At 40.1% G+C, this 144,179-nt stretch overlaps 2 protein-coding genes across 5 annotated transcripts in view; one reads left to right on the plus strand and one right to left on the minus strand.

Annotated features, from left to right (window-relative positions):
- POU3F2 (POU class 3 homeobox 2) overlaps nucleotides 1–1,324 on the plus strand; it is a 1,631-nt gene extending 307 nt beyond the window's left edge. Inside the window, exon 1 of the mRNA XM_036890398.2 lies at nucleotides 1–1,324. This exon is cut by the window's left edge and continues 307 nt beyond it. Coding sequence (XP_036746293.1) covers nucleotides 1–1,086 — 1,086 coding nt within the window. The 3' untranslated portion in view covers nucleotides 1,087–1,324.
- Nucleotides 1,325–33,817: 32,493 nt separating this feature from the next.
- On the minus strand, nucleotides 33,818–98,039 carry FBXL4 (F-box and leucine rich repeat protein 4). 4 transcript variants are annotated; one of them, XM_036890404.2, is made up of 9 exons: nucleotides 97,901–98,039; nucleotides 84,096–84,184; nucleotides 82,840–83,423; nucleotides 73,600–73,969; nucleotides 65,463–65,707; nucleotides 58,119–58,332; nucleotides 43,288–43,359; nucleotides 39,385–39,697; nucleotides 33,818–34,024 (listed from the first exon to the last, which is right to left on the minus strand). In XM_036890404.2, exons 3-9 carry the CDS (start codon nucleotides 83,349–83,351, stop codon nucleotides 33,861–33,863), a joined length of 1,890 nt encoding a protein of 629 aa, XP_036746299.1. In that variant the 5' UTR covers nucleotides 83,352–83,423; nucleotides 84,096–84,184; nucleotides 97,901–98,039; the 3' UTR covers nucleotides 33,818–33,860. The 4 variants fall into 4 exon arrangements, with proteins under 4 accessions (XP_036746299.1, XP_036746300.1, XP_036746295.1 ...); XM_036890405.2 differs by having other exon boundaries at nucleotides 73,600–73,945; nucleotides 84,067–84,184; XM_036890400.2 differs by having other exon boundaries at nucleotides 84,067–84,184.
- Nucleotides 98,040–144,179: the final 46,140 nt, after the last annotated feature.

The following is a 144,179-nucleotide window of genomic DNA, read 5'->3' on the forward strand; positions in this document are numbered from 1 at the left end:
GGCGGCGGCGGCGGCGGCGGAGGGGGCGGGGGCGGCGGAGGCGGCGGCGACGGCCCCGCGTGGCCCGCCAGCCCGCTGGGCCAGCCGGACATCAAGCCCGCCGTGGGGGTGCCGCCGGCCGGCCGCGGCGACGAGCTGCACGCGCCGGGCGCCCTGCAGCCGCAGCACCAGCACCCGCCGCAGCAGCAGCACCAGCACCCGCCGCAGCAGCAGCACCAGCACCCGCCGCCGCCGCAGCAGCACCAGCAGCCGCCGCCGCGGCCGCCGCACCTGGTGCACCACGCGGCCAGCCAGCACCCGGCGCCTGGCTGGCGGGGCGCGGCGGCAGCGGCGCACCTCGGGCCCTCCATGGGGGCGGCCAACGGCGGCCTGCTCTACTCGCAGCCTGGCTTCACGGTGAACGGCATGCTGGGCGCCGCGCAGCCGGCCGGGCTGCACCACCACGGCCTGCGGGACGCGCACGACGAGCCGCGCCGCGCCGAGCCGCACGCGCTGCCGCCGCCCGGCCACCCCGCACCGCACGACGCGCACTCGGACGAGGACACGCCGACGTCTGACGACCTGGAGCAGTTCGCCAAGCAGTTCAAGCAGCGGCGCATCAAGCTGGGCTTCACGCAGGCGGACGTGGGGCTGGCGCTCGGCACGCTGTACGGGAACGTGTTCTCACAGACCACCATCTGCCGCTTCGAGGCCCTGCAGCTGAGCTTCAAGAACATGTGCAAGCTCAAGCCGCTGCTGAACAAGTGGCTGGAGGAGGCGGACTCGTCCTCTGGCAGCCCCACCAGCATAGACAAGATCGCGGCGCAGGGCCGCAAGCGGAAAAAGCGGACCTCCATCGAGGTGAGCGTCAAGGGCGCCCTGGAGAGCCACTTCCTCAAGTGCCCCAAGCCCTCGGCCCAGGAGATCACCTCCCTGGCGGACAGCCTGCAGCTGGAGAAGGAGGTGGTGCGGGTGTGGTTTTGTAACCGGAGACAGAAGGAGAAAAGGATGACCCCGCCCGGAGGGGCCCTGCCGGGCGCCGAGGACGTGTTCGGGGGCAGCAGGGACACGCCGCCGCACCACGCGGTGCCCACGCCGGTGCCGTGAGCCTGCGGCCCGCCCCGCGCCCCGCCCGCCGTCCTTCCGTTCTTGGCCACCATTCCCGTCCCTTCGGAGGAGAAGGGACGCTAAGGAGAGCGACCGCGGCACTGGACTGTCCTTTGAACGGTAGCAGGTGTCATGATGTGTTTTGACCTTTTCGGCTGGTGCCCAGGCAATGGGGTGGAGTGTCTTAGAGAGAGAGAGAGAGACAGAATGAGTGTGTGTGTGTGTGTGTGTGTGTGTGTGTGTGTTTGTGTCAGAGAGAAAGAAAGAGGGAGGGAGGCAGGGGGAGAGATGGCAAGCACTGAGTTAAATACCTGGCAAAACTGAATTACCAAAAAGGGGGGGAAAAATCCATCAAACCGTGATAAACACAAAACAGCTTCCTGATGCTCGGAGTTGGCACATGCTGCTGTGTTTATTTAATGTGGATCCCCATCAGGAAAGAGGAAAAAACATACACGTTCTTTGGTGTAGGCAAAAAAAAAAAAAAAAAAATGGAACCACATGAATTTGCACTGCAAGGAAATTGAAGTTTACGTGAACAAATTCATGAACGTGTTTTTCTTCCTCCCACCGTTAATTTTGAAATTGCCGGGTTTTGTTTTGTTTCCCTTTATTCAGCGGACAGAGGTGGAGCCAGCTCTTGGCCTCTCTCCATTTCTAAGGTTCCTGTGTTGCTCCTTGTTTTCTTACTGTCTGTGAACTTCGGTGATCTTCACATCCCCTCCACCCCCAACCTTACACTGGTGTGACTTTTATTTGCTCCTTTTACCAAAGCAAAGCGATTGGCTTCATACAAAATAAATAATTCTCTGCTTTCAGGAAATGTGCATGGTCTACCCGCTTTAGCCAAGGCAAGAAACCAGTTTGGAATACAAAACTGAGTCAAGCACTGGTTTACGTTACCAGCCACAAAGTAAACTTCATTTTCAGGCAGTGTTTCTGGGTGGGGTTGTGGAGGGGAGAAAAAGAAAAATCGATAATGAGTGACTGATTGCTTCATTTTATCAGGCGGGCCCATTGTGAACGAGCTCAGACGAAATGTGGAGGTTAAATATATTTCCAGAGTTGTCCAACAGAAAGTGGCACTTTGAAGAGAACTAGGGAAATATACATCTTCAGACACCCCTATAGTATAGTTCTCTGCCTTCAGTTTTAATAATTTAATTATGAGGAACTATTTGTGCTGACAGCAGCACTTAAACTTTGTTCCTCTCATAGCCTTTTTTAATATAAAGAAAATATTCTGGGACCTTAATGATGTATTCATAGACTGTTTCTTAGCACACAAATACCCACATGCATACAGAGAATATTTCCTCTTTATACCTTATCTTCACTAGCTCATTTGTCTATCAAATTATACTTAAGGTCCCACACCCTTGTCTCCTGTAATTTATTAGAGAAAATACCAGCTCGACTTGGACAGCTTTCCAAATGAAGTGGGGGGGGGATGCTGTTTTCAATCTTTCCTTTTCCCCTTTTGTTAATAGTTTTAAGTGCTTTTTTTACCTTATCTTGGTGGAAAACAGTTATCTCCCATAACAAAAGACTCTACTGGGAAGTGTAGGTGAAAAAACTTGTAACTCTACTGAAATAAATACCATTAAACTGTGATCAGTTAAAATATTTAAAAATAATCAGCACAAAAGGGCGCTAAAAGGGAAAACACTTCTTATTAATCTTAAAAGTTAGGGGCTTCTTTCCGGTTCGGGTTAGGAAATTTTTTATTTTAAAAAATTAAATTCTCAATACCATATAAGTATGGTCCAGCATCAGATTAGCATTGCACTCTGTAGTTGAGGTTTTAAGAAATATGCTTTATATCGTCTTTTTAAATACCTGTGATTGTTTCATTTTCCATGTTTTTGCAAGATAAATGATTACTTATAATGGGCATATTTATTTGCCTGTATTTCATTTCCCCCAACGAATGTTATAAGTCACTGGGCATGGAGCTGCTAAGGGGTGCATCACGTTGCTCGTTCCTGAGGTGTGGGGACTGGCCTTTAGTGAAGCAATCCAGAGCAGGAGAAATAGCCAATGGTAAAGGGAGGAAATGAATTTTCAGATTCTTATTACCAAGTGGGTAAGGTCAAAAGCTAGAGTTCAGGGGATGTGTGGATAGCTCCTCTTAACTCTCATAGGTTTACCAAGTTGAAACTTACCACTGAACCTTACCACTATGTATATATGTTTAATATCTGTCTTTTGAAATGCAGAAATAGTTTAAATGTTTCTTTGTCTATTTTTCTTTTTTTTTAATGCTACCCAGGGAAATATTTTCATATCATTTTTAAGTGGCTTGCCTCAATGTATATTTATTTCTTTCAAAGCAAAAAGGTTCTGGAAACTGTTTTTCTGTAGCTTTAAATGAGTAGGTGAGCAAATTCTATATGGGATGTAATTTTTTTGTTCAGTCTCTTTAAAAATAATTTGTTTTGGTACATTTGGTTGTGCTTGTGGGGAAAATAAAAACGCAGAGATCCTTATATATTTATGTTAAAGTAATATTTTATTATCTACATAAAACAGAAATGCACAATACCTTCATAGTTTGTTCTAATTATTGAAATATCTTTATTTTATTTTTTAAAATAGTGCCAAGTTTTAAGGGGGAAAAGAAACCCTAGACCTATGCTGACTGAGTTGAGTTGTGTGTGAAACACCTCCCTTCCTTTATACTTCATAAAGTTTTGGAATAAATTCTATGCGTCTACTGCCAGGTTTCATGTTTGTAACTTTCAGAGGCTTTTTTTTTTAAGAGACTGATGTTGTGATTCACTTTTCTTTGCCGAAACTATCAGTCTCAGATTTTTCAGTCAGTCACTACGCCTGTAGGATTAAATTGAAATGGTCATTGGGTTTGAGCTCCAATTTGTTTGCCATTTCATGGTTCAACAAAGAGATGTTTGTCCCTTTAAATATATGCACATATCCCTGTATCTTCTTCCCAGCCTAGCTTTACCATGATTTCTCAGAAAGCATCAGTGGCACTAGGTGGACTTTAATGTTTATCCACATGCCCTCACATAATTTGGGATCTGTAGAAAAGTGGTTCTTAGGGACTGTTTTTAATAATTAACAAATACCTTTCAACAAAGGATAACTCTGACGGTATGTAACGTGTGTTTACCAAGTGATTTGAAGGAGGACCTATATATTATAATCTTCCTGTTAGGTTTACAGAAAAAGATGGAATTTGCAATGAGTTATTCGGTACTGTCTGTATCTCTTCAGGCAAGCAAACAGGCTCTCAAATAAGGAAAGAAAACAAGAAAGGAATGTATGGGAGAGACTCAAGGCCACAAGGCTAATAACAGATTGTTTCAAATAGTCTTAGATGGAACATGACACTTGCCAAAATCAGTTTTAAAGTTAGTGGGAAATCCAAGCAGTGTTAGGTGAGTTTACAAGTGTGTTGGTATATTTAAAGTCCTCCTTGGAACACTGGTTTAAGTATAAATGTCTATTTTGAAAGGTAGTTTCTGGCCTTATTACACCTGATCATCTTTTCTAACTCCTAGTAAATACTACACAGGTCCCAAACAGATTCAGCCAAATGATCTTATCAATAGTCTGAACTAGAAGTGACAGAAAGAAGAAGTGTTTTGTGACCGCAGACATGCTGATGGGTAAAATGTTTAAGCCGGGTATAGATTTGAGTTCTGGGTCAATATCCTCCTCCACTGTAGGCAGAAAACAAGCAGCATCTGCCCTCTGCAGGGCATTTGAGTGGACCTGGAGAAGGCGGTTTTTGTTCTTAGCCACAGGGGCTGCTGACTGGAAACCATCACGTGTTAAACGGACTCACCATGGTTTTGACCCACACTTGCCATTCAGATTCTCAAGCTACCCAGGCAGTTTCAGTGCCCGTTTGGGGAATGTATTACATGCAAAGGGGAAAACCCCATTCCTATCAGTGGGAGAAATTTGTGGGGCAGTCATCTATAAGGTGCTGGCTAGTCACAACGACAAGCCCCCCTTTCTTTTCCCTAAAGACAATAATGCAGAATGCGGCCATCCTGAAAGAGCTCCTATGTTTCCTCAGAGTATGTCACTTTTTAAATTTACAGTGTGAGATGGGGAAGCAACGATCATGTGGGAGAGTTATGCGAAGGTCAGACGGAGGGAATGGCTACAAATAATGTTACGCTTGGCACTTCTAAACACGCTCTGTTCCCATGAAGTTACTCCTTTATATTGCAGATGGAAGCGACAAAACCCTCTTCTCCCTCTCCTGCTCTTCCCCGTGGAAGCCACACACTGGGTGGCCAGATTTTCTGGTGAAATGGCTTTAATAAAAGCTCCCATCTTTCTGTCTTCTTCTCCAAAAGCAACTAATAAAGAGGCGCACCAGCAACAACGGGGGAAGATGGCATATGAGAGCACTGCTACCTGGGCATGCATGTCTATGTGCTGCCTCCACTGGCCTCCATTAGCCTTCCTGTGGAAGCAGTCTGGGGAGTGCTGGGCTGCTGGGTGAGAGAAATTATCTTTCTATCACTGGTCTCTGTGATTTGTCTTTGTTGATTTTTCAATCAGTTTTTACAACTCTGTTCTAGATTCTATTGAATTCTCAGACAAGTCAAAGAATGAGATAAAGAACGGGACTTGTGCAGGAAAAAAAAGGGGTGGGGAAGTGAATGTCAGAGGTAATAGTGCTTCTTTGGGTCTTCTTGTATATTTCAGTGAGGAAAAAAGGTCTATGTTTTACTTGAAATGGAAAGAAAAGGAAGCATCTTGAAGTATTATGAATAAATCTGGAAGATATAAAGGGGTGTACAGCCCAGTTTTATACAAGCATTCTCCCTATTCAGGAAAGTTTACTTCTTCAATCATGCATAATCTCCTATCGGGGCAGATGGTGGTAGGAGAGAACGCAGGGCTTCTAGAAGGTACCTGTTCTCACCACTTAATTCAGGATGAGCAATAATGCAAACGTGGCAGGGTCTTACCCCTCAACTAGCAAATCATGGAATAACCTTGCCCACCTTTGTAGAACTTGGGCCAGAATTGTTTCAATACCCCCTTTTCTAGAGGTGGGTTCAAGAGGGCCAGAAAATGGCTTCTTAGTTTTGTTTTGTTTTTTAAGGTTTTGCTTGGTTATGGAGATAAAAATACAATCAGAATATTTTCACATTGTTCTTGGGTTTGGTGGGAAGCTAGGAAATCTGTTTCCTCCCTTTTTTAAAGAAAAAAAAGTTAACTTTATCATGTGGTATACTTTCCCTTTACCTTAGTTACAACTCTGGTGGCATAGCTGTTAGAGGTTTTAGAAACAGTATCATATCCCATCCAAACAACTCTGGCCTCTCTTATTGGTCCTAGAATTCTGGTTGTTGATAACACTAAGATGTATTTCCTTTAAAAAAAATATTGTCTGAAATGTTATTTAATGCCCCAGTAAAAGTGCATCTATATCTTAAAGCATATTCCTTCCACGTCTTTCTGAGTTTTTATAGCTCTTTGTCTGGGATTTGAGGGGAAAACTTCCATAGGCGGTCCCTTCGTGAAGAGCCGGGCTCTGGAGTAGTCTGTAGCTGGCTGCAAACAGCTCTCTGCTCTCCGAAAGGGGAGCTGTCATCTAGAGAAGAGAGGGGAATAAATGCCCCACAAAGACTCACTTGTCACTGATTTTAGAAGGACGGGGGAGCATTCGGACCCTACCCGATAAATATGGAAGGATTTTGATGGTTGTGAACTGTATACGATGAACGCTCTGTGTGCAGAACGCCGGCGATTGGAAACCTCACTGTGGAGTAAATTTGGATTTGCGTCCTTTTTGATTTGGGCATATATTTTTCCTCCTATCAGTATTTCGTCTGGGTTGGTTGTTTAAAAAGAAAAGCCACACACACACACACACACACACACACACACACACACACACACAATATGGCCAGAATTTGTGAGGAGAGCAGGAAAAAAGAAAGTTTCTGTTGGGTCTGTAACACAAAGTAGCCATTGTAAATCACTGGGCTTGAAGGTTCGGGCAAATCCTTGTGGGAAGTGTTGGGAGTTCTTTTCCCGCCTCCTGTTAAGAAATCTCACTCGGCCGGAGGAATTTTTATGTCCCACGGCACATGATTCTGGAGAGAGTGGTCTGACATTAATAACTTTTTGTTTGTTTGCTCCCCTAACACAATATTCTTTCAAAGTTGTTGCAGCGCCGGGGCAGGCGGGCGAGCGCGGTGCGGGCCGGCCCCTGCTGGGCGCGGGGAAGCGGAGGGTGCGCCGCAGCCTCGCGGGGCGCCCCCTACCTCGGGGAAGGCCGGGCCGGCGAGAGGGAGGCCCAGCCGCCCGCGGGCCGGCGCAGGGAGGACGGGAGAGCAGGGAGGGGAGCCGGGCGCTCCCTGTCCTGCAGCCCCGGCCTCCGCTCCGGGACGCCGAAGAGCCTCAGCGCGGTGCCAGGAGCCGGGCCTCGCTGCGGGCCCCTCGGCGCGGACGCCCGAGGCCTCCCCGGCCGTCGCGGGCGCTGCCGGCCCTCTCCCTCTCCCGGGAGGCCCTGGAGGTGGGAGCGGGGGGCGTCGACGATTGGTGGGCTCGCCCGCCGGAGGCTGCCGATGGCGGTGGTGATTGGAAGGAGGCAGGCGGACGCCTCGGCTGCGGCCTCCGCCCCTGGGGAAGTTGGCTGTGGTCGCGGCGAGTTGGCGAGGCTTCTCTCGGAGGCGCGGGGCCGGCGCAGAGACGAGGCGGGGCACGGAGGTGACCAGGGCCGAGGGTCCCGGGGCGGGTGAATGTCCCAGCTGTAGGCCTGCCCGGCTTTTCCGCGGGACTCGGCCCAGTTGGGCCCAGGACGTTGCTTTCTGCATGAGAGGCAGTGGTGGGAGAAGGTGCCCCAAGGAAAGGGTAGAGGAGGCAGCTGCAGGGAAACTGGGAAGGAAAAGGGCATCAGCTGCCTGCGGTAAAAGTAATCGGCCTTTTCCTGTTTGATTTTGGGGGGAGTCGGGGTGGGGGGCAGGGAGAGCCACGGAAGGGAGCTAGGGAGCCGGGAGCTGGCAAGCCAAGTTCCCATGCGTGTTCCCGTCAGTTCAGACCCATCAAACCTCTGGCACCTCCTGGCCTCAGCTCCCTGCCCTGCCCTCCAAGCTCTGCAGCAAGCAGGAAAACGAACCTCTAAACCCTGAGCACCCACCACTCCCTGCTGGGCCCACAGTCTCTTATATCTACACAGGACGAAAGTCAGCTCCCCAGCGAAGGGAACCTGGGAGCCCCCCTGGGTTCCCCATCATCCCAAGTCAGGGCTGAGGGAAGCAAGCAGGGAGGGGCTGCCCCCACCACCAGAGGCCTGGGGTTCTCCTCCGTGGTCTGGGCACTGGCAGCCTGGGCTGAGGCCCCCCCCCCCCTTAGTCCTCTAAGGCCCCAGGGAGGAGTCGTCTAGTGTGAGGACGTCACTCAATTCTTAAAACCCTTGCAGACAGGCACTGGGGAGGAGGTGAGGCCCGGCGGAGACGAGAGCTCTTGGGCCTGCGGTGCGTGGCAGGGCCACTGAGGGCGAAGCTTGTTAAGGAGGGGTGGGAAGGCGATCAGGGGCAGAAGCAGGGGCTCTGGAGGGGCGCAGGACTGTGCTGGCGCCCGGCCCAGCCTCCGCCCGGCTCGCCTGGGCCTCCTGCTCTCTCCCGTCGCGCCCGCCGGCGGCCACTCACCGGCCCCGGGGCCAGCCCGGGCGCGGACGCACGCAAACAAGGATGCTTCTATTTACTCGCCTCTGCCTGTGGATTTCTAAGACATTCAGCAGGCACAATCATTAAACTAATTTGTATTTGATTGTTTGGGCGGACGGAGGGTAGTTTTATTGCGCGAAGCATTCAAGCAGGCACGCATCGCTGATTACCAGTATACATTAAATAAAGTTGTTTGTACACATTGTCTTACCACATATAGGCAGAGGCTTATTATTCTAATTACTCTAATTAGTGCATTGAAATGTTTTCTACTTGATTTGAGGAGACAGTGATTAGTTCTATTACTTCTTTTAACTCGTATTTTATGGAAAACTGTTGGTGCATGTTCAAATTACTTTATGTGCCCCTGGAATATAACGCTGACCCAAACGCAGTGAACTGCACGGCCCTTGTGGAGCCCCGACTTTGATGTGGGCCTCAGCTTTGAGGAGGCGCCTGGTATTTATTATTTCCCTCCCACCCGCGAGGCAGCACGTACCCGCGCGGGGCCCGCCGCCCCCGCCCCATCCCGAGCCCCAGATGCGCGCCCCGCTCTGGCTGAGTCCCAGGAGACTCGGATTCGACAATCTGCCCCCACGCCGCCTCGCTGGCCTACTGCCGCGCTAGTTCCCTGGGTGCGATTACTTTTAAAAGACGCCCTTAAGCGTATTTTCCGTGAATCTTGTTTCTTGAGCTTTAATGTTACTATTAATTGATAAGATCAGCTCATCAAACATACTATTTCGATAGGGAATTGTAATTAAAACCTTAATCCTGTTTGAGACTTTTTTTTCCTTTAAATTCCTTTTTCTTATGGAAGGGGTGCAAAGTTCACTATAAAAAGTATTATAACAGGGAGATTAATTTGTTATCTAAATAACAATCTCAGCTATTGATCCAACGTACTTTCCGCCACCTTTTGTGTCGGTCGGGGAGGCCCTTAAAAAGGAGAGTATGACAAAGCGGAAGGTTTGGACGGAGCGCCGCGGACTCCGATCGACTTGGCCGAGCGAGGGGGTCCGCGGCCCTCCGCCCCCCCCAACCACAACCCGAGGGAGCTCGCGAGGTGGGTCTCGGCAGGCTGCGGGGGAAGCGCCGCGACGAAGCCGCAGGCCTGGGAAGCCGGGCCTCCGGCGCTCCTCTCCCCGAGCAAAGGGAGATCTGCTCAGTTTCTGGGTAAATATTCCACCGGTTCTGCTTTTACTGTTAATATTTAAACTCGGATTATCCCGTCTCTAAATGCGCGTTCCTAACCTTTGCCGGTGGCTGGGATGTAATAAACCCTGGCGGGGCCCGAGGCGTTCGGCCTCGCCTGGCTGCGGCCGCCGCCCCCGCCTCCCGCCCCCACCCCGCCCCGCCGGCCCCCGCCCCCCGCCCCCCGCCCCCGCCGCCCGCAGCGAAAGCCGCGCCGGAATGAAATCAGCGCCTCCCGGCAGCTGACGGCTGAGCATCCAGGGCGCTCGCGGGCTGGGGGCGGCCGCCCTTTATCCCGGCTGCGAAGTCCTCGGGGGGCTGCAGATGGAGTCGGGCCTCCCCGCGGCGCCCGGGAGGAGAAAGAGCCCGGCTTCCCGGAGGCCTCAGCCCCCACATGGGCCGGGGGGCGGGGTAGCTGGCGTGTTTGTGGGGAGCAGATCTTCTCCAAATCTATCTCCCTTCCTTGCACGCCCCCCTTAAAAGGGGTCGTGGCCCCAGTTTGAGGAAGAGCCGAGGATTTCTGCAGCGCAGAGGAGCATCTATCTGTACTCCTTGGTCAGCTCAGGGGTCTGAGATTTGCCGCTTTTCTCAGAGCTTCCCTCCACTCACACCCTCCTTCTTTCCTTCTAACAAAGTCTTCTTCCTCCACGCACAGACTTGTTATGTAACAACGTCTCCCAGGCGCGTTTAACTGGAGAATAAAGGACACCCCAGCCCACCCCTCCTTTCCTTCCCCATCCCGCCCCCCTCCCCCCTTTCTTCCCCGGTGCATCTGTTCCCCAGGACTTCTGTCCTCGCCCAGGAGGCGGCCCCAGGCCCTAGCCGAGTAGAACTTTGGCGCCTCGCAGTGGCCTCGGCTCAGAATTGCTTTTGATTTGACAGCCGCCTAATCCGTTCAAGTGTTTTGTTTCAGATCCAATTCCCCCCCCACACCCTTCCCTCTCCTCACTCCACGTTCCTTCCCTCACCTCCTCCTAGCCAAATGCTTATGAAAGTGGCTCTATCCATGTGACTCATGCCAAGGCTTCTAAACCTCCGATTCTAGGTAGTTCCTGAGTAGGGATTTGAGAAGCTTCTTCTGGAAAGACCGTATGTTTCCCCAGAACAGTTCCCAAAGGTAAGAATGAAGAATTGCTCTCACAATCCTCTTGTCCGCACATGTTTGGACTGCGGTAGGCAAGTGTTCAGTCTCAGAGAAGCCCAGGTTTCAAAGGCTTCAAGATCAGAATACCAGGCTCCAAGCAGTGGTTAATAACAGAAAGCTTCCTCAGGAGAAACGGAGGTGTGTGAATGCCATTTTCACTGAGCCCTGGCCTCACCTTTGACTTCTTCCTATGTAGAAAGCTTATTCCGTTCTAGGATTCAAAAGTGAGTTTCCAGCTGTCACTTGAATAGGCAGCTATTCATGGAAGAACTTCCCAGAATAGGGAAAACACTGCCCGACCCCCCACCCCAAACACCTACCAAAGGTATCAACTCAGCACGTGGAGGTGAATTTTGCTTTCTTCAGAGCCCAGTGATTAAGTCCCTTTCCCTCACTAGGGGCCATTTGCACCATGAATGGTGACTTCTCCTGCTGCTTTTATCGAAAATAACATGCCAAGTGTGAAAGAAGAGGAGCGCAGGGACCACCGGCAGGGGCCGGCAGTAGGAAGGGGCCTAGAAGTGGGCCTGCAGTGGGCACACGTGCGTGGGTGTACCAGCTCTGCACTGCCCTGTGAGGGACCTGGGGGCCGTCAGCTGACACCTCCAAATTTCAGTTTCTTCATGGGCAGAATGTGGAGAATGCCACTTCTTTCCAACGAAATTTAAGCAAAGCTCAGGTAAAATAGTGTCCACGAAAGCACATAAAGTGCAGGACCACGAACAAAGCTCTTGTTGCCAACTCCAGGCAAGGCCTCTGCTCTGTCCTCCAAGTATTTTCAACCTAAAAACAATGACGCAGCCTTATGTCTGTGGGTGTGGGGAGGAGAAACGCGGGGATGGCCATTGCAACTGCGTGCTCCGGGAGAGGCACCGCTGATGGATTAGCTTCAAATCAAGGCTGCCACTGCTCGGGCTTTATTGTATTTGAGATGCTCAGGCCCTGGCTTGTAGCTGAAACTGTCACTGGGGCCTCCAGCGCCGCACTCCAGTGCTCGCGGCAGCCGGAGCTCGCTGTGCTGGGAAGGCTGGCCCAGGACCCCTGCCAACTGCTACAGTTATTATTTGTTTTTAACATCTTACAACCTCTTGACGTTTATGGCGTCCTTCTCTGGGTGTCATTTACAGCAGCCTGCATTGGTCAAGAAGGGAGTGCTGGGGTCATGCACCGGAAACCGGTCACACGCACAGGGCAGCGGGTCTGCTCACCAGCCCTCTCCAGTGATCTCTGCAGGCCTGCCCCCTGTGGCCACCCCCGCCGCCCAGGGCCACATCCAGTCACTAGTTTGGAAACACAGCATGGCTCCAACAGGCGCTCCGCGACCCCCCGGAATTGCCCGGAGGGGCGCTGTGGCGAAAGCTGGTCCCCCACTCCGGGGTACCCTCCGCCACTCGGGGGGCCCCGGCCCACTCAGCAATCCTCCACCACCCTAAGGTCCCTTGCGCCCGCCCAGGGGGTCCCTCCGCCACTTCGGTGGAGCAGTGGCCCGGGCCAGGCCCTCCCATTGCCGGAGCCCAGAGGTCCCTTTGGGGCGCCCAGCGGGGCAGGGATGGTGGAGAGAGGCTCTGGGCGTTTCACCGCACGCGCGGAAGCGGGGGGGGACCCCTGCGCAAGGGGGGCGCGGGCCCCGAAGGCGCGCAGGCCCCGGGCGCCCTCAGCGCGGGCGGAGAAGGGCTTGGCCCCGGCCGCGGCTGGGCAGCCTGCCCTCTTCCACGGCCGGGGCCCGGTTTGCAGACGCCGTCTCGGAGGCGTTCCCGTGGGGAGGCGGGAGGCTGCCGGGGGCCCGGAGCCGCCGCCCCGAGCGGAGCAGCGGGGCCCCACCGCGCGGCCCCGGCCCGGCCCAGCCGCCGGGACCGGACGGGGCGGCGGCCCGGCTAGGAAGCGACCTGCGGCTCGCGGTCCCCTTGCCGGCGGCCCACCCGCGCTCCAAAGGCACCGGCCCAGGTGGTGTCCTTGTGGGCGTCTGCGGCCCCGGGGGCTTCCGCCGTCGGGGCCCCCGGGGGTGGCGGAGGGCGAGGGCCGAGGCTGCAGAAGGGCCGAGCGCCTGGCCCGCGGGGAAGGAACGCGGGACCGCGGCAGGACTCCCCGCGCGCCTCTCGGGCTGCACCCTACGCGCACCTGCACCTGGTTACAGGCAGAGTCGGGCCGCTAGCCCTGGACGGCAGGACTTCCGCCAAATGCGTGGAGTCCCTGAACCAAGATGTGCGGGCACCGCTCCCCGAAACAAGGCGTGGTAATGCAGGTACATGAACACACACGTCAGGTTCCAAAGGACAGACTTCGGTTCAGTCCACTAGGATTCTTAGGATTCTTAGTTGGAATCATTTAAGTTGGAAGGGAAAGATAATTCAGCGGTCTTTTGTTGTTGTTGAAAGAGAGAGTACTTTGACTGAAAGAAGAAAGTGGAGTGGGCACTCTAAGGTAGGGGGCAGCTGGCACAACGGGGGCCCGGGAAGCGGGGAAAGGCAGAGGGCAGCAGGTTTGGTGGGTGGCCCTCTCGAGAACAGGAGGCCTAGGAGGGCTGCTACGGGAGCCCAAGGGTGGAGTTAATTAGTAAAGGGTCTTGAGGAAGTTTTAATTCGATTCAAAAGGCAATTAAGAGCCATTGTAGGGCAGTGATCCGCTGAAAACAATACGTGAAGGACGAGTTGGCTCAAAGCATCGGATAGGTGGCCGAGGATGCAAAGCAGGGAGGTTAGCTAAGAGGCTGCAAGGTATTCCTTCCTCAAAAATGGTCCCAGAAGTCTGAAAAGACAGGCAGGTGGTGGTGCAGTGGCTGTGAGCTGAAAAAGGAGAGATCAAGAATGGTGAGACCAAGACTCCATTCCTGGGGAATCCATTAGACAAGGATAGAGATGAGAACAAAGAATTGTCGACATTGGGTTCCCTTTCCGTTGTGCTCGTTTAACTAGTTTTCTCTCTCTCTCTCTTTGTCCCACACACACTATCACGAGCCATCAGGTAGCAGGTGTCCCAGCCACCTTTATCTGTTTGTTGAACCTACCTCGAAGACTGACTCTAGTAAAGTCAACTTAATTTCAGTTCAGAAAATTTGTATTTGGTACCTATCATATGCTAGGCCCTTTCCCACCTGGTCTCTCTGTAACTGAGCTGGAGAGAAGAGGAAGGAAAAGAAAATGAACATTAATCGGGAGGCTGCACACCTTTAATACACAGTAGGTGTCGTCCATAGTAGGGACACACCTCCACAGGAGGACCAGAGCCAGGGGTCTTGTAACTTCCCAGAAGGAGGCCCCTTGGGCCATATCACCTCTTTTTTCATCTATTTTCTACCACATATTTTCATCCAAATTTGTGTCTAAGGGAGTTTAAAAAAGGAGTCTATTTTAAAGAAATTAGGACATATATTAAACTTTCCTTATTTAACATGTTAACTAAAACTGTAAGACATTAGATTTGGGGATGATATATTTATTTCTCTTCAATACTACTTTCCAGTTAAAGTGCAAACCCTCCTCTCTAAGATTTCCTAGCCTTTAAAAAGATAGGAATGGTATACTGGATTGCTTTGAGTTAGGAAGAAAGGAAGGCAATTTGAATAGAGGCCAGTGGAATACAAGAATGTCAGTATTCTCTTCAATATAGTATAAAGTAACTGAGCCTGCGTGGCTGAAAAGACACCATGAACTGACTTCCACATAACTGCTCTTCCTCTTTTGCATGCCACAGATAGTCAGACTAATTGGTTCTATTTCCCACTTCCTATTTAAAATCAAGCTAACCAGAGGACCTTCGTAGGTTTTTCTTGGCCGCCCCTGATTGTTAGAGATGATTATTTTGGGGATACTGGGAAACAATGAAAAACTTTTCTACAATATTTGTCAGAATAAGATTCCCTAAATTAAGGGAATTCAAGTTTTCTGGAGTCCTTTTGTAGGCATTTTTTTTTCAGACGTGGACATACTGCTCCCAGCCCACCACACCCCCTGCACATTTTACAAGCATGCCGTGCAAAATAAGCTCTCAGGTGCATCTCAGTGGACTGAAGAGGCTTCTCTGAGTTAGAAGATGTGTGTGGAGAATGGAGGGGCTGCCAGATGCTACCTGCTTCTCTGCTTGTCATTACCGTAATTAATTTGGAAAGAAGAGAAAAGGTATTATGACATAGTACTGCATAGGGAATAAATTATCAGAATTATCTGTGTAGAGAGGCAATGTTTCGTAAAACAATTAAAAACAATATTACCGAAAGAGTTTTAGGTAGCATAGATTTGAATGGTAACTTAACCAGATAATGAATATAAAGTGTAAACTTCTTTTTATAGTTTTGCAGTATTTCATATAGAAAGGTCTAAAGAAAATATAACACATACCTGCCTATCTACTACACTGTTTAAGAAATAAAACTTTGCCAATATGTTATTTGTCCCCCACTTATGGCCTTCTCCTCTCTTCCCACCAGAGGTAACCACCAGCCTGAATTTGGTATTTGCTCTCCATGAATTTCTTTATAATTTATTCATATATTTTTATCCTTCAATTTTTCATGTTTTGTAACTTTATGTACATTATATAAAACTTCTGAATGAACACACCTCAGAGAAAAAATGTTAAATATCTCAAATGCAAAAGACAGGCATCTTGGATACACTGCAACACATTTCACGCTTATGTAATGCAGTATATTGGTTCAAAGGCTGTGTGGCTCTTCCAAACCAGCTTTGTTTAAAAAAATCGAAGCTCTACAGAACCAAGTAAAAGGCAGAATCAATGATTACAATATTTATGTTTTGCCTTTTTCAATTAAAGCCTATAATTTTATGAATTATCAGCTTAGTTGTATATATAAGCCAGAGCAAATAGACTAGCATATGTGTATACTTCTAAATAACTATGCCCTAATACTTACCACTTATGAAATAATTACTTCCCAATAAAAAGCATTCTTTTTCACTTTGAATACTTTTGTAAGTACTTAATGGTTCAGGAAGGATTCTACTGTATGCCTCAAGGAGAATTGGAGATAAGGCATACTAGTTGCTTTCTCTAATTTTAAATAAAACAATAGGGAGGCAGACTGTTTCCAAAGATGGTCACAACCATACCCCCATCCTGCACGTTTCTGGCAGTGAGATTTTGCCCTCCTCTCACCCAGTGGCAGAGTTACCCGCAGCACCCCACCCCAACACCCCACCCCACCCTCCACCCAGCAGTCCTTTCTATGCTGGGCTGGTCCTTGCTTTGATCAAGAAAATACAGCCACAGAAATGACTACATGACTCGCAAAGTGTGGATTTGAGAGACCTTAAAACTTCTATTTTTGTGTTCTCGAAACTGCTGAGGGTGGAGGAGAGATGTGCCTCAGCCAACAGTCTGGCTGAACCCATGCCCAGCCAATCAGCCGGCTGAATGCAGCACTAGTGAGCCTGGGCAAGACTGGAAGAAGTGGCCAAACGAGCCACAGGATCATGGAAAATAATAAGTCATTGTTGTCTCAGGCCATAGCCTTTGAGGTGGTAAAAGGCAGTAAGAGAAAAACTGAAGAAAAGAGTGATACGGGAATGGTGCTGTCGGTCTGGCATATCTGCACTGTAAGATGAAGTTCTTTTTGAGACATTTGGTGAAGAAAACGTTCACTAAAGTAAATCTTAGCAGTTCTGAATCATAGTAAAACTCAGCATTTAAAGGGTCTCGGGCTGCTATTCCTGCCCAACTCACAATCGTCTGTGTTAATGGCAAATGTGAGTAAAGGACTTTCTACTAGATGAAAAGTTTCAACCAGTTCAGATGACGCTGTATTATTCCTAAGTGTGTGGGGAACCTTGAATTACTCTCGTATCAGTATTACTTTTAATTGCCACAAGGAGTTTCTGGTCCAGGTGCACAAATACATACCCATTTCCAGAACAACAAAACCATATAAATATTATGTGTAGGCTGACTTGGTTGGAATTCTTAGTTGGGGGAGAATTCAAAGCTAGGAAAGGTAATATAAGAAAATGACTTGCCAGTGTTTAATAAAATGAGAAGATGTGGTGTGCCAGGATGAAGAGGGATGGTACTTTATGGAGGGAACAACTGGGAAAGACAAAGGGAACTTGCCCCTACAGGAGATGGGTGGGAAGAGGAGTTGCTTAGAGTATTTCCTTCAAAATAGTAGTGTATGACCAGTAGGACTCATTCATTCGTGCAAGTCACAAACTAAAGCACACAGGCTTAGCAAACAAACAGGCAAACAAAACCAGGCATTTATTAGAATATGCAACATTAAACTTCTGAAATGACTCCATCCAGGGGATTAAACGGCATCGTCAGGACCGGGTCTGGCTCTCTGCTCCTGGCCCGTGAGCTCATCCTGCTGATAGATGTTAGGTTTGTATTCTGTACTGTAAAGACCCTCAGCCTGAAGAGTTCCACCCAAGGCTCAGAATTAGACTCATTGCCCATCTTTTCAAACAGTAAGTGGTGTGTGTGCATTTGTGTAAGAGGGGTTGCAGTGCTCAATTGGTCAGTCCTCAGTTTACATGCCAACTTCTAAAACCTCGGCACCAGCCCCATCCAAACCTTATGTCCTCCGAGTCCGAGGGGTGTTTTCCCAAAGAAAGTCAAGGTGGTGATTCAAGAAGGGTTCCAAGGTGACTTGGTAAGAAAAAAAAAAAAAAAGGAAGAAAGAAAAATAAAATGCCTATGATAACTAATGTTCTAATAAGAAAAGTATATTTTAAACATTGCAAGGCGAAGATCTAAAAGGAAGGGTAGTTGGAGAGTTCTTTTTCTTTCCTATCTTGACTTAGCAACTTGAAGAGTTATATCGATATTAAGTGATTTATAAAAGTGAAGGTTATTAGACTCCTAACCTACAGCTTCCTTATTTCTTACTGTAGAGGTAATAGACCTTTCTAGGAAACTACTCTTAGAAGATAAAGAGATTTCATAAACAGAAAGATGTTCTTATTTGAAATTCCACAACATTCTTAACGAAAAAATATTATCTGCGTAATTACATTAAATGGCTTCTGGAATACATTACCACTAATGATGCTAATAGAGTTAGTCCAGATGCAAACTATAAAAACATCCATTATCTTTTGTCCTTGAAGGAACTTCAAAAATTACTTTTTTTTCCTTGTAGGAAGCCTATTAGTACTACACCTAATTTCTCGTAAGTTGTTTTGTAAACTGACAGAGCCTCAATATCTCACAGAAGTTTCTGAAATGATTCTGAATATATGTCCTAAAGTTTTGTGCTTTTTTTCTGTGGCCCAATTTTATATGTGATTTATTTAATGAATGTCGTAGCCAACATATCTAAATCCAATTTTTGTTTTCCATCTTAGCTTGAATTCAGCTTATAGATACTAGGCAGCACCATATACAACAAGAACATTTTCCACTATTTTATAAGACATAAACTAAGTTACCATCATCGGTAATACATAAAGTTGAAAATAGATTTCATTGTGCATCAGTGTTCTGTGAAGTTAAAGGACTTAAAAAAATGTCTACAGTGATAAAGTAACTTAAATATACTGAGTCCCAAGTTCATAAAAAAGCAAAAGCTCTGCAGAAATGATAGTTATTAAAAAATATAAAGATGTTTGTAAGGTAGGCAAGAGCAGTGATAGAAAAGGCTACACACTTAAAGCTCAGTAAGTGACTAGATCTCTCCAATAAAATATATATGATGCAATCTTCCTCTAGTTTTTATAGTGTGCGTGTATAATGACACAGCCATTAGCACATACGTGTTTTGAATCAATTAATAAAATATCTTTATTTTCTTGTACATTTGTAGGTCAATGCTTTTTTGGTCTCATTGAAAGATATATTAGTTTGCCAGAGAAACAGAATCAATAGGATATGTATGTATGTATAAGTATATTTATTTTAATTAATATTATAAGGAATTGGCTCATGGGATTATAGAGGCTGGCAATCCAAAATCTGCAGGATGGCCCAACAGGGTGGAGATCCAGCAGAACGAGGGTCCCAGCCTGAGGGCTAAAGGCAGTCTGCTCAGAAGCAGGAGGAGCTAACACTGCATAAGAAGTGTGGCGGCATATGTGGTGGAGAAATTCTTGCTTGGGAGAGGCTGAGCTTTTCTTTCTATTCAGGCTTCAACGGACTGGAAAAGGCCCCCTTAATCAGGGAGGGTATTATGCTTTACTCGGAGTCCACTGATTTAACTGTTAACTCATCCAGACACAAAGAATACACCCAGGATAATGTTTGGCCAAACACTGGGAACTCCGTGGCACCAAGCTGACTCATAAAATCACCCTTCACAAGAGCACCTTTGTCAACTTGACATCCATACACAGCTCCCCAGACTATACTTAATCTCCAAATAAAGATAATAATAAGGTCATAATTCCTAATATGGTACAACTATCCCCCATACAACCGAAAACACACTAACCCATTCCCCAAAAGAGGATGCCAAGTCCTTAGGTGGTGTTTACTCTTCTTGATGTCCCCTAACTTAAATACTATGATGTACAGTTCATAATAAATACTATGATGTAAAATCAATACGGCTAATATTACATGTGAAGGAAATGAGAGGGAAGAAAATAAAGATATTTGCCATACACACACACACACACACACACACATTTGTAACAAAATGAGGAAATACTCATGACAATTACAGCCCTTCTGTCTGTAGCTGGTCACGTGGTTGCAGCTGGTATTCGTGATTACCTTCTACTGTCCATTCCATATTCCCTTAGTTTTTAGCAAGAACCTCTCCTGGGCCTGCTGAGGGGACCCACACCTTCATTCTTGATGGTGCACTGGCTTAGGGCATTTCTAGGCACCAGACCAGACGTGAACAAGCAGGGAAATCTAGGCCAAGCAGTGGAAAATGTCAAAATGAGTGGACAGTTTTAATATAGTTACTTTTACAAAAAATGTTATAAACTTCAACAACTTTTTCCCTTCTGTTTCAAAGTGCTTCAGACCTATCATCTAAATAACCACAATTCTGTTCCAGTCAGGCATACTTTTATAACATAAAAAGTCTCTACCAGTATTTACACTGGTTTTAGAAGACATGTATCAGAGGATGCTGAAGAATAAATTATGCTTTTAGTTAGTTTGTTTTTTAATCAAGACGATTCCTAGTTTTCAGGAGTAATCCTGAATGCTATTATCCATGCCTACACCTTTCCCATATATGTATCACATGAAGATAAGTGCTCACTTTTATGAGAATGTAAATCTGATGCCTTTCAGCAACACTGAATTCATAGTTGGAGTTTCATATTTCACTTAAGTAATTAAAACTTGCAGAAATGAAATATCAACTTTAAATTGCCATAATTCAAAATAAAGTATCACACACATAATTAAAAAACAGACTGGAAAAAGATTGAAACAAGAGAGTTCGAAAAAGGGATGATATATCTGAAAGTAATAAATTAAAATGACTTTCAAAATAGATGAGAAATCAGGAGAAAATAAAACCGTCTTTAAAAACCGATTGCTTACTTTATCAAACTTGGGTCTTAAAATAGTCCTGCCTTACACTGGAGACAGGCCAAGCTGTGGATAATCTCCAGAATTTATTCAACAAATATTTGTTGAGTACCTACTACGTACATGCCAGGTATTATTCTAAACCCTGGAGACAGAGCAGTGAACAAATTAAAGTTCTTGTGCTTACAGAACTAAAAATTATAGAGAAGTGAATATAAATTGTTAAATAGTAGGTCAAGTAGTCATAAGTGTTAGAAACAAAAATATAGCAGGATACAAAGACTACTGATTGATGGGTGGGAGAGAATACGTATGCTATTTTATTTTGGATGGTCAAGAGGGCCCCTGAGTAGGCAGTATTTGCGCAGGGACCTGAGAGTGAGAACTAGAGGGAGAAGATACGTGGGGAGGAGAATTTCAGCAAGGAAAAAAGGTACAGAAGGCCAGGCGGTCAGCTGGGCAGATGTGTTCCTATAGGGTAAGGGCTTTGGTTCTGGACAGTTTTAAGCAGAGAAATGACAAGGTCTAAGTGAGTTTAAAAAAGGGGTATATGGAGGTAGAAATCAGATTGTAAGAGAACCAGAGAAGTAGCAGGGAGACTGGATGTAATAATCCAAGAGTAGTTTTAAATTTGTAGTATTTCTTTCAGAGATAGATCTACCCTGTATGCATTTGAAGAATGCTAATACCAATCAAAGCACTTTCACTTCAAAGGAATATTGAGATATTTTGGCTTCCATATTTCTAAAATTTGTATGTAAACATAATTCCATCACTTACAGAAGCTCGATACACCAAGTATAGTAAGAAAAATATTACATTCCTGGAGACAAAATACAGGCACCAAATTAAAAATGTATAATGGAGGAGCATGGTCTTAACAACTAATTTTAAATTATTATGCTAAATATACAGTCTGCCAGTCTGCTGTGGGGGAGGGTGGTTTTAAAAATTATTACCAAAATAGTTTATAGGGTTTGTACCACTTAGACTAGTTTGGACACCAGGGATGCTTGTTAAAAATGTTAGTTTTCTGGGTCCTATCTAGGTTCAGAATCTCCAGGGATTTGGGGAGTGGAAATTTACATTTGAAACAAGCCCCCAAATGATCCTTATATGTAATGATGTTTAAACCAGCAAATCTCAGAGAAATGGAAGAGTACTAGATGGACTATTAAGATCAAAAACAAGGATTGTTTTCTATTACTTTATCTCAAATTCATTTTTGAGTAGGGTGGGATATGAATAAAACAAAATCAAAATTCCATTGCTTGGCCATAATTCAAGAAAAACAATGAGTTCAACTATAATAAAAATTGTAGAAGGTTATGCTTTGTTAATTAGATGGCAATTTTAAAAAAACATTAGAATGAGAGCTTCATCGTAAGAATGACATTAGGAAGCTTGTGGAACAACTTTTTATTTTACAGATGAGGAAACTGAGATTAAGAAAAGTTAAATATCAGCCAAAAAATAACACACTCCACATTGCAGATTCCTGTGACCCCTGCTTCCCCTTTTATTGTTTCCATTACTACACCATCAATTACCTAGGAACATTTCTATTAGTTTATCTTTTTTTCTTATTTACTACAGAATTAGATGATAGTGATATTGGGGAAAATCTTTTTATTTTCCAAAAATTGAAACACGAAGAGTGAGGATCCTTCTAAATTCTGAACCTAAGCCAACATAAAAATATAGTTCCTTTAAAAAAAATTAAGATGTTATTTCCTTTCCTATAATTTTGACATACTTCATACTACATATAGTGAACGCAAATATATGTGGTACCTTGTGGTATCTGGGATATTATTGTTCAGAGTTCTTTGTTCCTAACACCTCTGGCTATGACTTACAAGGGCTCTCTGTAGGAAGAGAGGTCTTCTTGCCCTATGACTAGGCATGGCTACCGAATGTGAGCAGACTTGCTTTGCCAACAGAAAATGAACAGACTCGATGAGCAGTATATCCACAGAGACACTTTGATAGGCATCTCACAGTGCTGCCAGCTCTGTTGTGTCCATGCCCTCCGCCACAGGCGGGCAGAGCCCAGGGAGGGCTTTCTCTTCAGCCTGCATCCTGGATGGAGCAGACCTGCCCCTGAACCATATTCCAGTGGCCACAGCAACCGACCCACGGTAGCCAACAATGCTGCACGAGAGAAATAGGGATTATCGAAAGCCACTGACATTTTCAAGGTTGTTATTCATTGTAGCCTGATTAAAGCTATGACATAAATGCTTGCAAATCTAGACCACAAATCTGGTACTTGAGGCAGAAAGATATCAAAAGTAAAAATTCTGAGGTTCTCAAGCCAAGAATCTTTGTTATAAAAATGGGTAAATATCTTGTCAATGTGCCTGCATATATGTTAGTGATAGAATGTTTTTATGTGGTTTATAGTTTATGCAGTTTAGGTACATATTTGAGTTATGGTCATTGGTGTTTGGGAAATAGGTGTAATGAATCTATAGGACCATTTCATGATGTAAAATCGCACTACCATGCAGAGAGGAAATGTCAGAATTTATCTGGGGATATAGTTTTCAGAGTCTATGGAAATAAGGGGAATTTTTAAAAATAATAATCCCCCAAATACACAATGCTCTGTCAATTTACATGATCAAGGTCAGATTTACATCAGCAAAAATAATTTGCTTCTCCTTGTAAGTTTTTTTGAAGTACTCCTTCCTATATTCTTGGTTCTCTTATTAAGGATTATGGCATATTAGTTTAGGAATATTTATTTTAATTTTATTGTTTCAATATATTCAGTGGCATGGAAAAATTCTGTAGATTTTGAAGGACCACTTAACTAGACATAATGCCACCTCTGGAAGAATACTTGCTATAGCTTATTGTGCCTCTTTTTCAGAAATTATATGAGTTCAGTGTTTAATAATTTCATCCAATGGTGAGCTAAAGCCGATTCCTCTCCCCTCAGAAGAGCCAACTGTGTGCATAATTCCAACTTAGCACCAAGTAGCTTCACACCAATAGCCCGAAATGTCACACAGGAGTATTTACATGACAAAAATTGGAACGCATGTGAATCAGGGCTTCCCCACACCCCCACCTTAAAGTTGGTGGCTAAATATTTATAAATGAACACTAGGGTTAAAAATCCACCTTCTTTAACATTTGGTATTTTAATGTTCAAAACTTTTAAAAAATAGCCTAATGTAGAAGGACTTCAGGCTACAGTAAACGTTCATGGCTTGTTACAGAGATTTAGCGCTGAAGGCACTGAGGAATGTGGCTGATAATGTTCCAGGACACTGTTCCTCTCAGACTCAAGGCCTTGGTAAACCTGAGGCACTTCGAGCAGAAAATGAGACCCTTGACTCTGGCAAGGAGTGTATGTACATAGATGGGAAATCAGACGATATGTTGAGAGATGGAAGCAGAATGGTTGTCTAACAGTTTCTCTTCCCTGCGTAGCTACACATGGTCAGACACACTGCTGACAAATGGTAAGGTAATGACAAGGCAAGAATTCTGAAATGTCCTAAATTAAGTGACCTATGGGTCAGAACATGAGAGAGACAAGGGACAGTCATCAGTTGATAGCCTTGGACCATGGCTAACCAGAAACTCCACGTTCCTGGATGAAGTCATTTCAACAATCCTCTAGAGGGTCCCCAGGACCACCACACCCGCCTTTTGTGTGACCCATGTGAGATCATCAACAACCAAGCCACAAGCCTTCTCTAGCGACTCACCACCTATTCCTGGACTTTCCCCACTTCACGTCAGCCTGCCTTTCTTATCTGTGGCCAATGTGAATTTAAAGAATTTTCTTTTCTTGAGACCCCCTCATAAACGTGCCCTGCCTTGAGTCTGGCAGACAAGTTGTTTCTGTGAACTGGCCTTGCTGCTGGGGAAGCAGACACTTCCGGTGCCAGGACTCCGTCCTTATCTGGCTGCATCTGTAATGGCTCAATAAACCCTTTTATTTCAGAGTTCTCAGTCTCTAGAGTTTTTGATTTGTCAGTAACACATGCTAGGAACACCCATTTTAAGGTCTTTAAATTTTACAAATATTGCTGCTTATAAGGACTTAAAACAATTTTTTTAGGTCTTACTGGGTAGAATTTTTTTAGGGTTTTAAAAGGGACCAGGGCTGCAGCACAATTAATTTCTTTATTTGAGGCATCTGCTGGCAAAAACAAATAAGAAAATAGTGTGCCAGAATTTGTGTTAGTATTAGCAATTCTCTAGGTTTTGCTGTTGTGAACTTAGCAGAAATTAAAAAATATCCTATAGAAAGGATTGCAGAAATGGAACTTCTCACTAAAAACAAGTTTAAGAAATAATTTAGTAAATTAGGAAAATAAATTAAAAATATATTACTTGAGTGACTGAAATGAATACGTGTATATATGTTACTACACATATAGTAGGGTTTACAAAAAAGTATCTATCTAGGAAGAAATGATTCTTGTAATAAATTACCACCTTCCTTCATTCTCAGACTTTAGCAAAACAGAAGCTAGTTGTGAACTGTCAGTGTAACTTTCAAAAAATATATCACATATTAAACATTTTTTCGACACTGATCTGAAGTTAATTTAAAATATCTACTTTTTTCTATTACTCTACGATTATTAGACTAGTGTACAGACTAGCACAATATATAAAGTAAACCAACCTGACAGTGAAATCCTACACAGACACTAAATATCAGATACCACGGTAGTTCCTTTAGCCATTCCCAGCGACTAGTCTATGATTCACTTCACAGACTTCAGAACACTTAAAGCAAGCACATAGTCTAAAGATCTAATACGTAACTAAAAACTGAACTAGAAATTATGGGCCCAAATAAAAAGTAATCATGCTTAGAAATATATATATTTTTAATCATATCATTGGAGTATCAGTCAAGTTTCTCATCTTCTGAAATAATCAAAATTTTTATTTTTAGAAACAAATGACAATGCATGATCTTTAGCAAGTAAATTAAGTTACTGTAGTGAATACTTTTTATAGTACACCATATAATGCCACTTAGCAGCATTTGCCAAACTGTGCTTTGAGAAATTAGTTTCCAAGAAATGTTGACAGGTATTCCACAGAAAACTGGGCAACACTAGAAACTGACCTCATCTCATTGTCCAGTAGACATTAAAAGGTCTGAAGTTCAGCCGGAAAGAAATTTGCCTAACTTTGCTGAATCCATTGTATTTGATGCTTTATTTCACCATAGAATTTTTTGTTAGCCCATAACCATTTTTGAAACTTGCTCTGTGGCCATTTACATACTTTCTGTAAGCCCAGCTCTCCTGCCCCAATCTGTGCCTAGCACACAGATGTCAACGTGTACCTGCTGTCAACATATATTGTGCACTAAATGGGTAGATGAATGTGTCTTATCTGTGTCATTCATTCCTTTCTAGCACAACAAAAGTAGTTTGGTCAGGACCCAGAACTGGAATAACTTAGGAGCTAACTAATAATGAGGTAACTGGCTTCTACAAGAAGCAAATACCACAGTACATGAGACCTTATTAGTAGAAGTGGGACAACAATGTATCAAACTTTGGTTTGTTTTAAATAACAAACCAAACACATATTAGGCAAAATCTTATTTGGGGAAATTATTGAGGAAGTATAAAGAAGTACATAACAGTGTGAACATAGTTTACTGTTGAATTGCAGACTCGCGTAATTTTAGAGTTTAAAATACACCCGAGCGGATGTCATTTCATAGCATGAGGATGGATTGTTAATGTTCAGCACATAGATGATGGCTCATCTGCCAGGCACATCCTCCTCTTATTTCAGAGGCTGTGACACAAACCCATTTACCCAAACCATCCATTATATTCAGCAGTACCCTGAAATGATCAGTTTTAAAAGTGAGCTAATCAGATACTCAAGCACATCTATTATTCTAAAGTAAAGAATAATACGAACAGTAAAAGTCATTAGACATTGAACAGCATTTTCATACAAATAAAATGTAAAACATCTCAGTCAGTAGTCTCTGCAGATTCTCATTGTAACTGAAAGAGCTGTTTTATCTTTGGTGTGATCTCAGTTCATCTGGTATGACTGCTTTTCTTTTAAATTTTTCCTTAAAAAAATAATGGCTAAGACTACGCTAATTTTTTTATTAAGGTATCATTGATACACACTCTTATGAAGGTTTCAGAGGAAAAACAATGTGGTTATCACATTCACCCTTATTATCAAGTGCCCCCCCCCACCCCATTGCAGTCACTGTCCATCAGTGTAGTAAGATGCCAGAGTCCCTATTTGTCTTCTCTGAGCTACACTGTCTTCCCCGTGACCCCGCGCACACCATGTGCACCAATCATGATACCCCACAATCCCCTTAGACTGATAAACATCTTTCTTCTGAAAATGTCAATTTTGACATAATTACCTTTTCATTTCAAAATGTAATCAAATAAATCATTAAGACTATTCCTATGTACAGAAACTTAAGCCAAAAATTCAGACTTACAGGCAAAAATCTTAGACTTTCTACTGTGACAAAGGAAAAATCTTGGCCGCTATCCATATTTATTAAAAAAATAATAAATCCTGATCTCTGATTAATTTCTTTTCCCTTTCAATTTGTAGCTATTGCTGCTAATCGTCACCTCATTTGCTTAGTGACATTAGTGTAGTGCTAGAGAACTAGGTTGCAAGTATAAAACCATAGCTACTAGAGTAGGTTTTGGTAATAGCTAATATTGTTAAGGGTCATTGGTGAAATTTTCAGAGTGGCTAAAAAGAAAAGTTCTCCTCAAGTATCAATACTGAATGCAGTAAAAGTTGGGGAGGGACACTAGATGCAATACTGATAAATGGCTTTGAAAAAGAAAATTCCTTGTAATAAGCATCCTTTAATTCCTTTGAGTAAAAAAAAAAGCTATTCATTCATTATTAATATACATGGTATCCAAATGTGCTTCTATTGACTCTCCTTGGTTGATACTATTACATGTGCAGAATGAATTTTCAGTCTTTAGTTATTCCTGAGAAACACCAAGAAATAAAAATACTTCTGCAAAGAAATCAGAAACTTACTACATACTGACTCAAAACCAAAGAATCCAAAGGAAAGGGAGAATTTAACGGTCTAAATGTTTTGCTACACATTATGTTTTTTTAGGGTCTTATTTCAGAGCAGTTCAAATTGAGAGGATCCTTTTATTATGCTCACTGAGCCACTGGGGAAATAATTTATTTTACCAAAATGCTAAGATTATTAATTATAAAAAATTTTAAGTCATCTGTCACTGCTAATTACAATGGGTTATTTGGCTTCACATTTTGATGGTCTGTGGTCATTCATATGCTTCCTGTAAACTGGGCTCTCCTACCTCAATCTGTGCCTAGCACACAGATGTCAACGTGTATCTGCTGTCAACGTGTATTGTTCACTAAATGGATGGAGGAATGTGTCTTGTGTCATTCATTCCCTTTTAGCACACCAAAAGTAGTTTGGTTGTCTTAAGTCCATATATTATATACTCTCGTTACACATTCTCTCTGTTCTTTATCTCTCTCATCCTCTGTTGGTGGGAATGAAAACTGGTATGGCCATTATGAAAAACAGTATGGCATTTCCTCAAAAATTAAAAATAAAACCAGCATAGGATCCAGCAATCCCACTCCCGGATACACATCTTAAGAAAATGAAATCACCATGTCAAAGAGATCTCTGCACTCCCACATTCATTTCAGCATTATTCACAGTAGCCAAGACATGGAAACAACCTAAATGTCAACAAATTAATGGATAAAGAACATGTGGTATATGTGTGTGTATCACTTTACATATATATATATTGGAATGTTATTTAGCCTTAAAAGGAAAGAATTATTACTGTTTATAACAGCATGGCTGAACACGAAGTACATTGTGCTAAGTGAAATAAACCAGACATAAGACAAGTAGTGCATGATCTCACTTACACGTGAAATCTAAAATAGCCACATTCACAGAGGCAGAGTATCGTGGTGGTTATCAGGGTCATGGGGAGGGAGAAATGGGGTGATGTTAGTAAAGGTATAAAGTTCCAGTTAGGCAAGCTGAATAGGTTCTGGAGATCTCATGTGTAACAATGTAACTATCGTTAACAATATTGTATACTTGAATTGGCTAAGAGAATAAATCTTATGTCACTACCAAAAAAAAAAAAGTGGTAACTATCTGAAGAGGTCTATTGGCTTGAATGTGATTATTTCACAATGTTAATGAATATCAAGCCATCAAGCTGTATACCTTAAATATATACAATTCCTAATTGTCAAATACACCTCAGTTACAAAGAAAAAAAATTCAAAATTCTCTCGTCATGGTAAAAAGTTTTCTCTAAGTCAATACAATACTGCTCTTCATCTTAAAAATCTTAACGGTAAAATGAGAAAGATAAAAGCTGAGAAGCAGTTTGCATGTGGTTTATAAAATTAGGAATGGGCAAACCTGGGTTTGCTGTCTGAGGATATCCTAGAACAGGGTTCACAAGTTCGGTCCACAAGCCAAATCCAGACTGCAACTTAATTTGACCCAGGAATTCCACTTCTAGGAATTTACCCTAAGAAATGGTTTTTACAGTCTCTAATAGCTAAAACAAAGTCAAAGCAAGGAACAGTATTTTATGAAACATGAAAATTATATGATATTCAACTCCGTGTCCATAAGTGAAGAGTTTTATTGGAACATGGCCACACTTAGGTGTTTATGTATTGTCTAGAGTTGAGGGGCTGCAGGAGAGACCCACGTGGTGCTCTCACGGTTCTGTACTGCTGCGTGGCGCATTATAAACTGTAATGCTGCAGTTATAACTACCAGCATTTTGAATGCCATGCATATAGTGTCTTACCACAATATTTTTACGTTTTTTGTTATCAGTGCATACCCATAATGTCAGAACAAAAAAAAAGAGAAAAAGAAGAGAGAAAGAACAGTAGATTTCAAGTGTCATGTGTATGTACTTAAGGTATAGTGGAGATTATGGATTATTGTGTTGTTAACTTGATGGTAAAGCACTGGAATGAACAGATGAAGTATTCATCATAATATTCTTAATTTATAGGAATGCAGGGGCAGAGAAATATGAAATTTAAAACAAGGTATCTCGTCGCAGCAGAATTTCCTTATAAAAGTAAAAAGCGAAAATAATGCTGCAGCCAAAGTTTCTGAGTGGCTCATTTGTTAGCCAAGCAAGGAAAGCCTTTTATCAATGGTGTTAATTAAAATGTTTTTGATTCATTAGCTGAAGAAATGAATCCAAAATAAACTTGCTCAAGGATATTAAATTAACCTTTTGGCAAGAGTAGTTGCTCCAGGAATTTATAACATTGGGAATAATATTAATAGTCAATAAAAAAAGAAGGCAAATGATTGAGTGGCTTTCCTTGGCTCTTGATGCATCAACAGATTGTACTGACACTGCCATGTTACTGTTGTTTATTTGACAATGCCGAGGTTGACCTGACTGAAGAGTTAGTGTTTATGAATAGTCTGCATGAAACAATTACAGGAAAGAATATTTTCTAAGAAGTTAAGAAAACATGAATTCAGTCCAACCTGAAGTAGAATCTGCTAAGATGTATTAGTACAACTGGTGGTGGTAAAAGTATGTATGGAGCCAAAAAAAAAAGGCTTAGTTGGTCAAATTTACAAAGCTTGTGAGAATTAGTGTTTAAAACCTATGGATATCTACTGCATTATTAATTAACAGGTAACTTTGTAGAATATATGTGAACTTAACCATCACAAGTTATCTTTTGTCAGCCACATAAGCTGAATATCCTGATTTGCCTGCCACACAGCAGTCCTGTTGGCTTAGCAGTGGTAGTTTTATTGGGAGTTTTTGCACTCAGAGCTGACACTGACATTTTCCTGATCAAGAACAAATACCCTCAACCACTATTCAGAACACTAAATGGCTTTGGAAGGTAGGCTCTGTTGCAGACTTGATAATGTTTTGTAATGAACTGAACCAAAAATTGAAACAGTGCAAAACAATAGGAACAGTTATTTCCATTGTATGTAGGATTCACTGGGATTCAGGAAAAGGCTCTGGACTCAAGGAAGGTTCTAGAGCAGTGCTTCTTGAAGGGTGCATCTCAGGCCAGCAGCATTAGCATGAACTAACGACTCATTAGAAATGCAAATTCTACTAAATCAGCAGCTCTGGAGGTGGAGCCTGCAGAACAGTGTTTATGTGTGAAAACACAGTAATTTTGATGACAACTAACATTGTTTGAATCACAAAGTAACATCGGGCTGCTTTATGTACTTCCTGTACTATGAAAAGGTAAGACAAGAAGCAGGAACTCCATGACTTTGCAGCAGATATATTTTCTGAGCTCAATCTACAGGCCCAGCAGCATTGTTTGGACTCTTATGCAAGTGTAAAGGTAATTTCCGTATTTCCAAATCCATTCAGTTGTATAATTGAGGAAGTTCCACCTAATCTTCGATCGGGAATAATTAATCTGCAATGTGATAACATGCTAAAAGGGAACTATCAAGAGAAGAAAGAATCTAACAGAATACTATCGATGCCTTTCAAGTGATGAATATGTTCAATGAAAATCATATTCTCATGGTTTAACATATGTATTTGACAGTACTTACCTCTTTGAAAAGACATTTTCAAAGACAAAATATGTAAAACCTTACTAGATATCAACATTAACAGACGAATACCTACAATCAATTTTGATGACAGGAAATACTAACTTTGAATCCCAATTAAGTGAAATATTATCCTCCCCCAGAGCATTTCATTTTTCTTGTTAGTAGAACCGTATTACAAAAAATTATTCTCAATTATTGTTATGCTTTGAATTGTCAATAAAATTTTGTGGAAATTTTCTCTGTTTAATTATCTACATAATAATGTCAATTTTGCCTCCTAGCCCCAAAAGCCTCAAATATTTACTATCTGGCCCATAACAGCAAATGTTTGCCGACTTCTGCTCTAGAGCCAGAAGCCACCCTGGACACTTAGAGCAGGGGTCGAATGCACTGCCTCTGAAGCCAGATGTCCTAGGTGTGTATGCTGGCTCTGTCCCCAGCTGCTATGTGATCATGAGTTAACTTCTTGAACCTTTCTTTGCCTCAGTTTCCTCATTTGAGGCAATAAGACAAAGTTATGATATCTAACTTGGAGAGTTGACGTGAAGACTGAGTTAGCCAATGCAAAGCACACAAAGCAAACATTAACTCAATGTCACCTGGTATTCTAAGATAAAAATATTACTTCACCCAGTTGGTAGTCAAATTATAAATATCATCCTCCTAAAAGGTCCACTGAATAAAACCTTTAAAATGTTTATATACATCTGTGACTGAAAAGAAAATCCAAGCACATGACAGTAACAGTGGGGGACACCACACCTTTTCAACTGTGCTGTGCTTCTGAATCAAACAGAAGATAGGATGGGGCATCCCAACAGGACAGTAATTCTCATACAGAAAGTTTCTTATATGGAGGAGACTGTAATAATATCCTAATATTTTAAATGTCACGATGTTATATTCTTTATATTCTACTAAAAAAATGCACAGTCCTCCCAAAAATTTATAATATTTCCATTTTAAAAATCTGAGATTATATGGCTTAACTCAACAATCTATTCTTTGTTCATTCAATAAATATTTACCGAATGCCTACTATTTGCCACATGTATAAATTCACCAGCTTAAGAACTTTGCGGGAAAAATGCTTTATATGTACTATTGACAGTACCCTCAAAAACTGCCTAAAGATACACATTAACCATGCTAATTTCTTAACTAAATGTACTTTTCCTAAAATGACTACATCTTATAACAAAAGAAATTCTAGAGCAATGCTGTCCAATATGATAACCACTAGCCTCAGGTCTACTGAATACTTGAAACGTGGTTAGTACAACTGGGGAGAATTTCAAATTACATTTAACTAAAATGAAATAAAATAGCCACACATGGCTACCTGCTGCCATATTGGACAGTAGAGTTAGACAGGACCACTCACCCTAGTACGTACTTTGGCATTTTGCCCTCTGGGAAAATTAAGTTGTTACAATATATCCTTAGCTTGCTATTCAAAACAGCCCTACCTGTTCATGCCAGAAAGTATTTTTACTTTCTTAACAGCAAAACAAAAGCAATTCACTTTTTAACAAAACAATGTTTGTCTTTTCCTCTGCTACAGCGGATTTCTAACTATCTAAGGCACTGTGGAATGGGGAAAAATATATATATACATATATATAAATAAAGTCCACATATAATGAAGAAGTCTTAAGCCTTTCCCTCTGGCAAAATTTTAAGGCATCTGCTTAACAGCTGAAAATTTATTTCATTTAGTAGTATACCTTTTTTTCTGGATTATGCCCATATTTTTATACTGATATCATCCAGTAGTAAAATAGACAAGTGTATCAGAAGTGGAAAAACTGAAAATTTTAAAGTTGAAAAGTTAATATATTAGCTTAAAAAATAATCTTAGATGAAAAAAATAAGATTCTTTCTCCAACTGACAATTTTGTATATGCCAAACAAAATACTGGCCAGGTGTCTTGCCTGAGGGTTTCAGCCCCGGGCGAGTTCCCTCTGGATTTGATGAGACTGAAGAGTGACAATGGAAGGTCTGGGGTACAAAGGGTCTTATACCAAGCTTTAGTCTCATGGTGGCAGGTCAGGCATTAGAATCCTGTCCACCTGTCTCGGCCTCTGCCCCAGGTGCTGCCTCTGCTCCAGCCTCTCCTCTCCTCTCCTGATCTCTTGCCCCCTTCTAGGCTCTGCTCTTAGCACTGGGGGAACTCTTTTTATAGCAACACAGGCAATAATGGCTTATCGTCAGTGGATATATAAGCCTGTGCCTGCACCGTAGGCTGAGTACTACTCATTGCACGTATACAATGGGTAGATTCGATTAGGACCAGGTGAGGATCCTGGCCATGGAACTTCCATTTTCCCTACACCAGGTCATAAGGTTTACATGGAGTTGTGAAAAATTAATCTTGTTTTTGCATAAATACTATGATGCTTTCTGCTCAAAGCACCTTTAAAAATAAGTTAAAATGTTTTCATGCTACTTTTTATTCAACATGTAATTATTGACTATAGCATAATATCACTGATTCACATAGGTAAAAATAATATAAGCCACTCACATACTCTTCAAGAAAAGTGCAGTATATTGTGAAAACATTTGTTCACATTTTTTCTTGATTTAATGGATTTCATGTTTCTTCAAAATCTACAAATGTCTTAAGACATTCATACCATTATGAAAACTAAACAAAAACAAAACCCCAAATAAAACACTACAAAAGCATAACTTTATTACAGAACACATATTAAGTCACTGAGTAAAGCTCTTTTTTATAAATACTTTTGGAAAGCTCACATGAAGTTCTAACACAGCTCTATTATCAATCTGGGAACAGAAGGACACATCAAGTAAGCAAAGATCTTTACAGGATTCCAGAAGTTTTCTTAAGGATGCCGGGCTTACCATTCTTGTTCCTGTTTAAAAAAACAAAAACAAAACGCCTTCAATATAACATTTATATAATGTCTTCATAAAAAGTCCCTTTATTATTTATTGTTTAAAACACACTTAAATAGCCTTTTAAAAATTAAGATTTTTAAAACAAAAGACTTCATATTGAAGTAGTCCTGAAAAAAAAAAATACAAACTGAATTCTCCCAGCCAATCTGGCCTCAAGGGCCTGCGTTTTCTCAATACTCTACCCACCTTCTTCATGCCTACCTTCTACCCCTTTCTAATCAGCTCCTCCAGACCTTCCTATTTCTGTTATCCCAGTTCAAAACTGTTTGCATATCTCATTTTCCTTAGTCCATGGGTCAAGTTAGGCAGCAATGCTTACGAGTCAACCTCTAATTCCATGTAATGCAATTACTGAGAGCAACTACCTCTCAGTGTTAGAAACTTCTGTTTCAGGTCCTGGAAATGCAGAAGAGTATGACTAGTGTCTGCCGTGAGGAACTCACTGAGCAGAGCAGAAAGCAGTAACTGTAAGATCCGGTAAATTTTATAGTATAAAATGTCATTCCTGAGAGTCAGATGATGGATAATGAGTACTATTTAGCCCATGTTAAATCTGAAGTAATGTGGGGATATTCATATGAAAGCGAAATTATATAAATTATGTAAAGCACCTGATACATGGCAGGCACTCAGTAAATACCAAATATCACGAGGCTCTAAGACGTCATCTGTTGTAAATGCACCCTGCTTTAACTATAGTTTTTCTAGGGAGAAAAAAGTCACATTCATGTTACATATATGCATTTTCTGGGATGCGGGCTAAAGTTTCTGAAATGTGAACCTACGCCTTTTCCCCTGAGAACTCCTGCCTACTCCCCTGCCTGCCCGTGGGGCGGAGCAGCTGTGACTATACTGTTACCTTGGCTGTTACTGGCCCCGTGCCAAACCAATACAGATTCTCCTGGGAATTTAGAACTGGAATTCAGTAAAGCCTGCAGTGTCCATAGATCCCCTGAACTAAAGACATGAAAACCCGGGCTGGGGCTGTTGTATTTGGCCATGTGTACCCAGAAAGGCAGAGATAGCCAGTGCAACAAGAAGAGAGCAAGGCAACACCAAAGGGAGCAGCAGCCATCAAAGCCTCTGTGGGTGCACAGCAGGGGCGGGTGGGAAGGGGACAGGCTCCTGAGCATGCAGGATAAAAAATAAAGAGAAAATAGCTTCCTTGCCTTTTGACGGTTTTCCAGCCCCTCCTGAGGTCTGACCATTGCTAGCTCCTACCCGTGGATCTGCGAGATATACCTGTATCTTCGTAGTAATTCTCTTTTTCTTACGCTTAAGTTACCTTGAGTGGGTTTCTGTTATATAAGATCAGAGGACCTCAACTAGGACACTGGCTACACGGTGTTTTTCTCCTAGAAAAATCTCCCATGGTTTTCTATTTGTCTGTCTTGGCCACTGAACTTGAGTTTCCTGATAAATTAGGAGTTCCCAAAGCCTCAGAGAATGCCAGGAGATGGGAAATCTAACCAGGCCAGGGCCCCCATCCTATGCTTCCAGAGCACCTTCTGCTTCTGTTCTCTCACACATTCGTGGCACGGTTATGTTCTCATTTAGCTTGCCCTTCAGGGCAGGGGCCACATCCATCTTGTTCACCGACTTCTCTCCAGGGTTTCACACGAAGCCCGACACAGTGTATGCTCAGTAAGTGCGTAATGAGTGAGAGAATGAAGGGATGGTGGTTCATTTCCCAATACCATGCCCTGGCTGGGGCCCTCATTAGATGGATTACTGCAGCTCTCCCTAATTTTGATCTTTTTCTTCTCTAATTCACCTACTACTTGCTTCCAGATTAATATTCCTTAAACAGAGCTGTTAATACATCACTCCCACCCCTCAATAAAAGCTGTTAATAGCCATTCCTACTTAATTTTGTGCAGATTCCTCATTCTGGTGTTCAAAACTCTCCATGAAAGCCTCTATTACACTATCATTCTAAGTCAAATTCAATGACCTGTTTTCTGAAGACACTGGTTTTAACCCCTATGCTTTTGTTTCATGCTGTTCATTCTACCTAAAATGCCCTCTTCTGCCATTCCTATTTCCTATTCACTTTTCAAGGATATCTTTCAAATACCCATTAACCTTTTAATTACACTCTTACTTATTCTTTTAATCATATACTGTCTCTTCTTTGAGCCCCATCAAAATAGACCTGCTTCTGGATTGCAATTAGTCATTTGTGTGCTTGTTTACTCCTTGCTAGGCTATAAACTCTCTGAAAGGAGGGGCTGTATCTTACTCAGCTTTGTCCTGACCGGTTTTTCAGTGTGAAGGAGGAATGCTACTTAACACTCACATGCGCTAATCACAGAATGACAAGTAGAATGATGACAGTCAGCTTGGCTGAATTAAGAATCTCTAAAAAAGAATAAGGATTCTAACAGGGAAGAAAGGAAGCTACAAATAACAGTAAAAATAAAGACAATAACAGTGTTTTAGGAGCACAGACTCTGGTTCAAATCCAGATTCCCTGAGACCCTGAACTAGCCATCAGACCCTGGGCAAGTCACAACTTTCCAGCCTGCTTCCTCTGCTGTAGCAAATAAGAACTACCTTGTAAAGTTGTTCTGAGGATTAAAGCAGTTAATATATGCTCGGAACAATATAAAGCACACAGTTCCATTACTATTCATTATTATTATTGATTTTTTTTTTAACGTGCATTTGTATTTGATATAAGCTGTTCCAATATATTTGCAGGATGGCTGTCTTCCATCTATAATGAGTTTTGGCATAATAGATATTGCTATTTCCTTGCTCGTATGCTCATGAAAGATATTTTCAAAAAAGTCACTATATTTAGCTATTTTTACGTGTCTGTCAAGAAATTCCTACCCATATAGGCCAAAGTCAGGCTACCTGACAACCAACCCCATTGTTCATCACAATTGTGCTTTTGGTTTAGGGTCAGTTTCGGTGGTTCTGTAGCTTATCTTTCAGACACTGACTACTCTTCATCTTCGGTGTGTGAGTTTCATTTTCTGCTTTCGTTTTTGTTTTTTGGAGGGGAAGAGTTGTAAAACAGACTTCAGTCAACAAAAGCACCATCCTCTGAACTGAAGCCTAATGCAGTTGGCGATGCATTTCAACAGGCCTTGGCTGCCTTTCCTTATTCTCCCTGTGAATTCATGACTTTTCTCTTGACTTCTCAAAATATTTCTCCTATAAAAGGTCTAGGCTAATTCAAGGAAGAACGTGGGTAGGAAGGAAAATAAACAAGGTAAGTGGGGGGAATGGTATGAAAAAAATAGTACTGACTGTGGTGGGGCCAGAGATCCTAGATTTGAACCCTTGGTCTGCCACATCTTAGCTGATGGGCTTTCGGTTCCCTCATCTGTGAGAAGATAGTGATATCCAACTTCCTGAGCTATGAAGAGTGAGGAAAATACCACAGAGGTGAAGCATCTAGCCTAATACATGCACACACTAAGCAAGAACTTCTCCCTAAGTTTTTAGGCAAGAATTTCTGCCTAAAGTAGCTTGAAAACTAATATGCAACCAAATAAACATCTACAAATGTATCATAAGCCTGGACTGTGGACAGATTTTAACTGAAACTGTTGAGCAGAAAGACAGATATGAGTGGGATGAAAAGAGGGTGCGGCCCACCAAGAACTCAGGGAGTTAATCAGGTAAAGCCAGAGAGCCGAAAGTACTCACAGAGTTAAAGCCCTCTGCAATGTGAGTTCATTCTATGTGCTTTGCACCTGGTCTGCCCTTGAGAATTGCTCCAGCTAAAGCAGGTGAGATAGGGCAGAAACATGGGACAAGCATCAAGATTGATTTTCCTCAAAATGCTGTGATAAGAATACCACAGTAAGAACAGGAGGGATTTGACTTAAGGCTCAGATTCCACTTTAAAAGAAAATTGGGAAGTTAGATTCTTGGCATATTCTTTGATAATCAGCCAACAACCTATCTCGAGGCAGGACAAGAAGTCTTCACTGATCTGTTCTTACTGCTTGGAGGCAGCCACGATCTTGGAGAGAAACAGGAAGTTCATCCTGTAGAACTGTCTGGAGGACTGACTATGGATAAAGATATACTGTCTCCCACTGGGTAGACATCATGAGATGGCATGAAAGCCTATGCCCCCCTAAACCTTCACCTTTATCCCATTCTCGAAAGCCTTGAAAGACAGAATCCTAAGCCCTTAAGTGCGCCTCCTCTCTGAGGTTGCCCACACTCCCCTTTCTTGGAGTATTTTTAGAAGACTTCTTACCGCTTAACTTGCTGTGCTTTGTCTCTGTGCTCTTTCAGTGATGTCTTCGTCACTTTGCATTTCATTCTATTTCCCAGACTTTAACCCAAGTCTTCGCTCTCTCTGCCTTACGTCAGATAAGTAGGGAGGCCTGATTTGAGCTTGCAAGCTCCCGTCAATGAGCTTCCATTCCTCTCTGCTTTAGTCAAGTGAACCTGCCTTTACCTGCCTTGACGCTGGCCCATTCCCCCCTTGGAGTGCATTCAAATAAAGGTTTTGCTCTGCTGCGCTCCTGTGCCTCTGCCCTTCGATTCTTGGTTGTGGCGGGGACAGGTACAGAGGAGAACAAACTCAACCCCCCAACAAAACCATGATCACAGGTGTTGAAAATCTTCAGATTTTCCTTTTGTTGAATGTTTAATAAACAGAAGAGGATGTAATGAGCACTTCATGGACTAACCTCTTAGTCCTAATAGATGACCAGAGGGCACAGGGCACGTGCTATGTGAGTTCACAAAGTACCAACTGTGTGGACAGTTACATCTGTGGCATTGCTGGGACTTCTGACGACAGTAATAGCTAACAAAATCACACAGGGGTCCTGGCTGATGAGTTGCAATAAGGAATCCTAGAACTGGAAAGGGTTTTCAATCTATTTGCCTTGGGGTACAACTATTCCTAAAAACTAGGATTATCAGAGATGGAGATTTTATAATATTCCTTAATCAAGAGTTTAACATCAAGAAGCTTTATATATATACATATATAATTCATTATACAAATGAATTAATTTCTTATCTGTCCTTAATCAAAATAGAGAACACAGCTCCTATAAATTCTCACTCTTCTTACTAGACCAAGCCTTAATGGTTATTTAGGGCTTTGACAGGTCCAACTATAAAATTCTGTTATTGTTTTCACTCTTTTACTTAAGTACAGATATAATTACTCTCTGTACCAATTGACCTATCGGTGCACTACTTATCAAACCAAGCAGTCTTACCAGGACAAAATTTTTGTTGTATCCAAGAAGTTTTTTTCTCTTTACAAAAAGTGGGAGATTAGCTTGTACGTCAAGGCTTTAAAACAATCCATGTATTAGATCCTCACCTAGAATGTCCAGTTGCCGTAATCGGATACAATTGCTCGCCAATTCTTCGATGTCTGTGTCACACACAGACCTATTAGCTGTAAGAAAGAGTTTCTGCAAGTTTGGGAGCTGGCGTGCTAGTCTGGCAAAGCACCCTGTGCTGCTCTGCAGGGTAGGACACCAGCCGAGGTCGAGCTCCTCCAGGAGGGGACACCCAGAAGCCAGTTCTGCTATTCCATTCTCTGTAATATTCTTACATCTCCACAGATCCAGGGTACGGAGTTTTTTACACTTGGCTGCTATCATGCTAGCTATCACATCATACTCTTCAATCTGGAAAGGAAACCATACCAATCTCTCACATATTATGCTCAGAAATACAAACTATTTAGAGCTAGTTAAAACATTCTTAATTATTTCCTGTTGTTTGCTTCCATGTAAACATACCCACATTCTTGACAGTACAAATCTGCCTCATCTCACAGATCTGCCACTACTTCCAAATAAGCAAGTGTAATCACTTACTTAAAAATCCATTTAACGCAACCCCACACAGGGGATGTTAGTGAATTAAGTCCCAAAGTAGCCTGAGATCTGCGAATCTGAGGGCGTGTGTTGTGTCTGCGTGCCTCCCATTCTCACCCTGTTGCTGCTTGTTTTTTTCTATTTTATATGCAATTCATCAATGCTGGAAGGTGTATAAGATCTCCCCTAAAAAGGTGTGTACTTTGCTGGGCTCTAAAATAGCATGTGAATATGCTGATGGCACTAATACGGATACTAGTTTTGGGTTAAATGAGGCATTTGGTGACTGGATATACAACATGAAAATAATTTGTATTGTGATATGTTAATCAGCATCAGTTACTGGAAGGGTCCAGTGATATCGCTCATGATCACGAGGGTAAGCCTCTACTAATCAAGGGTTGAACATTTCAGTTTATGGGCTTTCTATGCTTTATAGTGTTTTTTTAAACAGGTTCTGTTAAAAGTTTTATTTGATTTTGTTATAACCAGGTATCAAAATTATCACTGCAAACATTTCCAATGATTATTTCCTTTTGTTCGATGATTATTCATATGTTCAACTACTATGTGCCAGCATCACTCAAGATGCTGGGAACAACAGTGAACCGAAAATCAGACTTTATTCACATTTGGGGGAAAGATGTACAAATGAGCAAAACAAATTCAGAGAGTGACAGTGGTGTGAAAATAATAAAACAGGGTGATGTGAGGGAATCAGAACGTCAGGACTTGAAGGAGGGACTGGCAGACTTCGGGATCTCCAGGCCTGAGCTTGGGGGACTGAGGAACGGGAACAGGATCTGCAGGGCCCAGGGGCTCGAGGGCAGGAAGGCTGCGGGGCTTGGAATCACGAGGGGCCTGGCCTCTCGGGACACGAAGGAGCTTGAATTTTTAAGAACTAAGGAAACGAAGGAGTGTTTGAAACAAGTGTGATTTACTTTAAAAACAAAAAGTCCCTCTGGCTTCTGTCTGGAGGCTGGTCTGCGGTGGGTGAGAATGGAGGAGGAAGCCCAGGGAAGGGCTGAACAAGCTCAGAGAGGAAACGGGCTTGGATTAAGGGAGCGGAACTGCGGAAAGGAACAGATTGGGCTGCATGCCGAGTCAGAACCAACAGGACAATAGGCTAGACAGTGGCGACGGTTTCTACGGGTCTGGTCTTCAGTAACTGGATGGTAGACTCATACAGAGGACCAGGAGAAACACATTTGGGGGAATATAAGTGTCTACTTAAGTATGTGTACCCAAACAACGCAAAACTATAGCTTTGATAATTAGAGCAGCCAATTAGCTTCTTAACAAAGGAGCAATTTATCAATTTTCTAAACCCATGCTCCTGATTGCTATTAAATTGATAGTCAAAAATAAATTATCAAATGCATCATCAGTGCCTTTGGTAATCTGACAGAAAAGTAACTGAAATATACATGGTATTAAAGTATCAACCAAGAGCTGTCTGTGTCACTGCCCTGGTGAACCCTGGCCCTGCTGAGAACCGTGTTTCTATGACAAAAATGGAAAGCCTCAAATATAATGTGAGTAGCAGTAACAGCAATATTAGCAGCATTCCTGAACTTCAATGTCAATTGCCTAAAGCCTCATTTCCTGACAAACAACTATCAATGCTAACAATGCTTACTGATACCTACATACTTTAGTTTTAAAATAGCCTAATTATCTAAAGCAAAATTTCCCAGTGTCCGTATTATTATGTACAAATTATTAATTGCACATTAATAAATGTAATATTGAAAAATGGACTGATTCAGTAGTCAAGTAAAGTTGGAAAACACTGCTTTAAGCAAAGCAGTTTCTTGGTTTGTAGGACATACCACTGAAAACGCCAGGGGGATAGCAGCATTTCCTCATTTTGATCAGGAATCCTTTCCCCAACCCCCAATATTTTTTTAATTGAGTATCTTTTAGGACTCATGTTCCAGGAACCAAATTTGGAAAACGCCAACTTAAAATACACCTAATTCCAATGATAAACATTTATCTAATTCCAACTCTCAAATGTTTGTGGTCAGAAGCCTGCTTTTCTAGAGAACGTTGCTCCAGTTTAAGGTGAGATATATAACAGGCCGAATAAGGTACCTCAAGCTACAGTTAAACAGGGTCCTTATTCATCTACAGGGGGCTCGCCAGCAAGAAGCAAATATCCACCTTGCAGTAACTGGCTGGTTTGTGGTCACAGAAGTGCCACCGAGTGTCACTGGGCCCACCCAGGAGAGCCACTAGAGGGACACACAGAAGCCCATGAAATGGTTTACAAAGGTAAAAATTTGCTCAGAAGGAAAACCTAATGCTGAGTTAGTGGGCTGCCAAGACTGTTTCCCGAGACTGGGATGGGCCTCATTTCTTCTCTGGGGTTTAATCAGGCCTAACTGGCAGGATTAAAAGTCACTGGGACATGAGGATAAACATGTCATGCTGACAGGCTCCCTAGCCTATACTGTTAAATCTCGGGGCACCTCTGAAGCCACTGCCAACCTCCAAAAGTTGTTCAAATCGGATCTATTTTAGGGTGAATCTAAGCCTAGGGCACCAGGAGAACTTCTCTGAGCTTGCAACCATCCTGCTTATTCAGGTCTTCCTTTTGTGGATGCAAAATTAGAAAGGTCTGGGAACTCCTGAATCTACTTTTGGGGGGTTGGGGGAGAATGGGGGTGACTGCTCCACAGTCAATTATATTGGAAAACATTTTCTGTGGGTGTGTGCATACCTATCCACCAAGAATTCTATTGTCCCTTAATTCTCAGTATTTATTTATAAGCCATGTAATTTAGATGAAAAAGATTTAACTTTTCCCATGAGTACTTTCTGTGGCATATAAAATCAAAATTTTATATCTGGAAGGACTTTAAAGATTATCTAGTCCAACAGTCCCCAGGCTTTTGGGTTTCACAGACCCCCCAAGGGTGTCTGAGCTCTAACACAGGGTGCTCATCTGTATGTCTTACCCAGTAAGGACGGTAAAACAAACAAAATAAACCTATCCACTATCATCAGCATTTCCAGAAAATAACCTCCCAACTTAAAAACTGAAAGTAGCTTTGTGAAAAACTTACTCAACTACTGGCATTTAGGTATGACTGATATTTGTAAGGAACCCGGAGAGGTAAATGGCTTGTTTGAGGTAACATCTGGCTGGAGGCAGAATGAAACTCTCTGCACCACACTGTACTTCTTCCCTTGTTCTCACAGATGATAATGTCCATGTTTCAAAGACATACTCTCTGATTTAAGAAAAATATTTGAGAGTGGAGGACACAGTAGTTAACCATCAAGCTGAAAAGCTGTGGGTGGGTGCAGGGTGGGATAAGTCAGGATAAAATCCACCCATGGGAATAAAAAGAGAACAAACAATTGAGTCTAAACAGTTTTCAAATACTTACCATTACACAGCTACCCAAACTGAGGTGCTGAAGCTCTGAACAGAAGTTCAAAATGCTGAGCAGCGCGGTTTGCTGCCATCAGGGACCACATTGAAGGCGAGTACGGAAAGTCAAAGAAAGTGAAGCAAAGAGAAGAGGTCAATTAGACATTAAAGGCTGTCACTGCTTTTCGTGAAAGAGAGCTCAAAACTGAGGTGACGGGCACCACGAATGCCATTTAATGAGTCCCCAGATGCTCCCACCATTGATTGGCTTGGAGTCAAGGCAATCATTACTAGTCTCCATGTAAGTCTTCACTTTGTATATGGCTTTACATGCCCTAAAGACACCTATATTCTCTATGACCTCTCAGTTCACTTCCCCAAGGTAAACAATTTGAAAGTCTGGTTAAGAATGAACCGACAAGCTAAGCAAACCCTCCCTCCAAAAATAAAACCGCAGAGGGCTGGTGGCGCTCTGAAGAACGGCGGCAGCTCTGACATTCACGATCAGCTGCAGCCTGATGGAACTGCCAATAGAGTCACGCCCAATCAGGACTGAGCTGGTGACTTTAATGTCACAGGATTCTCTTTGCTGACAAGGACTCAACAACCACTGCGCACCTGTCACTAGCGACATGCTGACTGAAACATACACAATGTGCATTTTCTGCTCACGCGCTTGCCATTTAAACCCGCCTGTACTGTGCAGTGAAAACAGTCTCACCACTCAAGAAACGCAAAGGTGTGCACGACAGCTACATAATCGTCATACCAAACGTATCTCTAAATAGGCATAATTTCATCTGATGGCATGTCTGCCATGGAAAACTGTAAAAAACAAATAATGCAAAGCATTCAGATTACTAGTTTCTCCTTAAATTTAGAAGAACTACTCAAACTCATGTGGCAAAATTTCTTTCTAAACATTTGAATTTGATCTTATCTAACAAAATTCAGGTATCAAGCAACCTCTATTTCATCTGTTCCAAGTGTTCAGAAACTGAAAAGTATCAGTCGGGGAGGAGATGAAGAAATGTCAGTGACAATATAAAACATTTGTTCAAGCCCCAGATAGGACTCTCATTGAAAGACTGAAGTAATGAAATATTTCAGATAAACTTAGGGCAAAAATAAAATAATAACAGCTATAATAGGTCCTAGAGAAATTCTAGATTTAAGACTAATTGTTTGGCCATTGGGTATTTCTTTAAATGTAGCAAAAAAAAAAGTTTCTACTGATTTTTACGCTTGCATTTCAACACACCTTATAACATTTACAGGACAATCCCATGTAGCTCTCAGAATGTTGACACCAGAAGAGGTATATGAAGATCATTTTCAGATTCTCCATAAAACTTAGCTATTTTAATTTCCTAACAGATAGGAAAATGACATTAGGTTTGTTTTCATTAAAGTACCAGATCCTTAAAACCAGGTTGTTTTATAAGATTTTCCTGTGTGCAAGATCCAGAACATTTAGCTATGCCCAGAGGCCTCTGTTCTCTTTTATTTTTTATTTTATAAAAGGGGTTTATTCTTAACATGTGACTAATACAGAAAAGAAACTATCATTTTTTATTTCCACCTTACAAAAGGAACTAACGTAGAACAAAAGAGGTTCATGTTGAATGATATCACACACCTTTGCTAAATAAGAGAGGTGAGATCAAATGCTGAAACCAAGATATAAGGCTAGGAGGTGATGGCTGAAGAAAAAAAACTAAGGATGACCTTCGAAGATATGCTGTGAGGAGCGTGACAAGCAGTAAAATAGTGATAAATGAAAGGGCTGACAGGCAGCACTCAGGTGAGCAAATGAAGTTAACAATGTCGTGACTTTCTCTAGCAGAGGTCATGATCAAACACACTGAAAATGCCCAGGTTCAGAGAGCACCTCGACAGATCAGTTCGTATTCTCTCTAAATGCACTTAACCAATTTCCTCCTAGAGTATCTTGAGGATACTCTTTATGCTGTTAGTATTCAGAATTACAGTACTGCTAGTGACACAAAGCACAGAGAAGAAACTCAGGGGAAACTAACTCTTCGTCTCCAGACGTAAAAGGGCTTGATATTGGGGAGATCACCGACTCAATGGGTTAGAGCAGGAGTTGACAACCCAGTGCCATGGGCCAAATCCAGCCCACTGCCTGGTTTTGTAAATAAAGTTTTATCGGCACAAAGGCACACCCACTCATTTACATATTGTCTGTAGCTGTTTTCACACTGTAAGAGCAAGGCTTGAGTTGTTACGACACAGACCACATGGATGGCAAGATCTAAAATATTTACTATCTGGCCCCTCACAGGAAAAGTTTGCCCACCCCTACTTAAGAAAACAATTCTGTCATAATGAGTACTTGCAGAACTTCTACACATTTAGGACATACAAATAGACGGATTAAAGCTATTATTATGTGTACTATGAAAAAGGTATTCAGGAATAAAAGTGAACATTTTTATAAACCTCTTTTTAAGATATAAGATATCATTTAGGTTTCCAGGTTCACAAATTCTGCTGGTTAGTCCTGTAAAATTCAACAGAAGCAAAAGAGTAGCTCTCTAAAAAAAATACAATTTAAATAGCAGCTTTAACAAGGCAAGGCAGCAGATTCATTTTCAAATGAGTCTGTAATTTTTAAACAAAGGCCAAACTTATTTAAATCACTGTGGAAAGGAATTCACTAAGCATGTTCTGGATGCATGTGAACTTCATCCACAGAATTATCAAAACATACCCTAGGTGACTGCTGGCATCCAGCCATAGAATGTATGTTCCTAAAGAAAGAATTCTTTTGCATTCCATCTATACCTACCTACTAATCTTGTTTGGCACCTTTAAAAACCAATAAATAACTATAAGATACAAAGAATTATCATTAATGCCTATATTGGTTACAAGGAAATTTATTAAGAAGTAAAAGAAGGCAGGAATTCAAATTTTCATTCACAGCTTTTTAAGAGATGCTACCTATAAACTTCATCATGTCCCATATTTCTAAACTCCAGACTTCTGAAGTGCTAAGTAAAAATAATAAAATGATAAATGAGTGTTTATTATATTCACATATAAGTCCAGACAATCCAGATTCATGGCTCGGAATGACACCTATGCACACCATGTACATTTTATAATACAGTGGGACCTTACGACATAGGCCGTGCAGTCCAGGAAAAGAGCCAGGCCCTGGGCGGGTTAAGAAAAGCTTGGGGCCACTTTGTGTGGCCACCTGGCGGAACAGGTTCATCAAAAACAAACCAGCTAGATTCTAGAAAAATAACTGAGGGCACAACAGAATGTAGTTTCTAACTGGTTCAAATCAACTAGCTTCCAGATGCAAAACTAAAATATCCTGCTGTTACCCCAAAGCTCATTATACACTCATTAGCCTACTAAAAATCACACCTCTGGGTGCCATGATGGCTCTGAGGCCGACCGTATCAGGACAAAAAGAGGGTGAGGCCCCTATCTCCCCTTAATCCCTTCCCTCCTCCAAAAAACCCCAACCATCCTGACAAATATTCCATTCTCTGCGTAAACTCCGGCTGTAAGACCCCCAACCCTAACCTCATCACGCCGCTCACCTCTCGAGCACGCCCGACTCCCTTCCCGAGCGTGTACATACACTGCCACTTTAATAAACGGCTGCTCACCTCTCGAGCACACCTGCACTCCTTTCCTGAGTGTGTACTTTCATTTTATTAAACTACTCTTTACTTGTCTCTGCTCAACCCACTCGTGGGTTCTCCGTCAATCAGAGTCAAGAACCCTCTCCCAGGCTGAGGTCTCCCCTAGCTGGCAGGGACTGCCCTGGGTGGAAATGCCCGGCAACGCTTGTACACTCAGTGTATGCAGTACTGCGCTCACTCTTTTATGATAATACAGGCTTATAGTTGTTATGACTAGTTTATGATTTCTTTTGCCCAGTTAAAAATTGTTTATTATCTTTAATAAAGATTGCAACCCTTAATTCTTACAGCCTTTATATAGGAAAGTAAGATTCCAAATCAGTATTCTCTATTCTAAAACACAATTCCTAAAAAGGAACATATAAAAGAAAGCATATTAAAGGAACATATAACAAGCTCATATATTACAGATACACACCAGCTAAAATATAGAGATTAGTGACAGCACCTGATCACAAATAAATGTACTTTCATTGATGATATATTTCAAACACATCAGTGCAATATCTACATGTAATGAAATGGGATTTTATAAAAGTATATTCACTAAATGAATATTCATAAATTTGTATAACAAATACTATTAAAGAAATCTTAATCACTCAATTACTGGAATTTAAAATACACATGTATATGTATTTAAAAATATAACACACACATACACACATATATTTATAAATTTCTCTTTCTCTAATTTTTTTTTACCCCCAGTGTTTAAATTTCAATAAATTTGGAGAAGAGGAATATAGAATAAAAATTGAAGCATTCTGAGAACCATTTAAAATACTTGAAACTATATGATTATTTAAATCCTCATTCCAGAGTATCTAAATTCAATGAGATTTGCTATGTACCATCTACCACAAATTTTCTTTTATACAGCTTAAATATACAATATGGTATAGATTATGTACTGATACATAATTATAACTTTAAAATACTATTTTATTGGTTAAACATTAAGATCAACATTACAGTGGAAAAGTTAGACTCCTGATTGATATCCAAAAAGAAAATGTTAAAGATCATAAATGACATAAATTAATAAAGCTTTTACATGTCTTTGAGGAAAGAAAGGAAAGGTTTCTAAACCTAACTGTAGATGGCTAAAGTTGTACTATACCAGACTCAGAAATTTGGCAATACAGTACAAGTTTCAGGGTAAGGTTCAAATAATTTATTCCAAAAATCCATGTGTGTGACAGAATAAAATCTGAGACTAAATCACCCACACTACCCTTGTCCTGGTGTCTCATTTCAGAACCTATTTTTCCCATTCTAGTGGAGCTCTTCTATAACAATACAGTTGAATCCATCTTTGCTCACAGATGACTAAGCTGATCAATTAATTTCCACATCAACCCATAATGGATCGCAGCAGAGATTTGCAGTCAAAAAGTCACAGCAGTTTGCACACCAGCTGGACTGGACAGTACCCTTACTAATTATATAAAGAATGTTTTGATCAGAGGGGTAAGGGTTGGACTGTCAAGAAAGAACGGAAGAGGAATGTGAGGCTACGCTGGGTTACCACTGCTCACCTAAATGGCCCAGCTAAGAGAGTACACTGGTCCAAAAACTAAGTATCTTCTTCCAAAAGCACTTTTTTCCTTCCTGTTAAGATGAAGGTGTCACCCTATTCTGTGCCTTTAAGCATTGAAGTCACATAACTAACCCTTAATGTTCTCACTCTAAACTCACCAAACAAGTTTTGTAACTACAGTTAGGTTTCCCTTATGACATGCGTGTGGGAGGCTATGTTAATTAGCTATCTAATGAATGGTATCCTTCCAACAGTGAAAGACTAAGTTAATTTGCTATCTAATCAATGGTGTTCTTTCCAGCTAGATTTATTATGCCTGGTTCACTGGTCACTTTCACTGAAGTGGATGATAACCAGTCTGACACCCAAGAGAGGACCTCACCCCCACCCTCAGCATCACTGTGCTCACAAGTCAGGCTTCCGGACTGCCACTGAACCACAGGCCGTTTGCTCAGGTCACACACACCCGACCCCACCCAAAGCCTCATGCTCCCACTGGAACTTCTACAGAACCAATCAGGATAGAGAGAAGTATAGATGTATTTTTGTCTGGAGACATATATCAAGGACTTTTTTAAAGTTTGTTAGTTTTAGTATATGGTTAACTTATAATTAGTAAGTTAGATGTATTAAAAAGATATTTAAAATCTTAACTCTTCTGTTTAAGAACAAAGCAATTGTTAATATCCTTTTGTTTTATATGTTACCTAGCTAAATTCATCTATCTGAAGTGGACTGCACTATAGATGACAGTTAGCTTATGACAGCTTGCATTAGTCAATTTAAATGACCTATGTAGGTTCTTCCTATTTCAATTTCACCTCTTGGTCTTAATTAGTTATCGTCACTGGCTTTAAGTGAGAGGCCATCCCTTCATTTGGCTCTACTTAAGGAAAGGCCACCCCTGCTTCTGCTTAACAATATACAATAATGTGTTCTTTAAATTCCACAAGAATGCAGTAAGGAGGCCACCATCTATGTGTCAGAAAGCAAATTTTGTGGCACTAAATCAAATCATGCTGTTTTTCAAAAGAGTTTATTTTCTTTTGTAGGAAAGCCAAGTGCTTTCATTAACAGATAGGGTGGTGGATATGCATTTTTACTTATATATCCACTCTGCTGCATAAACTGGCACAGAAAAAAGGAAACAGGAGCAGAGTGTTGATATCCAACAGTAGTAAAGATCAACTCCTTTCGCTGTCTTCTATTTCACGAAGATGAAGGCGGTGGGGTCCTTGAAACTGTCACCACAGCCTAGCAGGCCCAGTAAACAGCTGCTGCACCGTGCTTACGGATTACTGTCATATATAGTCCCCCACAATACCTGTAATCAGTTTTTTCACTTCTTCAGATTCTTTCAATTTATGCTCTGTCATTCTCGAAGTGAGGCAATCAAAACTGGATGCAGGTGTTCCATTTATAACACCAACTTTGAAAAAACACTCTTGGTTTTCTTGCCTGCTGCTAAGCAACAGAATGCCATTCTCACTGAGCTTCCTATCAGGCCCCACCTCACCCCCTCCACTCCAGAGAGAGTTTTTATCCAAACAAAGAAAAGGTAAACAGGCTCAAACTTCTAACACTAACCTAGATTGTTTTAGTAAATGCACAGGATTTCTCTATAAGACACGTTTTATGCAATATGTTAAAGGACTACTCTTATGCCATCCTTTACAAGCTGTATAGTCGGCTGTGGCTGCTGTGCCAAAATACCATAGACCAGGCAGCCTAAACAACAGGAATTTATTTTTTCACAATTCTGGAGGCTGGAAGTCTAGATCAGTGTGTCAGCAGGGTTAGTTTCTTCGAAGGCAGACTCTCTTCTTGGCTTGAAACTGGACGCCTTTACACACAGCTCCTCCTTCTGTGTGTCTGTGTCCTAATCTTCACCTTCTTCTAAGACACCAATCATATTGGGTTAGGGCCCTCCCTAATGACCTCATTTAACCTTAATTACCTCTTTAAAGACTCTTTCTCCAAATTATGAGACATTGGGGGTTAGGGCTTCAACCTAAGAATTTTGGAGAGTCAGATATATGCAGATATATTTACCCCTTTAGGGGTAAAGGAGATTGTATCTTCTATTTATTTTCAAATAGTTCAGGAAAAAAATTATGCATATAATAGGGAAATCTATTTTTTATGCAACATTTCTGTAAGCCTGAAATTTTTTTCAAAAGAAAAGTTTTTTCCTTTTAAGGATTTAATTTAAAAGTCTATTTAACGAGTTATATTTTTACAGCCCTCCTCTCATGAAAATACACCATCATGTATGGCTAAAGAAGTGCTTGTGATCAGTGTTTGTCATACATGAACAGAAATCTTATTATGAAGGACCAATGAGATTGAAATAAAGTCTTTCCAATCACTATATATCTATCTCTACTATAATTACTTCTTTGTCACAGACGGTAGAAGAAATGAAGTACAACTAAAGTTTCTTTCCTAAGTTCCCATCTTTTGCCTAAATTGTTGTCTATGCAACCCTGAAAGATCCACCAAGTTCAGTAAGAAGAAAATTACTCTATTTACCAACCCAGCTCACTAGTTATTCTGGGATCACATAATAAACAGGGGCTCAATCTCAGGTCAAGGGTCATTTCTCCCAGAAAGGTTCCCCAAACACAGACCATTTTCCAACAGAGCACATGCTTGTGATACGATGAGCATGCATTTGGGCTCACTGTGTACCAGTCTACTCCATCTCTCTTAAATGTACTAATAGCTTGTTCTTTACTAGGCATATGTTTACTGAACTGCATCTACTAAATGCAACAAATTTATACCACTCACTTGGCACATATCTTACTTAGTGAATTTTTTTTGTCGGGGAGAGACTGATGTTATAAACAGACATCTGTTATTTCTCTGATTAAGCAATTTTTCATCACAGTTCTAATCACATCAAAAAAAAAGATCTCATGAAATAATTAACATATCAAATTGAACCATATTTCACTACCTTTTAGGGCTAAAATTTATGAACAAATACAGTTCAAATATGTTCTTGGAGTTTCTTAAGATATAGAGCCACCAATCCATTTGCTTAGTAGATGTAGTTATTTTGTAGGAGAAACTTATCTTCTGCTTACTGACCTATCTGATAATTGGTAAGAAATAGCTATCACTAATTCACTCAACACAGGTTTATTGACTATCTACTACATAAATTCACTATAGTGAACACGAGATACTGTTCTAGGTATCAGTTGTAAAGAAGTAAACAGTCAAAGACGGTCCCTCTCATTATACAGTGTTTACAATTTAGGAAAACATTCCTTTTACCAGAAACAAATCATAATGGTGAAAAAGACACTTCAGCCTAAATGTCTCTTAGCATATGATGAAAAAGATACTATTTAAGAAGATCTGTAAGAATAATTGTGCAGGACTTTGCTGAGTAAAACTATACTATTTTCACATTTATACAAGTCCATCTAATGAATAAAGTATAGTTTTTTTTAATTTTTGATATTATTTTTTACAAACATGACCTAATCTGGTCTTCTCAATAGCCTATAAGATAGGGTATGTTTCTTTTTTAATAGATAAATAAACTTTTAGTTCAGTGTAAGTGACTTACCTAAGGACACAAATCTTTTAAGGTAGGAAAGCCAAGATAAGGACTGAGTTTTATTAAATGGGTCACAGACTAAATAACAAGTATCTTCCCAGTTTTTAAATTATGAAATAATGTGTGACTGTGATACCCAAACCTCACTGCTATGCAGTCTCAATCACAGCCATAGTCTCAACAAGGTCCTAATGCTGTTTTTTGCTCATTGTAGGGTGTTAGCCATAGTAATAGCCAAAGCAGTGGAGCTGGGGAGAAAAATCCCTTTTTTTCTAATTTGGTAAATTTGAGATTTTTGTAAGTTTACATTTTGTAAACTTAAGGCATACAATGTATTACTTTGATATATTATATATTGTATTATGATTGCCACTGAAGCAATAATTATAGTAGAATACTATTGTCTATATTCATTATGTTGTGCATTAGATCTCAGTCTACAGCTTATTTACTACCTGTTACCTGTTTGTAACCTTCAACACCATTAATCTTACCCCCTGCTCCCCACCCCTTGGAAACCACCACTTCATTCTGTTTTTTTTTTTTTTTTACATGTTTGACTTATTTTAATCAGCTAGGCCAGATAGTAAAAGACTAGGCTCAAAACTTGGTGACAATGACACCTGGGACTTGTTTTAAGGTTGCTCTGATTTTGGCTTATTACTGAAGCAGAAACCAAGCAGTACAAAGACCATGACTGGGACACACCCAGTTCCTGACAAGGCTGGACATCAGGCTCAAGGGTCAGCGCAGCAGCCTTTCTGGTACAATACATAGGGAGAGAAGCCCAGCACCGTGGCCCCAGCGCTTGTTTCCCCACTGGCTCAGGAAGGGGCCACGTAGGACTGCCAGGTGCAACCTGCCAGCATACAAGGAAATTCTGACCCTACTATAGTCTCATTCTCCCAGGTTCTCATTCTAGTTGAGCAATCTGATCTGCAACATGCCTGGATGTGCCTAACCACTTGAGAACACACCACCAAGACATCAACAACACATAATTTGTAATAACTAATTGTTATTTGAAAATACAGATTATTTAAATTATTATTTTAGACTTCAAATTAAGTTTGTTCATAATAAAAATAAAAGACAAAAATTCCATTTCCTATGGTACATATTTTAGACTAGAAAATATTTATAGAATACAACTTAATTATTTCTATTTTACACTTTGGAATATAATGTTATATATCTTAGTTACAATGTGGTATTTTATCAGTTGCAACTTAGAAAAATAATTAAGTGATAAAGAAAAATCTCTTTAAGGTAGAGTAAGCCAAGTTATTAGAATAACTACTATTGTATGCTTTTATATATCTTATGATTTTAACTATAACATCCAAGGCCACCAAACCTAGGTTCAAACTCTGACTCTAACTTATTGCTGTGTGTCACTGGGAAACTTACTAATCTTTTGGGACCTTTGTTTCATCATCTAAGGTCAGAGTAACACCTCCCCTCATTGGACTAGTGTAAAGAACTAAATAATATGCAAAATGTCTAGGACAGCAAATAGAATATACTGAGTAAGTTTTCCCAAACTTTGGGACTAAAACCCAGATCTCTAATATCCTCAAGAGCTTTATTTACTATACACAGAGTCTAGCTTAAGTCCTATTAAATAGCATAAATGTATTATGTTTTGTAATATAAGTTACACATAGGCACATAAACTACAACTCTATTATATCATAAATCTAAGCTCTCTGATTAATATACTATAAAAGAGTCAACATTTTTGTAATACTAATTTTTGTTTATTTTACAACTTTGTGGAGTTTTAAAAAACAGGGATAAAACAGGTACTGGATAATATGTATTTCTTAAAAAATAAAAATAAAAACCTCTCCCAGGAAGTTCAAATTTGTATCTTCTTTTTCTTCTCATGTTTCCTTAGAATAAACAGAGGCATTTGAAATCAATTACTGCACCATCTTTTCAAAACATAACATCTAAATGGACTGCCAATGATTATGTGTAAAGTCTAGAGAGAAGCCAGTCCCTGAAATCTCAGCTTCTCATTCTCCGTTCTCATCATCAACATCACCGAGGGAAGGTGGATGGAAAGGAGAAGGGGTGACATAATGCTTTGCTTAAATGATAAGAGAAGTGTTTGCCTACTGATACGAGTACCAGTTCTATGGCTTTTACCTGTTTTAAAAGAGACCAACTGATTGTGTTGCCTTCTCTTTATTCCACTGGGTTACTTAGTACACATGTGGGAGTCTGATGTAGGTCCCAAAAGTGAGTAACATATAGGTCGAGAGCACTGAATACAGACTTGGGAAGCAGGAAAAGTAAACACTGCCTGGGTAAGTTTTCTCAATTTTGAATCTTACCACTTAATATTACTAAAATGACATTTTTTATTTCACTGTAAATCAACTGCAGTTCAGTGAAAATCAATTTTATAAATTTTTCTACACACAGTGGAAAAGTTGTATAGGATAAATTTATAAATGATTTTACAGTATTTTAGCAAATAGGCTAATAAAAACAAATTTTAATAGGTAGTAACATAAGGTACAACCCAAATCTTACTTAATTCATTCATACAATGATCTAGACTTAGATGCATATGTACAGATCTCCACTCTTTGAGATTTGAAATCTTTTCAATCCTTTAAATCATCCTTTAAAAAAAATTGTCTCAGTTTCTTGAGGTGAACTGAAGAAAACTGTGGGCTATTTAACGATTCCCTGACACTCAAATCATGTTAATATATAACATTCCGAATGCACCCCATGGGATATACTTTTATAAATCACCACAGATGTATAGCAATTTAATATGATTTCTTGGCTTTAACCCTGTTTTCCTTCCTGAAGGTTCATTTAATAATTAACTATGTTATATTTCTTCTTAAAATTAAATAGGAAAATTTTAAGTGGGGCACTATCTTGCTCAGAGGATATCAGATTTTTATAGTATACAGGCCAATAAAATAGTAAATATACCAGTAAAAAGCAGGTATGACATAATTTCAGAATGGACAGGCCCATCCAAGAAAAGACAGTTGGTACTTTTATACCTACACAAATGGTGCATGATTTCGCCACAGACCTATAAACCCATGGTTAATACTATCTTTAAACTGGCATTCAAGGACAATAGTCCTTTTATGTTACAAGTAAAGAATCTGGGAATTTCAGAAACTATGTGACTTAACTTAAATTACTAAGCTTGTCACTGGCAGGGCCAGAAATATAATCAAAGTCTTCTTTCCACCATATCAGGTCCCCAGTTAATCTCTAGCTAAACACTCTGCCCCAAACTGGGAATACTGCATTAAACAGAAATTTGCATACTCACATACTTTCAGGCTTCTACAGATCAGGAAAAAAACTTAGTAGAAAAAGTTATCTACTCTGATCTACCGAAAAAAGGCTATACACCCAGATGGCCTTATAAGTAAATTCTATCTAACACATAATTCCCATTTCTTCAAGTTATTCCAGATTTAAAAGAGGGAGAGAGAGAAAGAGAACGGAGTTTCCCAAATCATGTTGCTATGTAAAACCTTAAAGACCATTTACCATAACCCAGACTGTTGACACAACACCTATATTAAGTCAGTTAATCCTCACACCAACTCTTTGAGATACATTGCCATTTTATAAAAGGGGAAGGCAAAGCACAGGGAGTCAAGAAACTTCCTTAAGGTAAAAAAAATAGTAATAAAGTTAAAATCCAAATCTAGGCAATCTGACACCAAAATATTAGAAAAGTAATCTAGCTATATGCTAAACTAAAAACATGTAGGGACTACCCCAGAAGTGTAAGGACTGTTCAACATAAGTCATTAGTAAAGAAAAGAAGAAAAAAAGATGACTGTGTTAACAGAAGCTTAAAAAGCATAAACAGTTTTGATAAAGTATCAAAGTATCTTTATCAAACAAGAGTGATAAAGACTACTTATCAGAAAGCAAGATCAAACTACATATAAAAATAATCTATAATAGGGTCTAGTACATAACAGGTACTCAAATATTTTTGTATAAATATTTTAAAAAATGAAACATTAGAGACATTCCCACTATATTAGAAATAAGACTGGTATGCCTGTTGTGATTCTTTTATTCTACATTATTTATGAAGTTCTATCTAACGTAGTAATATTTTATATACTGGAAAAGAAAGAAAAAGTGTATTTATTTCCAGATTATGTAATTATGTCATTAGAAAATCCAAAATCCAAAATAAGTTATTAGAGCAACTATAAGCATTCAGTAAGGTTAGCAGATATAAATACACAAAAAACAAATTTTTCTTTTAATACTAACCATAATCAATTAAAATTAAATAGAAGAAAAAATAGCATCTAAGATAATAAAATGCAAGGGACAAAGTAAATCAGAAAGATACAAAGATTTAAAGCCTATGTGAAGAAAACTATAACATGTTCCTGCATATCAAACAAGACCTACATAATCAGATGGGAAGCCTTATTAAAGAGACAACTGAAATATAATGAAGGCACTTCTAATAAAATCCTTGCTGAAAGATACATCTGGAAAAATAATATACCAGGATTTACAAAAATACTTTAAAAACAATAGAGAGAAGTGAATTCCCCTATCATATAGGAAAACTACAAAACTGCCATAATATTATTACTATTGCTATTGTTATTAGCAGCTAATGCTTACTGGGGGTTTATTATGTTCTCGGAAACCTCCAAGTACATTATATGTAATTTAATTCTCACAATGACCCTATGAAACCTGTACATTTATTATCTCCATTTTAGAGATAAGGGAACTGAAATACAGGCAAGGGTTCACTGTAGTGGAAAGCAATTGGTATATTATTTTGGAAAAGTAATTCGGCTTTCTTATTTGTTAATTCAATACATATTTATTGAATAGCCAACCTTTACTTAGTACAATTCTAGATGCTGAAACCATGGCAATGAAAAAGACAGGCAAGATTCCTACCCTCATGAAACACCTTACATCCCAGTGTAAGGACACAAAAATCAAGAAAACAGAATTTCAGAGCGATAATGATGCTAACAAGAAAATAAAGCTGGGTGTTATGAAAGAAACAAAACTAGAAGTGGGGGGCTACCTTTTACCAATGTCCAAGGAGCCATCTCCAGAAAAAAAAAAATTTAAGTTGAACTTTCATGTTGAGAAGAGGGCAGCCATGTAAACGCGCTGAAGAATATTCCCGACGGGGTGAAGAGAAAAAGCCATGAGCAGGGACCGTACCAGAATGTCCAAGGAATAGAAATAAGGCCAACGTGACTGGAGGAGAGAGAACAAGTATGTGACAAGAAGTGGTTGTTTACTGCACGGGCCCAGGCACACAATCTATGAACGAGCAATACCATTTACAGGATTCTATCCTATAGCAGTGACAGCATGTGTATGTAAAACTGTGTAAAAGAATTTATTGCTAGACAGATTATAAAAGGGGAAAAAACACTGGCGAAACCTAAATATTGATCATTTCAGGAATGGTTGAATGGATTATGGTTACCAGACACTATGCAGTTTATGAAAAGAGTCAGGTGGTATATGTTATGACCTGGAAAGATGTCTTAGAGATACTATGAGAAGAAAATCAAGAGGACCAATATGCATGACATGATTCCATTTTTCTTAATGAGGCTCTGAAACTATGCTATCAGGAATTTTAACTCCTAAGTCTGGTCTTAGATAAATTCTACTTTGCTTCCTCCCCCTCCAAGCAAATATCCTCCTGAATACAATCTTCCTACCTCTTTCTCTAATTCATTCCCTGCCCGCATTTCAGCTCACCTCAGCCCACTGCTTGTATTTGTTACCTGGAAATATGAATAGCATTACAAAAACTTTAAAAACACAGAGAACATTTTCTTATAATTAAAAACACAACACACCAGATCTAAATAATTTTGAAATGACTTAAATCATCTCAAATGCTTTTAGAATAGTCAGGTGGCATCTTACATTGATCTATTTAAAAATAAGAAATCACATTATATGAGAAATTATAGGCAACTAAGTATTCAGTTGGCTCTACACTAGCAAACATGTAAATGAGTTATTCTTACCTCTACTTTTGTTCGATAGAGAACAAGCCGTCTGAGTCCACATAATTTGGCAATATGGCTGAAAGCCTGAGGTGGTAATTTACCACAGGATGACAGATTTAAGTCCTGTAGATTTGGACACATCTCAGAAATAATCTCCAAGCAAGTTTCATCAAGGAAGTGGCTGCATGATAATTCAAGGCGTACTAATTGAGATCCACAAACCATCAGAAACCTGTAAAATAATGTTCAGAGTGAATTTCACAAAATTAAAAAATATTTTTGCAAGTACTTTGGAATTATATCAACTTGAAACAGATACCTTTAGAAGAACGGAATTCTATTAGGGAAAACATAAAACTTGTTTCACTTAAATTCTCATCACCTGCATACCACAGTAGGCATGGTTAGGCTAAAATAAATCCACTGAAGAAAATAAAAATGGATTCACGTCATATAAAATGCTGTGAAAAATTAAGAAAGTAGAGGGTGTACTGACCTGTAATTCTTACCTACAGTTCCTACTTACCTATAGTTCACACCTGAGTTGGTAGTAAAAAAACAAAATGTAAACCCTAAACTCCTGGAAGATATTTGTCCCTAAATGGTATCCAATTGGTACTGGATAATATATTTTCAACCTGGCACACAAAGGGACATCTTTAATTAAATGACCTCAAAACAAATCAGACCAGCTTCCTCTCAACCCAGAAAATTCCTGGGTTGGTTTACCTGTAAGCTGTGATATGTTCCTTGTAACTTACTATTTAGTAGCTGGACTGCGCTGAAATTGTTACAAGATATTCAATTGTAGCCTCACATAAAATACACAGAAATAACTCAACATGAAGGACAAAAATTCATTATAAGAGCAGGAATAACAACATTTATCTTAGCTATGTTACAGACGGGAGGAAAATAGTACTGTCCGTTATCATCTGAAAAAAACCTAAAAGGAAATGTGAGTCTAGAAGCATTTGAACCTATGAAACTTTATCAACTAAGCAAAATGACCCTTAAACACTCGCACCGATAGTCCCTGGCCAGGCCTCTTGACACAGGCGTGCACTCAGTGTCATATCTTAGCAGTATCAGTACTGAAATGTTAGTTTATTTATGCCATATCGTTTTCCTAAACGATTTAATCAGTTCACAAATGCACATACAAAATAAAATTGACTGAATCAATCACTTATATTAATAAAGGAAGTAACACTGGACTTCTAAGTCGAAAGATGGATTTTTGCCTTCTTCTACTACTCCCTAGCATGTGACCTTGGAAAAGACATTTACCCTGTCTTGGCATTCCTTCATCGCTAAAAGGTGGACTAGATTATATAATAGCACTCGTCACACTGCCTCCTGGTTTTGAACATCAAACAGTATTTGAAAGCAGTGTGTAAAGGTCAAAGCACCCCACAAGCATTAAAATAAAAGTTAAATCTTGGCTGTCTCTTATTCAAACAACAATAACAAAATTCAATTGCTACGAATTTATTTAAAAATATTGAAAATAACCCAGGAGTCCACCTACCTTATTTATACCTGAACACCCGTTATTCTTAATCCACTGCAAGATGTATTCTGCTATATGTGTTCCACTCTCTAAATTCACTGTTTCCTTTTAAATGCCCAATCCAGTGGGCTTTTTCAGTCCTTGGGGTGACAGCTCTACTTGCAGTACATATGGTGGTTGTTACTCGTGGCATTTCACACAACTGCTCATCTCTTCCTTGAAATTCTCTGCCACTCCTCAAACTGCTCCCTCTCCTGGATTTCTACAGACCCACCTCACTACTGTTGCTTTGCTTGTTGTATTAGCTAAATTGCAGTTTGCATCAGGTATGTTCACTCAGCAAATATTTGTTGAGCTCCTACTATGGGCCAGGCATTACTCAGGTGCTGGGGAGTTAACAGTGGACAAAACAAAGCCCCTGCTCTCATGGAACCTACATTTTGGTAGGAGAAGGAGACTATAAACAAATGAGTGAGTAAATAAATAGTATGTTAGAGAGCGAAAAGTGCCAAGAAGAAAACAGAAACAGGGAAGGGCAGTAGGAATAAGGGTGGATAGGGCGGCCCGAGAAGCCTCACTGAGAAGGAAGTGAGGGGGTGAGCAAAGCCGATTATCTGGAGAAATAGTGTTTCCAGCAAAGGGAAGGGCAAGCACAAAGGCCCTGGGGCAGGACAGCACGTAGAGGGAGGAACTGTAAGGAGGCTAAGGCAGGCGGCACAGAGTGAGGGGGAGATAAGCAGCAGAGCAGAGAGGAAAGGGGCAGTGCATACACTGTGTGTCCTAAAAGACTTAGATTTTTATTTTGAGGAAGACAGGATTCCCAATCATTGGAGGGTTTTGAGCAAAGGAGTGATCCAACCTGCATATGTTCTAACAGGATCACTCTGGTTTCTGTTTGGGGAATAGACTGAAGGGGAACAGGGGTAAAAATGGGACCATCAGCACATCACTACAATGTTCAAGGAAGAGGGTGGTTCACTGGATCCAGAGGGCACCACTGAACATGGTGCTCACTATCCAGGTTCTGGACCTACTTCAAGGTAGACAACATATCCTGAATTATGATATACCTTCTATATACTGAATTGAACTCATACTCATCTATTTCAACCACTATTTTTCTCTTAACGACAATTTCCTTCCTTACTAATTTGTTTATACTAAGTTTTATAAGCTTCCTCAAATCCTTTGGTAATTGAAACACATTCTTGGTGTACTCAGTACTTAGCACAACATCAGGCATGTAAAAAAGATCTGATAAGAGTTTGCTAAATGAATCTTCCAACTCTGAAAAGGCAATTAGAGAATTTAAGTTTCCTCAATTCTGACACACAGTAAGTTCTATGGACTCAGAGTATTTTTCCCTTAATAGGATCAAATTATTCCCAAGAAATATGATGAGATTAACATTTTTACCTTATTTTGAGTATACACATTAGTTTATGGGCAGTTCTTCATTATTTGTAAGCTAGCACTTTAGCTAGCTTATAAATAGATGTAGGCTTTCAGAGAACTAAAGAGTATCCTATTTTTATTTGATACTTCTAAAATGTACAGAATACACAAGTTAAATGAGAATACTGACTCTTAAAATTAAAACCCTTAGCACCTTATCACTTGAAGGTCTTCATTATTTGGCAAAGCACTTTGTTCTGCAATTCTTTTTCATACTAGACTTGGAATACTTTGACATCCCTTTCCTCCACACTCTCATTATTGGACTTTACCCCTCTAAAGAATTTATAGAGTGATATCAAGCCAATCACCAGAAAGCCAACTGTTAACAGACCAGAAAACTCCCTGAAGTGATTTAATGAATGATAGAATTTGAAAGCACAATAACGACAGTGATCATACCTAAACTACATTTGACTCTCTCTCTTTTTCTATATTGCATATTTTTGCTCTGAGCAGATAACGTGGTCAGTATCCCTGTATTCTCCCTTCCTCTTCTCATAAGATCTATAGTTATCTTTTTCATAGAACCCCATTCCAAGAAGGCAGAAGTAACAGCAGACTCAAGTACTTAGCTGAATACAACTCGTGTCTTTCCTGAACGCTCCCCTTATGAGTTTCATTTTAATGCATAATTGCATACATGTTTTTGTCTTTGCCCTCTATTCGTCTCAATTGTGATACTGGTCACCTAAAAGGAGAATTACAGCTCCTTTAATTCCTACAGTCTATTCATTCTGTGGTATGAATTTTCATAAAGTATTTCTTGATGTTGAGGATATTATGAGAAGATCTAAATTCAGACAAACAATCCCAAACGAGGTCCCTTCTATGAGGAAAAAAAAAACTGTTTATCATTATAAGATGAATTACTTCATCCAGAGTAATATAAATACATGAGAAATAAGTTACTAAACGGTGACTTGCACCCTAAAATAATTAATATCACATGACTGAATGATTTAATCTGAGATCACTCATCACAAAATAAGAGGCATTAATCCTCACAACTGGTCCGCTGTGTAAAGGGGAGAATGAGATTTAAATATCCCTGGCTTCTGATTTCTAATCTATGTTTTGTTAGCTGACCCTCACTGAGTTTTAGAAAACAGCATATTTAAGATAATTTTCAATCCGAAATAAGTTGGGAGTATTTAATACATCTGATCCAAAATGAAGCCAATAACAAGAAAACTTCCTGCTTAACTGCGTATGGTACTATCCAGCAATGGTAGAAGGAAGAGGAAAAAAAGTCTTAAAATTGTCTCTGATTTCTAGGAGTTGACAATCTAAATAAGGCAACTGATAAGCAAGTATGTGACTATGGCAATAAGCTCTCTATCCTATAAAACTGTAGCTCTGTGTCAAACATCTAATAAAGTTCGTCAACCTAGGAAGCATCCAAGAATGTTTTCTGAAGGAAACAAGTAGAGGGGTTAGGAGTAAAAAACTCCACATAACTGAGGGAGAGGTCAAGGTGATTAAATTTAGGCAACTATCTAAAGAAATATGACAGTAGACAAATGAACCTAAGGCTTTTTGAATGTCAGAATGATAGGAATAAGCCTCGAAACACAGACAGGCTGTGAGGCAAGGAATATCCAAGACTTCAGGGCACTGTATGATAGGAGAAAAGCAGAATTATAATAGATGTTATTTCAATGAGTAATGATATGCATTAGCAGTACTTGAAGTTGCAAATCACAAATCCATAGATAGAATAGGATTTTAATAACTGATTAAAAGTTTTAAATTATTATTCCAATTTAACCTATCTCCTTCCTATTTTGAGTAATATAAATTCCTAAAAAGTTTCCTTAAAATCCAGTAAAACGGTTCCAAACTTGTGAGAATAAGGCTTTTAGGCAACAAAAACAAACAGTATCAAACTTTTCCCAAAAAGCTGCTCAAACACCAGCTCATCATCTTTGGTCTCCTCTAGTTTATAAATGTACTTTTCTTTTTTAAAGTATTATAAATATGCCTTCTTCACAGTAATGAGCATAAACAAACCATACTTATTCATAGATTACTCATTAATAATCAAGCCATGAATATTTATTGTTTGTTCTGGGGATGCTACCCATAAGCCATAATGACTATGAGCACTAGTCAAGCCCAGGGGCCAGAGCAATCAGCTGGGAAACTCTAGGATCTCTCACCCCTCAAAAAGAGATTCTCTCTCTCTGTTATTTAAACTTTTTCTTTTCTGAATGGGAACAGTGACTGTGCTTATCAAGATTTATGGTTTTACTGTTTGAAATACCACAGTGAAATACAGAAAACTTAAATTTATGTATGTACTTTCATGATTGTGCAAATGATCCTACAGCAACTGACATAACTGAATTGAAAATGGGAGGGAATCTGCCGGTGACAAAGCAGATTGGAGCTTAACTGTGCAAAAGCAGATCTTTATCCATTATGAGTCTAAAATGTTATTGCTAAATAGCACTGTTAAGTTTTCTCATGACTTATATTTCTGCTCATGCACTAGAATGAGCTACATAAAGAGTTTCAAAAAACTAATTCAATATTACCTTTACATTTTTACTCATTATATTACAGTTACATGCAGCAAGCATGTCTCTGAAGAACCTGGACTGCAGCCATTCATCACCAATGTTTTCTTGAATGTCAATAATCGCTAGTTGCCACCTTGTTATTTTGTTATAAAAATAGAGCAAGAATATATTTATGTTTATCTTCGTATCTTTATCTTTTCCATAGCCTGCAGGTGGGAACTATACTAGACATCTCTCTACATGGTCAGCACCACTCACTAGAATGCCTTGCACACAAAGGGTGAAAACAAACAACATCTCCTGGTAGTGGGCAACACTGAGCAAAGAGTATGAAGGTAATTAAAATACCCAAAAGGGCCTCACAATGTAAAATAATGCTTACTGACACCAACTGTTCTACCTGCTCTCAGTCCTCCTTCATGGCTCATAGCGTGAGCTCTAAATATCCACAGTCATCGCGTCCTCTTGGTCCTACTTGCAAAGAGGAAAATTTGTGAACGATGTGTGTGTATTTGGGGCAACGGGAGGTAGAAAGGACTAAGCCGTGTTCCACAAGACAGCTGTCAAATGCCTACAAATTTTTTAAATGTGGATTCTATAAAAAAAAATCACCCAAATTACCCTGCCAAGAAAACAAAAGCTTTATTTTTTCTAGTATAGATAGCCACTCTAAATTTACATAATGAAAAGGCATTTTGTATAGCTACTATGTTATAAAATCTTTAGACTCTCTGACCCACAATAACGTGTTTTATCTAAGAACGTGTTCCCCACCCCGGCTCTGTTTCTGTGAGAAAAGAAAGAAGAAACTCAGTGCATCCATGCTTTCACATGTGCTCTAAGCCTGCAGGGCTGGTGCAACAATTGTGCAATCAATATGAGCATTTGGAACACATTGTTCCTATCTTAAACATGTTTACTTCATGAGAATCTAATGATATCAAGTATTTCTGGAACTGCATCTTTATTTTTATAATATAAGTCAAGAGGAAACAAGGCTCAATACATAAATATCTAATCCATAAACCATTGTTTAAGGATGTATCCACTGGGATATGTGTAAGGGAAGCTGTAGTTCATTTTTAACTTCTAAAAACAGAAGTTTGTTCATTAATCAAAAATAACGGGTAATTTCCCCAAAGTTTCCACTCCTTCATTACTTAATTTAATGAAAGGATGGGATTATACTATAACATACAATGAGAATAACCATCATCAAAGTTAAGAGAAAACACCTGTTGTATCATAAGAAAAAGTACTGTGGCATTACTAAATGAATATGCACTTGTGAGAGCTTTCAAATGTCTAACAGGTGACATTTAATAGTGAGGAAACTAAATTCTTAAATAAAAAGGAGCAGAAACACCTGGGCAGGTATGCAAGTGTGGTAGCCTGTTTAGCATGCAACTGCATTTTCAACATAATTAGTTTAAATGAGCTTCTAAATTTGGGTGATGTACTGCACATGTAATTAAGGTTTAATTAAAAATGTTCTATAATAAATTGTTTTCCATTTCTGACAAATCATATTAGAGAGGTAGGTTTTGATTTGGAAATAGTTTTTAAAATGTGTTAATCATCTGTGCTAAAATCTGAGAAAGAAGGAGAGCTCTGTTGAAAGTTACTTGGGAGTTAAAGACTATGAGATCAAAGGCAAGCTTCCCTTCATATTTGTAAATTTAGCTGAAGAAGATGTTGAAACCCATTCACTTTTATATGCACACACATTCTCAACATGATTCACAAAACATATTTCTTTTTTGTTTCTGTAAAGTACATGGCACATCATTTTGGACTTTCATTACACAAACTACTACACAGTAAGGATAGCCTGCTGGTGAAATCAACTCAACAAGCCTTGGCACTAACCTGCTAAATCCAGCAACAGAGATGAAGCCCCTGTTGCCAGTCCAAGATAAATTAAGCCACTGGACGAGAGCGCAGCGAGCCTGTAGAAACTCGAGAGAGGTGTCGTCTAATTTTGCCCAGTACGGCTGCAGATTGAGGTGGATGTATTGTAAAGGATCGCAGCAATGCTGGTTCAGTAGTCTGCAAGTCTGTGCCAATCTACAGAGGTCTGGTAATGTGAGATGATTCAGGATCAGTTGAATGAGCTACACAAAAGAAAAAAGATCATTGAGATTGAAAACAGTATCACTTTATTAAGCATAGAACACGGTCTAATAAAGAACAATAGCGTCATCTACCTTACAACAATATTTTCACATACTCATCAATGTTCAATAGAATTATCCAAATCAGACAAAACCATACATATAGGAGACTATATTACATTTGAAAACTTTTCAACGTATACTCAGCTCATGTTGACTATTTTTTTGGTACAGTGCAAAGATATATTCAGGTACTCTGCTGAGTACCACAGCTGTTCACAGACTCCACATTTCCTCAGCAGTTACTACACATCAAACACCGGTGACAGAGAAAAGAGCTCCCGCTTTCAGAGCTTCACTGCATCCAGCGGGGACTCCTAAGTACCATGGCGTGCTTTCAGAGCTCTGACGGAAGTATGCTCCGCTACGAGAACTCTACACAAGGTCCCGGCCTGACCACAAAATGCAAGCGTGCTTGTATGGGGAAGGCTCCGCTTTCAAGAGTGAAAAGTAAACTAGGTCAAAGACAAGACGAGTGGTAGGGATTGGGTTACAAAGAGCCTCACACAGCTTGGGTTTATGCTGAAAGCCATGAGAAGTACTGAAGGGATCTGAAGTGCGGAGCGGCGCGGTCAGACTTGTATTTTAGAAAGATCATTGCAGGGGATACTTCTGGAGGCAGGGGAGCAGCAAGGGAAAGCAGCCAGGGGGCTACTGCAGAGTCCCAAGCAGAGAAAACGGGCAGTGAGGATGGAGCAGCGAGCAGATACAAAAAGTATTAAGGAAGCGGAATCAAAAAGATTTTTGTCTCTAATTAAAATTTCCCTGAACTAGTCCAAAGTTTATTTTTCTTAATGGTGAACAGTTCAGGCTTCTAAAGAAATTTTCGAAGAACTACAACAGCCTGTTCTGAACCATGAAATAAAGAAAAAAAGATTTGAGTACTTTGCTAAGTAGTAAAAATTTTTAGACGAAGAAGGTTGAGATTTTTACTTAATGCAGTGTATTTATGTGGCTACATTTTTTGTATTGCAAATAGACCCTTTAACCTAAATGTTCTTCAATTTTTTGGCCATGTAGGTCCAGTATTAATTCAGGTTAGAATTTCACTGTTTTAGGCCAAAATATTACAAAATAGTGAGAACAACATGATAACAAGTTTAAAAAGTGTACGTAAAATATGAGCATTGATAACTAACATATATATTGAGTATAGTAAGGCTTGGCATGTTTTTGCTATTTATTTTTCACATTTGAACTGGGATTCAAAAAAATAACATTAAGGGGTGTGTGTGCATTATAAAAACCTGGAAATATAAAGAAATTAAAAGTTAGTCTAAAATCTCATCATCCAGATAACATGTACACTGCTGACATGTAAAATTTATATAAACAACAAAAGAAAATTCAGGTAAAACATTAGAAAACCTAAACACTGAATAAAGGTAGAAAATGAGAAGTTTGTCCCTCTCTACCCTCAAATCTTACAATCCCTCTTCCCATTGGTAAGCACTGTTAAGTTTTTCTGATCCTTTCCAGATAATACATATGAAGTTCTATTTTTGGATTTACACTAAAAGAATGATGCTACGTACACTGTTCTGCACCTTGCTTCTCTCCTGTAATGATATATCTTGGAGATTTTCTATATCTGTACAATCAAATCCACCCCATTCCATTTTATAGATGCGACATACTAAATTCAACTAATTTCTCATTGATGTATTTCTTGTTTCTTTTTCCCTACCTCAAACATTGCTGCAATATCATTTTGTGTGTGTGTGTGTGTGTGTGTGTGTGTGTCCTGGCAAGCTTTGCAAATATTTCAGGCATTTAAGTTTTGATATAAGCACAAAATTGCCCTTCAGAATGTTGCATCAATTTACCACAAACAGGGTATAAAAACATCTACTCACTTATGTCTTAGACAGCACTGGTATCAATACTTTTAAATTCTGTCATTCTGAAAGGCAGAAAAAAATTTTTAAAACCCAGTATGGATTATTGTTTTTTTTTGGTGTGTGTGTGTGTGTGTGTGTGTGTGTGTGTGTGTGTGTGTGTATGGATTATTGTTTTTTTTTGGTGTGTGTGTGTGTGTGTGTGTGTGTGTGTGTGTGTGTGTGTTTAACTACAGAAATGTATACAGAAATGTTATCCTTAGCCAAAGGAGCTGTCCGTGTTTCCTCTTTCCTCTTGGTCTGGACTTTATTTTGTTCCATTTTTTTATCCTTCATTTCTCCCATACCAAGGACCCTCTGGATCAAATAGATGTTTGTTCTCCATTTTTAGACATTTAGATGTTGGAACACATTGGTTTAGTTGCAAATGAGAATCTGTATTCATTTTTGACCCACAAATATCTGTACCATAGCTTCATAATACACTTTCTTATCTGGTGGCACTCCTGCCCCCTCCATTACCCTTCCGGCCCAGAATTTTCCTGTTTTCAGGTTTTATAGGTGAACTTTCCAAGTAAAAAACAAAATTCTGTTGGCATTTTTAACTGTAATTTCACTGAATACACAGATTAAGGAAAACTGACACCTTCACTTTATTGTGCCTTTCTACTCAAGGGCATGGTTTGATTTATCTTTTAATGATCTTTTACGTTCCTAGAGTTCCTAAAGCTATAGATTTTTGTCTATTATCTTTATAACCTGCCAACTTGCTTATTGTTCCTAATAGTTCTTAGTCTATTCTCCTGAGTATTGTAAATACATAATCATATTGTCTGCAATTGATGATAACTTTATAGTCTCCTCTCCAAGAAGTATGACTTTTATTTCATTCTCACATCTCCCAGCATTGGCTTGTACTTCCGGAACAAAACTGAGTAACGTTGTCTTCTTCCTGGCTTTAATTTGAATGTAAGCACCAAATGTGAGGCACACACGTAATTTTAAATTTTTTAGTAACTATATTTTTTACAAAGTGAAAAGCCTACAGTTAATAATATAGCACTGTCTGCTTGGAAATCGCTGAGAGTGGGTCTGCAGCATTCTCACCACACACACAAGAGTTAAGGATGTGAGGTGATGTATGTGTTGTACCTCAATTTTGATAGTCATTCCACAGTGTGTATCAGATCATCACGTTGTACATTCTAATAATACAGTATTTGTCAATTACTTCTTAATGAACTTTAAAAAAAGGGAAAAAATGGTGGTATTAATTTTAATATTGAGCTATATTAAAAATTATCATTTCAATATATAATCAATATAAGAATCATGACTGAGATTTTTTTTTTCATATTAAGTCTTTGAAATCGTGCTTATATTTTACACTTTCAGTGCGGCTCAGTTCAGACTAGCCATGTTTCAAGTGATCAGTGACTCACGTGGCTAGTGACTACCACACTGGACCAAATATTTCTCGTGTTTGATAATTAAATACCATGTGAGCTTTTGGTTAATGATATTTTGGTAGCACACAATTAATCAATAGCTTAATAAGGTTTTCACTTTTTAACAGAGAAGGATAAAATTTCGGCTATCTATATAACTGTCATTTCTCAACAAACTTTGCACATTTATTGAGTTGATCATAGGATTTTTCTCCTTTTGGCCTTGCACTATTATATCATTATATAGATTTTCCAATACTACAACACCTTGAACTCCAGGAATACACCCTGAATGATTTTGTTGCATCATCTTTTAAAATAATTCTATTTACTATATTTTATTTGTTTACAGAAGTAAAATAAGTCTGTAGTTTTCTTTTGATGGGCTGTAAAATTACACTGGCTTCATAAAAAAATTGAAAACTTTCCTTTGTCTTCATGCTATCAAAGAGTTTAAATCATATAGGATTTCTCTGTTTCTTAAATGTCTGAAAGAACCTATGAGATATTTGGGCTTGGCAAGAGGAGGTCCTTAAATACTTGTAGAATGAATCAAAAATGTGTTTTAAATAATATTAAAAGTTGTTTCAGTAGAACTTTCAAGCAGTTAGTGCAAAAAGGTATTAAAAGTTGTATCAGAGGGTAAATAATTTACTTTTTCCAGACAGTTTGTAATTTAAATAACTCCTAGCAATTTCTGGCATTGTTTCAAACAAAAGTCACCATTATGAAAAGATGCATATTGTGTGAAAACATTCTGTGACGCTTAATATCACATTTTAAGCAAATATCAAAACAGATATAAAAGAATAATGAAAAGTCAGTGAGACCATGACATTGAGAACAGCACTTTCGGATTCTATTAAATAAAACAAAACAGGTTTCAGGCCTGTAAGACAATTCTTATTAATTCAGGCCTACAACCCAAAACTCATCCAGTACCTAATGTCTATCAAAATGTGTTTTTATACGGGGGGTATCCTAGCATAAAGCACCATTGATACCACAATGAGCAGCATGTGAAGTGTGGGGAAGGCCTTCCAAGACGCTGTTGATCTATCTGCCCTCCAAACCAACCCTACTCATAACAAAATTATTTTCAACTATGGTAACATTATATCACTGACATATTTAAGTATATTTTCCCCCTTTAAATAACTCAGATCATCTTCAAATGACTTGGGAAACTTTTTAAAAAGAGTTTCCCTGCTCAGCTCACTCAGTGTATTGCAGCATTAGCGCTGTACAGAGGGGAGTCCGCTTGCCTCAGGCGTTCCCGTCCTGGAGGCCTGCTGGTTCTATCTCCTGGTTTCTCCTACATGACGTTGTTGTACTGATTAAACCACTTGCACACAATGGATGCTTTCCCTCTCTACGGGCCCCATCCCTTCAGTACATAAACGTGCTGAAATCTCTCCTGAAATCTCTTGCATCACAAAACAGAAACCGGTTGCATTCCCCACCATCACTTGTATTTTCTCCCTTTAAGAGGTAAGCTAGAACAGGGCGGGAGCCATACGCTCTGGCATTCTGAATGCCCCTTTCTGAGTGCAACGCAAAGGAATGGCGTGTAAGTCGGGATGCCAAGTATTCATTACTGGTGGACAGTCTTATCCATGTTACAGTCCAGAATCAGAGTATATTAACTTAGTATTTTTCTGCTTATACTCAGAGTAAACACGTTTTGTCTCTGCGTCTTCCCGCCTCCCTGATGCTTCAGCTAACTATAGTAAGGGTTTTACAGCTTCATACTATGGCGATAACTCCACTGAACTAACAATGGCGAAGGATCACCAGAGATCTCCCAATGACCAAAACCAGGGGGAACTTACAACGAGCTCTCCACAGCAGCGTGGCTTGACTACATCCTTTTTATGTTTCCTACACCCCTTTTGCTTCATATCACTTTGCTCTTCGCCTTTGTCCCAAGTACTGTCTTGTCGTCTTCTATCAGACTTCTTGTCTTGGACTACTTCTATGAGACTCTTAGACGTTAGCATTCCCAGAATTCTATTCTTGACCTTTATTCACATTCTACAGAGTTTCACTGGTCAATTTCATCCTTTCCTTTTTTTGAATAGACTCACTCAAATGTAAACTCAGACCTTCCTCTTGAGTTTCAAACTCAAATAGCAACCGCTTATTTCCTCAACCAGACAAGTTTGCTTTGATAAATCACTGGCACCTCAAAAGTCAACATGCCCTTCTCACCTTTTCTATGATTAAAAATCACAAAATATTTTAGGATACCCACTGTTTCATGATTAATGGCATGTCCGTCCACCGAGTCATTTCACCAGAAACATAAAAGTCCCTCTGATGTTCAGCTTCATCTCCACGGTCACCAGTTACTTTTGACTCCTACCTTCTGCACCTCTCATATATTTCTCCCACTCACCTCCTTTCCACACTTTCCAATATCCAGGGCTTCATCATTTCTTGCCTAAAGCTTCCTATCTGGTGTTCCTGCCTCCCATCCCGACCTCCATTCAGTCTATTCTTCATTTACCAACAGAGTAACCTAACACAGAAATCCATTTTGTTATTCTCCTTTTAAAATAAGTCAAATAAACCCTTCAATGTTTCCTTACTGACTACAGAAAAGGTTCACAGCTTTTTTATACCATGACACTTATGAAAGACAGAATTTACATGAGGTCAAACAAGGGGAAATTATTCTAATTGTAAGTCAAAGCATATGCAAAAATGCCTATGCCTGCATATTATGGATAATTCCTGGAATGTGAGCTATTACTCTGCACCTTTCTTTCCACTCAAAAGCGCATATGAAGAATACAAGAGAATACAAGAAACTGAGTGTGAATTATAGGCGTAATCTTGGATCTGCTCTAATTTTTTACCAAAAGTAAATTATTTATGAAGTCTAAAGTATCTGTAACTCCCCTGCAAATGGATTTTGCTGGGATAAAACACAGCACTGTTAAGACCACTGACTGAGGTATAACATGCAAACCTCGGTAGGACCCCCAGAGCCCTCTAGGACGCAGCGGCATGTGCAGTGCCCGGCCCGTGCTGGGACACCCCCGCCTCTGTCCTCTGTGTGAATGCCATCCTGTGGCGTTAGGTGCTGAGGCAGCCCTGAGCCTCTACCAAATGCACCTCTAGCAGCTTCGGCTACTAAGGCCTGTTCCAGGCATATGAAATACTGGACTTCCCCAGAGGCCATGCAGCTTCCCTTCTCACCTTTGCACGTTCTCTTTCCTCTGCCTGAAGTTCCCCTCAGTTATGCATTTGAATGCTACTTGTCAATTTTCTCAGGTTTGGGTAAAATTCAATACAACTTAAAAATAGATATATTTGCTGAACTTAAATTTCTATTTTGTAGTTTTAGGAAATGGGTAAGAGTCCAAGAAGTGAAGGGCTTCCTCCAGATGAATGCCCCCACTGCCGCCAGGACAGAGCCTTCCTGGAGCCCTGGCAACGCCACTACCCCAGGCGCCTCTTTCCCCAGCTCCGGTCTCCCTTCATCCCGCCTCCCGCCTCCCACTAAAGCTAGAGGGTGTGATCCTGTCTGTGAAGCCTCCTTTCCGTAACACAAGACGTGACCTAGCAGGCCTGGGCTGGACCCTGGTTCCGTGGCTTCCTCTCTGAGTTACTTTGGATCCTTAAGTTCACCTTTATGTGTCAACTTTAGCTACTTCACACAATGTACCATAGTATTTTAACTGTAAAATGTTGTACAGGCATTATAGTTAGGCTATCAAAAGGCTATCTTGGTCCCTGCAAGTTAAGCTACTTGTGTTATCACAATGAAACCTGAAAAATCTACCAATTTAGAAGGAGGATAGTTTGAATTGGTTAAAATTTGAGATTATAGATTTTTCTTTAAAAGATTTGATTATATTATTGTTAACTACACAGCAATTGTCAGCAGGGAATAGAAATGCCTGGCCCTACCCCTACCCCAGGTAGTGTGCTACTGGCTTTTGAAGCCTGGGAGCTAGCTATGCTAACATGCTGCAGAAATGACCTTGAAGAGACACAGTGAAAATAAGACTTCAGGGAAAGGTACTCTGCACCTGCTTAAACCAAGAACGATAGCTAGTTAGAAGACCACAGAATAGTTAGTACAGAAGAATGAATAATATTTGGAGAAACTGCAGACTATTAAATAGAACAAGTATTCCTCTCACAATCTTATTAATACTCTGATTTTTAATAGCTAATCAGCTTTAATACAACTAGTATAAAGTTAAGCACATATTGCCCATATGTACACTGTAAAATGATGAATTAAAGTGGAGTACAATTTATATTGGTCTGTGTATCTGGGTTAGTGGTAATCAGTGATATAACAGCATATATTTTATACTTTACCCAGAATCACTAAAGTCAATCTAAAACAAAAGTGGTGAAATTACTTCACATAATTTTGTCTAGTTTTTCCAAAGTCAAAATACACATCAGATTATGTGTATCTTACCAATGCTTCTATTTCTGATATCTGGCAAAATGAACATTAATACCTAAACACTTAGAAATTACTGTGTTATCTCTGACGATACTGCTACTATCTTTGACTTACCTCATAAGGTAGTTTATCAAAATATCCATTACTTGGCCCTTCCTTGAGGGCAGTACTGTTAAGCTTTTGGTTAAGACTGTCCACTCCACAAACATCCTTTTCTTCACAGCCATCATCTTCTAGATCATTCATGTCAATAAGTGAAGTCTCGAGAGAAAGCACTGGCTTGTCCTTCGTACCATGTAATAGAACTGCATCTAATTCAGTGTAATAATCCAGAAGAGAACTATTTACTTCCAGCCGTATAAGATTTGTGGGAAAATTTATCTGCTTAATACAAGGCTTAAACTGGCGAGCCTGGGAAGCATTCACCTTCGTAGGTCTCTCTGACCAAAGAATCTCCCATCTGCCAAAGAAAGAAGAAACTTCCCTATTATACAGTTTAGAATGAGAGTCACTGTTACCTTAAGGTTATGGTCTACGTCTAACACGCAATGAAGCAAAGGTGTTAACTAAAGTGAATAGAATCAAACGCAACTATTGTTCCTAAGACATGAAAATATTTTAAACATTAAATGCCACAGACCTTATTAAAATATTTTACCTGCTTAAATTATTTTTACAACTCCTTAGAAAGTCCTTTTTGGTAGATTTCACATTGGTCAGTTTAAAACCAGAACCGGTAGTTAGTAATACGTGAAGAACACCATTTGGCTTTACAAGAAAAGTAAATGGAAAGTAAGAATAAAGCACCAGCATAAAGCTGTCCCGTGCGTGTGTCCTAAACCAGCTGTGGAAACTGAAATGATGATCCTGCCTCACAAAGGTCCCGTTTTCCCAGCTTTCCCCTTCTGCTACTGATGTCATACAAACTCAAAACTCTCATTATTTTTTATTTCTTTTATCCAGTCATGAACTTCTGTCAAACTTTTCATGAAACTGTCCTTTTATTTCACCTTCTCCTAAATTTCCATTATTGTCACCTTTTAGTCATCCTGGTATCCTCAGTACCTACCAAATATCTAATACATAACAAGTCAAAAACAATTTTTCTTGTTCCTCCAAAATGAACTCGCACTTTCCAGCCAAATTAACCATTACTTTCCAGATAATAAACTTATTTCTACCTTTGTACCTTTGCTCATGATTTCTCCCTCCAATGACACCCAATCTATAATTATATGCCCACCTATTCTTTAAGGCCCAACTCATATTCTGTCTCTTCATAAAAATTTTCTTATAAAACAATTCTCAAAAAGTATCTAAAGATTCTTCATAACATAGCATCACTATACATATATTCTCACATTCATGTCATAAGTAACTATTTCTCTAATAATGTTCCTTAATATATCAGAGAAAAATAAAAATACAGACAAAAATACTTCAGTAAATATCTTTCCTCTATTTCCATTTAGCTAGCAGAATTTTTTTTTTTGAGAGGGCATCTCTCATATTTATTGATCAAATGGTTGTTAACAACAATAAAATTCTGTATAGGGGACTCAATGCACAGTCATTAATCAACCCCAAGCCTAATTCTCAACAGTCTCCAATCTTCTGAAGCATAATGAACAAGTTCTTACATAGTGAATAAGCTCTTACATGGTGAACAGTGCAAGGGCAGTCATATCACAGACACTTTCAGTTTTGATCACGCATCATGAATTATAAACAATCAGGTCAAATATGATTATTCGTTTGATTTTTATACTTGATTTATATATGAATCCCACATTTCTTCCTTATTATTATTATTATTACTATTATTTTTTTAAATAAAATGCTGAAGTGGTAGGTAGATGCAAGATAAAGGTAGAAAACATAGTTTAGTGCTGTAAGAGGGCAAATGTAGATGATCAGGTGTGTGCCTGTAGACTATGTGTTAATCCAAGCTAGACAAGGGCAACAAAACATCCATGGATGCAGAAGATTTCTCTCAGAACAGGGGGGGTGAGGTTCTAAGCCTTGCCTCTGTTGATCCCCAATTTCTCACCTGATGGCCCCCTGCGACTGTGCCTGTCTTAGGTTGTTCCTCCCTTGAGGAATCTTACCCGTCTCTGGCTAACCAGTCATCTTCCGGGGCCATACAGGGAAATGTGAAGTTGGTAAGTGAGAGAGAAGAAATATTCTTTGAAAAGGTTAGCTTTGTACTTCTTTGCTAGCAGAATTTTTTAAACAAAGTTTTTATGTCAAAGACTAAGAATAGTTTTAAGTCAATATATTCTACAGACTGCTTTCGAAGAAGCTTATGCCAATCGTTTATAAGAATGACCACTGACAGCATTATTTTTTAAAATAATATCATTTCATAGTGAGCCACTAACTCCATGTGACATAATTCATAATTCACTGATTATACATTTAAAATGTTTTCATACACTTATTAATCATACAAGGGTTTTGTTTCCCTTCCGACATATCGCCAGTTCATCTCCTCGGCCCAATGACCTATGGAGATCTAAGCAAAACTGATGGTGGCATTTAGGAACCCAAAATAGACAAAATAGAGTGACACTCAGAGGAGAAATCTGAGCCAAAACTATAGAAGCCATCGATACAGATACCCTAACGGACGGGAGCAAGAGAGGCAGGGAGCACCAACCTTGGGAGAATGGAGAAGGGAAGGGCGGTAATTTCTACCTTTAGAAATAAAAGTGTAAGGCAGAGATCAGTGGCGACAGCAGTAAACATATAACTAACCAGACCAGTAGATAATTTTGCAGGTACTAGAGGACTTTTTGTAGTCACCCATATTTGCTAGTTTCGCTGACTCTCTCCTAAAAACAAAGTAAAAAGCCCATCAAACATAAAGGGCCTGTCAGTATTTGTATTCGGGCGCAACGCGAGTAGGAATGGAGAGATTGGTCCACTCCATAACCAAACTTGGGAGGCAGGGAAAGAGTTGTAAGAACAGAGCAGGTTGTAGCAGTTTAAAAGGACATGGAAGCAGGCTGGGCATCTTTTCTTCTTCCTGTGACAAGGCAGAAATGCAAACTTGAAATGCCCGCCTAGACCCAAGAGGTGGTGCCCTTGGAGCTGAGCTGCAGAACTCTTCAGAGTTCCTAACACTGGAACTGATTTGAACAGTCTAATGCAGATCTGTGCAGTTGAACAAAAGTAGCCATACAGATACAGAAGATCAGAATAAGTAAGAAATATTTAAAACTATGTAGGTAGGAAAATGCATTCCTATTTTTGGACAGTGTATGTCCAAGAATCATGGGGTAAATAGTGAAATGCTGGAGAAAATTCAAACTTTGGCTTTACTCATCCTTTTGTTGCTACTGCAAAATGGTGTCAGTTGATGTTAGAAGAATGTCTCATGTCCACAGCACTACTCAGGACTCTGTGAAATAACTGCCTTTGTTGGGGTACAACACATGTGGACTAAACCAGTCTGTTTTATTGTTTAGCATCAATGAGGAGTTTTGATGAGGTTTAACAGAAACACTAAATATATAATACAGAGATCACCTCTGCCAGATCCTTTGCAATAAATGAATATACAGACAATACATGTTCTTTATCTATAGCTTGCATTATAATGCAAATTACATTATAAAATATAAGCTTAAAGAAAAGTATTGATTACAGGAAAAATATTCTATTTTAATAATGTATTAATCTAGTAAAGTCCTTTCTTTCTTCCTTGCAAAATGGACAAGGTTAACAAGATGCTTTAAACTGACTTCCTTAACATTTCTAGGATGTTTAAAACATATCAGGGTTAATGCTATTTTAGCATCATTTTTGCTTCTGACTTCTACATATATAGCATAAACTATATTATTTAGTTACACGTCCTAAGGTGTAAAGATGATAGCATACTTAAAATAGAACAGTATCAATATCTTACCAGTTTTCTGAAATATTGTAAAATATGTCTAAATATAAGAAACTTTCAAATATCATTAGTTTATTTTGATTTTTTTTGATAACCTAAAAAGTAACAAAGAAAAATGATAAGAAGAAAAATTATTTAATGGGTCCACGGCCATTTGAATTAGGTTCATGTTGACTATGAGACCAACAGAAATTGATTTTGGGATATCTGCCGTAAAGTGAATTTTCATTTAAAATTCCCTAAAAGAACTAAAATATTTTATTTCAGAGTTAGAAAGAGAAAGATATCTATTTTATCCAACAAGAGATTATGCCAATGTCTTATTTTCAACAACTAAAGCCAGAATCTTAAAAATGAGTCAGAAAACAAGCAAGTACAAATAAACGCACGTGTGCATGCACTTGCTTGTGTGCACGCACACGCACTTTCTGTAAGACAGCCCCAACTTTCTCTAGACCTAAGGCAGTTAATGTGATTAAACTACTAAAGTCATGCCCTCTGTAGCCCGTGTGTGTATGTGTTTACGATACATGCTCACACACTGTATTTATCTACTGGACCAAATCTGACAAACTCTTATGTCCTATGTAAGGTTTACGGCTACAGTGTCACATGTGCGAGTTGCAATCTAGAATTCCTTTCAGGCTGTGCTCCAGTCTGCAGTAGGAACACTTAATCCTGCGATGGCAACACCAACAGCATTCTCTTCACCAGTCCACTTAACTTCTCTTTCTGTAGACCATACTGAAGGCCTTACTCTGCGTCCAGTGCTGTCTCTTGACAATAGACCTGTTGTTACCCCACTGAGAAAATCTCTCTAGGGCTCCCAGGAAGCAGCAAGCAGACAAGAGATGTTCCTCAATGGAAACCAGAGAAAGCAAGTTTTCTAACGTATGCAGGTTGGAAGCTAACACGCGGATACAAAATGCTTCTTCTGAACAAAATTTCTCCTGGGTAGTAAGCATATCTGGTAGCCTGCACAAAGAAAGTGCTCTTGCTCACATGGTTTCACCAGCTGAAAGTAAAGGAAAACAAATAAGAAGTATTCTGACAGGTGTACCTACTCACTCCCTGCAGCTCAGCCCGACTCTGATCGGAACTAACCAACTGCCATCTGCTTTAAAAAGATTCAACCAGCAAAGGGTCTAGTCAATTCTGATTTAAATGACAAAATTACGCTTCTTGGCCCACAAAGTCAAGGGGATCAGACCATGACCAGTTTGTGAAATCACTGCTTAAGCAACTTTCTTTGGCAGCAAATTCTGTGGCAGCCACTTTCTTTCTCCCTGCTTTCTTAACTTCCATATTATATGGTAAAAATGCTCATAACATTAAATATATATATATATATAAAACACTAAATTTTATCCCCAAATAACTTCAATCCAATCAGTTTCTTTAATATGATCTCAACTTGTCATTCTTTTCCTCCTCTTGTCTCTCCCTCTCTTCCAAGGTGTTACCCTGCGTTACCCTATTTTCTGACTTGTCCACATCTTCCACTAAGATCTTATCCTCGGCACCAGGACATTCTTACTTGTTTGCTTGTTTGTTTGTTTGTTTTGGTATCATTCATCTACAATTACATGAAGGACATCATGTTTACTAGGCTCCCCTCTTCACCAAGTGCCCCCCACATCCCCCTTCACGGCACCAGGACATTCTACACTATACTTCTTTCTTTTCTCTTAACAGGACAGTAGCCAAGAAGTCAGAAGACTGAGATTTTATAGGACTAAATGTAACTTGTCTGCTTCACTCACTGAACAAAGAAATGCAACGGGAGGAAACAGGAAAAGACTGTTTTTAAATTTTGAATGTTCTGGGACTACAAATCCATTTCCTGCAAAGAAATCCCCAAGCTACTCCGATACTCTTCTCTGGTTTGCTAACTCCTAAGGTTAGGCAGAAAACTGTGCGCTCAATTAAAATGGGCAGTATAATCCAGTCAATAGTGTGTAATGGAGATTTCCGTGGCTAAATATGAAAAACACTGGTATATATACGAATATGCACGTATACACATGCACATATGTACATGTAGAATCGCCAACCTTTCATTACTCAAGATTCTGATCATGTTAATTTCTCAGTATAAACTAAGTTTCTTTTACGAAATGATGGTGATGATAAATGATGTTGGTATTTCATTTGTTTGCCTTTTTAATGTGTGCATTAATCAAAGTTAATAATCTGACAACCCTATATCAGTTCTCTAATAACTGCTGTTGTCGTTATTATTGTTATTATGTTTACTAGTTCACTGTAGCCAACTTTTCCCTACCTGCGGTCCACTCAGAACTCCCAGTCAGTTCCGGTGGCCCATCCTCCAGATCTGCTTACTGTTTGACCCCAACGGCTTCCACCTACAGCCTTTTTCAGAGAACTGGCTGCACTCCTGGAGCCACTTCACCCCGAGAGTGACAGTCCCTGGAAGACTTCCGTTCCCCTTCCTGTCTGCCGGCACACAGCCCAGGACAGATGACTCCCCAGCAGCTCTGCCTCCAGGTGACTGGGGCTTCGCAGGAAACGGCACAGTCTCCAAGTTCCTCCCCTCCCCACAGGGCTCTCCCTCGTCCCTTACAGCTTTCTCCGGGAGCACTTCCATAAGGAATCATTTACACAGGACTCTTCCTCTCTCTGTCTGCTCCTGGGAAACTGGACCCAAGAGCTCCATGGGATGCTAAGGTCTGGGAAGCACCAGCCAGACTCTAAGAGTGGCCCCCCCAGGCTGCAGCCTGCAACAGCTCGTTCTCTCCACCCCTGGGTTTGCCTCACTTCTTCCAACACTAAAATCTCACCTCACGATTTCACCTCTACCTGCGCTGTTCTCTCTCGAGCCTTCCCACCTGAACTAAAGCTGCACTCAACCCTTAGGTCTCAGTTAAGTCACTTCTTCAGGGAAGACTCTGCTGAACCTCACAGATTAGTTTTTCCTTCCACCAACACATGTTCCCTGTCATCTATGCTCCTCTCCTAAGCTGGCCGGTAAACTCAAAGAACAAGACGCACCACATTAGTTCCCAGCAGTGACCTGGCAGAGAAGGTGCTCAATCAATGTTTCTGACTGTCTAAAGAAATTTGCTGAAATGCTAAGTTGCTGAATCTGGACAGAAGAACTCTGAGGGTTTTTTTCATGTATATTTTATTTTTTGGTTCTTTACCGACAAGTTTTTTCAACAATGAAACGTCTATTTTTTCATAATCAGTGAAATTAAACAGGACATTCTCTATTCTGCAATAATATATATTGGTTAGATTCTTGTTCTCTTAAAATTTCACAGTGTTTTCTGTGGAATAAAGCTAAAAATTAATTAAGCAGCAAATTACAGAGACACATCTGTAAATAAAGTTGTCATTTCAATCACTATCACACAATTCAACTCTCAGCTAGGAACCCAAGAGCATGATTTATACTCAAAATCAGTTACGCAGACATTCCATTGCAGCTTAGGAAAGGTATTAGACGTTTCATAGATCTCATTCCCTGATTTGTTCATCTTTTTAGGAAAAAGGGGGATAACTGTAGGAAGGAGGCAAAGAATGACACAGTCTAATAAACAAATCTCACATTAAAAGCATCCTACTTTCTTCCCTCTCAGAAAAAGAAAAAAAATGATTTATATATTAAAAGAAACTTGTTTTCTGCACTTAAAAAAATTGATTCATTAATAAATCTGTTCACAATGAATCATCAAAGTCATCTGAAAAGAGCAAACAAAGATGATACCAGCAGATCCCAGCTCGAGTTGTACTGTGCATTTTTTCCTGGGAGGCTGGGACGTATCCCCCTGGAGCTGAGGGGACAAGGACTTCAAAGAAGCAGTGTGCCAGCCGGCAGCTGTTCCTGGCCCCCACTCCTCCCCCACCAGCAGCTGGGGTCCTGCAGTTTAACAGGTGCCCACAAACTACCCTGGGGCTAGAATAAGCTTTCACAACGGTAGGGATTTTTGTCTGTTTTGTTCATTGTGTACTGATGTATCCCCAATACCTAGAACAATGCCTTGGCACACAGTAGACACAAAAATATTTAATGAATAAATGAAAAACAGTGATACAAAGATCTAAAACCAGGTAATATCAACCAGTAATAGAAAAAGGGGCAAATAATATGATCAGAGAGTTCAAGGAGGAGGAAATATAAATGGCTCTTAAATATGAAAACACATTCAATCTCACAGATAAAAGAATTTTAATTTGAAGTTAACAGGAGGTAACCTATTTCACCTACCAAGCAGACAAAAATATTAAACACATTCTGTAGGTGAGGCTTTAGCAAAATATGTATGCATATACATTGCTAATGGGACTATAAATAGGTAGAGCCTCGTTGGAGGGAAATGTGGCACTATGTATTAAAATAACAAATGCACACACCCTTAGCCCAGCAATCCTTCTGGCGACTTATTCCACACACATACTTGCACATGTGTGAAGTGACTCATGACAAGGTTCTTCGCTGCATTAATGTTTACAATAGCAAAAATATGGGAACAACTAAATACAACAACAACAGAGGTGTGGGTAGTAAGTTGGGGTACACATACACCACGCATTACTAGCAACTGTGGAGAGGAATGAGGAAGATGTTTGCACTTACCTGAGAAGATCCAATACATACTACTAAACAAAACAAATATGGTACACAACAGTATATTTTTGTATATAAAGAAAATAAAAATATACTTGTATTTGTGTATATCTGCATAAAGAAACTTTGGAAAGATACAAAGAAAGTAGATCAAAGTGGTTTCTTTGAGAGGTGGGGGTGAGTCCTAGGCACACGGAGAACAGGGTACATATGAGACTGCATTAGGTTCTTTTTTGGATCATTGAACCATGTGAATATATTACCCAGTCAAAAAATTGTACTTAAAAAATAAAGAGGCTGAACTATAAAAATAAGAGAGACAGAGGCACCACTATGCGAATTAAGGATGTAAATAAATAGACTTTTAGGGAAAATGCATGAATTACTTAAGGCAACACTAATTATTGTTAAATGAATATGCTTATTACAAACTAAAAAGCTAATGCCCTAAGGACCTCCTCTAAAGGATCACTTGATAGGTCTACTTTATGTTACTCAAAGTATTTAAAAGCAGTAACATAATGCCTGTTTGAAAATATATTAGAAGCCATATTTCCTACTAACTTCTCAGATTGGCCCATATTCCAACTAGTTCAAATCAGCTTTTTGCTTATAGTAAATTCTGTGACACACAAGTCTCATGATCTATGAAAATTATGGTGTAAGGTGTTAGAGGTATATATAAAGAATGCATTATATCTTTACATGTGTAATCTTTTTCCCTATCAGAAAACTAAGGAAATTTTTAAAATAAAATTTGTTTACATTACTTAAAAGAATGCTTCCAATAAAAAAGACCTCCAACACTAAAACAACCAAACCATTCAGCCATATAACATGGTCTTTAAAATACGAGTCTTACCTTACTTCAGCTGGTGGACTTGGGGAATAGGGGTTTGCAGAACAAGCTAGAATTCTAATGACTGCTCCAGGATGATAGGTTTCCAGAACATGAACAGCTGTAGGATACACCTGTTGTTCAAAAGTAATTTCCACATAATCTTGGCTCTGAAAATTAGGGGGCGTCCTCTTGAATGGCAAGGAAGCACTAGGGCACTGGTCCCACCATGTCCCATAGGTTCGAAACACAGCTGTCTGAGTGAAGTCACCAGAACCTGGGAATACATTTGGTACACCTGCCAAATTCCACATGGTGTAGGACATACTATTCTCACTTCCATAATGGGAACTGAAATCCACTACTTCTTTTGCATACTGGACCACCTCTGCATTGAGAGGGGAAGTCCGGCTGTTTGATTCTACAGTTCTATGGCTGTGCATCACTTCTCCTCTTGCAGCTGTCCTGGCTCGGCGCCGAAGGCATATATAATAAACCATAGTCAGAACTGTTAACATGGGAAAGACTGGTGACATCTAGATGTGAATTATGAAGCTTCAAAAGGTCAGGTGTCCTCAGTAAGAAGAATGAACTCTTTGAAGGATGTTCTAAAAAAATGAATGGCTTGGTGAAGTAAAATAATTTAAATAAGCAGAAAAAAGAGGCATGGATAAACAGGCTTTTTAACCAATGTAATTTTCCAGAATGAAACCGAAAAAAACAAAATTCCCTGTAAATGTGAATCTCTGGCATAATTTATCTAATATATTTTTAAGAAACCTAAATATTGAAAATGTACATAATTTTATGCTACACGGGAAGCAACGCTGGCATTATAAGGCAATGGAAGATGTGTGGTCTGAAAAACTCAACTTTCTACACTGTTATAACTACCTTTCAAGAAATACTAAGTCCTTGAACTTTAAAAACTAAATTATTTAAAATACATGGTGAACCACTACAAGACTGCTGTAGATCCAAAATAATCATAGGTATGGAATTTCACATTTTAACAAACAATTCCCTGTTGTCAAGTATTACTCACTTCCAAACATGCTAAGTACAGATTTCACATTACAGGAATACAGTTTTCTGGAGCTGCCAGTTAATCCAGACCAACTACATTAACTGCCTTACACATCACAGGTCACCAGACAGTGTTTAATTTATAACTCATAGAATTATTTGTTAGAACAGTCCGTGGCTGGCTGGCATCTGGTTTGTGGCCAGTTGCTCTTAGAAATCACTCACCCTAGAAAGAATGGTCACAGGATACCCACAGGAAATGCAAGAGTTGGCACTCATCCACGTGGCCTGAAAATTGCATGCTGATATCAGCTGCAAATGTTGAAATGTTACATTCTTTTACCTGTAAGACAAGAGTTTCAGAATATATTTTTGTTTCCAACTTAGGAAATCAAATATTCCAAAAAGATTATTATTAAAGATAAACAGCTACTTATTAGACAAAGAACTTTCAAACTGAACAGGTCACATTTTTCTCAATTTTCTGGATAATTTTGACTAATTAATGCATTTTAAAAATTTTAAGATGGATGCAATAAGTATATAATGGTGAACCTTTTCTAAGGTTTGCAAACCTGTAGCTTGTGGGTCAAACTATGCCAGCAGACATATGTTGTTGGGACCAAACAGTGTTTTTTAAAAAATGTGGATGAGTTGTAACCTTTAACAACAAAGAGAAGCCTGGGCTCTCTGGGTGACTGTCATTATCCCCCACCAGCTCTTCTACTTTACAATACAGGCCTGACCTCCGTCCCCACTGAGTAGATAACCTCTTGTCTCTTTGAACAAGGATATTAAGCATACTCATCTTTGTACCCATAAAATCTTGAGTTTAACTTCTCCTAAGTAAAAGAAGAGGAATGTACCAACTTTTGTTTAGCAATGTGCTAGACTTTCAAACATTAGTACTAAGATGATAAAATATTAAATGTCTCTTCTCCTCAAAAAGACCCAATGCTTTTATCTTACCTACAAGAAAAATCTAAATTCCTTGGTTTGATGTTTTAAGGCTCTTCTTAAGCTAAACCCAGCTCTTCTTGTCTAACCCAGGAAATTCAATCAACTTCTAAATACCCTTCACTTTCTACTGTAAGTCTCACTACCTCTATCATTCCTTTTCCAACCACTTTATTCCACATAAGCAGGCTTATGTTTCAGCACCTACTGGCACCACCTTTGTATTAGATATAAATCCCAGCTCCACAAGGGTCTGTCTTAGGACTAGTTTCTTAAAGGTGAGAACCTAGTTAAAGATCTTCATTTCTCAAAGTATTCAGTACATAGGAAGCACAGAATATTTGACATGTTGATATAAAGGTCATAAGCAAACAAAAACCAATATGGGTCTAAAATAATTTAAATTACTTAACAGCATCTTTCTGCCTCTCAATCCCAGCCAGATCCAAACACACTGAAATGCTTGACAAAATATAACCAGTAAAACAATAAATATAGAGCTGAGCTTGAAACAAGTAAGGAAAACCCATAGTGAAAAACAAATAGGAAAGTTAAAGAGCAGAAAACAGGAGCTGAAGCTAATATGATTCGAAGAACCAGTTACAGGCCTAATGGTTATAAGGGGCTTTTTTTTAACACCTAGACCAAGAGGTTATTTCAAGCCAGAGATCACATGTAGGTCTTTCATAAGGCCCAAGGTAGGATCAACCTCTACTGAAACCAGGAATATGAAAACTTAGCTCACTGGCCTGGAAGTCCAAGAAGACATGACACCAACTTACACAACTGGGGAAGGTTCACCGGAGGGAAATCAGAGGCCTAAGGGGCATAGTTTGGAGTTCCTATCCCAACCCCAAGCCAAACATTTTTAAAAGAAGTAGTGCTGAGCTGATGGAACTTTCAGGCCTGGTGGGGGCAGATGTGGAACCTCTCTGCACGGACATTTCCAGAACACAGGACAGACTAACCCTAACTGAAGACACATCACAGTAAAAACTACAGACCACGGGAGGAAATGAGCCCCGATGATGGGCAGTCGGTAGGAAGACTCACGAAATGGGGGAACCTGCACCCCAGGAACAAGGAATAACACAACCATCTGCTTAAGGCTTTTTCTGGAGAGTAACAAAGCCTGTATGAAAATAAATAAGGGGTTCCTGCAGCCCATGTTCCTAGGGATAAATGTATCATGAATAACACATCAGACTCACCTCAGGATATACGGCACCAAGGGCTGGAGTGCAGGTCACGTTATAAATGTGGGGAAATACAGTTACCTAGTATATCACTTCTCTGTTCAAACATTTCACCTATCACAAGTATATGTCTATCAAAAATACTGTTTTACAACTGCACAAATCTCAAATCTTTATCACCAAAATTTGAAATGCTGTGGCTCTTTCTCTTACCATGTATCCTTTATTTCAAAACAGGCCCCCAGGTTAAGTTAAACAGGGTAGTTTTCCAAAGAAGTCACTTGGTCCTTCTCTTTCTTAAAAGAAAATTAATGAAATAAACTTAACCTGGATAAATGAAATTTGGGAGATAAAGAACAATGTAAAAGTATCTAATGCAATTAACCGATCAGGTGATTTGGAGAATGTGGAGGTTTTACTCCTGGGTATCTTCAAGGGAAGGATAGAAGACTACCTGTGAAGGTGGACCAATGAGTCTGTATAATCTTTGAACATTGCCTCTCACCCCAAAGTTTATAAATGGCCTCAGCTGAGCACCTTTAACTTTCTTCACAGAACTGAATCTATCAGAAAGTAAAAGTTTTATAAAACCAAAGAAACATCGGCAAAATAACATATCATCATCCATGTGAACTTCCACAATCATTCTGGGCAAAAAGACTGAGACACGCTGTGAAAGTCAAATTCTACTTGACATGCCAAGCCACACACTTTACAACTGCTCCCAGCCAGCTTTTACCATTGTACCTATGGGATAATATCAAAACCAGCAAAATTGTCAATGGGCATTATCACTTTTTAATCTATGTTACAGTTAAATAAAATTTTGCATTGAGCCAACTTATATAAAAGTGAGTTATCAACTGTAAATGTACATATTATTTTTCAAACTTCTGTGTAGAAGAGAAATGCAAAGGGATACTTTTTTTCCAACTATAGGTAACAATGATCTTTTGGGTTAATTTTTGCTGAGATGAAGTTAAAAATGACAAAAGAAATTTTTCTCAGAAGGAAAAGCAGTGTACAGTACACTGAAAAAGCAGATATATTTATTCTTTTGCCAGCATACTATTTGGAAATATGCAATGAAGTTGAAACCTGTTTTTGAAAATAAACAAGGCACAGATATAAAAAAGGGAGATGTGCAAGTCCACTGTTAACATCCTTTACTGATCCTCAACTTCCAGTCAGCTAAGATGATACATAAGAGTGTTTGGGGAGTGGGGAGGAACATATGGAGAAAAAGGAGAACTCGCTCCACTTTTCCCTGGGAAGTGAAGCTGTAAAGGGAACCAGCCAGCGTCTCAGGACTCACACGTGGGCAGCGATCACCAGTGCAGAGGTCCACACTGTCCATGTACCATCTGGACTTCTGCCAAGGCGTGGGGGCAATGTGTGACAGCCAGTGAATATCCCAATGGGTAAGCCACCAAATGCAAAAGATACAATTACTCTATTTCAGGAGGAGAATGGGACTCAAAGACAAAATGATTTTTCCCACCTGGTGCAAAAAAATAAATATTAGTCTGTTACATTAAATTTATCCAAAAGGGTGATGATGAAATACACCTTGGGAAGACATTTTCTTTTCCAATTCATTCAAAATGCTACTTTAATTCTAAGGATTCTCAGAACATATAAAAATATTATATTTCATTTAACAAAAAGTTAGAAATAGGATTTTTATTTCATTAATTTAATCCAACCACTTATCAACAATAATTACATGGTAAGAAATTCTCTGCAACACACTGAACTTTTACACCAACATAATCAACACAAAACAACTGGCATTTTAAATTGTATCACGAGACTTTTGTACTCCTTGGGAAACAACTAGCTGTACACGACATGATTTTATTATAATACAACTTTATTTTCAACTACGTCTTTCATATTATAGAATGCTTAACAAAGTTAAATAATACAATTACAGAGAAAGCAATAACGGTGGAAAAGAGAAATTAAGAGGTACAGACAAGGGAGAACATATGTTTACTACTGAGATTTGAAGTGAGATGGGGAGGCGATGAGGCGAAGAGAAGCAGGATGGCAGGAACTGCGGGGAAGAGGGCTTGCGCTTCAGCAGAGGAAAAGGGAGGAAGGTAAAGCGAAATAAACAAAAGGAGGCCATAGGAATGAACTCAAGCGGTAACAGCGCCAAGGCCAGGTCCACAGTGTGATGAAAGAACCTGGAAAACAAGCTGAACACAAAAGACGATTCTCAAATTAAAGTGAAGAGATATAGGAAAAGATAAACAGGCTAAGCAATAAGGCAAGTCATGACACGACTCTTACTTGCAAAACAGCCCACAGATACATGTCAAGGAAATGACAGAAAAAACGAGGGCTTAGGCAAATTTGTAGCATTGTACCAAAATGTAATGAACTGTGTGTAACATGTTAGCAAATCAAGGAAAAAGGGAGAACCTTAAATTGGATTGCTTCTGACACTATTTTGAGGAAAGAACTCTTCTGGTTGAGTCTAGAAGCCAAGACATGGGTGCGTGGAGGAAAATAATCAATCCAGAAGAGTGGAATTGTTTTTGAATTTGGTGCAGCAGCTGACACTCGTAACCAGCCCACTTTCCCGCCTGCCCCCACTAGGCTGCTAGGTCACCACATGCTCTTCTATCGCCTTCCCCCTCTCTGATAACCCAACCTCTTTGCAGTCTCCTCCCTGGGTCTTCTTCCTTTTCATTCTCAAATATATACAAGTTGCAAAAAGGGACACTGGTTTTTGATAAATGATACACAAGAACATCCCACATACCTTGGCACCCATTTTCTCCCTTCTACTTCCTGCCGTCGCCCCCCCAGCACATCTCCCTGGCCCTCAAGCACACCTGTGCTTTTGACCTCAGCATCTCCCAAGTCTTCCACTGAGGCTGCGCTGCTCTGGAATATGCCCTTGCTCCTCCTCTGCTTGGTACCCTCTTACCCATGCTTTAAGATCGGGTTCAGACCTTACCCGCTACCCACTTTTTCCTCTGCTCTTACATTTGCGTGCCATTTCTTACCTGCTGAGAATTTCTACCCTAATTCCTCAAGTTCAGAGACTGTGTAAGTATAAGTATATCCCAGGGCCTAGCACATGCCAATATATGCTCAATAAAGATTTATTCTGTTTTTGAAATTGGCAGTGTAGATGGAAGGAGAGAATTAAAATAAACACAGAAATGAAATCAGTGATTCTTTAAGGTACACATACACCAAAAAAACAAAGCAAAAAAAGTTCTATATCTCGATACAGAGAAAAAGAGGGGGCAAATGGATAATAAAAACCAAAACACAATAGGTAAGAATCAAATGTATGGCTTTCCTTGAAGCCATCCAATAAGGAATAGTATACATATTGAGATTCTACTGTTCAAAGAAAATGTAAAAAAGTAGTAACTTCTATTAGTACAAAGGCAACCCCTGAATACATGAAAGGGACTTGACCTTGGTCACAAAGAAACTGTGATTGAAATTAAAGAGATATTCATGAAAGAGATGACTGAAGAGATAAAAGAGAGCTATTTCTCAAATATAATGATCTTTTTTTTTTTAAACACTCCAGATCTATGTTAAGACCACTGGGTGGTTACAGGGAACTGAAAAAACTATGGATGGATAAGAAGTTCTTAAAAAAATGGATAGCCTAAGAGAAGAGGGAAGAGACAGGCCAAGAGAGGGGCAATAAAATAAGAGCAAGGGTCAAAAGACAGGTTGATACTGTTTCTCCATCATAATTATTTACATTCCAATGTACTATACTGAAGTAATGTAACTGTGTCAGTAAGGATACTGGGATGGACTGGTAAGACTTTATGTGCCTCTCTCTTCCTCTAAGGAAATTCTCCTCAGTTAAGACTTTTTTTTATGGTTACAGTTTTTAATCAACAAGGCCCCAATATGGACTGAATAGGTAGCATTCTTAACTGAACCAAGTGCGTGAACAGGGAGTGCAGAGCCCCCCATCCAGCTTCAGTGATGCAAAACCCAGGCAAACAAAGCAGCAGCAGAAGGCAGGGGAACCAACCAGAAAGAAAAACCTAATGGCTGAGGAAAAATCTTGAAAACCAAATAGGCAAACAGTACTTCTCTCTCTTCCAGGAATCAAAGTAGGCTTCAAAAATACCAGAAGTATGGAACTCAGTGGGCTCTTCAAATTTTCCACTGAGTTAAGAACAAATGGTGAGGGTAAGCAGGTACTTAGGGATGAACTTGCCAGAAAACAAGGGAGGAGATTTAGAATCAATTTAAACTAGAAATTGTTAATGGTTATTTCTGCACAATGTTTTCTCTCTCCTCTTTCTTCCCTAGATTCTCTTTAACAAGTATATCTAAACTTAACGAAATATTTCATAAACATTCTTTAGTAGCAAGTAAAACGAATTAAGGAGTCAATGTTTTCCAAAAAAAGCAGATGTAGGATAAGCATATGGTGATTTGATACAATGGATCTGGAAACCCTCTTCCTGCCCAAGGTACTATCTCACAAAGTGACAAGGAGGGGCATGTTTCTAATAACATGTATGATAATCCAAAGCACTATAAATACAGATGCCACTATGCTGCTTTATCTGTATTTTACCCCCTTCTTCATTTGTTTAATGATAGGTGAGAAAAAACCACCTGAATGAGAAGAAATGTGAATTTAGAATAACCCTAAACTTTTAGTAGATACATAATATATATTTAACTAAAGCCTAAAAATATTAAAAATCGGAGCTATATTGCTGAAGGTAATTCTAATGGACTCTCTGAAGAGAAGGAAAAAAATCTCTCCAGCTCTTAAAACCACAAAGTAAATATGAAGTTACTTTAGCCAAATACTAGCTTATACATTTTTGTACATTAAAATAAAGAGCACTTTACCTAATAAAAATACACTGAATTTACAGTTAGCCTTCCTAAAACTCCATCTGCACAATCCTAGGTATGGCATTGCTATCCATTTATGCTAAAAAAACAATTAACTAACATGGTGTAATACTGTTAAATTAAGTGTGGGGTATAATTTGCATTCCAAAAATGTACTCCATTTTAAGTGTACAGTTCACTATGTTTTAGGACACATACCAATGTAACTACTATAAAAAAACAAGATATAAAATATTTCCATTGCCCAAGAGGTTCACTAGAGCCCCTCGCAATTGCCCATCCACTCCCTGCATCAGGTAAAAACTGACTGGCTTCTTGTCACTATAAATCAGATTGTCCTTTACTCTAGAGTTATATATAAGCGAAATAATACACATATTCCTTTGTGCCTAGTTCATTTTGCTTCAGCATATCTTTGATATTCATCCTTGTTATGTGCATCAGTAGTTTGTTCTTTTTTATTGCTGAATCATATCCATTAATGGACATATCCATTCACCTGCTGATAGACATTTGAGTTGTTTCTAGTAGCAAAATGTTTCCAAAGTGGCTGTAGCATTTTACATTCCTGCAAGCAATATATGAGAGTTCTAGTTCCTCACATCCTCACCAATAGTTAATACTATCAGTCTTTAGTCAATCCAGTGGCTGGGTGGTAATATCTTGTGGTTTTAATTAATTTGCACTTCTTGGTTACTAGTAATGAAGCATCTTTTCATGTCCTTATTTGTATCTTCTTTAATTAAATGTCTATTTTGTCTATTTTTAAAATCAGGGTTTTTTTTTTATTATTATTACTAAGTTATAAAAGTTCTTTATACATTATAGACACAAGATCTTTACCAGCTGTACATTTTGTGAATATTTTCTCACAGTCTGTCTGCCTTTTCATCATTTGATAGTAACTTTAAACACAAAACTTTTCAATTTTTATTAAGCCCAATTTATCATTTTCGTGGCATATTTTTTGTGTATCCCAGCAAACATTTTACTTAAGAGGAGTATCAAGCACTGTTTCAAAAGGGTAAACCCTGGCAAAGATAGTATTTAATATCTTCAATCTGGGAAGAGTTAATTACAGTTTAATCAAATCTTAAGATGATACCAAAATGGATGCTGCAAACACTTTCAGTGGGAATGCAAAATGGTATCACCACGTTGGAACACTTTAGCATTTTCTTGTAAAATTCAACATATCCTTACCAAAACATCCACCAAATCCCACTCCTAGTTATTTACTCAAGTGTACTGGAAATATATTCAAACAAAAACCTGCACACAAATGTTTATAGCAGATTTATTTATAATCACACTAACCCAGAAACATCCAGGATGTCTTCAACAGGTCAATGGATAAACAGTGATACATCCATACAAAAAAATGCCAGTCAGTAATAAAAAGGAATGAATCATGGATTCAGACAGTAGCATAGCTGAATTTTTTAATGATTTTTTAAGTGAAAGAAGCCACACCCAAAGGCTACATGTTATACGACTTCGTTTATATGATACTCTGCAAAAGGCACGACTAGAGTGAAGGCAAACACATAAGCGACTGCCAAGGAATTCAGGGAGAAGACAGAGGCTGACTCCAGGAATTACAAAGAACCACCCAAAGAATCCTGTTCTGTATGCTTTTATTTTCAGTCTTTGTTTAGGACCAAAACAGAGTCAAGCTGGAGATTTGATACCCCAGTATCAGCTCGTTTATGGGTGTCCTAGCTTATCAGACTGTACCTGACCAGCACACCCTGAGAGACATCTATTAGCGGGCAGGTCCTGCCATTCGTTACACCCAGGGCAAAGCCCGATCACACAGGTGCCACCACTCATGTGGCCTCAGGAAACTACCTGTCTGAAAAAGAGAATAGTGACTTTCATGATTTCACAGAGATTCCTGACCAGGAAAAAAAAAATCAGCCACTACAGATCTGCATTTACACACATGAGTAGAATTAGCCATCCTAAAGACAGGGAAACAAGTTGGGCAATTAGGGCAAATAGTCTCCAATAAAAGTTAATGGAAGAATAGTTTTAAAATAATTATCATCTTTAGTGTGAATTAATAGAGTATAAAATTCATAAAACAAGTATAATTTTAAAATTTTGTAATCTTTGAAATTAAAAAACATGGTGGCCAACATAAATTTTAAAATAAAATGAAAAAAACGCTAAGTGATATAAAACACAAATACAAGAAACTTAGTACTTATATAAAATGAATTCAAGAAGACTGAAGCTGGTGAAAATTCAAGGAAATGCTAAAAGATAATGTAATATTTCAGAAATTCTAAAGAAAAAACTGCCTCCAACTTATTCACATAGAAAAACCAGCAACAACAAAATGAAAAATATTACTGGAAATGCAAATGTACTTTCCATAATGCTTCAAAAACAACTAATTTTTCAAGGGTGAAGACATTATATTCAAGTAACCAGTCGCTTTATAGTTAAATCTAAATCATTAAAGATACAGTACTGGTAAAGTTCAGAAGGATAGTTGGGGGAAAAAAATATTAGTAATTTAAAAAAGAAATCAAGTTAGTAAAACCAAGAATGTAAAGAAGCAAGGAGTCAAGGTCTCACCTTATTAAATGGAGGTGTAAGGGCAACATAGTCAGTTGTAAATGATTTTAGAAATTTCCAGACTTGCAGGGGAGAAAGGAAAAGCGTAAATATGAATAGGTTAAATTTTCTTATTAAAAGATAAACCCTTTGGCACAAAGAACTCTTGTAATGGAACTGTTCTGGATTAGACTATGGTGTGGTCGCAAGACCTACATAAAATTGCAGAGAACTAAGCACACACACACACACACACACATACACACACCCCACACAAGTTAATGTAAAACTTACGAAATCTGAGTAAGGTCTGTGGAATTCCTGGGGGTAATATTGCATTATAGTCATGCAAAATGTTATCACAAGCAGATACTGGGTGAAGTGTATACAGAATCTCTCTATATTATGTCTTATATTTGCATGTGAATTATAATTATCCCCAAAAGAAAGTTTTAAAAAATGCAAAAAATACAAACTTTCCAATTGGGAAGGGGGGAATGGAGGGAACAATAAAAGTCCAACTATAGGATGTTTCATGTATACAAGAGAGGCAAGTAAAGCCAAATGATGCAGAATGACTAAAAATAAATATAAGGCAATAAAGATCTATCTGGTACACACAAACTGACAAAGATGGCAACAGGAATACCAGGCAGTGCAGACTCCAAGGCAAAAATCATTAATCATTGAAAGAAGGTATTTTATATTTAAGAGTAAAACTACTAAGAACAATTGAACTTACTAATCAATAAGGATGAACTCAACCAAATTCAGTCACAGCAGTAGAGGACATTTTGCTTACTGGTTTTTCAGTTTTGAGAAAACAACAAATAGCTACGTAGTATAATAAATGTGTCACATTCAAGCAACAGGGAAAGGACAGCTTATCAAAATAAATGTTTTGGGAAAACGTTCAGACCATTTTAAAAGTAAATTTAGAATATTATCATAGCAACCATTTTTTTAAAAAAAAACTAAATATATGATACAAAACACCCAATAAGAGAATATGTACAAAATATTAATGACTTTGGGGTGGAAACTCAGAGGTCATAAAGGAAGAGAATAACAGAACTGACAACAAATATTACCAAGATTTCTATATAGCAGAAGTCCCCAGAAACAGCATTAAAAGAATAGACTATGAAAAAATACTAGTAAATGATGTACCACATCATTAATAGCCACTACATATAAAGAGCTATCACAAGTCAATAAGAAAAAGAGGAACACCTCAACAAAAAACAAAGCAAAGAATATGAACAGGTAAGTAACAAAAAAATACAAATGGCCAAAAAACATTTATAGATATTCCACTCTATTAAGAACCAAAGAAATAAAAAAATTAAAACAGCATTTTTCATCCAGAAAATTACTAAAATACAAAAAATGATTACATCATCTTAGTGATGTTTTGAGTCAATGCTACTCAAGCTGCTCACATTCTGCATGTCTTACAAAGCAGGAGCACCTCTGGCCTTGGTTTAGGATTACCTTTTATAGGTGTCTATACAGCAAACATCCATGGCAGAGAGATTTCCCTGGGAGCAGAGAGCAGGCTTGTTTACTATCCGGCATTTTACTGCACATGGTAACTTCACCCAGCCCTCATCACATTACCCTGCAGAAACTGGGGCTCCAGGAAGTGGCACAAGAAAATGATAATGCTCTGGCTACTGTTACTACTGCGCTTTGTCTCTGACCCAGGAGCCTCACATTTTCTGCCACTTTCTATGAAACTGCCGGCTTATACGCAAGTTAAAATCTCAGACCCTCAACAGTGTTCGGCAATGATACGGCAGCAGCAGTATTCTTATAAATTATATAAATTTATTCTTACAACAACCTTTTGAAGAGCAATATGGCACAATCATAATTTAAAATGCATATAGCCTTTGACTCAGCTATTGTCAAAGCGTTTACACTGAGGAAATAAACTAACTTGCAATACATACATACAAAAATGATCCCTGTAGTTTTGTTTGCAGTAGAAATAAACCTGAAATAGTCTAAATATCATCAGGGGATTGATTAAACAATTTTGGGTTATTCCTACAATGAAATGCCAAAAAGATTTTAATGGGAAGTTACAGAAAATTATATATAGTACACTGCCATTTATGAGACAAATGTGAACTTATACACATTTCTTTTAATGTCTGGAAGGAGAGAGAGAACAAATGATTAGTAGTGATGACCTCTGGGAAATGGGGTTCCAGGGTAGGTGGGACACAGCACTTTCACTTTTTCCTTTGGCTATTTCCAAACTACCTGACCTTTTTTAGTAAGAATGTATATGTTATTTTATAATCTAATAAAATTTCTAAATATCTATTTCAACACTTGAAAATTCATTATATCCAGTTGGGATGTCCAGTTAAGATGGTAAAAAAAAAATGGAGATGGGGCTGTCCCAGAGATCACTTCTATAGGCAATCTTAAGAGCTACTGAAACTAGGTACAGACAGTCCGGTCATAGCTGAGAAGACACACTACACTTCCTAACACACAACGCAAAGTCGAAAGACATGCAAATTTTGAATTGAGCTGCTTCTCTATCTGAGGAGAAAGGCTACAAGATGAGCCCTCAGATATAAGAAGAGGGATTTATTTAACAATGGCTAACATTCAAATGAACATGGGAAAGGCAAGCTAAAAAATAATAACTTCAAGAACAGACAAGAAACTTAAAGAAGGGAAAGGAGTAAAAAAGGAAATCAGCTTACCCCAATAAAAGTGTTCATTTCCAAAATTTTAGTGGTTTACTATGCCAGGCACTGTTTGGATCATGAGACATTAAAACATATTATAAAGCTAAAGTACCAACAGCAACGTAAGTATAGAAAGTCACAGGTCACTGAACAGTTCAGAAAAAGTCCCAAGAATAGACACGAGTTAGAGCCCAGGATAAATATAGTATTTGTTATCAGTAAGGGAAAACAGAATTCAACAGATGATAGTGGGGTTAATGGCTAACAAGTTTGGGAAAAAAAAGTTAGAGCCTTCCTTCCTCACACTACAGAATAGTTGAGGTGGGTTAAAGATTTAAATATGAAGATTAAAATGTCTTCATTGAAAGTAACAGGAGAAAACAGGTGGATTTTTATATACACGATTCATATGGCAAAAGGTCTTATAAGGACGCCAGGGTCAGCTCCATCGAGTTAAGGTGAAGGCTGATCACAGGAAAATTAAGAAAATTAGGCAATGAGCCTAAAACAGTAAAGAAAGAGAGGTAGTTTTTGTTCATAGATCATATTTGAAAGTAAATGAGTTAGCCATATTTTAAGATATCATTTTACAGAAGACCAAAACTGCATTACTGCTTCATGGCATTAGAAAGAAGACATTAACCAGTTTACACTGGGCGGATTGGATTTTTCAAGCCCAAAACAGAAGGTAAGAACATGAAAATGCAAGGTTCAGAAAAGCTAAGATTTGGGAACATTTTTTTTTTTTCAGAGTTGGTACCCATTCAGAATGGAAAGAATACACTTCAGTGAACCATTAGGGTGCCTACTAGGGGGTGACACCCGCTGCCTCTAGACACGCACTGTCCCTTACCCCCATGAACTTGATATCAAACAAAGTAATAAAGGAGCGTTGTAGGAGCGTTGATGCAGCAGGAAAATCTACCTCCACTTAACCAACAGGTACGATGTTGTAGTGTAAGACGACAGACGCACGCAGTGCGCTTTCAGCATAAAATGTGCCTATATTCTGAATTTAGGAAGACAAGGAGTGCACAACAGGAAGCAGTAAAGGCAGCGTGTGTCCTGGAACAGACCCATCGCTGCAGCCGCCGTTAGGGAATTCTCCAGGGCATAAATCAGCCACGGCATCCTGCCAATACAACTACCTGACCACAGGTCCGTATCACCTCTGCTTTCTAACTATTCGTATATTTCAATCAGCGAATGCAGTCCGAGGCTTTGTGGCCATGAGCATGTGGGGAACTATCAAGGGAACCCAAAACCATGCCCACGGCAAACGGGTTGACAAGGAGGCCGAGGGGATGGTTATCATCACATTACACTCTAAGGACACCCCTCGACGTAGAAACAGGGTAGCTGCCGGGTACGTGATGGCAGTCCTGCAGACACCGGCCTGACTGGCCAGAGCCCCGCCGGCTGCCAGAGGGAAATGAAGCCGGCGTGCACAGGCGCACCACGTCCAGGGGGCTGGCGGCCCAGGCGGAGCTGCAGGCAGGCAGCCTGCAGGCACCTCGGTGTAAACCTACGCCGCGCACGCCGGTAGACGCCGCGCGCCCCGCGGCCCGATGGTGCAGAGGCGGCGCCCGCGCCACGTAGGCTGCTTTCGGGGTCCCCAGGAAGCCCCGCGGCGTGGGGCGGGCGGCCGGGACCTCAGCCCGCGCCTAGGCTCCCCGAAGCGCGGCGCTCGCCCCAGGCCCGGCCCCAGCACCCAGGGGGGAAACAGACCCGTAGGGGTGAGAAGTAAAGGAAGGGCCGTACCCTGCAGGGTCCGGGAGAGGCGCGCGCCGTGGGCTCCACCAGCGACCCGGCGGCGCGGGGAGGCCGGGGCGCGGGGGCGGTTTCCACAGGCCCGCGCAGCGGCGGACGGCGGAGCGCGACCCGGAAGTGGGCCGCAGAGGCCGCGGGCCGGGGCGGGGCCGGGGGAGGCGGGGCGCCGCCGGAGCGGGCGGCCCCCTCTCGGGCCAGGGGGCGGGGCTTACCTCCGGCCGCCCCGCCCCATAAATTGCCCAGTTACTCTCCCGCCGGCAGCGGATACACATCCGCGGCGGAGAAGATCCTTTCCTCCCTCCAGCCTGCATCTGCAGGGTATCCCTGTTCGGCTTCGGGCCAGGGTCGGTGGGTCAGATGCGGCATAGATTAGAGGTGGTAAGGACCTCAGAGGAAAAATAGAGCATAACTTACAAAAACTCTCTAGGCATAATTCACCAAGTTTGCAAACCTCTCTATCCCAGATACAAATCCTTCCTGCAGTCTCCTTTCCCTCCCAGCATTCGGGAGCCGGGATCATTACCTTTAATGCAGAAGATGCTCTCAGGGTCTCCCTTTCTCAGTCTCTGGTATTTACTGGAAAAGCAATAATGAAGAGATGAGCTGATATATGATGTGCAGTATAAATTGCATACAAAACTGAAGATTTTAAAAAGGAATTGTAACATAATCCCCAACTTCCCTTGAGTGTGTGCAGCACTTAGTGACTTGCTTCCAAAGAATACAGAAAAGAAGGAAAAATCACTTTATTGTGGAGAAACCTAGTGAATACTGACTGTCTTAGCCAGATGAAAGTTAATACCATCAGTGATAAACCAAGTTTCTAGCATGCACCCTGATGTAGGGAGAAGGGCACTTCACCTCCATGATATTCCTCCTTAAAAACCAGTGAACCCAGTCTAACCTTGAGACAACATCAGAAAACCCGGGTATCCTAGAAAATACCTGAAGAAGCTGTCAAGTTAATTAAAAAAAAAAAAAAAAAGGAAAAACTGAGAAATTGTCATAGACCAGAGAGGGACTTAGGAGACAAGACTACTAAATGTAATATGGTATTTTGAATGGGATCCTGGAACATGAAAAGGCCATTTGTGGGAAAAGTAGGGAAATGGGAATGAAGACCAGAATATAGTTAGTTGTACCTATGTTGGTTTCCTAGTTTTAACAAATGGATGATTGTATTATAAGGTGTTAACAGAAAGGGGAAAATGGGTGAGTGGTTTACAGGAACCCTCTGTACCATCATTGCAATTTTTCAGTAAATCTCAGTTTATTCTAAAATCAAATGTGGATTATTAATAACAATGTAGTGTATTAATAGGTAAATAAAACTGGCCCTTTATGGTTGCCAGTGAGACTTAGTTGATGGATACCTTTAGGGTGCTCAGGCCCAGTCTAACTACAGCTGTTTCTCATATCTAACATGATTTCTAAACAAACTTTTCATCAAAGTATAAAATATATCCAGAGAAGGACATAAAATATGAGTGAATTTGATGAAAAGTGAACACACCCAGGTATTCACCACAGGTCCAAAAATAGATTTGTTGATAAAGCTACCTGTGTAAATAACAGATAAAGCCCTGAGAGGTCCCCCACTTGCTCTCCTCAATCTCTATCCTCACTCCTCCCCAAAGGTAACCATTATCCTGACTTCTAATACAAGAGATTAATTTGTCTAAGTTTTTGCCTTTATGTGCATGGATTTGTACATCATACACTCTTGAGTGTGGCTTCTTTCTCTCAACATTAGGTTCGTGAGACTTTTCATGTTGTTGAGAGTCGCAGTAGTTGCTTGAATTTCTATTGTATACGTGTACATAAGCTATCCTGCTCCTAATGGACACTGAGCCATCTTCAGTTTTGATTATTACAAACAATGCTGTTATGAACATTTTTATCCTTGTCTTTTGTTGAACATCTTTTGCACACCCCTCCATACATTTTCATCTCCTTGGTGTCTAAGAGATGTAGTAGTTGGTGGTGGTATGTGTTTTTTTTAAATATTTTGTTTTCAATGGCACTTACAGTGCTCTTGGGAAGTATGTAACTTTGTGTTGAAGGAAAGCAAAAGACAAAGACTAGGGGCCAAGTTCCATTTCTGCGACTAGATGGTCATCATCATTCCATCTGCCCTCCCTCCAATCTTCTCAAGAACCACGCCAGTGCCATGCTTTGTTTGCTGGGCAGAAGAGCCAAAGGAGGCCAAGGAAAAGGGCGATGCTTATCAGTTAGTGATGGTGCTGATTTAATGGGTGAACTAATTTCTCGTTATTAAATGGAATGTTGTTTGGAGCTGAACAGCATCCCACGCAGTAACAGCACTATTACAAATTTAAAAAGTCCCAACAAAGCTTAATTGTGCATAAAGTCACCAGCTCAGCAAACTGATTATGTTTTGAAGCTATGTTAGTTTCAAAAGTTACAATGTTCTCCTCAGACGGGGAGGCAGGCAAAGGAGCAACGGGTTCAAAACTCTTCTTTGCCTCTAACTGTTAAAACACTCACCATCATATCTTCCACTATTTTCAAGTGGTTTTTCTTTATCTTAAAACTAAATATCTACTAATCATAAACTTCAGGGCAAGGAATATGCAGGACAAGAAGATACTAGATCAGAGAGGCAGAGATATCATTCAGCATGCTGCAGAGAGGGCCAAAAACGTCCTCTCAAGGAGGTCTATTAAGTTTTCTCTCACTGGTTCCCAAGTAAGGTTGTCTGCCAAGTCAAAACCTCTAAGAAAATGCAACTACCTACATTTTTACATAACTCAGCCAAAATAATTTACCTCTCTATGAAATGTGAAGTTAACTAGTTTTGTTGGGAAGTGGTGTCCAGTAATATTAGTCCAAAGCTTTTGATATGCCTGTGGTCCAAGAGCATGAATAATAAATAATAGCCAGTAGGAGTGATAACCTCTTAGTGCACTTTTTTAAACATCCTACAGTCTATAGGAAAATTTCATTTTCCTATTAATTTATCACAATATCAACCTAGAAACAGGCAAAGCCATTAGGAAGAAAATAAGAATTTTAAGAAGTCTGTCCAACAGTCAGTCCAAACCTTTTTTTTTACAGATGAGGAAACTGAGGCATAAGGAAGTCAAGGGCCTTCCCCAAGTCATAGTGTCAGAACTGTCAGTCAAACTTAGTTCTCTGACTTTAAATCCAGAGGGGTTTTTAACAATGATACCACATGACTTTGTGACTTACAGGTATCACATTACTTGTAGGAAGATGAGTCTATCCAGCTCTGCTATAAGCAATTCTGTGATCTGGGATAAATTATGACTTCTCTGAGCTTGTTCACACTTCTCTGAAATGTGCCTAACTCGCAGACACTGGAGAGATTTAAAAGAGAGCATATATTATGCTGATGGACAGTGACTGTAAAGGGGTTTATAGGGGAGACCTGGTATAGGGGAGAGCCTAGTAAACATAATATTCGTCATGTAAGTGTAGATTAGTGATAGCAAAAAAAAAAAAAAAGGGCAGTTCCTGTGTGGTAACCTCCAACGAGTTCTACACAAGGGTATAAAGGGCATATAAAAGTGTAGGCAAAGGGTCTGTTTGTGTTTATACAGAGGATCAAAGCCTAATTGGGCTACCCCAAAAATGAACTAAGATACGATATGAAAAAGAACTTCCAACATCTGCACTCTCTGGAAGACTCAGGCCAGAAGATGATCATCAAAAAACCCCAACAAAGATCCACGCACTGCTACAGCTGTAGATGCACTCATCCCACCCGTTCCTGGACTTGCCATGGGAATGAGGAAGGAGATATCTAAGCTGGCCTGTGCATACAGTAAAACAACAAATTTGACTGGATCTATACTGTTGGAACTCAACCAAGAATTTGGAGAAGTGCAAATTGTAGCGCTCCAAACTCTTACAACTACAGACTATTTACTGTTAAAAGAACATATGGCATGTGAACAGTCCCCAGGAATGGGTTGTTTTAATTTGTCTGATTTCTCTCAGACTGTTCAAGTTCAGTTGGACAATATCCACCATATTATAGATAAGTTTTCACAAATGCCTAAGGTGCCTAACTGGTTTTCTTGGTTTCACTGCAGATGGCTGGTAATTACAGATATGCTTTGGTTATGTAACTATACTCCTATTATGTTAATGTGTGTGCGCAATTTAAGTAGTAGCTTAAAACCTATATATGCTGAAGTTACTCTACAAGAAGATTTGTCAAAGAAATAATCAATCTTCCCATGTTTTCTTCCGCCTGCTACTTCTATAGCTTTTCTTCTTCCTTCCTAATTACAACCCTTAAATAGAATTCGTGCCTCATATCAAATTTACCAAGTGTCATAATTCTTCCAAGTGGTAAAGATACCTCAAGACAAATGCTGGGCATAGAAGCCACAGGGCATAAATATGCAAAGAAGTAAAAAGCTAACTTTTTCAAACAATAAGGCTTCTCTCTCACTTACCAACTTCACATTTCCCTGTATGGCCCTGGAAGATGACTGGTTAGCCAGAGACGGGTAAGATTCCTCAAGGGAGGAACAACCTAAGACAGGCACAGTCGCAGGGGGGACATCAGGTGAGAAATTGGGGATCAACAGAGGTGAGGCTTAGAACCTCACCCCCCCTGTTCTGAGAGAAATCTTCTGCATACGTGGATGTTTTATTGCCCTGGTCTAGCTTGGATTAACACATAGTCTACAGGCACACACCTGATCATCTACATGTGCTCTCTTACAACACTAAACTATGTTTTCTACCTTTATCTTGTATCTACCTACCACTTCAGCATTTTATTAAAAATAATAATAATAAAGAGAGAAATGTGGTATCCACATATAAATCAAGTATAAAAACCAAATGAGTATTCATATTTGAACTGACTGTTTATAGTTCATAATGCATGAGCAAAACCGAAAGTTTCTGTGATGACTGCCCTTGTACTGTTCACTATGTAACTTATTCATTATGTAAGAATTTGTTCTACATGTAAAAACTTGTTTGTTATGCCTCAGAAGATTGGAGACTGACAAAAATTAGGCTTGGGGTGGAATAATGATTGTGCATGATTGTGCATTGAGCATTGACTCCCCTATACAGAATTTTATTGTCGTTAACAGCCATTTGATCAATAAATATGAGAGATGCTCTCACAAAAAAAAAAAAAAAAAGAAGGACAGACTTCCAATGGTAAAATAAATTAGTAACCGGGATGTAATGTATAGCATAAGGAATATAGTCAAGATATTGTAACAGCCTGGTAGGGTGATAGCTGGAACCTAGAATTATGTATATAAATGTTCTACCACTGTGTTGTACACTTGAAACTCATGTAATGTAATACTGTGTGTCAACTACCCTTCAATAAAAAATAATTATTTAAAAAAAAAAAAAAAAGAGAGCATATATGTGAAAGCACTTTGTGAACTAAAGTAGTATGCAAGTGTATGAATGCTATTAATATTAGTTAAACATGTCAAAGGTCAGAAATTGAGTATAAAATGTCAGAATAGAACCTTCATATTCATTCTATTCTAATCCTTTCAGTTTGTCCCCAGAGAAGAGAAAAGCCTAGAAAGACTGGGCAACTGACCCAAAGACTTATGGCAAGTTGCTAGCAAAGCCAAGATTCAAATGTAGATCTCCTAACTTGCAGCTTCCAATGAACGACTTCTGATATCTTGGATAAGTGAATACTAATTACAAACCAGAAAAAGGTGGTTTAAAATAATCTGATAAAACTCCAGACTGAATTTATACAGGTCCAAAAGGGATACCTTGAAATATATTTTTTAATAGTTAAAAAAGTAAAACTCATACTGTTTTTGATGTTTTGTGCTATTCCTTTTTCTGTAGCTTGGATCATTTACTTAAACACTTAGCATTAATAAAAGATGGCCAGTGACTGAGAATAATGTAGAAGAAATATCACTTGGAATAGTGCATAGAAGAGCTCTCTTCCTAAGCTAACTTCATGCCTATGGGTCTATGATGGGTGGAACACACAGCCATGATAATGAAGCTCACAACCAGAGCCTCAGGTAAGCCCAGTTGTGGCTACAATCCCTCTCCTTCCTACTTCATCCTTTTTTTAAGTTGAGAGGCTTTTGCATGAGTCCCTGTGTGTCTGCATTAGGCAGATCCCTGTGGTCTATTCACAGAGTGACATGGTAATCGATAGAAAAAAAAGTAAAGATTTTTCTGTCCATACACATAAAGCAAAAGTGATAGGGGATTATCTAAGAGTTTCAGTGTTAGTGTTCCATATAATTCGGTCTTCAATCCTTCACAATTATTTGTCCTCAGTGGAAGATTTGAGGGGAATGATTATCCAAATAAACACTCAGTATTCACCCATTTATTTGTGCCTTTGCACAGCTGTGAATGTCCCTTCCCCATTGTAACATTATCAGTGTCATAGAAAATACAATTTCTCTAGGTTACCCCTATCTTTTGGAACATAAAAACGTGTATCCCGTTTTTGTTGTTGAGCCATAAATATTTCCCCATCTAGCTCATATAAGTAATAAAATGTATATAGTAAATATGAATGACTCAAGAGTAATTTATTAAGCATAACATAAAATGAAATATTTACAATAATTGCTGAAACTGTATTTTAAGGCTTCCGCCCACCCTAGCACCCTTCGATGATGCATATCCTCCATCCAGCAGTCCTCTGTCTCTCATGGATAGTGTGTGAAAGGACAGTTAATCTGGCAAGAAACTCCCTAAAAGGGCATCTTTAAATAATATCCTTTGTGATCCTCTAACTGCAGTTTCTTAAATTCCTAATGCCTTCTTGGGAAAAATTCTTTTAGTTCAAAGTCATTTAAAAAAGAAATATAGATAATGAATTTGAAAATAGGCTGCTTTTTCTTTTCCTGGTTATAAATTGGGAGGAGGTTTTCAGAATTTTCAGGAGAAAGGGACCTTCTTCATTAATGGATTTCTCAAAACGGTACCGTAGCCCAGGCTCCCAACTGTGCACTATTCTCTTGCTATTTTATTTTCTTACCGTTTCAGCCTTAATGGTGAGAGATTTGATTGCCTTAGAGTAGGGGTCTTTTCCTCCAAATCAAATGACTCATGAAGCAAGTCACAGAGAGAAGAGGGTGTGAAGCTATGATGGACTCCTGGCAGCGTCTCCCCTTCCGCCCGCCGCCTGGCTTCCTGTCCCCGGAGAATGACGGTGTTTGCCAGGACAGCAGCACAAACAACTTGGAGGTGGGCCAGACAAGATTCAGTGATGGTCAGCGGGGTCAATCTGTTGTGGAACCAGACACTTTACTATGTACTAAGTAGATTCCTATGCATGTAGTGTTGGGATACTTTATAGGATGAGAAGTCTTGAGCTAACTTCGTATTTGTATATACTGTTTCCCTAATCATGAATATTTTTCCATAGCCTTTAATGCAGCTAGAAAGCAAGCTTAATTCAATCACTCACAAATACCTCTTTAGGGAACCAACACAAGAATTTCAAATTCAGAAGAATAAGTTTTTGAGTTACTTTCCATAAAGGTCATACTTTGAGGATGGAAGGGGCCATCTTTTTGTATGGATAGCAGGATTTTATTCCTGCTAATGATAATTTGTGTTCATTTAGACTGAGAGTTGGACCTCACATTACAAATTGTGTTCGGTGGTTTTATCCTATTTTAATTTTCTCTGTGCCTCCAACTACAGATTGAAATCTGCTCAGACATTCTTTTACATGAAATGCTTGGCAAACACCATTTGCAATAAAAATAGAAGTCCTACAGGCCAGTACTTCTCAAACTTTAATACATAGTGGAATACTATTCAGCCATGAGAAAGGAAGATATCCTTCCATTTGTGACAACATGGTTGGACCCTGAGCGTGTAATACTAATAGAGGTTAGTCGGACAGAGAAAAATGAGTAGCATATGATATCACTTACATGTGTAATTTTAAAAAGTTAAACCTATAAAAAACAGTAAAAATAGTAGTTACCAGGGGATGGGATAGGGGGACAGATGAGAGTGATGGTGTTTAAGGGTATAAATTTGTCATGAATAGTAAATAAGTAAATAAGAGATCTAATGCACAGTGTAATAAATATAGACAATAATATTGTAGTATAATTAAGTAATGTGATAAATACCACTACATTGGCAGTCATATTGCAACATATAAAGGTATAACCTTTCATTTACACAACGTTACATTTCAAATTTATTCAGTTAAAAAAAGCTCTCATGTGCACATGAATCTCCTGGGAATCATGTTAAAATACAGATTCTGATTCTAGGTAAAGCCAGAGCTCTGAACTCATAACAAGCTCCCAGCTCATCTGGATGCTTCTGAACCCGGAAGTACACTTTGAGTAGAAAACTTCAGGCCATTTCACTTGCAGAGTATTGTGTCTGACCTATGAAGACTTGCCATGAACAGGTGCTATTGTTACACAGCAATACAACTTTAACTGGAAAACAGAACAAAGCAAATGGATAGGATCTGGTTCAACACTGAGTTGGCTCCTTTAACACTGTTTTAGATTTCCTTGGGAATAGGGGAGGTAATCCATATTCTATTTTCATTTTACTGTAAAACAGGTACAAAAGAAAAATCTATGTGGTGATGGCCCAGTGAGCAGCCCCTTAGTCTCAGAGACTGTGGCTGGCCCATCCTGCAAGGGAATCGAGAAAGCCAGCAGCCAATGTCAGAAGAGAGTTGGGGATAGAATTCTGGTATGTGCCAACACTGCATGAGCTTGACCAGTTCAACTTTCTACACATCAAAGTTCTCAGTCAGTAATGCCACGTCTCCAGCTGCTGTTCTGCCCGGGCCTGTCTCTGTTTTCACCAAGTGCAAGCGCAGCTTGGAAATGAGGGCGTAAGAAAGACATCAGATTTGTTATTCCCAGCACCAGCTCCAAGCCCAGACAGCTCCAAAGTAAATCTGAGCAAGGTCTTGCTGTGACTTTGTGACCAAAGACTTGATGTTCTCATACCATTAGTGGGCTCTGGCACGTTCTCAAATCTGTGTTATTGACCAACTACCAGTAATTGATGATTTATGAGAAAATTTTTCTCAGCCTGTTTTCTTCAGGATTCCAGCATACCTTCAGCTTTTGGAAATGTGTTGAATCAGTGAATTCACATTCTCTGTGAGTTCTGCTGTCAACATATGTAAATAGAGGACACCTTACTCTTCCACCCACTGCTGTTGAGATGACCTTGTAGTTCACTTCCCTCAAGTTATCTCTTTTAAAGAACAACCACAGTTCTGTGCATTCAGGGAGCACAACTAATAAATATAGTATGTGGGAAATACATTTTATTATTCTATAGTTTTCAAAAGCTCTTCAACACGTAAGCAGGATAAGGCTCGAACTAGAAGTGTTTCTAAGGAGCATGTGGAACAGATGACAAATGGGTTTCACTTCAAGTGCCACAGAAGAATGAGGGTACATCTGGATTCCCCAATCCAAATGTAGTGTCCACCCTAACTTCTAGTTCATGGTTTTGTTTTCTTGTCTCTTTTTCTAACTTTCTTCTTCATTTTTTCCCCTTTTCCATTACCTGGCACCCTCTCACTAGACACAGGTGCTAACTTAGCCTCAAAAACACATCTGAGGAAGAAAGTAGGGTCATATCAAGAGTCTAGGACAACTCTACCGACTTCAATTCCCCTTCAAACTTCCTTTACGCCTTATTCCATCATTGGCCATCCCTGGGGCTCCCCAGAGCCACACGCATGGCAATCTTTCCCCTCTAGCATTTCCAAAGGGCCCATATTACCACCTGGGCCTGATTCCATGGTCACAAATGATCATGTTACAGCTGCTCTTGAACCACACTATAGAATATTTATGATGGGGCCACCGCTTGCAGTAGTTGGACACAGATGTGTCTCCTGTTTCCATTTATATCTTCTTCGGGAATCAAGGTCTCAAAACTCCTGTCATCTCTTTCCACACTTCCTCACTCTTTGCATGTAGCAGTGGGAGGGTGGAAGAGCTTGGTGACAGCACCATTTGAGACCTTATAATACCTTAGAAGTATCCAAGTATAGAAATATATTTTGTCCTGTTTATTTCTGGATTCAGGAGAGTGCTAATTGCAGCCCAGACGCCTAGAGCTGATTTAGATTTTTCTCTGGCAGTGTGACCTTGACTGAGTTACTTCACCTTTTTGATATTTTGTTAAGTGTGGAAAATGGCATCTGCGCTCAAAGGTTAATCAAAGAAAATATGCAAAAAAAACTTTGCTCTCTCCACAAAAGGTTCTAGTCTATATAAACACAAGGAATTATTAAGATACTGATATTTTCAGGCTCAGTTAAGTGTGATTGAATTTTACACCATTAAATGTGCAAGTTCTGTGATTTCGTTATTGGTGGGCTGATTCTTGGTATGTTAATAAAGATCTATGTATAGTTTTCTTGATTAACTCATGGCTCAAGACTTGTTACTTCAAGCACCAAACAAGATTCAGTTTTTGGAGGCACTGCATCCAATATCTCAATTATTCATCTTAGGAATTAGTGTAAAATTAGCACAGATCCCTGTTCATATGGAAATACATGGGTATGTTAATTGGAATGCTGTCACTGGAAAAAATCTTGCATAATGAGAGGATTGATATTAATACCTTTGAATGGAAGATGTACATCATATTGCTAGTAAGGAATAACTCATTCACATGTACTTGTTCTAAGCAATTATTTTATGTAGTTTATCTCACTTTCAAAGTAGAAGCTATTCAATATAGCTAACAATATTTTAAAATAGAAATATGCAAACACACCTTTAAACTTAAAGTAAAAGCTATGTTAAAACATTGAAATTTTTTTCTTGCTCCTTATCATATTTTCTATCACTTTTAAGTTCAAATTTTCACATTCAGATGCTGTAAGGGTTTACTAATTCTTAATATACTTAATAATTGTGGTACACTTCCACAACTCATCCAAATTAAATGATAACTTTCCATTACTAAAATTCCTTGCCTCTCCCTCATAGATCCCTCAAAGTCTTTTCTGAATTTCTATACAAAGGTAAACCCAAATAGTGGCAACAATAGTTTATAGAAATGTTTAATGAAATGAAATACCAATTTACATCACATGTAAGTATATATATATACATATATATATGTATGTATGTATACTTACGTATATATGGACATACACACACACACATCCTGGATTCAAGTCAAGGTTTCTAATCAGTTTAAAATTTCTGGGGCTTATTATAATATATAATATATATACACAAAATATCTATACACCTTATTACAACCCTATGATAATATTCCACCATTCCTTTCCATTTACAGATTCAACTCAAAATTTTACTGAGGATCTATCATGTGAAAGGCATTCTGTGAGATGTTGGGGAGGAAATAAAGACTAACAAGGACCTCACTATCTATGTGTACAAATATCCATGTGTATAAATACCTTAACCACAAGAAGAGGGTTTAAAAGCATTATAAACAAAATTCTGTGTGAGCATCACGTTGGGCAAGGCAGCCACTAAGCAGGCACACGGAAGGGAGTTGGCCTGTTTAGGCTAAAATGATCAGCACGATTCCAGGGATTTCCAGGCAAATGCACGGACATGAAGAAAAGCCTGCAGGGGAGAAAAAGGCAGGAAGGGTTTTGGGATAAGTGATGCGGAAGAGTTGCAAAGAGGAGCAAAGTATATTCTGCCCCTTTTCTACCCACAGCACTCTGTGCCCATTTTATTTCCTTTTTATCAATGCTATGTAAAGATTGTTTTTGAATACAGATTGATATTTGAATTAATTCTAAAGCAGAAAGTGATTTTCTAGGGAGAACATACACAATAATTTCATTGCTTCAAATTGCCCAGGACAACTGCGGATGGCATTAATGAACAGTGTAAACATCCTCCAGGGGTCTAAGGAGTACCCGGAAGGTGGAAGGAACCACCTGGTGGTGCAGTGCCGGCAGCCGTCGGACAGACTGTGTGCACAGGGAAGAAAGCCAGCAAAGCCTAGAAGGCCACTGGCATGGGAGTCTGTCCGCCAGAGACTGCAAATCCAGGCGCTGAGCGTCACTTCATACTCCAGCTGAAGCCCCGCAGGCAAGGGGAGTGGCAGTTGGGGTAAAAACAATGAGCAAGTAATCCCCAAATGGAAGGGCTTTTCCAACCATTTCTGACTCAACAATTCTGGGAAGAGGACCTCTAGCCTACTTATATACTTATTTGCCCAAAAGGTCTGTTCCATCTTCCTATGACTGCATAACAAATTGCTCCAAAACTTCGTGAAGAAGAGCAACAATTTATTAGGCTCACAGATTCTGTGGGTCAGGGTTTTGACAGAACAGAACGGGACCAGCTTGCCTCTGCTCTATACTGCCTGGACCTCAGCTGGGGGACTTGGAAGCCTGGTGCTGGAGTGGCTGCAGGCTAGTTCACGTCCATGTCTCCACTTAACATGGACTGTCAGCTGGGGGCCTGGGTTCCTCTACACTGGGGCTTCTCCAGGGGGTCTCTCTGCAAAAAAGCTTGTTTGACTTCATCACAATACGACGGCAGAGTTCAAAGGGCGAGCATCTGAAGGGAGAGAGCCAGATGTAAGCTAGCTTCATCCTCCCTCTGCCCGAGCTTTGGAGGTCATACAGTATCATTTCCATCATATTTTCCTTGTGGAAGTGGTTATAAGCCCCTGCCCAAATTGAAGGTGAGAAACCAGAGATCTACCCCTTGAGAGGAGGATTGGCAGGTTTCTGAAGAGTGTATCAAACCATTAATACTGCCATAGCTATATTCAGAAAATATCATTTACCCAGGGCCCCAGAGAGCTCAGAGAATAAATACTGTGCAGCTGTCTGTTTCTGCCCTCACCTTCCCTTCCTGTACCTTCCTATATCTGCATGAGTATAACAAACAACAGGTTTTTGAATAAAGAGAGAGACAGGACCTAACAAGAAGCCTGGACTCTACTTAGCAGAATTATTAATTAAGTTTATTATGGGTTTTCAAAATTCAAACTCAATATGGATTAGTATTCCTGGAGCATGGAAAGGATAATGTATTTGGAGTGGTGGCTTGGGGTAAACCACTGGGGACTTACACACCACGCTGAGAATTTAGGTTTTATGCTGGCTCAGGACTTTGTCCTGTGGCAATGAAGAAACAGCTGCATGCTTTTGACCAGGTGAGTGACATAATCATTTAGGAAAATGACTCACTCTGAAAGCCCTGGGCAGGATAGCAAGAGACCGGGAGCTGAGACAAAACGGAGGTCGTCTTAGCTGACTTCTTCTTATCTGAAATGCCTCATCAGTCCCTGCTCATGATGTCTGTCTCTAGAATGAATCCACGGACTGAGCTGCAGGGCAGGCTTGATGCTGAGACCACGTATTTAACTCTTAACACCGCCATGTATATCTGCTCTTTCCAGAGAAGTCACTTGCTTACCGTGAGTCAGGAGGTTCGTTCTCAAATCTGTTTTTGATCTTTAGTTGCAATTATATAATTAAACTATATATCTTAAGACAAAAATTCCTTAAGAGTGTAAAAGGAAAGAAAGTTCTTTCTGGGAAAAGCAAAATGACCTGCTTTGGATAAGACTAAATAAGGGTTCAATAACTGCTGTAGGATTAAGGGTGGGTGAGACAAGAGTGAAAGATTGGGGAAAAAATGAAAACTGAGAAGGCTTCTATAGTCAGGTTACTGTGTAAGAGTCTGGCACTTTCCAGGTAGACTATAGAGTGTAGCACAGTGGTTAAAAGCCTGTAGAACTGAATTTAATGAATCCAATTCCAATTCTACCATTTGCTATCTATGTGACTTTGGGTAATTTACTTAACCTTTATGTACCTCAGTTTCCTTATCTCTAAAATACAGTTACTAAGAGTAGCTACCTCATAGTTTGCAGTGAGGATTAATAGAGTTATAACTTGTAAAGTGTATAAAAAAGTATCTGCTACCTAAGGTATTAAAGAAGGGTAACTTATTTTTATTGTTTCTATGGATACAGCTTGTAGAAGGACAATTTGGAACACCAGTCTGACTAGATCAATAAATAGATGGCTCAATGGTCAGCTATGGCTACATCAGAAGTTGAGTGAGTACCTATACATTCATATGTTCATAAGGTATATGTGTGTCATCATCTTTATGATTCCCTACTTAGCCAAACTTAAAAACAACATTCACAAGCCTTGGTCTCCATGATGTCAGTAAGGGATCCTTGATGTCTGGAGGGCTCTTGCCAGGTGGCGATGCTAGGACAGAGGCAGGGAGAATGGAGAGTCAGGGACAGAAATGACAGACTTGATGGAAGGAGACTCAACAGTACATTTGTTTGCCAACAGGAGAGCAAGGAATGTGACCCCAAGGTTTAAGCCAGAGTACTTGCAAAAGATACTCACCAGAAAAGAGGACCCATTTTGGGAAGGGAATAATAAAAACACTTTATTTCAATATAATCATTTCTGAACTTTGGTATTTCTCAGGATATGGCCCTGAGCCCATTTCATTTCTTCTCCAAATCGCTCTCTCTAGGCAAATTCATCTAATGGCTTTGGTTAGCATGTTCTAATCATGCCAAAATTCATAATCTTCACTGAATTTCAAAGTAGTATATGCAGCTGGCTTCCAGACAGCTCTCCTTGAATGTTCCATAGAATATTCACTGAGCATTCAATATGTGCAAAGCAATTTATCATCTTCCCTCAAACACCTGCTCCTTTCCAAATTACCTTAACTAATGATACCATCATTCACCAAATCATTCAGGCCATGGGGGATCAAGAAACAAATCTAAATGTCTGGCCTTACCTTACCCCTCACAATTACCTGACCTCTAAGTCTTGGCATTTTACCTTTTACATATTTGAATCTGTCCCTTCTGCCTCTTAATTTATTTCCATTCAAAATTGGCATCTCTACCTTCGTGATTTCTGCCTTCTAATCCATGGCTCACCTTTCTACAGTTATGTTCATAAAATGCAGTATGATCATACTACACAAATGGTTGACATCTTCAATGGCTCTTCACTGTCTATAGAATCTGGCCCAGAACTCCATAGACGGTGCATAACATATATGACACATCACGATCTGGTCTCTGCTTCTTTTTCCAGATTCAGCTCTACCCCTCGTGCCCTATGAGCTGCCATATCACATTATCGTAAAAACCCCACCTCCCAAATTTTGCCTTGCAAAACCTTTGCCCATTGGCATTTTAAAGGCAGAAGATCTTAATTTGATCAATGAAGAGCATCTCTGTCTGCTTCAAGGAATCTTTTTAAGAAACAGAAAACAATCTCAATTCAAATTTTCTGAATTCATTTTAAGAAAGTTTACCTAGTATAATTCCAGAGGGGGAAAAAATCCTCAAAAAGGTATGTTTGCAATCTGTATTTTACTCTAAATATTTGTTTCATGAATTTACAAGTATTTGCTTCTAGTTAACAACTATATTTTATATTTTCCTTGCAATTACTTCTAGGATTAACATTGGTATTTTCATAGTATGAATAGGACCAGAACTCTGATTTGTAACATTGTAACTATAGGACACAAACAATTTGTCCAAGAATGACTTGACTTCCAGCAAGTACTGCAAGAACCAATTATGCTATCAGAACTGCCCCATACACAAAGTTAAAAATGAAAAAGAGAACAAAGAGGATAGTAAAAGAACTCCAAGCAACTGCTTTTCACAACTCTACAATAATAAAATCTAAAAGAAATGTACAGTAGACTAAGAAAATTAAAATTTCCAAAATTGGCCCTTAAACAGGTAGTAAATCTAAATAAATCAATTCTTGTGGAAAAAATAAAGTTGTCACAGAACTAACTCCTCAAAAATGTGCAGGACCCAGATGGTTTTACAGATGAATTATTTCAAACTTTCCAGGAACAAATTGTTTCTATTTTTATATAAACTGATCCAGAACAGAGATAAAGAAAGAAACTGTCTCTCTTCCTTGTAAGAAGTTCGCATTGAGCTAACAAAGAGAGCACAAACTTCAGACCAATTACAAGAACTAACACAGATCTCCTAAGTAAAAGATAAGTCCATTTACTTAAAATATTTTTAAATGTTGAAGAATGACCTTGCAAAGTTAATTTCAGAAATGAAAAGATACTTCAATAATAGAAAATGTATTCATAGATCGAAAGAGGAAAACCACATTATTCTGTAATGCAAAAAAAAAAAGGAGAGAGTGTTCACCATAAATCATTTGTGATTTCTTAAAGAAGAGACTTTGATTTTACAGTGGTTTTAGGTTCACAACAAACAATATTGAGCAAGAAGTATAAACATTTCCCAGATACCACATGCCCCACCCATGCTTAGCCTCCCTAGTTGTCAACATCCCCCACCAGAGTAGTACAACTGTTACAATTGATGAACCTGTATCGACAAATCATTATCACCCGAAGTCCATAGTTTATGTTAGAGCTCATTCTTGGTGCTGTACATTCTACAGGTTTGGACAAATGTGTAATGACATGTATTCACCATTATAATATCATACAAAATAGTTTCACTGCCTTAAATATTCTCTGTGCTCAAGATTATTCATCATTCCCTCCCACCAACCCCTGGAAACCACTGATCTTTATAATGTCTCCACAGTTCTCTGCCTTTTCCAGAATGTCATGTAGTTGGAATCATTCAGATACTGCCTTTTCAATTGGCTTATTTCACTTAGAACAAATGCAGTGAAGGTTCCTCCATATATTTTCATAGCTTGATAGTTCATTTCTTTTTAGCACTGAATAATAGTCCATTGTCTAGATGTACCACCATGTATTTATCCACTCACTCACTGAAAGACATCTTGATCATTTCCAAGTTTTGGCAATAATGAATAAAGCAGTTATAAACATCTGTGTGCAGGCTTTTGTGTGGATATACATTTTCAACTCCTCTGGGTAAATACCAAGGAGCACAATTGCTGGGTTGCATGATAAGAGTATGTGTAGTCTTGTCGGAAACCACCAAGCTATCTCCCAAAGTGTCTGCATCATTTTGCATCCCCACCAGCAATGAATGGGAGTTCCTGCTGCTGCATATATAAATCCCACTTTTTAGAATACGCTCATTTGATTGAACAGGTACTCTCATCAGGCAAACTATTCCAAGGTCTCACCGGTTATCTCCAAGGAGCTGGCCAAGGCCTTTCTTAGGAATATGCTGAGCTTAAGCAAACCAAGGCCTGCTGAGTTAGTCCTTTCCTGCTCCCACAGCCCAGGTCCTGAGACCCCAGCCACTCTCACTAAGAACAGGGTCCACACCCAGTCAGCATGAGAAGAGAGAGTGGACCATGACTCTCTTTCAGGTAGCCTCAAGTAATAGGAAATACCCAGTGGCTGAAATACTGACCCTTCTCTGCTCAAACTGGTGTTTTCCTCATTCCTGGGGTAACAACACCACTCCACCTCCTGCTTCTCACCTTTCCTTCTATCTAGCACTACATGCTGCCCAGAGAGATGAGAAACGGAGGCCTCTACTGTCCCCTGGGCTAGAAACACAACCCCAACACGTTCAAATAGTCCCAGGGAGGCTGCAAGAAGCTTGCCTGAGTTTGATTTGAAATTGGTGAGTCAAGAGTTCTTATGAAAGGATCTACTTAGAGGAAAAGAACCTGCTCTCAGTTCCTTCTTTGGAACTAAACAAAAGATTAATCTTTAACTAGACTGGTTAGAGACAAACTTTTGCAAGGCTGGGAATCAACTCCACAGGATGAGGCACGTGCTCTGGACTGGCAGTGCTCCCTCGCTACCTAGGCAGACTGGGTCCAGGCAGACACAAAGGGTGGAGGTGAGAAGGATGCCACTCATAATGACAGCCAAGAACCCACTCTCAACACTTCAGGGTAGACAAAGCCAGACTGAGAAAATTAGTGCATGTCATTGTAAGGACATTAGATTTATACTGAAGGCAATGAGAAGCTATTGAAGGTATCTACATGGGCCATGGCAGACAAAGATTCGTATATTTAAAATATTGCTCTGAATACAACAAGGCTTGAAGGGAACAAGAATGGATGCCAGCTTAGGAGGTTACTGCCTTTAATTAAGGCAAAAACTGGCAACTGAACTAAGACAGTATCTGCAAGAGTGGAGAGGAATTTGGATAAGGGATATTCAGAGGGAAACTGACATGCTGGGAAGAATCTAGCGAGATGCCCACATTCTGGGTAGGATGAGAGAAGGACGCGGTACGCGTTAGTCCAAAAGCATCCAGGAGGGAATACAGAGGAAGAGTAACGCCTAGCCGGTGGGCTACACATAGGAGGGTCAATACATCCTTATTACACGGAATGCTGGAGGGGGAATTTTAGGAAGAACACTCTGGAAGCAGTAAGTCACAAGCCTTGGATAAGGAAGAAAAAAAGCCAGAGAGACCTCAATTAGAGTGTCACACTGAGAACAGAAGAGGCATAATAAGCATAAAGGACTTTGAAAAGCAAAATCCGTAAACTCTGATGACTGACTCATAGAATACAATGTATGAATGGGAAAAGAGTGAATTAAAGATGACTCCTGTCTTCCAACTTTTAATTCCTGGCTGAAGTACCAAAGTCACATGACTGGAGTCCCATGGATAAATAATATTATTCATTCTAATAAGAAACTTCTACTTGAATTTTTATTGTATGGCTAAATTATTTTTCTCCATTTGGCACAAAAGTCTCATTATATTTACAACCATTATCCCCATTGGGAAAAGAATTTTTCTTGCCCAGAATTAAGCTGATTGCCAAATCTCCATTCATGCTGGCAGGGCTGTTTCTCCCTTACATTTGTTCCCAAGGAATGGTAGTTTAGTTTGTGTAACTGTTTAATGCACCAAGCTTTAAAGCCTGATAGAAACTTTCAGTTCCAGATGTTTGACCCTTAATCCTCATTTAAATATCTGAAAAACATTTGGGAACTTCAACAGGAAGATCAAACAAAATTCTGTCACAAAGGTTCCTGATCTTTCTACATTTCTAAGAAAAGGAATTAAGACTTCAGGCTTTCTTAATACACATTTGAAACCAAGTTCAATGATTGAGAGCATTGTGTCCTTGGCTTCACTGAACATCAGTGTGAAATCTGTGGTTCTCCATCCATTACTTTCTTTTTTTTTCCTTTGACCTCTATAATGTTCAAGTGACTTAAATGAAAAAAACTGGAGGTACAGATTCTGTTTAGGCTTGAGGGTGTACTAGCAAGATGGTCAGAGTCTTAAACTGGGAAACTAAAAACATCAGTATTCCCAACACTGGCTGGCAAAGGACTTACTTAAATTGGGAACTTCTATCTTGTTTTCATTTTAGTAAAACAATATTTTCCACTTCTTCATTTATTTATTCCATGATGCCTTATTGGGGTATAGCATGTGTGTTAGGTACTTGGGCTACATCAGTGAACAAAACAAAGACCTTTTTTGACTCGTAAAGCTAAAACTCAAGTGAGTATATAAAATGATAGCATTAAAAATAAGCAAATCTGTGGTATGTGAGGAGGTGACTAATGCTCTGAGAAATGTAGACACAGGAAAATGTAGACCAATCTGGGGAGGAATTGAGGGTTGGGTGGAGGAGTTGCTCTATGAAATATGGAGATCAAGGTGGGCCTCATGGAGGAGGTGAGATAGAAGCATAAACCTGAAGGATGTGAGAGAAATAGCCAGAAAGATATCTGGGAAAAGAGCATTCTGGGCCAAAGAAACAGCAAGAGCAAAGACCTTAAGGCAGGATGGTGCCTAGAATGTTCCAGAAACAGCAAGTGAGGTTTTAGGGGTGTTAGCAGAGGATGTAGGCTGTTGCAAGCATAAGCATGTACAGGTGCTCAGAAATACCTGTGGACAAATTCAAGGCCCCATTTGATCTGGCCATGACTATGCAATTTTTTCATACCCACAACCCTGACAAATGAATATTCTGCTTGCTAAGCTCATATTTTCACCATCCCACCAAGCATTCCTGTCTATTTCTATCTCTATGCCTTTGTGCATTCCTCTTGCATCACATTTTGTACTTTCTCCTGGCAGCAAAGTCCCCTCTGTTGCTAAGGTCTACCTCATGGTTCATTCATCCTCAGTGATACCTTTTCTGATTTCACTGGCCCATTATTTCTTTTTTTCATTTACTCAATGCCACACATTTTCTCCCTTAAGCATTTGCTGTCTTGTGCTATTCCTTTACTACATCACACATGTTGTTCTTTTCTTATACAGCATGTACTGCCTGAAGTCTGAGGTCACATCATAGTTCATCTATATTTAACTAGTCTTCACTGAAGATATGGCTTATCAGGCACTGGGTATACAGAGATGAGTAGGACTGTACTCCTGAAGTTCAATCTGGAGAGAAAATGACTGGCAAGTCAATAACAATGATACTATAGGATCAATGTGAGCTGTAATTCTGAGAGTGGCAGCACTCTAAGCAGAGATGGAGAAAGAACCAGAAGGATTAGACTCCATACATTATCTTGTTTAAATCCTACAATAGTCTGGCAGATAGAGGTTATAAATCTCTTCAGAGGATGAGGAAACTGAAGTTCAGAGAGGTGATACTGTTACTCAGGTGGGTAAGAGCAGTCCTGGGACAGGAGCCAGGCCTTTGGTTTTCATTTGACTACACATTCTTGCACTTACCTATGATCTTTTGCAGTCCAAAGAACACAGCAGCGAAGAAACATATTTTTAATCAGTGAAATAAAATAGCGAATTCTTGCATTTGTCCTGTGTTGCCTTTCAAATATCAGAGGATGTCCATGGTAAACATACTTTATTTTATAAACTTCAATCTTGTCTCTCCTCAGACTTGGACTTAAAAAAAATAAAATCTAATTCTAGCTATATTTTTCTCTTGCAATTCCTATTATATGTTTGCTTAAAGATCAGTTGTAAAACGAAAATGTCAAGTTGGAATTCTAGCTCTGCCTTTCATTTATTATAGGTTACTCAATTTAGCGGTTTTAGGATGCTCCACTTGTAAAATAGAGATACCAGTATAAGGAATCTGGTAGAATTAACTGATATTTTTAAAACACCTGATTCTGTGAAACTGAAAAATGCTAATTAATTGAACACAATTACAGTTTTCTTTGCATGCATAGAAAAGACTATAAGATAAATGTTTTAGACAATCAGGTGACTTCTTAAATAAACATTAGGGAAAAACACAAAGACCATCAAAATGAGAACAAGCAGAGGTCATTTATTCAGAGCTTGCTGTATGTCAAGGGAGTCAACCACCCTCACTAGTATGTTGGCAGCTGCTCAAAGGCAGCAAGACAAATGGGAAAGCTTTATAAAAGTAAAAAGGGTACCTTCATATATGCCTTGATGGGAGGTTGTTGGCCTGGGGAAGCAGTAGATAGGCTAACTAGAAGGAGGAATCCTAAGTGATTGGTTAATAGCGCATATTTGACTTTCTCTGGTTGGTCCTTAGTTAGAAGCAGGGACAAAAATTAGGGAAGCTGTCAGTTATTAATCAAGTCCTGGCCATTTTGTTACAGAGGTTTTTGTTTGCCTTCCTGGGTCAGTTGCTAGAGAGACTGGTTTGACTTTCTGCAAGCCTGACTGAGGGCAGGTTGACTTCCTCGGCTGGTTCCTGGAAGCAATGGATGGGTCTCCTGCGCTGGTTGCTGCAGGTTGTGGGTCTGAGTTCCCTTTGTATTTGTAGCCTGGCTATTGTCTGTTTGTATATTCAGTCTCTCACTGTAGATCTATCCACAGTTGATTTAGCAGAACTCTATGATTTATAGGACTCTTATATGTGCTTTAATGAATTGCTAAGTTTTTAAAAAATGTAGTTTTAGAAGCATTTAGACTACATGTACCAATTTTTCTAAGCATTATTCTCATTAAATCTGATATATTAATATTTGTGTTTCCTTCTGTTGTCAAAACTTTCAGCTAAATATTCCAAATATGACCCAAAGTGTCTCTCATGATTCAGTAGATGATATATATAGGGTAGAAAAGTCACTGTCAGATGCTAAAGAGTTTATTACCATTGTTAATAAATAAGCCATCCAAAAATGTTTGGCTTACCATATATGTGTTCATATTTTTTCAAAGCCTTATGGGGATGCGAGAGGGGGAACCCAACTATAACTGGGACTAAACAATATGAAATTTCTGGAAAATGAGATCACTTTTAAAATTCTCCATCATAAAAATCAGAGCAGCCAACACAGGAAAGGTAATTTGGGTATATGCTCAAGAGTCATCAAATTACTATCACCATTGTGGCTTTAGTAACTATTCTCTTGGTCACTTCACATGAAGGTGGCCAGAAAGACAGAGTGGGCATTTGTTGTTTGCCTGCTTGGACAATCTGTGCTTCGTGACGCAGTCCTCCTCTTCTCTTCCCATGGACAGGGGTGTGATCAGACTGCTGTGCTATCCCTAGAGGGTAGACCCAGGTCTAAGCCAATTAATACGTCAAATTTCATCACCACAGTGATTGGCTCAAAGATGGGCTCATGACCTACACTGGTCTGATCAGAGTAAATGCCAGGACTTTAAGCGAGGATGCTGGAACAATGACTCTCAGACTTTCATGGTGGGCAGGACCCAGGAGGACTATATCCCAAGAGCAGTTGGCAGCCACCTTACAACCACAAGAAGAGTGCAAGTCTGAGAATTAGATCAACAGAGATAAGGCACCGTCCAGCAGTGTAATGGAAAACATTTGCTCTCATCTGTCTATGCAGAGAAAAACCCAGTTCATCCCTGTTACGAGCTTCCTTCCTGGTGAGTCTCCTTTACTACTCACACAGAATAATTCTGATGCTTCTTATCACTAAAAGTGTGGAGGTCTTTCCCCACAAAACAATAAGCAGTTCTCTGACATCTGCTGGGCATCCTGGGATTTGACTCAATTCTAACACTATCTACTTGGTGTAGAACCTATGTAGATCCCATAGGTTCAGGGCTCAGACCCACAGGACTGTTATCCCACCTCCACACACACACTTCAGGTGCCCATTGCAAGCCCAGGTTTTAGACCGCAGGTTCCAGCAGCCCCCTCCTTGGGTTCAATTTATTTCCCAGAGTGGTTCACAGAAGTCAGGGAAGCATGTTTACCAGTTCATTAAAGAAAACGCTAAAGGGAACAGATGACAGGCAGCAGAAGGGATACACAGGGCCAGGGCTGGGAGGGTCCTGAGCACAGAAGCTTCTGCCCTGGTGGAGCCAGGGTGTGCCACCCTCCTGATGTGAATGTGTTCACCAGCCTGGAAGCTCTCTGGACCCCACACTATTAGGATTTTATGGGTGGACACATCACGTGGGCACAATCAATTGTTAACTCTGCTTCTGGGCCTTCTCCTCTCTCTAGAGGATGGGGCATGGAGCTGAAAATCCTAAGCTTCTAATTATGGCTTGTCCTTCCGAGAGCCAGCCCTCATCTAAGAGCCATCTGGCAGCCCACCCAAGGTCACCTCAACAGAATGAAAGATGCTTCTAGTGCTCTTATCACTTAGAAGTTTATAAGGGTTTTAGGAGCCCTGTGCTGGGAACCAGGAACAGAGACCACTACCTGTTGTCCTACCATCTCACAAGCAATAAATAAAAAGAAACCAGAGAGCAGCTGATAATATCATTTGAATCTGAATATTCCCCTCATTATAACTTCAGTCTTTTCCTAATTATAAAATAAATGCAGAAAAGCATAAAGACAATATAAACAATGCTAAAGAAGCAAATAATCCCACCATCTAGAGAAGATCGTGCTAACATGTCAAGGGGGCAGAATTTCAGTAAGCAGTCAGCTGAATGAAGACAAGCTTGTAGCTAGAAAATGAGGGATATATTTGGGGAGTGAACCAGAACAGCATTATGTCTCATACTCATCATCACCAGCAGCAGACAGCGATAGCCATGCAAGATGAAATGATTGCTTCAGCCAAAGCCCTGTGGCAAAGATGGTTTTCCTTGTACAGTGCAGCTATGGCCACAAACCAAAAAGCAGGGTTTGACTACAGACAGCATAAGACATGTGGCTGGTCCAGTCAGATTTCATGAGAGAAATTCCCACATGGCATTTCAGTGTCAAAGGAAAACTGCAAAGTCGCTAGTTGAAGCCAAGGCGGAAGTCAGTATTTCGGAGGCGGAAGTCATTGTTTCGGAGACGGAAGTCATTGTTTCAGAGGCGGAAGTCAGTGTTTCGGAGGCGGAAGTCGAGCCCTGCTTAGATGTCCTGAAGGATTCCCTGCTCTCAGGAAGCATTCCATCAAGAAATGTGTTTCTCAGCCCCAATGGGAAATGAAATGGGCGGTCAGACACAGTACATTAGTGTGATTTAGGGACAAATCTTCATCTGATCAGAAAAGTGCCTTTGCTTTGGGTCTTTTATATGCCATACTACTTATGCCAAAAACCCCACCCCCCAGAAACATCTCTGTGCACTAAGAGAACAAAGCCTAGCACATTAGTACTGAAAAGATCATTTTTACCTGTAAAAGAAATAAAATGTGACGGAGCTGGAGTTATGTAAATGAGCCAGAGGCAGCCCTTGTGTGTTAGCCTAAAATGGCCCTGGTGCTCTTGACTTCGTCTCAGCAGACTAAGCCCATCAGCCCAAAACCTGCCAGCACCAAACAAATTCTCCCACATCCAGTCACTTTCAATAGAGTCCAAATAAACGTCCTCTGGAGCCTACCTACCTACATGCCCCGTGAAAGTGCACCCACTATCTGCTAACCACAGAGAAGCAAAGCCTGTAGCTACCAGGGAAGCCGAGCGGCTGTTCCCCTTCAGAGTTCTCCAACCCAGCCACTCTCCACCTGGCTGCTGAGCAGTGACACCTAGTCACACAAGCCTCCGATTTCCCCTTCACCCAGGCAGTTCCATCTTATTTTGGGTGGTGGCCTTGTGCTGTTGTCTCTGGAAGGCCACTTGCTGGAGATGCAACCCTGTCCAAGCGCCCCCCAATAAAGCTTGTTGTGTGTATTACTGCATCTCGTGGACATGTCTTTTCTTTGTGCAACCCCAGTATCTCTGAAATTACCTGAGTCAGCTAAGCCCAGACTTTCTGAATGCATTTGCATCATTCTGTTTGAAGAAATGTATTCCCCAAATCATATCAATGACACAAACAAATATTAATATACTTCTTCTCACTCAAGTTCTGAGCCAACTAAGAGTTAAATGAGTCAAGGGGCAGGTGATTAACTTCTGATCAAATTTCTGAAGACCGAGACATCCATGTGTCTCAACAGTGGGCTTCCTAATGCTGTACCCAGAATTAGGCAGATCTACTCATCAGTCTCAGGAGGAGCTGGAGACCCAACTTCCCACTCCAGGGGTAGATCAGAACTCAACGCTTTCTCCAGGCAGCCAGGCAGATTCACCCCAAAGTGATAGGCAGAGAAAGGGGCTCAGCCTTTTCCCAAGCACATCAGCCAGAGAAGCCACTATGAGTTTCCTAATGGATGGACCTCCTCCACACAGCAGGAAGCAGCACCACTGGGAATAAGGGTTCTTCCCCGATAATTATATTCTCTTTTGTGACTATAACTTAAACAAGCGAAATGTTTCTGGGGAGAAGGTAAGGATTGAACGTGACACAATTTTACTTGAGAACCAGCACCTTTATGACTATACCTTTAAAGGAGGAATACTATTCTTTCTTTTGATAAAAAGCTCAAATTTTATCAATGAAAATGACTACATTTATTTTTATGTTTAGGGTAATAACATACATGCCTAAAAGTATGTTGGCTTAACTGATGAAACACGATGGGCGGACTCACCCTTAGTTTAGTCCATGAAAATTTTGTACGTATTCTGTGCTAGGAGAACATACTGGTTTGGGGTCTGTCTGGAAGCTCTTCTCGTGATTGTAGGTACTTTCTGGCTTTTCAAAACAAGCAGCTCTGTCTTGGTTCTAAGAATGAAGAGGCACAAAAACTCCTGCAGTGGTGGCAGCCTGAAAAACAACCACAAATGAAAGAAAGACACACATCATCCTATGTGTCTCCGAGGCAAGGTATCATACAATGTTTATCAAGGCACAACCTTGATTACCAATGCCAACAGCACACATGGAATGTGAGTGTGGCACACTTCTGCATTCTGAATACCCATCAGGCAGACATGAAGCATCCTAAACTTCAGTCCTAGGAAACAAGAAGGAAAAAGTTTTGAGCACGTGAGAATACGGGGTTATATGAGGGTACTGCGGCTTTAACTGTGAGCCCTGAAACCCTGAGTGTGTTGTGACACTGTTGTGACATTTAAGAAGAGTTACACCAGACAATTTAGATTTCACCGTGACATATGCTGTATAAATTCTTTAATGTTTAGCTTATCTTGCACTAAACAGCAGAAGAATACTTAGTAAGCGCAAGTAGGTCAATATCACTTCCATTTGCGTTATCAGTTCAGAAGAACATTTTACACTATATGTGTTGTGATAAAACACTGTGTCATTTCTGTCACCCAGTGCAGAGTATTTTTAGGTCTTTGCACATTATGTGGAGAGATATTTGGTATTGCCTTTAATGTAACTTGCCATCTGTGTTCTAGTTTCTAAGCATTGGCAGAAATGAGCTAAATGCACTGGCCAAACTTCAAGGGGTTAAGATTTTTGCTAACAAATATGGACTATTTGATATAAAAACCATCATTGTTTGATATGTCAAATAAAACATTTGTCAATCAAAAGTCTTTAAGCACTAGGCTATGTGACATTTACTCTTTTATAAACCAACAAAGTCCCTGGTGGCATGCCTTTTTTCCTCTCATTTAAATAGTGGTAGGAGAACAAATCATACTTCAGGGCAAGTTGATAACTGCCAGTCACGATTCCTGCCTTGTTTACTATAATGAGGAGGGTAATAAATGCATCTGACCATTTCGGCTGGCATTTGCATAGATGAATGATTTGTCCAGTCAGTCGCTCTCCAGTGATTTGGGTCTTTTTGTCAGCACAAAGAGCATTCAGTCTCTCTGGAATTTACAGCAGCCAAGCTCTCATTAGCAAACATCCTTTGCCATGAATGATTCAAATAATTACCACTGAAATAATAAACTGTTTCACAAAAACATTTTATTTGATGGCCCCAAACATCAACTTTTCTGAATTGTTGACATTCAAATAAGCCAGAGAGCTTCATTGTTAAGACACAATGGCGCTCTTGTTAAAGGGTGGGCATTGTTTTACCTCCAGCGGACCTTTAAACTTGGCCAGCCATCAAATGCGTCCCTCAAACTGCCAGCCAACATTCGGGGTAAGCGGAGGGCATGGACCAGATGGAGCTGTTAAAACTTTACATATTCAAACTCCAGGAAATATTCTCTAGGTTTTCTTTTGAGGTTGCAAACCTAGAACTCCGGATTAATTAGCAGCTGCTACTTTGTGTCTTGTTTGCACTTATTGGAGCCAAATAATATTAAATGTCCTCACGTATACAGAGCTCCTCAAGTGTGAGTTCTTCACTGTAATGCTGTTCTGTGTGTATAATTAAGTGTTATTTGATATAGTTTTGGAGTTCAAATAAATGAGCAAGCAGCAATTACACCTTATTATGATCTTCTCCAGCGCATAGCCATAGGGTTGCCCTCGGTGCGTTACCAAATTCATAGCACCAGGCAGGCAGCAGTTCCTGTTATCAACTTGTTTCACCCTCTCTGCGCCATGCATAATTTAGAGAGTTTTATTAATTTTGAGCTGGTTTAATGTATGCGCATGTTCTAAAGATCTAGGTAGATTGTATGACTAAGTTTAGCTTTCATAGTGTGATTGTTTATGCATGTAAATGTCTGAAAAATATTTTCCCTCAAAGCTTAAAAAGCTATGGTTTCATTTAAATAGATGAACTTGCACATTGCACCTTCTTCCTTACCTGCCAGGAAAAATTCAGGGAGGGAATGAATGGAATATATTTCTGTGCTTTGCAAATTTTCACATTAGCTTGCTTTCACTCTCAAATGTAGACATGTTATATATAGCAAGAACGGAAAACCGTCAACAATGCTGAACTGCCTTGATGTTCATACAAAATTACAACACAATACAGGAAAATTGTGATCATGGGTAAGCAAAATTTTGAAGTGTTACCTTTGTGGAATAGTTTAAGGATGCTAATCATGCCAAGTAGATTTCATAGACTCCATAGCCACTCTTTTCACAGAAGTCAAGGACATCAGAATACCCACCAAGAAGTGCCAGAGAGAGTGGCCACATAGAAAGGCATACAATTCTTCAAGCTTCCATTTCTAACCCACAAAGACAGATGCAAATTAGAAGCATAATTTGCCATACTTCAAATAATTTACTTCACTGGGACTTGTGCGTCCACATCCTCAGGTCTCTCCTTTGCCACTCGCTCAGAACCTTTCCCTCCGAGCGCCGTGGCTTTATTGTTTCCCCAGGGCTGCCTGCTCCGGTTGGTATTCGTGGTCAAGACTGCAGCGCCCATTTTTCATTTTGTTATTTGGCTTGTCAAATCAAAGGTCAAAAGATGATGAAGAAACCCCAAAATAGCCCAGGATTGGCAGATTTTCCCCCAAGTTTTGTAATGGAATTTGGTACTTATGAAAGTGAGGGAATACAGAACTGGCACCAGCCATACATCATGCAGGCAACAGCTTTCTGAGTTGTGCCCGGCTTCCCTGCCTACTGCCCAGAGGCCCAGAAGAGAAAAGCAGGCGTCCTACCATTAACTGTGCCATCCTCATGATCTCAGGGCTGGGGGGCACCTGAAGACAGCCGTCTGACACTGGTTCATCATTTATGATTGGAGATGAGGACAGAGTGAGTGCAGCCTTAACTCTTTAGCTGTGTCTTGATGTACAAGGGATACAGAATCGTAGACTGTCAGTGCCAGGAGCGACATCAGGACCACAGGAAGCAGCAGAACATGAGCAGCTGGCCCTTGAACAACATAGGATTGAGCTGTGTGGGTCTGCTTACATGCAGGGTTTTTCCAGTAAATACATCGGAGCATTCTTCAGAGATTTACAACAGCTTGAAAAAACGGTTTCTTTCCCTACCTTAACTTTGTCGTCAGAATAGGTTATATAATTCATATAACATAGAAAAGATACGTTTTGTAACATAACATATAAACTACAACATAACATAATAGAACAAAATCGACTGTTTATGTTTTCAGTTAGGCTTCTGGTCAAGAGTGGGCTATTAGTAGTTAAGTTTGGGAGGAGTTGAAAGTTGTGCACAGATTCAGACTGTGCAGGGGGCTTGGCACTCAAGGGTCAACTGTACTTCAGTCAGGTCTCTGGACAGTGTAGGCAGAGGTGGTTCTCTGAGAGTTAGACCACAGCGAAAGGACCCTGAGGCTCAAGCCTTACCTGTGAGGACCTTTCGATTTACAAGTTCACACAAGCACACACCCTGCGTGCTTTATTTTACGTTAATAAAAACGATTCCACACAGTGCTACTGCCAGTTAATAGGTCTTTCGTGATGGTTCTTCTTTAGTGCACAGACAAGACTCATTCGTGGTAGATTTGTCCGTTCCTTCCCAGCGACCCCATCCTGTGGGCAGAGCGTTGTTTTCATTTCCACGTGGAGGGGAGAAGAGAAAGTCCCAGAGTTCCTTTTAAAACAATTTATGCAATCTCTTGAATGGTCCCCAAATATGCTGTATTTGACACTGTGGTGTGGTCATAGAATTTATGCAACATTTTCTTTTAATCAATACCCTTGTAATACTAAATCTTGCCATAAGCTCTGTTATGGGCTGAATCATGACTCCCCAAAATCCATATGCTGAAGTTCTAACCCCAGGATCTCAGAATGTGACTGTATTTGCAGACAGGACCTTTAAAGAAATGATTACGTTAAAATGACGCTGTTAGGATGGGCCCTAATCCAGTGGCTGGTGTCCTTATAAAAGGAAATTCAGAAACAGAAAGACACCAGGGACATACCTGCACAGAGAAAGACCTCTTGGAGGGGCAGCAAGAGGGCAGCCATCTGCAAATCAGAGAGAGAGGCCTCAGGGGAATCCAACTCTGCCAGCACCTTGGTCTCAGATGTCCAGCCTCCAAAACTGTGAGGAAATAAACTTCTGTGGTTTAAGTCATCCAGTCTGGGGTATTTTGTTAGAGCAGCTCTAGAAAATTAATACAAGCTCCTTGAATGCCCAACTTTCTCTGACTTCTAAGACAGCCCTATAGAGCCCACACCTGAACTGCACTTCCTCCCCATCTTTTGCCTTCCTAACTCCTACTCATGCTTCAGTTCTCAGCTTAGACCACACCCCCTCCAGGAAGGCTTCCTCACTGTACGGCCCTGGCCTAGCGCCCTTCCTTTGGGTTCAGCAGCATGCCACAACACTTATTGCATGGCTTTAAGCAGTAAAGCCAAGTTTGAACTCTTGCAAGCAGCAGCCAGTGGCTAATAGGTTTGACATTTGACCCTGCCTTGCTCAATTTTAATGGAAAAATGCATTTGCTACCTATCTTATTAGTGACATTGTCATTTTGCTCCTCTGTAAGGAAAGCAAGAAATTTCCAAGTTCATGTGCCTATACTAGCTTTAGTGAGACATTTTCTCAGTTAGGGTTGGTTAAAAAAAAAAAAAAAGGAAAAGAATAGGATAAACCAAAAAGGCCTAGGCATAGGCAAGAAAAGTTGCAACCAAAAGGTTTGTAAAGCAGTATATGTGTCAACCCATAAGTGGAAACAATATAAATTAGAAATGTGGGGAAGTTCTGTTGTTAGAACACATAAGCAATGGAAAGTCACCAACTTGAGAAATAGAGTAATAATAGTAGCACAGAAGTAGGATTGTTAAAAGTCCTGGCCTTAGGCTCTTAGACTGGCAAGATGCCATGCCATGCTGACTGCTGGTCTACTAGAGGCACACGTGCCCACTCATGCAGGCACAGATGCTCACATACACACCTGTCCACACATGTGTAAGGACATGCACACATACGGGCACATGCATTTGAGGTAGAGGCAAATTGGACAGTCCCAGAAGGGACCTGTCACTCATTCACACCAATGTGGACTTCTCCTGTTCGGCTTTTAGTAGCTGCTTTGAGACTCTTTCCATACCCAGTCTGATGTGGAAACTCCTCCGACTGGGCAGCACTTCACTAAAGCAAGAGCAGAAACTGCTCCACCACATCCTCAGTGCCATGGCCACAGGACCTGGAACTCAGCAGGTCCTGATAAACATGGTCTTGAAGGGGAATGAAGCGAGTCAGGGGCAAAAGGTAAAGTCCAGAGAGCAAGTGGAGAGCAAGCTCTCTTATTCTGGTTCATTCCTCAACTACCTGCCTCAAACCCAAGAGCCTCCAGTATTCACATCCATTCATTCTTTTTGTATTTGAACCTCTCTTAAATTACCATGTTTATAATATTTCTTGTTCATTTCAGAAGGGATGGATTTGAATCCAAGTTTTCAGAGTTAGAAGGACAAAGTGTGCCCTTCCCTGGCATAGGTAAATATACAACCACGACCCTTCTGGTAACTTCTACCATGAAATGATTATAGATGCTTTCTCCTGTTACATCGAAAAATTGCCTGGCCTACCCTCACTCCTGAACTTATTCACTATGCTTTAATCATCACAAAAAATTTATGTATGCAAGGAAATAGCACGTTATTCACTCGGCTCATTTTATTCACCATTGTCTTCTGATTTCTTCACACTACTTAATTTAGCATGTCAAGGTGGAAGGATTAGTTTATCTCACCTTGGCACAGCTATAGCCCACTGACAGAACACGTTTGTGACATCCTTACTGGATACTTCCTCTTTAGTAGTAGTCATCTCCTGGATTACTTACCACTGGTTGGTATTTCTAAATCAGAAGAAGTATGTGACCAGCAGGTCAATCTGGTTGGTAATAAATCAGAACAAATAAGGGCATTGAAGAAAACACCATATCTTAGAACCACTACACATGCATGGCAAGTGGCTGTTTGACATCAACATCTGCTTTTACTCCTCTTGATGATAAGAAAAGCCCAATTAACACCCGCAGTTGAAAAAGATGCAACTTTTTATTTATCGAAGACTCTACTGCTAAAAACCTTGCCAGATTTACAATTCTAAAGACAACAGCTTTTTGTAAATGTGTTTTATTTGCAGTTATAATATCTATAGTTAAATCAGTTCATTAAAAATAGAGTTGTAAACTATCTCCCAAGCTGCCATATCTGAGTGTTTAAAACAAAACGATTAAATCCTATTCTTACACTGCATTTGGGCAGAACTGTGACGCTGTCTAGTATACAAAATAATGTCCTTAGATAGGAAATCCTTTCTTAATTAAGATACAGGTTAGGACTGTATCATTTTATATTACACATCTAGTCATTCAACCCAGAATTAAGTAAGTGTTGTCCCTAAGCACTTTACCACGGTAGCATTTGCTATGCTGAACTTCTAGACACTTGTTATTTGTCTAGATCTCAGGGCCATTAAGCAACTGTTCATAATCAGTGGAAAAAGTGACACCTTCTTAAGCCCAGAAACACCATGTAATACACTCTAGGTGCAAAGCCTTCAGTCTTGGGGATAGCAGGCTATATTTTGCCTTTCAAATTATATTATTTCTTACACCTCCACCTGGCTTCATTCTTTTCACAAGAAAGCTAAGAGGCTTTTTACTTTTAATAAGAGCTGAAAATGATCCTAGAGCTTCCATGAAGCTCTGTTGTGGAAAAAGTCATGTGAGTGAGTGAGTGAGTGAGGCTGCATGGACAGGAGGCGATCTGGACTGGGAGCCAGAGACCTGGGTCCCAAGTGCAGCCCTGCTCTGCTCATTGTGTGCTTTGGGTTTGTCTCTTAATCCCTCTCTACCTTGATGTTTTCAATGTTAAAATAGGAATACTAATAGCCGCCTTGCTTGCACAGTTGTTACGACGATCAAATGAATTAATAAATGTGAGATAGCTTCTGGAAAGTTCAAAGTGCCACTCACACATTAGTTATTCTGACCTAGCTTTCATATTCTTTGGAAACCCCATTTATAATAAGGCCCTCCTGGAGAAGTATCTGTTTCTTGAAATCCCGTGAAAGCTTTGTCTTTATATGAGTTCTTACGGGTGCCTCTGGAAATTCACCAAGTCTCTCTGTTCCCTACAGTGTATGCTGGGCATACATTGTCCAAAGCAATTCAGGCCCAGTTTCCCCAGTGGACTGCCTCCTCTGCGCATAGTCAGCTCATGGAGGGTTGGTGTTATGGCAATGATAGAAAAATACATATGTTATCTATTGTTTTTTTTCTGACTACAACAGTAAAACACATTCTTGACAGGACATTTTGAAATGATGGGTGCTCACAGAGAAAGAAGAAAAGGTAAATTACCTCCAATCCTACTACCTAGTATAAGCATTGTTCATATTTTGATGTCTACCATGTATATATCTTTCAGACCTTGTTCCATATACATATGAGATGTGTTGTGTATTTGGAAATATGCAAGTTGTTATGAATTGGGTGTCTGTGCCACCCCCAACTACAACTCACATGCTAAAATAAAGTCTTAACTCCCAATTTGGAAATAGAGCCTTTAGGAGGTAATTAAATGATGTCTTGAGGGTGGTACGATTATCTAATAGGATTGATATCCTTATAAGAAGAGGCACCAGAGAGTCTCTTGTCTCTCTCCCTCTGACTTTCTCTCTCTCTGTCTCTTACTTCCCAATGTGAGGACAGCTAGAAAACAATCAATGGCCTTCTGCCAAGTCAAGAAGAGAGTTCTCACCAGGAACCCAATTGGCTGGCACCTTGATCTTGGGACTTCCCAGCCTCCAGAACTGTGGTAAATAAACTTCTATTGTTTAAGCCACCCAATCTGTGTTGTTCTGTTATGATAGCCTTAGCAGATGAATACATATATATTACATGCTGATACATCATTAGCATTTTCTTCATTTCATTTAACAGTATGTGATGAGTGTTTCTTCATATGCTATTTTATGGTGTGATTTTTAATGGCTTTAAAATACAACAAAACATAGATGCAACCTGCATTTTTCATAATCCCCTATTGTTGGACATTTTGATGATTTTCAATTTTTGGTTATCATAAATAATACTGTTATGTATATACTTGGATATTTATGTTTTGTGTAGCTTTTACTCCTCAAAGTAGATTTGCTGAATCAAAGAATGCATACTTTTCAAGTTTTTGATATATGCATTAAAATGTCTTCCAGAAAGACTATAGCAATTCACACTCTTACAGATAATTATCTGAAGTTGCCTGTTTTCAAGAACTCCTACCAATTATAGGCACTATGACTGTAAAATGGTATTTGTCAATCTGAAGGCAGAAAGGTATCGCATTGCTATTTTAATTTGCATTCTTAATTACTAAAGTAATGAATTATGTTTGTTTTGGATTTATTCTTTAAGGATAGAGAGAATACCTCTTAAATTACTATTATTATCATTATGAACAATTTTATTAAAATTTTAATTTTTCAATTTGACATTTGATGTCACCCTATCTAGAATATACTTAATGTAATCATTGAGCCTTCAGTTTCCAGTGGCATTTGCACAATTTCACTGCTTTGCTTTTCATGATTCTTAGAAAACCCTAAAAACATAGAATTTTTATAGGCTTTAGAGAAGCTAGAATTTAAGTATGAATTAGCCTTTAAAAAACTCCTAGGAATCCTTAGTACAGAGCATTATGGAATGCTTCACGGTAAGTGATATGCTAATAATATGATAATAGGATCTTCAAAATAGGTAAGATTAATTTTATTACTTGGGTATTTTTTTATGATCCTTAATTATCTACTCTTACTCTTCATTATGGCACATAGCAGATGCAAAATAAGTATTTGTTATATGATTGAATGGAATAATAGGGGAATCTACTACTTTCTCATTTAAAATAGAAGCAAATAATATTAATTCTGTTCTAAACCATCTTATATTAATGACTATACTATCTATCCCCAATGTAATCTTCCTCTATATTCTCCTCTGTTACGATAAATTTTACTTTTTGTCTTCCCACATCACCTGAAAGACCATCTTTCTAGAAACTGAGTAGGTAAAGGTTCAAGGAATTCTTCTAATGTTCTAACTCAATGACCAAGTCTTTAGCTGAGTTTTAAACTAGCAAGGAACTAAAGTTTAGGGAAAGTATGATTCACAATTTCTCCAAGTCAGATGGGGAACAAATGACAGCAAAGTTCCTTATTTATTCTTTTATTTAATCAGCAATTGCCATAGGAAATTTCCACTAAGTTGGCCTCAGAAAATTCTTTTTTATTTTATTTTATTTTATTTTAGCCTTACCCCAGGAGGCTCTTTGATCTTTATCGTCTTTGACTGAGACTAACCTTGATGTACCCTTGACTTTTGTCCACTCCCAGTGAAAATATCTTTAAAAATTAGTGCCTATTTTACAGTCATTTGTGAAGAGGCAGTTGCTGAGAGATCTGTCGTAACATTTTTGATACAGTTAAAAAAGAGTTAAAAGAAATTTTCTTCAAAAAGACCAGTACAAAAGTACTCCTACATGTACTAGGCTTTCAGATGCCTCAAATATTTTCATGAATGAAAGCCCTTTTGGTAATTTTCATTATAGGAGAAATTCTTTTATGGAAAATTCAAACCAACAAAGGAAGCTCAGATTGCAGTTCTAACATTTTTCAGCAGAGTTGACCAAACATGAGTCCTAAATTGACGTATTATGAACACAATAAATAAGGTTTTAAAGGCTGGCTAACACTGTAAAGCTTTTGAAATAGACCTCTCCTTTATGTACCCGTCTTTCTGGGAGTTCATGGAGCATAAGAGGACATGGAATTTGAGGGCCTCTGATTATTCTTACAATAGCCACAGCTAACGGACAGCTGGTCAGAGAGGGCCAGTCACTTCCTGTAGAATCATCTGTGATGAATTATCCCTGTTGCCAGCTTGGAAGTGGAGGAGCCCTTCCATTGCCTGACCAGAGTTATTAAAAGACTGTGCCAGCATTGTGAAAGGTTCATTGCTAATGGATAAACAATCAACTCAAACAGTTTCTGTTGAATTGCTTCTTGGTGCAGGGCACAAAGATGGTCGTGTCAGCAGCTGTGGCATGAGCAGCAGTCGTGATGTGATGGAGGTGGAGGCGGTGGTGTGTGTGTCTGTGGAAGGGAGAGACTTACAAAGAGCAATGACCTAGTCCATGCCCTCAAGGGTGACGACACTATGATGGAGGCGCAGCACAAAGAGACGGGAGACCTACAGTGTACAAGACGGGAGAGAGGCATGGATCACCCAGGAGAAGCCCAGTGGTTCTAGTCTGGGGGTAAGAGATTGAAATTCAACTCCATGGGTCAAGAGGCAAAAGTTCGTTTCAGAAAGAAACAGGTCTGGTAGGTGGCCAAAGGAATATAGCTCAGACAGATGCAGAATTAACCAGTGAGAGAAAGAGAGAGACAGAGACAGAGGAGAGAGGGAGGCAGAAGTCTCTTTGTAGAACTAGAATCTGGAAGAGCCCGAGGCCTTTGGTGACACCAAACTCCTTGCGGGTTCTTATCTGTTACCTGCCTTCACATAGTAAGTTTGCTCCATCACTAAAATGCAAGTTCCACGGAGGCGGCCAACTTGTCTGTTCCGTTCATTCATCCCCAAAGAGCACCTGGCACTAGTAAGCATGTAAAAATATCAGCAGAAAGAATACATGAACACATGTGATGCATGACTTACAGAACCACAGGGAGGCCTGGGTTTCAGAAGTTGGGGTTTGAGGAAATGCACCTCCCCGCTGCCAATAACAGGTGTTGGCAAAAATCTGTGAACAGCAAACGGCAAGGAATGTGTAGGCTATAACAAGATATTGATCAGCAAAAGAAAGTTTCCCCTGGAATGGGTATCAAGGACCCAAACTGACACCACAAAGGCATCGATGAATTGCCCTGTGTGAGGAAGCCCGCAGTAAACAAGTAGAAACAAACACCTCTTTAGAGCATATCAAGTTGGCCAAACTGGCTTAACTATTACAGGAAGGGGATTTTGAGGGATCACTGGAGTCAGAAGTCATCAGCTCAGTGGCGAGTGCAGTGTGGGGGTTTTCCTTTTCTTTTCTCCTTCCTACCAGCCCCCTGCCAAGGGAGGAGGGGGGCTTTAAGGGAATTGCTTGTGGAAATCGCAGCTGTCCGTCAGGAGGAACTGGCTTCTCAGAGTCTGCGTGGACACGTAGTGCCCAGTGAACTGCCCTGGGTGCCTCTCTGAGTATAAAGGCAGGAAAGGGGGTGGTAGGGTGAGGAGAGACCAAAAGCAGTGGCCTGACCCCCACCGTTTGGTGTGGCAAGGATGGCCGGGGTCCCTGGTGACCCAAAGGGCATGACCAAAGGTAGCTGAGCTGACGCCCAGACCGAGAGGACACGAGAAGCCAGACGTAGTGGGGCTTATTCTTAGAGGTGCAGGTGGAGGGGTTGGAAGAGATGGAGCCGAGTAGGCCCCCCAGGTCAGGGCGCTGTGCAGTGGGGAGGTGGGACATTCCCACAGGGCCTCCTCAGGGAACTAGAGCCCTCATGGAGAGGCCCTGGAACAAGTGCATCCCGGAGAGAGGCGACATGCAGACGCTGGACACCCAGGGGACCTGGTGGCCTGTCATTCTCGGCTCGGAAGCAGAGACAGCCGTGGGAGGACCATGCCGTGTCCCTGTGCCAGCCCACGGGCGGAGAATGAGCCCCAGTGGGGGATGAGGACAAGTGTCTCCATCCAAGCCAGGCTGGGGCTGGGGAGCGAAGAGGACGTGGACACTAAATTAGATAGAAAACTAAAAATTTCAGTTAGAACAGACTTTTCCTGAAAGACGTAGGATGGATCCCAGCTGAAGTCCTGGGTAGCAGCAGGATCTTTCCACGCAAGTTCCTTTGCGAATGCCTCTCACCAAATGCCGTCTTCCTGTTAGTTCATGAGTTTCTCTCATCCATGATGTCTGAGGTCCTCAAGACGAGAGGGGCTTTATGACTCTCCCAGCTTTAGATTTTACATATGTTCTGGGTTGAACATGACTTGGAGCCCTCTGCTTCCCCTCATGCAGTTCTCCGTCTGTGGACTCTCTCCCAGTATCATCTGCTTATCACTTGGGCTAAAACTGTCCTGTTCTCTTGCCTTGATGTTCTGCTTCCTGCCTCAGGCCCTTAGCTTATGCTATTTTTCGGTCTTGCATGTTCTCCCTAGAACTGCCACCCTTCCTTCACCAGGTTAACTCCTCTCAGCTCTTCAATTAGTTCAAATGTCAAGACCTCCAAGAACCACCACACCATGATTATTTTTGTAATCCTTTGATTACTAATTGTTTTCTACAGTTGCTTCTAAACTGTAGCCTTCCTGAGGGCAAGGGACCCTGGCTTTTTTGGCTCACTGTTACCTTCCAGTACCTTCCACGGCAGGTGGCTTGTCATGGAGTTGTATCCTGGTGGTCAGGAGGGCCAGCTCTGGGGTGAGACTGCTTGCAAGCATAGCGGTTGTCAGCATCTCCTACCTGTGTCACCTCCCTAAGCCTCAGTCTCCTCATCTGTAATATGGGATAAAAAGTATATAACCCAACTTCGTAGGATTATTGTGAAATTTAAGTGGATGACATATGTGTGGTGTGTGGATTAGTACTGATACACAGTTACTTACTACCCACAAAACAGACAGCTATTGGTATGACAGTCATTCAGTGAGTATTTGCTGAATGGAATTAATAACAAGTGCCGGCAGTATTGGCTGCTCACTTTGTGCCAAGTCCTGTGCCAATAAATCTACTATTTAACTTTCTCTTCAGCCTCCCACAGAGAGCGCTGCTATCAACCCCATTTTACTGACAAGGGAGCTGAAGTACAAAGAGGTTAAGTACTTGCTCAGAGTGACACTGCGATCAAAGTGGTGGACACAGGGGGCTTCCCACATCATGACTCATATTACTGGTTTCCAGCAGGTCTGTTTGAAGTGCTTTCCTATCTTTTCCTGTCCCAAACCAGAAAGGCTAGCAAACAACACCATCTTCTATGAGAACTCTTACTTTATATAGATAGGTACTAAAAAACAGATCATCTTAAAAAGCACAATCAAATAATCGAGGGAACTCTTCTGTGTTCATATATAGTATTTCTCATAAGTCAGTAAAATATGTCACTTGCATCCAGCTCATTTTATTATTTGCTTTCTTGGACACATGCCAATTTAGAAAAGAACTTATGACCTGCTAACCCTGAGATGCATAATCACCACATCATTGATGTAAACATAAATCACTTAAAATATATCAAAGTAGGAATTTTAGGATAAGTTTTGAGGGAAAATCATAGGTGTCTATATTTGGCTATATTCACAGCTACCTATGTAAAAAAGGAACTGTCTACTCATATTCATAAATATGTAATCCAGCAGTATTTTAAACTCCAATTCTTAGCTTTGAATGGAGCTTAGACATTGCTCACTAATTTAATCTTCAAAACCTGTAGGCAAGTAGTCCACTTAAAGCATTTTAACCAGAAAGCTAATAAGTTTTCCAATTTTGTAAATGATGCACTGCACAGTATTCGACAGTATTTCCTTCTGAGCCTTATCTTTATTAGATGCACAGAGATTCAGCAGGCTGAGAAGTTAGGAGCTAAGGTTCTTGGGTTATAGTGACCTGGATTCAAATCCTGGCGTGACTTAGTCAAGTTACTGAAACTATGTAACCCTCAGAGCATCCGTCTTTAAAATGGGATAATAATAGTAGTCACCTCCTAGGGTGTTATAGTTATTAAATGAGATAATACACTAGGCCCCTTAACCACAAGGGATATGTTCTGAGAACCCCCTGTGGATACCTGAAACCATGGAGAGTACCGAACTCCTTATTTATACTATGGTTCTTCCCATACACACACAATTATCATAAAGTTTTATTTATAAATGAGGCACAGTACAAGGTTAACAACAACTAACAAATAGTAAAGTGGAACAATTTCAATAGCATACTGCAATAAAAGTTATGTGAATATGGTCTTTCTCAAAATATCTTGTCATACTGTCCTCACCCTTCGTGTGAGAATGTGAGGTAAGATGCCTGTGTGATGAGATGAAGTGAGGTGCATGACACTGGCATCATGAGAGAGCGTTAGGCTATTACTGACCTCATGATATGTCAGAAAGAGGTCCATCTGCTTCTGGACCACGGCTGGACACAGGTAACTGCAACCACAGGAGGTAAAACTTTGGATAAGCAGGGACTACTGAGTCGTTGTGAAGGGCTGAACAGTTTAAAGACTATAACTGTTAATCTACATTTAGAAAAAAATTTTTAACATGGGCCAACCATGTTTATTGGTGGTCCCCAAATAACACTTGGAAGATGTTCAAACGATCATTGTTGAATTGAATCAAAATTCAGAAGGGAAACTGCTTAGTCGAACAGCATAGCGTGAGCTGTATTGAGTCTCTCCCCCACACATTCAAAGACTGGTTGCATAGGACTCACCCTGTAAGCTTTTAAAAATTTAGAGTTCTGGTACCCTGAAATTTCTGATTCTGTCAGAAGGTCTGGTATTAAGCCACAAATACCAGTTTTTAAAGCTCCTACAGGGGTGCTAATAGACAGCCAGGTTTGGAAACATGGCCTCAAATGTACTTTCAATTCAGAAATAAAGTTACCCAGTACTCCCACTGGCAGGATGAGCCCCTGGTGGATAGAAACTGGGTCCCCACAGTTCCTCGGTTAAAACATGTCCATATCATGGTATCTGAGTGTCACATTTCAACTCTCTAAGGGTTTGGTCAGTGTGAGGAAGTCCCAGAATGGCAGGAGAGATGCTACAGGGAAGGAGAACGGACCCTGAGCATTTTTCGGGACATCAGCTCCTGCAACCGGGGGGATCAGCAGCAACTCCCAAGCAGAGCTGGAATGAGTAGCATGCACTTAAAAGAAAATAAACCCTCTCCCATCCTCACTGGATTTCTGTTCTTTTATATCTCTCTGTGCATCTAGTACAAAGGTAGTCAGTAAATACTCACGGATTAACTGTTATAAGCTTACAAAGAGTCAGCCTCCCATTGTGTCAGCCCTCGATCCGTACCACCCATGGGATGAGTTCAGCCAGTGAAGTTGGTTTGGTTAATAGGCCTCCTCATTGAATCCAGTGAAAACTGCCTGCATGTATGTTCTCCCCCCGTCACATCTCTTTTGCTAGCCGTGTGTCTTAATCGCCTCTCACCTGCCCCACTCTCCTTCCTGCTCTCTATCGCCTTCAGGCGTGTGGTGGAGTCACGTGCCGTGGGATATAAATAACCGAGAAACATTCATCTCTGTGGTGGCAGAGAAGTTGCTGCCACTTCTTTTCCTGGAAACCTGCCTCTGGTGTGACAGTATACTACAGCAGTTTGAAACATTTTCACAAAACATTTCTGAGCGAAGCAGGGAGAGGAGACGGGGAAGCTAAGATACTGCTGTGGCCTTCACACATCAGCTTATAGCTTGCCTAAATATTTGTCATCATGTCACCAGGCCTTCCACACGAGCCAGTAATTCATTTCAACCCAGATCTTTAGTCTCTGAAGTGTTCTTGGGGAAAAAAGTTGCTCTGTGCTTCTAAACTTCCATTCCTTTATCCCAGGGAAAATATCTATCATTTCCTTATTTGGAGTTTTCTTTAGGAAACGGTAACAGAGATGTGGATACTCACAGATCAGGCAGGTGTGTGTTTGCCTGCCATCGGTCCCCCATATTTAGCACAAAGACTGACAATAATAGGTGCTTAGACATTTTTTTTTTCTTTTTACCAGTGAAGGCACTTTAGAAAAGAGGGGTGGAGGACTAAAGAAGACCTTTGGAAGGTGATTTGGGGTGAGAAAGAACTCCCAAAGATGAGAAATTCTTTTCTGCCAATGCTCACAGAGAGAGACAGAGAGAGACAGAGAGAGAGAGAAGAGAGCTTAACGAGATGAAGAGGACAATATGGTATTTGTCAAGGTAAGGAACTGGTCTCGTTTCCCTTTCCTTGCCCTTGATAACATATACATGCTTCAAATGGAAGTTTTGGAATGACTTTCCATTGCTCTAAGGATGACGTCTGAACTTAGCATGGGGTATAAGGTCCCACATGGCCTAGCCCAGGCCCACTATCTAGATCCAGTCTTATCTCTACCACTCCCTCCCAAGTGTCCTATATTCCAGCCATACTGAATTTTACATTATTTGGGACATATGGGTGTAGGCTTATGCTGCACCGTCTGCCAGGGGCAGGTCCATCTCTTCATTGGCCAATTCCCTTTCATCCTTTAGGTGTCTTCCTAAATGCCATTGCCTCCAGGAAGTCCTCCCAGGCCTTTGGGTTGGCTTTGCCTTCCATGTTACCCCATCCTAGCATGTCCTACATTTCCTTGTCATTGCTTGTGTGGTTGCCTCTGCTAAGACTGCGTGGTCCAGTGGGCACTGGCCAGGCCTGCATTGTTCAGCACTGTTTCTGCAGCACTGAGCCCAGGGCAACACACAGTTGGTAAATATTCATTAAATGAATGAAGAAGTGAAGAGGAGGAGGGAAGAACTCTGTGGCCTGAGCAAACAGGAAAGGACATGTCAGCAGAGAGATGGGGGAACACTGAGGCAGTGTGGTCTTGGTTTTCCTGGCTCCTATAAGATCCATCCAGTGGGGTCCCAGAAGATGTGGGAAGGTGGACCCTGAAGCAATGGAGCCCAGCATTCAGTTTGGGAAAGGAAAGAAAAAGAAGCATCAATGATTGCTGACGAGGTTAATACGTTTTGAAAATCCAGGAATGTTTGTACTTAATACGCTCATTACTAGTTATATGCTATAAGGTAGGTCTTACTAAATAAAATTGTCACAACATCAGACAAAAAGCTCTTGTCCCATTTTTTAGCTGTATCCTGACTTATGAGGAAAGAGGAACATGCCAACCAGTACAATTCCATGCATCTATTTCCTGAGAAATTCATAAAACAAATAGCTTGCTCTAGGGGTACAGAAATCATCAAAAATAAAGTTTTTAATTAACTTTAAGATTCGCGTTTTGAACGTGGAGCTCGCTCTGGCTGGGAAACTACTGCTTTTGGTCTCTGCCATCTGTAATCCTGTCTTGAAAGCTTACATGCGGAGGGTAATGTCCCCCCAAAAACCATCTGCTATCCTGGTTTTTAAAGAAGAGGGGGACATTGAGTTGTAGGTAGGCAGGGACCCAAATCATCACGTATTTCCAGACTGGCTTGATATTCTCCCTCCAGTGCAACGTGGTGTTGGGTTGTGTTTCTCCTGCAGAGAGACCTTCGGTCCCACTATGTGGAAGCAGAGGCCTGGGAGCCGCGGACCGGCCTGCGATCTGATGAGAGGCCCAGATTCCTGTCTCCTTGCTACCTGACTAGAGTTGTATATTTGAATTTTGGTTTCCTCATTTGTTCATCTATAATGGGAAATTTTCTGATAATTTTTACAATCTGCCCATCTTACTTAAAACTCTTATGTAATCTGACTATTAATACTATAACCATTGTGTTTTTCTGCCTTTAATGGGCCAAGGTAAAAACTGACCAGAGACTCAAGAGAAAAGAAACCTGGCAAAAAGCATTAACTTAATGAGGAAATCTATTATCTGCAGTTATCTATTTTATATCATCAGTTGCTTAAAGGGAAAAAATAATGCCCAGTAATTCTTTTGAATACCACCAAAGCTCTTAGCATAGCAACGTCCAACTAATAATACTCATTGATAAGTCATTCTAGGCATACTAGGCACTAATCAAACATTCTTTTTCAGCCTATGATAATTTTCACCTATGGGATAAAAGCTTAGATGATAAGGTTTAACTGATGTAGAAATCAGAACATTGAACCTCAAAAAACTATATATGGAGTTTAAGGAAGAATGGAATAAAAGCATGCATTAAAAAGAGGCTAATAATGCATTAAATGTCATACCTTGGGAATTACCTTGTTTCTTAATTAGAATTCTTCAAGCATATCATTTGAACTCGTCCTCGCTGAGAACCACACCCTAGGCAAATTCAAAGCATGGCAGGGAATTATTTTCTACTTAATGGAGCATGTAAGTTTATTTTAATATTCAAGGTTATGATGGGTGAAATGTAAACTGGAAAGTTTTCCTTTCTATCGTGGGTCATGGTATAACAGCAGTACTCAATGAAATAAATGTCCAATTACCATAAAACAAAAGGAAGGTCATTGTATTTTACTTGGCTTTTGTATTGCAGTCTATGAAATGTGTTTCCTTATGAATTGGCATGCTGTAATACTTTGTATTTGTTGTTCATCCAGGGAACCCACCCTCCTCTTTCCCTCCTTACAAACCGCATGGGCTGCAGTCTAGCAGCAATAACTTAGTCCTTCTCATCCCTGATCCTTTGCATAAACCATTCTCTGCTTAAAATGACTTCTTGATTTCCTCTGCCAATCTATGAACCTTTTCTTTTCCAAGACATTTCAGAAATCATCTTTCTTACATATGCCTTCCCTATCACTTCCTTTAATCGCTTATAATTATGCATATGTGAAGGCTGAGTCAGTTAGCTTAACTGACGAGATAACCTGAGTAACAAATGAGTCACTTATCTTGGCCTGAGGAAAGATTGCTAGTCTTGGCTCCTTACTACAGGTTTGTTTGTTGGGGGAGGGGTGCTGGCTTTGGGAGGGAAGGACTAGTCAGGAGTGCTCCAGGGATGGCAGCCCCATGCTAGTGATCTGCCTTGGAATAGAGTTTGCATTAGATGCCAGTGTCGCCCTTATTCTTTAGTTGTTCTTTGTAATTGTACACTTATTTCATTTGCATTTGCCTGGCTCCACCATTCAATCCTATCTATTTCTTCGATTTATAGTGAGTGTTTTGAAACATAGAGTCATCATGTTTCCATGCAGAGGAGTTAGAATACAGTGGTTGATGAAGCCACAGTCACAGACTTGATTGCCTTCGAGCCCATGCGAGCAACACAAATGTGCAAAGAGACACAGTGCCAGACAGGTAGCAGAGGCTACGTAAGCTGGAGGGAAACTGTGCAGGCTCGGGGCATTCGAATGGAGAAATTCACAGCACCTCTGCCAGTCCAATTTGGCTGTCCAGTCACCAGCGTGTAACCCCTGAAGCCCTTATTTCTTGCTCTGAGCCTGTGAGATACGTTGGTGGTGACAAGGTGATGAGCTACATCTTATTGATGAAGGAATTGAAACACAGAACAGTAACTTTACAAAAGTCACACAGGAAAATCACTTCACGAATGTGTCTTGTTCAAAGAGAATGTACTGTAAAAACGTAAAATATAAAGCATGACCTAAAACTTAGAAATAAATGAGCAAGACTCACTCTCTTAAAGAAAATGTTTTCTAATATTGGAAAACAGTTTTTCAGTACATTCAGTAAGTTTTAAAGGCATATTAAGTCAGTCAGTCCCTTTACTGTGATTTAGATACATACATACATACACACATACAGGAACACACACACATACATTTATTTTTAGGATTAAATCACAATTACCTTTAGAAATTTGGCATATGCCTTCCTTAGATTTTGACTAACACGTGACCCACTTTGATTTGTAGAAAATCTCATTTTAAGGAGAGAATTGTCCCTTTCCTAGATATCCTAGCTGTTTTTTTTTTTCCTTCTTAAAGGTTGTGTTTTATTTACTGTTATTACTCCTAGCTTTGAGGGGAAACGAAAGTTGGGTAACAGGCCCTAGAATCTACTACTTAATGTGAATGCTTTGAAATTTTTATTCACTGCTCCTGCAAGCTGAGAAGTAGGCAGAGCATATTCTGCAAATCAAGCCCGTTAAAATTCCACCGCAAAGCGTGGACTTGACTGCCTGCAAGGAGAGCTGTCGGCTCGTACAGGCATCACTGTCAAAGGGCCGCGTCATCTGTCAGTGTCGGTTCCAGCTCACCGTTCCACAGAGAGAGAATGCACTGTTGCCTCCCCATTGATAACACGCTGCCAGAAGCATGTTACTTTCTCATCCGTCTTCTTGTAGCTGTCAAAAACGGAATCCATTAATTAGTGTGTTCTTGTGGATTTTAGCTGCTCTAAAGACATGTGAATTTCAAAATAAGGCAAATAAAAACCCCAACCTAAACCATGAGGCCAAGAAGGGCTCAAGATCCCAAAGTGGCAGCTGTTGCTCACGGTGGTGGGAACTGGCCAGCTAAACTCTGCCTTAAATGGATGTAATGATGTGGCTAGTTTCCCATCCCTTTTAATGAGTAGCAAGCTTCCTAAGGCAGTAGAGGGAATAGAGAGAGTTCGAGAAGAAGGCGAGAGCTGCCCTGAATGTGGCTCTAATGAGTGAGGCAGTTTGACACAACTTAGGGAGGCTGGTGGCTGCTGCTATTGCATGATTACCTTTTGGTATGTTATTCCTCTCCTGTGCC

This window comes from Manis pentadactyla, chromosome 12 (genome assembly GCF_030020395.1).
Source record: "Manis pentadactyla isolate mManPen7 chromosome 12, mManPen7.hap1, whole genome shotgun sequence".
NCBI classification, from domain to species: domain Eukaryota; kingdom Metazoa; phylum Chordata; class Mammalia; order Pholidota; family Manidae; genus Manis; species Manis pentadactyla.

What these genes read in the sequence shown, in the direction of transcription:
- FBXL4 (XM_036890404.2), bottom strand. Translation starts at nt 83,351, where the DNA reads ATGTCACCAGTCTTTCCCATGTTAACAGTTCTGACTATGGTTTATTAT. An exon ending in TTGATAAACTACCTTATGAG is followed by an intron (nt 65,708 to 73,599) that starts GTAAGTCAAAGA and finishes TCTTTTGTGTAG; the next exon opens with CTCATTCAACTGATCCTGAA. An exon ending in TCTATCGAACAAAAGTAGAG is followed by an intron (nt 43,360 to 58,118) that starts GTAAGAATAACT and finishes CCCTGATGGCAG; the next exon opens with CAAACCGCGCTGCTCAGCAT.